Genomic DNA, 117,500 nt, shown 5'->3' with positions numbered 1-117,500 from the left:
AGTTTCTGTGAAACGTGATAGAGATACTGATACAGACATAATGAATTCTTAATACCTTGGTAATGTGTCACTTTGTATGTTTTCACTTTTCAGTGTAGTGTTTCAATATGCGACCAGAAAGACATACAATTTAGTTCACTTATTGTCCACGTCAGAATAGATTAGAACAATTTTAGAGATGAGCACAACTTAACATGATTTCTGACAGGCTGATATTCCACGTGACCTCTGCTCTGAGGTCATAATCTCACAGTGTCCTTGTTTCCAGTGACATTACAGCAGATCATTTGATCCTGAGACTATTGTCACCATCATGACAGTGAATTTTTAATAAACACAACACTGACCAGTTTAAACCTGCAGTGAGAACTAACCTGTCTTTCCATCTGAGTTACCAGTGAGAAAACCACACAATCCATGTGGACACTGTTTTGTGTTTGCAGCTAAAGACGGATTACAGTTTTCCATTATATACTATGACTCACGTTGAAGTCAAAGCATGTTCATTTGTAAAGATGAAGCCACGTAGTCACTTAGTTGTGAGGGTAGAAAATGTCCACATTTACCACAAATGCGCCATTAAAGAATTGGTTTGTCTCTCCGTGTCTTCATGCAATATTTCTGTCTATCCTGAATACTCTTTCTTTCTTTCTTTCTTTCTTTCTTGGCTTGTTACTCTTGTTTGTCCACATACACATGCTTGCAAAACCACTCTCCGCCCCTCTGTCCTCTTTCTCCTGAAACTGCAGTCTGCTGGACTCTGTGTCCATCTGTGGCATTCACATTTTGTCCTTGGAGACTTCCACCGCAGAGGAATGTTTTCCTGACCTAAATTGATTTCATTAGCACTTGGCCGGACAATATATCGACCATAAGTTTAGATTTAGACAATTAACTCTTCATCTTCAACAGTGTGCCTTCAACTAACAGCTGACCTAACATGCTGAAATGGTGTCAATGAGCAACTTACAAAATCCTTTTATGTCACCTGTTATCTAACTGTTATATAACAGGATTTAGGAATAGCAACAACTCTGGTCACATTGCCAACATGTTCACAAGTGAGTCACTGGAGCATTTATCTCACTTAACCTCAATCAGCTTGAAATGTCTGTTGCCTGCTTGATTCCTCGTGTCTCACTGTAGTTTCAGCTGCATTATTAAAATCTCTTTAATCTCACTGTGCAGGACAGTGAATACAAGCATATGCTGAACATTCTTCAGACTCAGATCTTAATCTTAAACTGATGTGAGGATGTACATTTCTTAAGATTCTACTACATCACAACTTTTGTAAAACTGTGTGTTAAACAATTCTATAAGCTATATACAGTACTCCCCTGAGTGATGCAACCACGTATTATAATCACTGTATTCAATCATGCATAGATGTTTGTAATCATGAGCAAGTTAAGTCAAACTTCACTTCTAAAGCATTTGAAAGCAATCTCACTTGACCACAGAGCTGTACAAATCATGAAAGTAAGGAATAAAGTGATTTTTAAAATGATTTACAACAATGGTGCCAGGGACCAAGAAGTTAGATTAGCTTGTTTATTCTGTGAATTATTCAACACATGCTCCATGACGTATGATCAGTAATCTGAACCAATGCTCTTTTAAAAAAAATACAGAATACAGGATCACATACCCAAACCTTTTGGTTTATTCACACACTGTAGCTTCACACTGTACAGAAAACATCTGAACAATTCAAGACACATATTTATCTTGTGCAAAATCAACTCGACATATTTAGAGGCCATGGAGAGTCAACCGGTGAACAATACTAGTAACTTAGGTCAGAGAGAATATTTGAGTATGTTAGAAGTGCTCGGTTTTTATTTCTGAAGGATTTACAAGCCAAATATTTGACAAAGCAAGCGTGTTATGTAAGAGAAGCAGTAGCCAGGGTTTTTTTAACCTCACTTCAATGAAAGCCTAAAAAAGTGACTTTGTTTCCAAAAGGCTGTTCAAGTTATCACTGATGATAAATCAGACACTCAAATAATTGAAGTATTTTGGATAAGAATCAAACTTATCACAAATAAAGTGACATAAACTTTCATATACTGTATGTTACATACATATGATACATGAGGTGTTAACAATGGTGCATTTTAGCACAGGCTTTATCGCTGTACAACATTTCACTTTTAAAACACGATGCTCTAATCTGCTTGTGCTCAAGGATGGTACCAGAGGTAGAACGTCTTTAAAAAAATAGCAATGAAAATGACAACGTAGATACCTTCAATTGAGGATAATATCTTGAACTTGAATTACTGACTAGAAAAGTAGTTGAAAACTAATTACGGATGTCTGTGAGGTCAATGGGATGAGTAAGACTAGTAAGAATTACTAGTGAATATCCCGTCTGCCAATTCTATGTTAAAACCGCTTGCCATATGTCTCTTTAAGAAGAAGATGACACCAAGACTCATGCCAATGTATTTATATTCCAACTTCCACTTATAACCTGTGCTGTTTGCCAACACATATGTTTCCTCTAAGACAGTCCTTAATTAAGGCTATGGATATAGTAGAAAAAATTGTCACATTCAAAGTTGCTGCATTGCTGCTAATGTGGGTCGAATGAATGAATGACTACAAACATATATTACATTAAGCATATTTTATGTGTGAGCCCATACATGCAGTCTAGAAGAATTGTTTAAACATAGTCTTCTACACTTATTCATTTTATTTGTGAAGCGCTATCTGGATATCATGAGGTCTGTATGCTAACAAGGAAGCTGTAGTATGCAGTACATTTAGGTTAAACTGGTATAACTTTCATGTGTTTCACCTCTAAAACTCTAAATAATTGAACATAGTGTTGTTTGTTCAATCAAATGTTTGGACAAAATTGGTTTTGTGGGGGTTATTTATCAAGCTAATTAGCTTATTAGCTTACAAAATTCTAGCCTAACAAGAATGTGGCTACCACCATTTTCAATGAAACTTTAACAAAAGAAAATATCAAAAAATAAAGTAAAAAGTAATTTAGTTAATCATTACATACCTATAAACTAATTTCCAATTTGATAGTGCAGCTCTTAGAGTTGTTATCATTATTATTTTAACAAATAACTATTTTTGGGGACAATTCAGATTTTTTTTGTGAAAAAAAATATTATTTGTGATATGTTTTTTATGCTTAACGTGTGATCACATTTGGCTTTTCCCTTTCCTGTACAGTCCGATTAGTTGACTAAGACTAATGCAACATTAGTCATCATTATTAGCAACAGGAAATGAAATGTGTATCATTAACATTCACATAGTGGTTTTACTAAAAATGCCTCTTCAAAAAACATTTTGTGGCTCATTAAATCATACAATAGTACTTTATTCAGTATTGCTGTTTGTAATTGTAAAAAACAAACCAAAAGAAAAAAACTACTGAAATAATGCCATATTCTATGTCAACAAATAACACTGGGAAAAATATATAAAAAAATATGTTATTAAACTTGTATCAGTGTTACATCTTTATGCATAACATGGCTTTGGCCCTTTCAAAAGACAATTATAAATGTAGATAATTTGACATAACACCCCATATACTTGAAAGTTTTATACATTATAATAGTTATGAAGTACAAAGAACCTGATTGACATGGAAACATTAAATCAAACACATGTATATAACATAAAGACAAAGCTCAACATTCTCCAGAGAGGAGCAATGTAAAAACAGTTGTGCACAGCAGCAAGGCCTCAGTATTTAAAACATATTTTCTCCCCTCAAAACTATGTTTTAAAGGAATATCTTTCAAAAAAGAGCTCTTTTTGTTCCATTTTTGATTTCTTTTTCCCCTTCCCGTTGAAACAATATTTTCAATGCAAAATGTTCCATTCACACGGGTACAATTTACCACGTTTGTATATACATAATAATAGTTCCACAGCATTTCTCTGTATAGAAGGCACTACTATCGTTTACTAAATGAACAGCATCAGTCACAGTCAAATGAACATAGATCTTAAGCAGTCATGTTCAAAATGCAAAATGGCATAGACTTAGAGATTAATTTAACTGGCAGGTGATTTAACTTTATCCTGTGGTAATCCAAATAATGTAGTACGATCCTGTCATGGTGGAAATACATACAAATCTCTTATTTGTGCCATTTATTTCCCTTACTTTGAATGGAAGTGCAAAATAAGTCACAATAAATACTCAGGGGGACTTCTTGTGGCATTAGGAGTTTAAATATACAGGCAACAGAGAGGCTGCTGACAATGAGGGAATCCAAATGTGTAAAATCAAAGTACTACTGTATCGCTTGGATTATGACAGACCCATAAATATGCTACAGAGATCTAGGTCATCAGTGATCTTAACGGTGGTGGGTCTGGGAGGGACTATGCCCTCAGGTTCCCTGCAATGTTCAATGGCAGCCATGTTAGCTCCATGTTAGCAGGTAAAGTGTTGCTAATGTTTGGAGTCAAATGATATTTTGCAAAGTACAGCATCCCTCTCTGTAAAATGTAAACAATATCACTGCATGCATAAATAATGATAAATATAAATAATGGTAAAAAATTAATGATTGAATAAAACAATAACAAAAGCCTTGAAACACACTAATGTAAAAGTGCAGTCCATTGATAGTCAGCTTGATGAGACAGAAATTGAGCGTGAGAAACATATTTATGGTATATATAGTCAAGATTATCTGTGAATCTGTGTCTATATCCAATTTCACTCCCAAATATAAGTTTAAATTACTGCATTAAATCATAACTTAACAGTATTTATGTTAATCACGAACATGTGAGTGCATTTAAAGACAAATCATAAGTTTGGTCTCTTGCAAAAATTTGATGTATATATTACGATATACAGGATGGGGGACATTAATTTGCGAAAATAATGTCAGTTGTCCATTACAATAGATTTGATTCTGAACTTTCCTCATCTAGGCTTTAAAGCTGTGATGAGACAGGCAGCTGCACTGCAAGGAAGTAGATGGTTTTTGCTGTGTCATTGCACACACGCACATGTATGCAAGAGGAAGAGCAGAGAACTACAAAAATGGTGAAAGGCCAGAAAGGCAACACTGGAGCAGAGACAGATGAAGACATTTCAGCACAACAGCTTGTTGCTGTTTACATTGAGGTGTTAAAACAAAAAAGTACACCCAGCTCGTGTACATTAGCACTGACATCGACAAATGATCGATGATCAAATGACATCAAATGTTACAATGGAAGGTGACGATTCTGCAACCCCGTTTTCCCTCCTGTCTGACTGTAGCTTAACGTGGTTACTTTTCAGTGAGATGCGTTGACAACATTATGAAAGGAAGAAGTCTGTTTACTAAGATGCATTTCATCTCGCTGCCGAGGTGCAGCTGAAATCCAGCGATTTATGAAATGAATGGTTTCAAAATGGGGAAGATGCAACAAAATGAACTGTCAGTTTTTTGTGCATCAAAAAGGAGGAGCAGCAGGTCCACCGCTGCTTTGGGGCAGGGTTTATGCAGGGAAGGTGGTTACTGCATTTGACAGGTGGGTGAATACTTTGACAGAGCTCGTCACCGATGTCTGCTCTGGGTGATGAAGAGCAGCACCTTGCGCATACCGCTGAGACGATCTTTCAGAGAGGTGAGGGCCAGGAATGGCAGCTGAGCTCGGCCCTCTAATGGAAGAACAGCTAGTAACCACCAACACCATGATGGACCGTTCGGAGATGCCTGAGAGGAGACCAAGAAAGGAGGACACTGTGTAATAAGGTTTTTAAGACAAAACTTAACTGTCACACCCCCCCTCATGCATGTCAGGGGCTGAGTGACTGCAAAGGCCCTAGAGAGAGGTCAACATTAATTTGTTATGTCAGGGTATAGCAAATCTAGGCCACACCCTGAAAGCTTCATGTAAATGAAACAATGCTTGTTGCCAGTAGGTGGCGCAATGACTGGCTTTGTTATCTGGACAGATTGGCCGGAAAAAAAGCTGGAAAAATAGAGCCTGTTGCTGCAAACATACTTTTAGCTACTCCATGATTGCCGCAGTAACCTGCATACAGATCAAAGGAAGTTAATAAGCTAATAAGTGGAAATAGCTTTACAGGTATTAGGTGTTTGTTTGTAGGATATTCTGAATCACTTTAAGTGTAAAATTAGTATAAATCCTTGTATCTGATATCGGCTTAAGAAAATACAAATCTGATACAATCCAAGAACCCAACATATCACATGAATGGTTCATCAAGCACAGGCTTTAATGACAGATTTACGCTACCAAAGGTCATGTGACCAAAATGTGAGTGAGGGACATAGTGATTGTGAACCTTTTTTAAGACACAGGAAGAAAATGAAAAACAAACTGGTGTCATTTTGGATGGATAGATACTTGTGCTGTGATATTGTCAGACAGGTAGTATCTAGGTGTTTCCTATTTTTATTTGTTTGCATGTGTGTGCGTGTTGTACCTGCAGTTCGGAGTCTTTCTCAGGCATGGGTCCAAAGTGTCCTTCGATGCGTGCCTTCTGCTCATCCCTCAGGGAGTTGACCCAGACCAGGGCCTGGTCATATACTGAATCATGCAGAGACTGCAGCTCACGCTCTTCTTCACCTTCCACCTACAGACACATACAAAGACACTTTTGAGTTAAGTGACAGAAAATGGGTGATTCTTTTAACCCACACAACCGTTCTTCTCCAATTTCTTAATATTTATCTGCGTCAGCCACACTCCACCCACACTCTCCACCCCTTCATACCTTGGTGTCCTCCAGGTACTCTATATCAGCTGTATTGTATCCATCCTTCTCTCTGTGCTTGATGATTTTGAATCTCCGTCTGCCAATGGTGTCCACCACTGAACGACCATCAGAGAAGAACTTGACATCACAGATCTCCAACAGGCAGCCGTAGTCTGCAAACCTAGAGACAGGAGGCCCAACATTACACTTCCTGGATATAAACGCTTAACACATTATTAAACGTGTGCAGTGTCTATCCTAACACTGACCCCTTCAGGTTGTCTGCTAGACACATGCCGAAGCAGTTGGTTCCCGTCTCCATGCATCGGCGAATCATCAGTCTGTAGCATGGCTCGAAGATATGGAGGGGACAGGGCACAGTGGGGAAGGCCATGGTGCACACGAATATAGGCACATTCTTGTTCAGACTTGAAAGGGAAAGAGGGACAACAAAAGATTAAGTTTGTTGCAGTTAACAGCAGAATTACAGTAAAAAAGAAAATGAAAATTTTAACACCCGGCAGCTGAGTAAATTCCACATTGATCGCTAGTGACCAATGTCAAAAAAAGACACTGCTAATTGTAAAAGTGACTCAGATGTGCTCCAGTTTTGAAGCAGGTATTTATTAGAGGCAATAGTGTGCACTGGCTTCCAGGAAAGTGGTACTTGATGCCTGTTGTTATCTGGGTTAAGTGGGTCAGACATGCGTGTTATCTGCTCTAAGTGGGTCAAACTACAGAAAAAGACATTGACGGGGTGTTACGTCAGAGACATGTTATCACCTAGGAGTGAAAAAGATTTGATGAGAGACATAAACTCACTTGGAGAACTCAGCCATTTCCTCCTGGTGGACCTTCTGTCTCTCCATGAGCTCAGAGGGAAGATACTTGGATATCAGATTCTCCACTAATAGGGTCTTAGAGTACTGTCTCTGGACCAGGTACTGGAGAGAAGAGAGAGATTTACGTTAATAATAGCAGAAACATAGAGATACAAAGTTCAGCTATAACAGTTTCCACATAAAACCCTTTTAGGGCTTCATTAAGCAACCAAGAAAGCAGTTTGACAAAAATGTAAGACAGTATCACTACTTTGCATAATTTGACCTTAAATAAAAATGTTCCACACATTAAGGAATGGACAGATTTAATTTGGGTGGAAAGGGAGCCCTGTTATTTTTCCTGAGTTTAGGCAACTTTAAATTATGTCTGTTACAACACTGACGCGAGGTTTTGCACCATGTACCTCAGACAGCTGTTCTTTACAGAGAGGACACTTTGGGTTATGGTCCAGACACCGCTCCAAACACCGAAGACAGAAGGTGTGACCGCATGGCGTCGTCACTGGCTCATAGAACAGTCTGAGGGCGAAACACACAAACACACACTTTTATATGGTGAAAGAGTGAAAGATGCATACAACACTGCCACTTATAAACCTAACCAAATGCCGTGCATTGTGACATTTCACTTTATCTAAACATTTTCTCCACAAACTTGCAGTCATATTGGAAGATGTATATCATAAATCTATAATCAGGGCAGACAAAAGCAAGCAAAATAAATCTAATTTCAAGGTCTTTGCTTTTTCCAGAGCCAAATTCCATCTTTGGACAGAAACACTGGTTACAATCCCACCTGCAAAAGATGGTCACATGAAAACTGTTGAGGACATTTCCATATATAGTTGAAAGCAGTGAGACCTTCGTTACCTTAGGTCCCACATTAGTTACTAACCAAAACAAAGTCTTTTTTTATTTACCTATAATATATTTATGTCCTAAAAACTACAGTCTATGACTTAATGTCATACAGGCAATGTAGCCATGACTTGTGACTAAGCACATGTTAAATAAATGCTTATTGATTTATTCGTAGTGTGACTGCAGATACAGTTTTGGTTCTGAAAGTACACACCTCATACAAAGGGAACATTCCAGATCTGTCGGGTCCAAGACAGAAGCGATCTCAGAACCCAGTGAATCAGTCTCAGCCGTGGACTCTGGATGAAAAGATGATCACACAATAAATAAAACTCAAATGCTGCCCATGGAGGGTGTGTGCATGCATGTTTGTGCACTGACTCCGAAACTCACCAGATCTGAATCTCTTGTGTTCATCGCCCCTCCCCCGTCGCTGCCCGTCCACCTTCTCGTCCTCCTCCGAGTTCCTTCGTTTGCGCTTGAGCATAAAACTGTGAATGGACCTCCAGGTGTCAGGTTTTCCCAGACCTTTATCCTTGCTGCAATCTGACATCTCTTGTGCAGAAGGACTGGAGGTTCGCCTGGACTCGGACGGCAATATGTTAGGATTAAGAGTCTGAAAGAAAAAAGATAAAAGAGGTTGAATGATGAAACCTCATGTCATCACCCTGATTTCTTGCTTCACGCTTTGACTGAGCTGACGACAATAGGTGAGGAGCATCTCTCACCTGGAAGGGAGCACTGGAAGGGATGCTGTTTTTGATGTGTGCTCTGGAAGACAGTATGTTGGAGAAGTCTAAGATGTGCTCAGGGACCTGATCCATGACTGGAGCCAGGAGATGACTGAGGAGCTGAGAGGAGACAACAAAAAAAAAATGTGTTACAAGAGATGGCTGATAAATATTTGAATAAATCATGTAGCAACTAACAAAGAAACCTGACATGTTTTCTTAGAAAACAAGGAAGTCTCTAACTCCCAGTATTGGCTTTATAGCAGGGCAGTTGATGGAAACACACATGCACATCTGCTTTCACCCAATTCAATATAATATAATTCAATTTAATGCACACACAGGGAGTGACACTCATTTTAAAAGGTTGAGGTGTAGTAAAGTAGAAATCCCACCTTTTACCATGCAGTATGGTAAGGGGTGTGGCATAAATAAAAGACATGCACTTTTATTGCATGTCTTTTATTGCTTCTCACTAATGTTGTATTTACCTTGTAAGACTCGGCCTTAGCCAGTCTACAGTCAGGCTCCATGGACAAACAGACCAGGTACTCTCTCAAGGCTTCCTCTGCTCTGCCCAGCGACACCAGCGCCTGGGCCTTACGTATGTGACCCTGAAAACAGGAGAAAGACATAATACTTCTCAAACAAGGGTTCTGGCATTTTAGTGACATACGCTGCTTTGCACATATCTGTATCAGATTGTTCTGCCATACCTTAGACCAGAGAGGCTTTAGTCTGCAGGCCATCTCTGCGTCTCTCAGAGCCTTCTCATAGTGTTTTAGACTTAAGTGGATCTGGGAGCGATTACTGAAGAGGATGTGGTCCATTGGTGCTGAAGAGGAAACATTAATGTGGCAGTTAGTATCAGTGGGTATGGGGAAGGTTTAATGAATCAATACTTTAAAGCTCCAGCGTGTAATTCTGTCACCAACACACTAATAGTGTAGTGTAATTAGTAGTTTGTAAAACCTTGTGCAAAGACACACATATGTGAACTCTCTCAGCAAAACTGAAAAATATCTCAAGTAGCTTTCCATTGGAAGCCATAATAACAGTGAATTGAGCAATTGCCTAATAAAATGAGGTAAATGGAGACCTCATTCAATGAACAACACTTCAAACAAGCTTGACCAATGAAAAGAGAACAGGCGTGGGATTCAAATTTAATGCACAACAAAATGAATATTAGAGCTGAGAATTAGCTGAACACTGACAACACTGATTATGTCCTTATTAAAAGGTCCACTGAGAACATATTCATCTCTGTAAAGCCTCAAAAATTACAATCACAAAATCAGGTTCTTACAGCTTAGACATAACAGATAGAAAACAAGACTGAAACCATCAGTCATTACGCAAAATAAATATATAACTGGGGATATAAGCTTTCAAGTTATATGACATATGGCATTTAAAGTGGACCACATTCCACAATATAAGATGTGTTATAAGAAAAGAGCTGCCTTACAAAAGCATGCAGCATTATCAAGGTCACCCACATTCCAGGTTTCATAACTCTTATGCAAACATCGCAGTTAGCCATAAGGGAATGGGAGGGACACATTTTTTTCTGGCTTTTGTAAAGACACACTGATCATTCAGTGAACAAAAAAAAAAAACACAAATACCACAGATGAGAAAATAAAAGAGGAGATGAAATAAATTACAGGACTGTGAAAAGAGTTTATATTTATGCAGTGTCACAGGAGATAAGGACTGAAGGACTATTGTTTAGCATGATATGAACTTTAAACATCGCAACATCCATGATAATTATTACTCTGAGCACAGCGACATGTATCGATTTCCTGCAAACTAAACTAGACTTAACCCTAAGAGGACATTCCTGTGATTTTTGAAAAGGGCGAGGAAAGATTTTTATGAATACATTTTCTGAATGAATAGCACACACACACACACTGAAACCTACACACTTACACATATATATATATATATATATATATATATATATATATATATATATATATATATATATATATATGTGTATGTATGTATGTATATATATATATATATATATATACACACACATATATACACATATATATATATACACATATATATATATATTTTTTTCTTTACTATTATAATTTTGGATTTAAAAACTTGATGCAAAGACTTTCCCATGTGCATTAATGTATTCATAAAAAGAAAATACATGTACATGTGCACTGACACACTTGCATGTGTTATTTTTAATTGTTGTATGTGCACAACAGATTCTCATTTGTACATATTCTTTCAAACTTAATAACCAACAAAAATAAATGTGAGGGTGTTAATGTGTCCTCCACTGTCTCCTCCAAAGACCAGAGATAAATATTAACAACAGACACATTTAAAAGTCAGCGCAAAAGACAGTTATGTCAGTGTTTGCTCAGTACAACACACCTTTGCTAAAAATTGCAGAATCACTTTGCATAACATCATAGCACAGACTCAGACGTGCGCGGTCATTATCTATCACTGTGGGAGCGACCATCACAGAGCAACAGCAAGTTGCTGACTTCTGCAGCAGCTGGGTGAAAAATTAGTCCAGTACAGAGACAATGATTTGATTGATACTACACACTTCAAACTGTGGCTTCGAATCCATTGTCTGTTTCAACCAGTGTAACTTTGCTGCACTTGGCTGAGGATTTTGCAGCTGGTGAAGTAATTAGCTGTAAACTTGCATAACCAGCACATAAAGGGACTGAGCTCCACCAAAGAAAACGCTCCATTTCAAAAGTCCATGAACTGAACCACAATCCACAAACCACATCTTTGTTAAACTGAACCCAACTGATAGAAAAAATAGTAAGAGGATGACCCATATTGAGTTTATTTGATGGTCAATGCCAATCTTTAGAGATCAAGGCAAGTGATGGGCAATATATGATACCTTTATACGATAAAATACAACAATAATAACACGTAATATTAAGCCTCTGAATCACTTAGTTTATCATTTTAATGCGCAGTGCGCTAATATTTTAGCACACAAAACAGAACATTGTACAAACTAAAATAGCTAACATATAGGTAAAAAAATTCAACTTTCTGAGAAGAAAATCAGCCAGTGCTGAGACAAGTATCTATTAAATGATTTGGTCAATCTTTATAAAAGAAAAATTCAATTATTTTATACTTTTTTGGTCAGAAATTAAAAGCAATCGGTTGACAGCAGTGTCTTTGGATTTTGATTCTGCATTTGTTGCGACTTTGATTTTTTTTTTTTTTGCATTACATGTGCAGGGAAATCTCAGCGTGGAGGCCACAGCTCACCTGCCTCAAGACCAAACCCCACTGTGACCTAATATAACCTTGACCTACATTTGCCTGCATCATGGTTTTAACGTTACACAATGGAGGAGGAGGAGGAGGAGGAGGAGGGCCAGGTTACGTGCTTACGCAATGTTTGGCCCAGCAGCATACATAACTAACGTTATCCAACACACGGCCACATGGTTGTGAGAGGAGGAGGAGGAGCGGAGTCTGTGCACACTTTTACTAACTACTATAACCCACAACACGCCCACGAAGTGAAACTAAATACAAAATCTGTGTCATCATTATTTATTTATTTATAATGTTTCAGGAGTTCTGTTTTTATACATATAAAGCAAAGACTGTAAAGGGAAGTGGCAAAAACATGACTCAGTCACACATTTTATCGCAGCAGCGTCATTCAGTAAATAAAGTTAGTCATATATATATATAATGTCTAACTCACCCATCATTATGGCTTGGTTGTATTTCTCCAGCGCGGCTTCCATCTTCCTCTCAGCGTACAGCCCATTGCCCTCGCGCCTCAGCCGGCCTGCCTGCTGCAGGCTCGGGAAGCACTTGGTCAACAGACCGCTGAGGATCACGTTGACCCGGTACTCACTGTGGAGCCCGGCGGACACGCTGCTGTCCCCGCACTGCTTACAAATCTTCCCCTTCTTCTCTCGCTCCAGACACTTCTTACAGAAGCAGTGTCCGCACGGCAAAGTCACGGGTTCGAACAGAAAGCTCAGACATATCGGGCAGGAGAAGTCGGGACGCCCGCAACCTGTGGCACCGACAGCGGGGCGAACGACAGCAGTAGCTGCAGTAGCTGCTGCCGCCGCCGCCGTCGCCACCGCCGCCGCCTCCTCCTCTCCTCTCCCCGGGCTACAGCTCCGGCTTTCACCCGCGTCCTGCCTCCTGATACTCCCCGATAAAAAATCTATGAGGTTTTCCAGCTGACCAGGTGTCAGACTCTCTATCTCTGAGGCTTGCCGGTAGACCGCGAAAGCTTCGGGGAATTTACCCCCAAGAGCGAGGGCGTCAGCCCACTTCACCATCAGCTCCTGTCGGTTCCCCGGGTCTCCGACTCCCACCAGCTGACACTCGTAAATATCCGCCGCCAAGTCGAAGTTCTTGGACCGGAAAGCCTCCGCGGCGAGTTGCAGCATGCTTCCTCTCTCTGTCCTCATGGCAGTCAGCGAGTACTATCACCTCTTCATCAGTGGTGAGGAGCATATATGTCCGTCAATATCCATCCACGACACGACAAGTCCTGACCACCACTCTGCTCGCTCACGCTCCGGTCCAGGAAGTGGACCACTCATACTCTCAATGGAGCAACGTAGCGGGAGCAAAAAAAAAAACTGTTATGTAAAGTTGTGTCATGTGACTCAGGGCCGGTGTTCTCATTGGACGAGTTAGGGAAACTGTTACAAAACAATCTACCATGTAACAGTTTCAGTGTCAGGGGGCCAGCAGCCTGTCTGACCCCGTCCTGCGTCCACATCTACAATAAACAACCCAGCCAGTGTGGAGTGACCGAGAGGGCAAGTGTTTTCATAAACTGTTTTCATAAACTTACTTTTTTAACGTTTCGTTTTAACTTTATTGTCCAGTGTGGAGAATTTACTTTGGCAATGACAGTAAACAAAAAAAAAAAATATATATATATATATACAGTATATATATACAAATACAAACAACTGTTTACAAAGAAAAACGTTAGGTTTTAGTTTGTTCCCACACAGTGGATTAATCGTTACCATTGTTGCCACACAGCAAAAGGGTCAGCAGTTTGAATTCCAATTAGACAAAAAACTAAAAGTGATACCTATATATTTGGGAGCACATGAATATGTTTTGAGTGTTCTTGCTTCCTACCACAGTCTAAAGACTGACTCTAAAGCAGTGGTCCCAAACTTGTGGCTCGTGGGCCCTTTGATCGATTTTATGTGGCCTGCCACTTAAATGTTTGTTTTTGATATTTACAGATTCATTTTGCATTATAAATCTTTTTATTTTTTTTAAATTGTAAATCATATGTCATTGTGTAGCGTTTTTGCTACACCTTTATTTAAAATGTTGTTTTTGCTTTATCATGATGGAATATTGGGATATAATTTTAAGCTACTATTGTCCTCCCTGACTGAACATGTGGTTTTACACACACAGTTGGACTTTTCTTCACTTGAGTGCCCCCTACTGACCAGACTTGAAGCTCATGTGGCCCCCACATCATTTGACTTTGAGACCCCTGCTCTAAAGTGAAAAATAGGTTTGCATTTGAGTGTGAACAGCTGGTCATGGTTTGTTTATTGGCCCTGTGTTGGACTGGCGACCTTCTACCCTATGTCAGCTGGGATTGTTTCCAGAGGGGGATAAAACTGTAGAAAATGAAAAGATTCAGTTTAAAAATTCACAACACAACTATTACATTTCCTACTTTAATGGAGTGAATTAATTGTAATTTTCCACTATTTAACATGGCTGTGAAGGCTCAGTCATTCATTGACTGAGCCTTCTTCAGTTGTGACTCACCGCTGAATGACTTGCATTTGACAATGATTCTCTTGTCTGAGTCTGAGTTTTCCCAGCAGTCAGTCAGAACTAACTGTACTAGAGGAAGGAGCTTAGTTGTAAAACTGAGGTAGTGCGGCTGTTCCAAAATAATTGTGTCTTTAGGTATGCAAGAAAATGAGTATGACATGTATGAATGAGGTGCTTTGATAACCCAATAACACAAGGGTTTTTAGTTTTGTTTAATTAAGTTAGATTGTAATCCTCTTGCTTTTAGAAAACCTGTCAGACAGCTGCATTAGGACACCGTGAGCGTTGAGGACACGTGAAATAGGTTACATGGCATCGGTACCTTGGTCAGTATCTTCAAGTGCAGAGTGTTCTAACTGCTGGCACAGAGCTGGAACACAGGTCTGACATTACAGAGATGCAGGACGTGTTACGACTCACGTCACTCTGTCCCCCCCATCAATCTGGTGCCTCCACAGGCAGCTCAGACTGGTAAAGCTGTGCAGCATCGTCAGTAGTACCAACACGGAGGAGGCTGTCACCCCCTCAGGGTTCATTTTGAGAGACAGATGATTAGAACCGACCAGATGTCTGCTGATCAAACTGTGGCACTGCAAACGTCACTCACCAGAACTTTGATGTTACTTATTCATAAATGTGTTTGCATGAAGACAAAAATCAAGCTGACAAATGAACTAACACACAGGGAAGATTGTTTAAGTGAGGCTGAAGTACTTGTAATGAATGGTACTAATAATAATAATGCTGGATTCCCACCAATGACAGATTAGTCAAGGGAAAATTGATTAAAAACTATTTTGGTTAATCGGTTTGACTGTTTTTTCAATCATTAAAACAAGCTTTCTGATTTTTCAGCTTCTTAAATGGGAATCTTTTCTGTTGTTTTTGCTCCATGAAACAAAGAAATCATTAAAACTGAATCATTTTGGTTTGTGGACAAAACAAGCCATTCAAGAACATCATCATTTCCACGTTTGATAAATGCCAATCATCATTTTCTGATATTTTACAGAGCAAAAAATAGTTTAAATTAATCGAGAAAATCTTAATCTTCTACTGCTTCATCTTCCACATAAGGGTCATGGTCCCAGCTGACATAGGGCTAAAGGTACACCCTGGACAGGTTGCCAGTCCATCACAGGGCCACACAAACAACCATCCACTGTCACAGATGAATCAATTATGAAAAGAATTAGTTGCAGAATGAGTTCATTAGTTGCAGCCCTTCTATGTTGTAGTGTAACAGATTCTCTAAAAAACTTGAATTAGAAGTAGGTTATTGAAGAAGGAAATAAAGGTGGGAGGCAGCACTGTAGTATCATGGATGCTAACTGCTAAGCTCCAGAGAATACAAAGAAGTAGAAAGGTTGTGGTGAAGGTCAGAGTTTGAGAAATGTCATGAAATGGGACCACAAGGTAATATTAAGACCATGTGAAGCCTTTCAGTAACATTACCTGCAGTATGAAAATAAGCCCGGTTTGTAAATGGGGTTTACTGTGTGGTGAGTGAGTGAGTGAATGAGTGAGGATTACACTCCGTTGATCAGAGTCCATATCAGTCGTAGCAGTGCTGGTAATATAGGTCGACCAGTCTCGCCTATGAACTCAATCCCACCCACAGACGGCAAAGGCTGACTGACATGTACGCTGCCAAAGACACAGACAGACTCACAGACTGACACACTTGTAATAACAGACAGACTGGCTTATATGCAAATGAGGACACTCAGCTGGGTATTACGCAAGCACGCACATACACACACAAACACACACACACACACACACACACAAATAACTTGACGTTTACTTGAGCGCGTCTCTATATAGGCTAATCATAGAGTCCTCGCCTGCTCTTCTACATTAAATACTGGGTTGCAACCAGTAGTTGTCCTTTCTGATGTCACTTCACAGGCAATTATGAAACATGGTTCTTCTTGGAAGGAATGACAAAGGTTATTTATGGGATGGAATTCAACGCTGCCTGTGGTTTTCTTTTTTGTTTTTTTTTTAAACTCCAGAGGTATCACATTTCACAGGGGAAAATCTCGCCTAGAGGAGAGAGCATAAACATAAAGGAATGATAAAAGGCATGAAAGACTCAATGACACATAATGAAGGTCTTTACTATTACACAGCAGAATCTTTTTAGTGTCATGTGGGGAAATTCGATTCATGTGGTGTTGTTTGTTTCATTACTCACAATTAAAAGGTATGTGAATTAGTGAAACGCTGTCCTCTCTCACTCCCTTGTTTGAAATGTAAATAGATGGTAATTTATGATGAGATGGAGGCGAATGCATGAAAGAAAATATTTAATCTTGACAGCCTTGGCTACAATTTATAGAATTGTTCTTTATAGAGCAAGACAAAAGTAGGCTGTATCATGAGTTAACATGTTTTTTTATTTGTTTCACATACAATAAATGCCCGTATGCCCTGTACTGTGGTATTAAGAGCTAGTCTTCTCCAGGTACGGCTATTAATCAGCCTGGTTACTTAGTGCTAAACTGACAGGTCATACATTTTTTATTGCACTTACAATGTATAAAATACACTGCTTGTGTAACTGAACTTTCCACTACAATGTACTCACCAAAGGATTCACAATAGCAACATTCTTCAAGGTTTTATTGACAGTGAAGCAGTTTTTAAGGTCAAAAAGTGAAAAATCACATGAGCTTTATAGAAAACAAGTCTTTTTCCGGAATAAAGTAACGCATAGATACGCAAGCAAATAAAGGATGGAACATTAACGTCCCACAGATGAGGGACAGTAAAGCTCTGAATTGAACCGTCCCAACTTTTGTTCATGACTCACAAGCCTTCTATTGATACAAAGACAGTGTTGGAACAAACTGTTACTACACCCTCTAATGCATTAGTCGTATTGGGTGTGGAAAAACAAAACAAAAAGGCCACAGGAGGAGATTCATTCTCTGACCAAACAATCTATTCTTTGCAAAAACAATAACAGGTTTTATTTGACATGTGTGGTTCACATGACAAAATAACAAAAAATTAGAAAGAAAGTCATCATTTCACTTTTTTTATCTGACGTTATTATAAAGAACAGGTATAAAAGACACGAGTTGAAAAACAATCTCTTTGCTCATTCATGCAAATTCTCATAATTCAGCAGCATGTGAACAAAATGTCCAGTCTCACACACAGATCACACTGACACCAATCTAAGTGGCCACTTAGTGACAGAGTATCTAGGACTTCACTTGGCTCCACTTGTGTTTTTCTCACAGTGGAGCTTTTTTTTTACTTTATTACTGTTTAAAAAAAATTGGACAGAGTAAGTGAAATGGAGGCTGAGACACAGTCAGGACAGAGTCTTATCTTTTGTCCTATAGACTGTCCCTCCTGTTCTCTTCATATCATTTGACACTGAAAACAGATGCACATTGTTGGATGCCAACACTCTTTAAAGAATAACATAGTGACGGACAAATTATTATCATCATTTCAAACACACTTTTACTTAGTGAATGAATGTTGTCCTGTGTGCAGTAAACGTCCACTTAATCATCCAAAGTTCTTACATGTCAGTCTTGGATTTTGAGAATGCTCCTCTTCTCCAGATCGTTCATCTCTTTGAGAATCAAAGCCACGTTGTAGCGGAGCTCCTGGAACTTTGACACGGGCACCTGAACAGGAAAACAACACATCACTGACATAAACACAAACTGATGATATAACATATTTCTCTGACAACATAGAGTACTTTATCTACAAAGTGGTGGCCATTATTTAGATGTTTGCTTGTTGGAAGTCTGTGAATTACAAACTGAAAGATTCATGAGGGAAGCTTTTTTACAAAAGCAAGATCTAAAGTAAATTAGTTTGCTTGCAGCTACAATTCACATTTCCATCATCCATGTGCTTCAAGCTGAGCGTGAGTCAGTGTGTGTGTAGCTGTGTTAATGAAGAAACATCTACTAATTAAAAGAGAGACTTAAATGGTTTCGGTTTTTCTTCTGGGATGAGAGCAGAATATATCTGTTGGTCAAAATCCGGAACAGATCTCAGGAAGCACATTATCAGGTAAAGTCCATCAATAGAAATCTGCACATCGGATGTTGTTGTTACTAATCTTCTAATACCGCTATGATCTCATTATGCAACTGCCTCACTAGGTGCAACAACAGCAGTGAGAGAAGTCCACTCACCTCCATCTGTTCACACTAGTAGCCTAGTTAGAAACATACAATGTCTGAATCAAACTTATCAAACTGCTAGTTTATCATTATGAGACAGGAATTGTATACTGGAGCTGGAGTATGGCGCCCCCTGTTGAGAAAATAACGCCACTGATGTTGGTGATTCCATGCTGAATCTAACTGCATTTATTTGTAAAATACAAATATAAATGTTATAGTAATACTAAATACTGTTTTAATTACTATTACCTTATGTGAAACAGATACAAAGATGCTGATGCTGCACAGAAAGAACATGCAATGCTTATTAACTAGATGATGATGATAATAAGATGAGTTATTACAGTTCTCACGCCATGAAATCTCAATATTTTAGTGTATCAATATTTTCATAGATGACATAGATGGATCATTGCTGTACCTCAAAGCGGTGAAAAGTCCCATCTGACAGTTTCATCTGCATGAGAACAGAAGGCTGCAGGGCTCTGGCTAAAGAGCTGGAGAGACACAGAAGAAAATTTCATCTCACTTTTATAACGTACAACAAGAAAACAGGTCTATACTTACAAAAGATTTCTTTGTTATTTTTACATGTTGGTCTCTTCCCATTCATTGACCAACCTGACAACTGCATTTATTTGTGTACTGTAAATGTCATGGAGACACAACACTGGGTATGATCTAATTTTCTGAGAACGACCTTGAATGAACTGATCTAGGAAAAAACAGACTTACGTAAGTCAGCTACAGTTATTCATAATGTGTAAAATTTTTCTGGCTATGAAAATATTTAGAGCTATCCTCCATATGCAATGTCATAATTTTATATTTCCAATGTGGGTTTTACCATTTTATCATTAACCTTTTATTTGCTGTTTTCTTATTTTTCTTATTCTTTTTGACATTTGGCATTCTGATTTAGTGATTTTTGCCCCTGCGCTTTCTTCTTTCATCCTGCTTTTTGCTTAGTCTCTCAAGGCACTTAATAACATTATATTTTAAAAGTGGTACATAACTATATTGCTGTTATTATTATGTTTCTTAGGGTACAGTGTTGCTCCTCTACCTCAATGTATTACCTTGTAGAAATGGCAACATCCACTCTCCATTTGAAGTCCTCTACTGTTGGTAGGTGAGGATCTTTCTGGGAGGAGGCTGCCTCCAGTGCTGCACGACTAAAAATACAAGCAGAGATGGAATCAGAATGTGTCCTTGAATAATATTTGAATACCACAGCAGCAGCAGCAGCACTAATCAGATATTCATGGACAAATCCCTGGTGTCACAGTCCTGTGACAACGGTCATGGTCATGGTAATGCTCTCCTGCAGTGATTGTATGCAACCACACAACAGTGACCAAGCAATTTAGCTTATAATGACAGTGGCTGTATAACCAGTAAATGGAACTCTGTGCCTTCATGAAGGAAATGACAAAAGGTGTAATTTCAACGTACCGATTTCCAAAAACCACACTTGAGAAATCCGTGATAAAGTCCTCAGGTATTCTAAATAACAGAAATACAAACAACAAATGGACCATTTTTGTGGTTCACACTTTGTTATGTACAAGCAATAATTAATCAAAACAGAGTGTGTGATAAAAAGAAAGATGATGAGCCTTACCTTAATTCTCTGAGATCTTCTTTGAAGGCCTAAACAATTACACAGCAATACATTTATTTTGTGATAAAAATGTATAACAATACTTTGTACTATGTAAAATGTGCAATTCAGTGAATGAAGAATTTTGATCGCTGCATACATTCACAGGTGTGGAACCGTTTATGCAGATAAAGTCAAATAAAACCAGATAAATCAAACCATCAATGAGATCACTCGGTCAAGTAAGTCATTGTCCTTGTTCACTCATTTACTTCTCCTTATGTAACAGTTTTAGACGCATGTTTTTACATAATTTTGTACCATCACCAACAGGGGTAGTATCACACAGGTGTAATGTCAAAACTGTGGTTTTGCAATAATAAAATGTTGCAATTAATTGTGGAATTGTTAATTGGAAATGTTGAAATCCGTTTTCTATACATTTTTTTAACTGCACTAAATGGATTATAATTTACACACCCAAACTTAAGACACTGACAAAGGGCAAATGCAGTATAGAAAACTATTTAATATACTGTATATAAAGACAAGATAACAAGATTATTTTAATATGTACTTTTGTAATTTCCTTTTCAACAACGTCCGTCCATTAAAAGCACTTTTAAAGATGGATTTTTTTTCAGTATTCCTAATTTTATCAGTGTTACCATTTGCATACATTACATACTCAAACCCTTTATGCATTGATGGATTCAGCTGCCTAACTATGGATGTGTGTATTGTGTGAATACCTCCTGCTTGAGTGATGATGTGGGGATACGGATGGCCTCAGACAGGACTCTGTACATCCCAGATATGATGTAGCTGAGTCTCTCCTGTGGGATGGCGCTGCTCTCTGCGATGGCCTTCATTACTTCTCTGGAGTCCTTCCCCTCCAGAGCACTGACCACAGCTGGAGGAAGCATCATTCACAGGCATACTCAGATCATTTACTAAGACACCTGTAGTACTGCTAGCTGCAGTTGTTTGTCTTATTTACTATTTGTAGTTATCATTAACTGCGGCAAGTAGGTTGTTTTTGGTCATATTTGTTTGTTTGTCTCTCTGTTGTGAGTAGCACAGCTCAAAAACTAAATAAGTATTTATATTTTATTACTTTTACGGAACATTCTGTACATTTTACAGCCCTGGAGACAAGCATAAATGACAATGAAAGAATGATAGAAAGAAACAAATGCATATTAAAATTAAAATACACACCATAGGTCTGGTATTTATCACTTTTATCTCTATTAATTCAAGGAACGTCTGTCTTTCTGTTAATCGGAGGGGCACCAGTGAGTGCAGTCCCAACTTTGGCAGTTTTTGGACAATAAATGCAACGGATATATTCATTAACAAGCTATTGTGCGTTGTCTCACATGCTGAAATGAATGGAGACAGATACCCCCTCACCTTCCTGCGATCCCTTGAGCCTGTGGGTATCAATTATAGATTATCTTTCTCCAAAAACTTGAATTATAGGATTCTGACAGAGACAATGGCGAATTAACTTTAAAAAAAGAGAATATAATGAAGTTTGACTACATTATGGGGATGTAGGTTGTGGCCCAAGGATAGTGTGGGAAACTGAGCAGCATTGGTGGAATGTGTGTTGTCAATGTGGTTGTTATAAGTTATGTAGTTTTATGTAAGTGGCTTATACAATGTATTGATTTACATGGCCATGTGTAAGAGAGCTATAGCACAAGTTAGTGGTAAATAATAGTCAAAGCATGAAAAAGGGTTTGTTTTTAATGACATTAAACCTGTATCCACTCGTAAAGAAAAATATTAGTATTTTACCTTTCAGGATTCTTCTGAACATCTCGTGATCCACATCCTTCAGGTTTTTCGACATTGACTCAATCTCTGGTGGTATCCTGCTTCCCAGAAAGCTGGAGTCCTTTGCCGCCATGACTAACCTCGGACTAAGATAAACACGGATAACCAAAATATATTGTAAATGTGTGCATAAGCGTTCCTGTTGTGTTTTGTGCTTCTTTTCAGCTTATTGTGACAGCTTCCGTGTTCAGGTCACGCGCCGTTCGCGTCACCGCCGAGAGTCTCGCGTTGACAGCGGGTTCGTCGTCGATAGAAAAGAAAGGATTTGCAAATGGAGGTGACAGAAATGACAACACTTTGAACGACAAAAGGTTGGTTTTTTCAACGCACCTAATTTCATAATTACAGCGTCGTTGTGTTGTTAGACCTTTAAAGTTTGTTATTGTGTGGTAAAGGTGAATTCGGCATCGTTGTATGGGTGGGTAAACGCTGCGTGGACATTGTGAGCTTTAGCGTCAGCTAACGATGTTAGCTTGTGTTGAGTTTTTCGCAGGCTAGGCAGCTTTATTTGTACAGCGCATTTCACACACAACATGTTACATGCAAACAAAATAACAGTTTAAAGTGGAAACTGAAACATTAAACACACAGTTTTAACAAAACTATCCACATATTATTGAAATAAAACAAACTACAGAAACATTGAAAGAGAAAAAGAAGGCAAAGCCAGACCAAAACAGAGCATACAATGTCCAGCATTAATTTACTCCTAAATGACTAAAACAACGTACAGTGTAAGCAAATGATTACAATTAATTCATTATAATTGTGTTAAAGCCTGTGATTGATTTCAGTGTTTTAAATGTGATAGATCATGGTTACTTGCACCCTTAAGATAGCTAATGGAATGTCTTGATTAAAAACGACACATTTGAGGACATTGTCACTATGGGAAACGTCAATCAATGGTTTTTTTTTTTTGGACCATAAATTATTCGTTATAACAGATTACGTGATAATGAAAATAATCGTGAATTGCGGGCCTAAAAGTTACATCTTTACGAAGACACCTTTTATTAACACTCTTTGTGTACTTATGTTTACCATAAAAAGCCTTTCCCCCAAAAGATACCTAGAGCAAGAGATATCAAAAAAAAGAGAAAATAAAAGTTTTGTTGATATTTGTATCCTATTGCAAATGGCTAGCTAGTTATTTGTTGACATCTTCCTACTAGTCACATATTCAAAACATTACTGGTGTCATTTTGCCAGTGTCATAATATGTGTACCTATCTACAAACTGAACCCAATTAAGTGAAAAACAACAATATGTTAATGACCACAAATTATTTATGATTACGAAGCTTTTGTTATGATTGTGTAAGTGGTGTTTTAATTATTGAGGCTCTGGTCACACTAAGAGGTGCCATAATAGTTGGGTGTTATACTGTTTGTCTCTGTTTTTGTGTTAGGTACATCTCACCATGTCTGAATCACTGTATGAGAAGTTTTTGGCCCCAGAGGAGCCGTTTCCTCTCCTCTCCCAAAGAGCCAACCTCAGTGATGTTGGAACCTTGGATGTCAGTGACTTTGGCTTTCAGCTCTCATCGTGTCACAGAACTGATCCTCTACACCGTTTCCACAGTAACAGGCAAGTACAGCTTGTGATCACATGTGACATGTGACTTGTGACACACATATGTCTCAGAGGTAAACTGAGTTTCTAATGATACTTTCAATGTGCATTTATATTAGTTAGTGCAGCTGTTAACCTTGAGAAAATGTACATTTGTTAAGTTGTACATTTTCTGGTAGACAAGTCTCGTGTTTACAGCAGGGGCAGCATGGTGTGTAGTAACATCCAAAGTCTGCTGCACAATGTCATGACTAACACACATATTTCCGTAAATAGCATATGCTACACAACTGATTTCTTATAAAAAGTGAAAAAAGCAGCACATTATGGAAAAACTTAAAGTTGATAAACCATTTTAATATGTGTATTGATTCATTGCATACTGTGACCCTCTTGTCTGTGGATATACTTGTACACCTCTCGTGAAGCTGATACTCCATAAAATTTGCATCTTCATGCACTGCTGCATCTAGTCAGAATTAAGTCACCATTTAATTATAAAGTCCACTCATTGTTCTCTCCAGATGGAACCTTACTTCCTGTGGGACAAGTGTCGCCAGCTCAGAGTGCAGTGAGGAACTCTTTTCCTCAGTCTCGGTGGGGGATCAGGACGACTGTTACTCCCTTCTGGATGACCAAGAACTGACATCGCTGGACTTGTTTCCAGAGGGCAGTGTTTGCAGCGACGTCTCCTCCTCTATCAGCACCTACTGGGACTGGTCTGACAGCGAGTTTGAGTGGCAGGTTGGTTTTGTTAAATGTTTTTTTTGGTGCAAAAAAATTTGATGTGAGACATAAGATCATAGTTGCACAAATTGTTTGTGTGTGGTTATTATAGTGATTATAGAATTAAAATCAAACTTGAACTGTGAGTTAAAACTCACCATCTTCTTCATCTCTTCTTCTCTTGTATCCTCTCAGTTGCCAGGAAGTGACATAGCCAGTGGCAGTGATGTCCTCTCTGACATCATCCCAAGCGTACCAAGTTCACCATGTTTATTTTCCAAGAGAAAGCCAAAGCCCCACCCTCATCGTAACTTGGATGAACTGCCCTGGAGTGCCATGACCAACGATGAACAAGTAAACACGGGGGACACATTTTTCCTTGTTCAGAATTAGCTAAACCTCACTCAAGCTTGCTAGCTTACTTCTTCACAGGAGTGTAATCAGCCTAGACAAGAGACACAACGACATTCAAAGTTATATGTGTATCTTACCACTTCCAGGTGGAGTACATTGAGTACCTGAGTCGGAAGGTCAGCACAGAAATGGGTCTGAGAGAACAGCTGGACATCATCAAAATCATCGACCCGTGTGCTCAAATCTCTCCCACAGACAGTGAGTTCATCATCGAGCTCAACTGTCTCACTGATGAGAAACTCAAACAGGTGGGTAATAGTTCTGAAACACACATGTAAATGCACTTGAAATATAGATCATCTGAACAAATAAACAGTGCTGGTTCTCTTCATGTTTACAAAAAAAGTCTGAGTAGGTTTTGCAAACAACAGATAAATTCCTTTATTATCCTTTATTATTCCTTTACTATTGCTTCCTATGAAGGTTCGTAAGAGATGGCTGTTAACATAAACATTCTTGTGTTTTTTATTTGTGATTATAATGTCCGCTTGTCACATAAAGTGTCCAGTATGACTATACAGACCAAATTGAGGTAATCATAATAATATTGGATAAATATAATATAGATATTGGTATCTACTCGACAAAATCAAAATGTGTGTTCTGGATACCTGAGGTGTTTCCATAAGTTGCCATTTCATCCAGGACACCTTATTTCCGTTGCGACTCGGCAACCTGCACATCCACAGTCTCGTTGTCCGTCCGTGAGCTCTCATGGTCCACGTGCATTTTTGGTTGATCAAAAAACATATCACTGTATCCTGAAGGGTAAAGGGAAAAGAATCCTGCTGTGCATGTTTTAATGTGAATATGTTCCCACCTGAAATTAATATGATGGTGGTGTGAAAATAATAATATTCAAAAAGTTTGAGATTTAAGATGTATTACAAAACTGTAATTTACTATAAAGTTATTGTAATTTAGTAAGGTTTTTACTTACTTTTAAATATTTTTTTGTGTAAATCTATATTTAGTTATGGGATATTTTCCAAACTTCACATTTTTACATTTCACATAAAATGTGATAATAATGGCAAATTGCACAGGCAAACCCTATGTAAAACATGGTAGCAGCTCCACAGCAGAAACATTTTTACAACAGAATTATGCAAGACATAGAAGATCAGTGATGCATCCAGTCTGGCCCAAGCCTTACTCTGAATGTGAACAGACTAATGAAGAGTGTGTGTGTTGTCATTAGGTGCGTAGCTACATCAGAGAGCACGGCCCCCGACAGCGAGCCAGTAGCACCAGAGAAGGCTGGAAGAGGAGCAGCCACAGCAGTGCCAGCACCGGCGGCATCAGTGGAGCTAGCAGCAGTAACGCCAGCATGGTGAGCTCTGCAAGCTCCTCCACTTGTTCCACAGCCTCCAACTCTTTAGCAGGTAAGATAATGTCTGGTCAGCTAACCGTTCTACCACCAGAGGAGTCCACTCTGTACATTTTCTGTGATTGTAATGCTGTTTTTTATTTATTTTTGTTTCAGGTGGGACAGCCTCGGCTTGTAGTGGAAGCAGTGTTGCCAACATCAGCAGAGCTCACAGCGATGGCAACCTCTCTAGTGCTGCAGAACGTATACGAGACTCTAAAGTAAGGAACCTCCATATTTGCACCCATACCTTACTACTTCATACCATAAACTCGTCTTTATTTCAACAGGACTAGTTCATTGTATTCTGCATTACACAGTAAAACTACTGTGAAGTCTGAGGGTTTTGATTTTCATGTGGGACGGTCAAATCTTCAGCTAGGAATTGTCACTAACCTCCTTCCCTCAAATTGTCTTTCTAGAAGCGTTCAAAGCAGCGTAAGCTTCAGCAGAAAGCTCTCCGGAAGCGACAGCTGAAAGAGCAGCGTCAGGCTCGCAAGGAACGTCTGAGTGGACTGTTTCTGAACGAGGAGGTACTGTCGCTACGGGTAACGGAGGAGGACGGCCGCGTTGACGACCTGGACATACTGATGTGACACCAGTGAATCAATCAGTGCTCCCTCTACGCCTGCTCTCTCAACACCCAGCCACTACCATAGAGCTTAGCAACCGTGCTGAGTCCAGTCACTGCTCTCATTAGCTTTGAATAGGCTAACATGCTCATAATGCAATTTGTAAAAAGTAACGTGACAGGTAGTACCTTTAAGCAGCCATTAGCGTAGCTTGACACATTGCTTGCTTTTACTAGTTTTAGATGCAAGTGCCATAAAATACTGCTAATGCTTTGATTAGATATTTCATCAGTCTAACCTGCTTATAACTCATGCTAATACTGCTACAGGTGAGACGCTCACAGGTAACGCATACATATAATGCAGTGACAGTTATTACAGCTTAATACAGTTAACTGCAGCAGATGCTACTAATACAGCCACCACTAGCAGAAGGGCAGGTCAGACAAGAGAAGCAGAGTTTGGTCATGTTGTGCAAATGAGAGGTCATGGCAACATGTTTACCGTACTTTACTCATATTGGTATTAAGTTATTAAGTTTGCTTTATTTTAAATATTAATGGTGGTACTTGCCACCCGTCTGCCTACAGATACTCGCATGGCTTCATCTGCAACGACCAAACTCTGCTCATCTGTAGCTGTAGTTGAACCTGCTGCATATTAGGTTACATCAGCAAAAGTATGAGAAACTACTTCCAGGTAGACAGTCAACATGACATAAGTGTGAAGCGTCTGACAGGAACATGACGGGAGATTTACTGTAAATAGAAGTGTACTCGTCAGGACCTACTGGGGAAAACAACACAAAATCATGAGATTAAAACAATGTTTATAAACTGATGAAGCCTGAATGTAATCAGTGCTCCTGTTAAACATCCTCCAAAGAGATGAAGAGGTTTGTGATGTGGAAATGTGGACGTGTGCTGGCCTGTCTTTCTATCTAGTGTTGGTTCCATTTCACTCTTTAAGGCTTAGAGGGAGCACTGAAACACTGCATGTTTAATCGTCCCCATGTGGTCCAGTAACTAAACGACTTGCATCATTATTTACATACACCTGTAAAAATAGCTTACCTGTATTGTATATACAGTAAATGATAAAAAGCTTATTTACTGCCTGTTTTCAGGTTTTCCTTGGTGAGAAAGGTTTTGAGTTCATTTCCCTGTTTGCGTGTGTGTATATATAGATATATGTACACACACTGGAGAAGTATTGAACTGTTGACTTTTTGTTTGTTGTTGCTTAAGAGCTGTAAATTGCCACAGGATCGTAGCAAAACGTTTAGTCTTATTTTGATCCATTTAAAAGTACTTGAGTTTTGTCTTTGTCTCTCTTTCCTCTTTTTCTACAAGCACTCCTGCTGTGTTTAGTAAATGACCCTCACAAGTTTAAATCCTTTAAGCTTTGGTGAAGTCTTAACATGTTTTTTTGTATGTCTGTGTGCTGTACGGCTGGTTTAATTATGAGCTGGTTTCTCGGTCATGTGAATCCAACATTTACCCAGTAACTTGGCTAAAGAGAAGTGTCAACATTGCTTTGTTAAAATCTGGAAATGCAGTGAATGAAGCGCTAACATCTCAAAATTAACTTGAGATGGGGTTTGTGTGCAGTCGTAGAGATCTTGGTATTTAGTTTTTTGCTGAAATTACGCATCTATTTGTGTGTTGCTGGGGTTTTTTTCTGTTTACCCTCTGAGTTGTAACACAATGAACCACTGGGATTACTGACCTAACAGCCTGTTGTCCTTTCTAATATTTTTTTAATGTGTACTGACCTTTGGTTCTTGTCTCTGTCCTGTGTGTAAATCTATTAATTACAGCAATTATGTTGATGCAGCTTTATGTATTCTGTAGTAATGAATTAGCAAAAATCTATTTTGAAAGAATAAGATAATTTTGAAAAAAAAAAAAAAGTTCAACTCAAGCCACAGTGTGATGCAATAAAGTTATTTGTGTATATAAGGTACTGTGTCATTTCTGAAAATGACAGATGTTGAATGGATTAAACCTCATTGTAAATCAAGCTTTTTTTGGTTTAGGAAAATACCCTCAGTGCCATCGTTTGGATTATTTTATCACATCACACTGACACTTTTACCATCTCAGTGTTTTTACGGGTTTACATTAGTTCTAATATAAACCACTATGAAACTGTTGACTGCAAGAGATACAACCCCGCAATAGAAAACCACAACATGACAAATAAACTTATTGTTGCATCTCAGTTGTTTTTGTCTCTGATATCGTTGTCGTTATTATTTTTGGCACAGTCACACAGAGAAGTTCATGAATGATTACTGTACCTAATAAAGTATGTGGGGAGTGAGAGAAGGAACTCTATACACAACCAAGATAATCGCACCGGGGTAAGAGTGTTCTGTAGACCTCCATGAAAACTAACCATGTGAGAGCTGCATTCAATATCTTTGTCACACAATCTGGTGCAAAATGTACTTCCATGTGAATTTTATTATCATTTACATTGTGAATATGATTTACCATTACATAACTTTATTCATTGGTGCTCTCTTTGCTGGTTAGAAACAGAGATTAAGTTTAACTTCTGCATAGTAAGGAATCAAAAAGGCATCACCGTGTTCGTTCCCATGGGAAACCGCTTCAGTCCTTATGAGTGAGTCTAATTTCAGTCATCGAGCTGGCAGAGCATGGCCACACCACGCTTGATCCAGTGCTGAGGGGCCCTGCTGGTGGGCAGCATCATGGAGATGACAAAATTGGTGGAGTGTCCTGTGGTTGACAGGGTTCCCCTCCTCTCACTGGTCTTGTAAAGAGGGCTAATGTACATTTTCTGAAGCCAATCACTGCTCTTCTTTTTCGCTGAGTGAAGAAGAATGAAGCAAATGAACAGAGAGACAGACAAATAAAACATGACAGAAATGTAACAAGATTAGAAACAGATAAAAACATAAATGACATTTATTCAAATATGTTAATACATACTTGGTTTGATCCACATGATAGGCATCGTATCAAACAGGACTTTGGGATGCTGGTCAGCCAGAACTCCACTGTTAGTATACAGACAACAGTTAAGGATTGTCAGATCTAATTGTATTTCACAATTATAATGATATTCAGCAACTATATCATATGAATATTTACCTCTCTTTGTCCCACCGAGCTCCATCCAGAAACAATCCATTGATGTAAACACCGTCCTCAGGTGACGTGTCGGACTGCTCAATAGGAAGAACCTGTGGCATCATGGAAACAAAAGCACAGGTCAGTAAATTCTGAGGACAGAGAAAATATAGAGAAAGAGAAAGCAACACTATGTAACTTCTGCTGCATGTGGGACTGATCATAGACCATATACTGTATAAAAATGGACATAGTCTTTCGGGTTCTTCCTGAAGCTAAATAATAAGTGAAAATATATTGAATAAATACTAGGGGGCAACTCCTAGAACTCCATTTGAAATGGAAAGTAATATGAAAAAAACGAGCCTACTTCTCACTTGTTTTATAACATTTTCCTGAGGAGTTAATAGTCACAATTGCTAATTTCAGGGCTTCTTGATTTTGAAATGAATGTTTCATGGTTTCAAATAGTTGCTTTAATAAATGTGTCATTTGACCTCGAAATCAAAACTGAGCAGGTCAATGGGGACGTGGTATTTCCTGGCATAGTTCTGCATGGCCCCAGTGAGAAAGGCTTGGGTGAAGAAGAAGCCAGACAGCCAGAACACGTTGGGCGTACACGTGTCATACCAATCCTACAGAAAACACAAAGCAAACATTTCTATTTAAGACTGACAGAAAAAAGGAATCATACCGTATTTAAGCATACAGTGTCATTTCATATGTCCCTGATCTTTGTTGTGCAGTCTCACCTGCAAAAACTTCAGTCTAGAGAGGAAGTCAGTGATGTAGCTGCCCAGCGGTTTGAGGCTGGGGTAAGAACGCTTCGCCCACTTCTCTGGGACTTTGCCCACCATCAGACTGTTTGCGACGGCCTCCAGCTCTGCATCCATCACCACCAAACCCTTAATGGCCTTCAACAGGTTCTGCAGACTCACACGGATCAAACTGCACAGCCTGAAGAAGAGAGAGAGAGAGAGGAACATACATGAGGCGTATGCATTCAGAGCGGCTTCTTCTTAAAGCGCTGTACTGTTGTTCATACGTGTTGTAGCGCTCCATCTCTTGGACGAGCACCGTGTTCATACTCTCCTCGTAGAGCACTGGATACTTCAGGAGAGCAGCTTCTGTGTCAAAATTCTCTGGAAGCTATGAGGGGAAAAAAAGGGGAATGATAATCAAGGTATAAGAAAACACCTGAAGAAATTCCTTTCTACAAATACAGTTTTTGGTATACGTCTGCGATTTGTATTTTACTTCTGTGCTGCCAAACACATAATCTATAAAATATCCATCACATTTTTCTTAGTCTGAATATGCTGTTGTTATCTCAGCCAAGAAGCTCATGGTTTTGGTCGTGTTTGTCCATCTGTCTGTCTGTGAGCAGCATAACTGAAAAAGTCAAGGACAGATTTGGATGAAGTCTTCTGGATGTGGGTTATGACCAAATGAGGAAATGGTTAGACTTTGTTGGTGATCGGGACCAGAAGTTTGAATAAAAACAGTTGTTAACCTTGGGAGATAGGGGAGTGTACTGTAGCTCTTTGGCAAAGCTTTCGGTTTTCTTTGTGCTCTCTCTAGTTTCTTGATTGAATCCAAAAGATTCACTTGTTTAAAAATGCAGGAAAGGAAGGAAAGGAAAGGAAAGCATCTTTATTGTCATTATACTGGTATTGTACAACGAGATGTCGAGGTCAGATGGAGGGTTGATCAGAGCCGCTGCGACTGAGCGCGCCGCCACAAGGGACCAACCTGACCGAATGTAACTAACATTCTAACATGTTTTGATGGTGGGAGGAAACTGGAGAGCCCAGGGGAAACCCACGCAGACATGGGGAGAATATGCAAACTCCACACAGAAAGGTCCCAGACCAGGAATTGAACCCAGCACCTTCTTGCTGTGAGGCAACAGTGCTAACCACCACTACTAACCACTGCGTCACCATGCCGCCCCTCAGGCTCATGTGACGATGTATAAATGATGATCATACCTTAGTAAGGATGCCATTTGCTATGTCATAGAGTGTGTTGTCGCTCCCAGAGCTGACCCCTCCCTTAGCGCCACCGCCCTGTGTGAGTAGCAATGAATCAAACAGCAGCTTCGTCTGCTGCAGATCTTTGGAAATGTCCACATTTTCATGCATCCCAAAGACCTCTGGATGCTGGATGAATGGAAGTTTCTAGAACACAACAAAGGCGTTAAAACTAAAATCTATATAGAATATAAACATTATACATACGGTATATTTATTATTTAACATGTTGGTTGTTTTTTTTACCTTGATAAATTCAATATAGTCCTCATAGGAAGATTTAGGTGGAGCATAGTATTCACCACTAGGTGAGAAGAGGTAGCAGTGTTTTTCAATCAGATCCTTTGTGTAGAAGTCTGCCAACATGGTCATCAAGAGCCGTCTGTCCCAGTCGTCGGTCACACGGCCGCCATAGTTACACTCCCCTGTCAGGTACGTAATGGCCTCGAAGGGAACCTCATCATATTCATTCACAAACAGCTGAAGAGGAAAATAAAAACATTAGAGCCACTGTGGTGAAACCCTTATGGCTTATAAGAATCCTTGTAGTGTTGTTAACTCAGCCATTGGATCTCTGTATGAATACCTGGAGCTGCCTGATGCTTATGTGCAGGTCAGACTCATTGAAGCCGTAGGGAACGTTCCAGCCCAGCGGACCAAACTTCTTTCTCTCCTGAACAAGAGCATGGAAGACGCACAGGCCGTACAGGAGCTTCTCCCAAATCTAATAGAGAAATTGAAGTCAGTTCAAATTCCTTTCCTCTACAAAAGGAAAAGTAGCTCCTCTACTTTGACTCACCAGCTCCTTTTTGGGGCAATTGTTGAAGAACTTTGAGTCAGAGACTGGATCTGACAAGTAAGACTGAAGAAGGTTGAGTCTGAGTCCTGTAGGAGGCTCATTTGTCATTTTCACCCCATTCTGCAGGATTGTCACTGGAAACTGAGATCAGAGAGGTCATTTAATTGTTCACTCACAGTACATTTAACAAGTTCTGGATGAAACACACTGCTCTTTACCTTGGGTGAAGGGTAGCTTGTGAGCCAAAGGCGGAAGTCGGGGTGGCATGTTCCTGGCCTGAAGTCCTCACAGATTTTTTCTAGAGTGGACATCCAGGAAACGGCCAGGTGGCAGTTCTGCAAACACACCCACGTACCATCCTGCATGGCTGTGGATATCATTTTGGCTGCGATGGGCCCCTGACCCTGACCCAGAGAGATGGACTGGAACTTGGCACCACCCATGCCCTTGTCATTGGCAAACTTCAATAAACCTGTGGGGGGTAGCACAGGTGAGTATTATTAAAGCGTGGGTAGGCAATTGGATATAATGTAAACACTTACTGTAAGCACATCTTGTTAGAAATCCATAAACATGACCAATAAATGATCTGAATTAAATTGTCTGTCAGTGACTGACCTACCAACCTACATGCACCCTGTCTATGTGAGTCTTCACAACAAGCCAGAGAGGCAGAGACAATATCCACAGGTTATCGAACAAGGTTAACAAGGTGAAACATTTTTCACCTTGTGGTTCCCATAATAAAAATCTTTTTTTCACCATTGTTGTTTGCAGAGGAGAAAATCAGCTTCCTCTTTTCTGCTGTACGTGCATGCCCAGTGTGATATACAGATTACTTCTGACACTGAACTAAAACACTCATCTGGATTGTAGATGGTTCTTATCTGCAAACACTACGTTATAGATGGAGCCTAAGACTTACTGGCCATGGGATCGGCTCCTGGAGACAGCACAAACACAAGAGGGATGGTGGAGTTGGAATCCTGGTAACTCTTACTCAGGTCAAAGGGAGGAGGTTGTACAAACTTCTTCCCCAGTTTGCCAGTCACATATTTGGTCACCGCTGGCATGATCTTGTCAGGCCTGAGACAGCGAACAATGATCATTTTGAGCAGGTCATTGAGTTGGTCACACCACGGTGCGGGCAGAGGAGTGTTGTATGGCTCTTTGCTGTCATAAATAGGCCTGAAGTCTCCTGGACTCTTGATGAAAGACTCTCTGTGAAGTAAATAATAATAATAATAAGTACAAGACGGACATAAGTGTTGAGGAAGAAAATCTTTAGTCGAATAATTAATGTTTTTACTTTAGTCCTTGCAAGCCATGCAGTTCACTGGCACGACATATCTCATCCCAGCTCTTGTCCTGTAGCCAGCTGGAGTCAGGGTTAGAAACTGTCTTCTGCAGACCCACTCCTCCAGTCAGCAAGAACATGAAGTCGGCATATTCAATCTCCCCCTTTGCTCTATAACCAAAAATACACAGATATATATAGACACAGTATATCACAATGCATAATTTGATTATTTTGTCAAGTGTGAAACAGTGTCTGTGACACTTACAGGAGTAGATTGCAGCAGAGGAGGAAGGAGAAGAGGAGTTTGTCTTTCTCAAACAGAGAGCGACAGATGTTGCAGTACAAGTTATAGGTGAAGTGACCGATCAGGTTTTGAAGCCTCCTCTCCAGGATCTTGGACTTGATGCTGATTAAAAAAAATGACACAACACAGAAAGATGGACATCAACAGAGATTATCCATCCACCCATACATCATCAAATGCTTGTCCTCTGAGGGTCGTGGAAAGAGCTGGAGCCAAAACCAGCTGACATTGAACAGCTGGACAGGTCACCAGCCTATCAGAGACAAACAACCCCTACATTCACACCTATGACACGGTTAAGTCACGGTTGGAGTAGAAAACCCACATACACACAGAAAAAACATGCAAACTCCACACAGAAAAAGCTTATTGCTGTGAGGCACTGGCATTAACCACTGCACATCAGTAAAAGTTGTATAAATTTAATACATTATTAAAGTTTACATCGGATGTTAGCACCTGCTACATTTACATTTTTTCCCAGTTTTTCCCCCAGGCAACTTTCTATTGGTTATACAGGAGTTTAACAAATATAACATCATTCAATATTTTAAAAACTATTTACTGGCTAACGTGTGTTGTTTTAAGATATCTGCTGTTTGTGATGATACTGTGAGTGCACAGTTCACATCTCCAACTCCACAAGAAGTTCAGATGGATCATTTCCATTCGCAGCTTTGCAGTTGCACAATAATCACAGTGTTGTGTTGCACGTTTCTCTCTGTGGTTAACTGTAACTAAATATATGGGCATTTACCATAAGCAGTGACACAAATATCTAAACCTGAGACCGGAACTAAGTCTGACAATCCAAATAGAAGATGTTTCAATGAACTTTTTTTTGTCAAACATGTGTTTCCCTGTCATTCAGGGATGAGTTTAGAATACAGTCCTGATGTGCATCACTCACCTGTCTTGTATAGAGTTAATGTAGAGGTTAACAAACCAGCTCAGAGAGTACTGGTACATAGGGTCTATATTGGTGAGATCAGCGATGGTGAAGAACAGGACAGAGGAATGTTTGGCTATGGCTCTGTAACCCTCTCTGGACTCTGCTATCTCCTTCTCCGTCTTCTCTGCAATCTGGGAAAATGTGTGCAACGGTAAGAAGTTAGATCTCTGAACATCAGACACATTCACAGTCCAGATGTCCTGCTTTGCATGTGGTCCACACCTGTTGTTTTTTAGTGATCTCATTGGACATGATCTTAGCCGAGTCCAGAATCTGAATGGCACTCTCGTCCTCCAGGATATTTCCCTCAGAAGACTGCAGTGTCTCCAGGATCTTATCCTCAATTTCCTTCAGCTGCCTCTTGTTGGCGGCCGACTGCAGGATAAGTGCATTTCTCTCTTCCTCCAGCTCTGGCCTGTAGAGGAGGAAAAGCAGATGAAAAGCTCAAAATGAGGAGGCCAAGTTGTATTTCAGTGAAAATCCCAAAGAGACTATTTTATGAGCATTACCTCTCTTTGGCAACCACAATCCCCAGCAGCTGGTCCTCCAGGCCTTCTGGGGTGATCATGAAGTTCAGCAGGGAAACCTTGGTGGCCAGTTCTGGTAAGTAGTGGGGATTCCTCAGCTTAGTGGTGATATAGAAACGGAACTCGTTGGAATACTCAATCACACTCTCCCCCAGCCTGATGCAGTCCACACCACCTAAGTGAAACAAAAATGACAACAATTTCCCATTAAAAAACAAACAAACACAACTGATGGCCTTTAGCATCCATGTCATACTCCCAGCACCTTGCTTGAAGGTTTGTTTAAGCAGCAGTGGTTCCAGTGAAGGGTCAAGCTCCTCCCCTACATTTTCCAGCAGCAAGGGTGTTCCAAACTGGACACAGTTTTCCAGCGTCCTCATGTAATCAGCGTCTGTCAGCTTGATAATGCTCAGGTTGTTGTCTTTCTCGGAGTTCTTCACCCACTTGTTGGCTTGGCCTTGAGGGTCAATCATCAAGGGCCTTCAATAACACAGACACTGATGATTAAATCCAGTCGTAAGCAAATGTAAAACTTTGGTAACACTTTACAATGAGGTACAGTAAACACATGTAAAGTAACCATTAAGTAATCATTGCCCAATGATCAGTGGATGAAATGTGAAGTGTTACCAGTACCTCAGCAAAACAGACTCACCATCTACGTGAATTACTGACGATGACGCCATTGTCTATGGAGAAAGAGTCACTGGGAAGGCCTGCGATGTTCCACGCTCGGATTTTAATGAGGTCTCCCAGGGTTTTGCTGAGTGAGAAGTCATCTGATGATGGGATGTTCTTGGACTGGATAATGTGAGATGGAAAAACAGATGACAAACAATTAAATGTGTATGAATTCACAAAGAATGAATGAAAATCTAGATTGGTGCATGGTCGCTCAAATCACTCAATATGTGAGTCTAACTGAATATTTACATGATATTTGAGAGAAATTTCCCATATATACATACACATAGTAAAAAAAAGGGTGTTATAAAGGTCACAGTGACCTTGGCCTACAAACATAGAATTCTAATCAGGTCATTCTTAAGTCTAAGTGAATGTTTATGCTTTGTAAGTTTTTCATAAATCACATTCGTAAAAACACTATGTCATTGTGACCTCTGACATTCACTACACTACGAGTCTAAAATCTACAGTATTGAACATTTCTACCAAAGTTGAAAGAATTTGCTGAGATGCTGCATTCACAAAACCCACAAGTCCAACTGGACATTTTCTCGAGGCAAACTTGAGTCTACCTGTAAACACATAGCAGCTGTCAGACATCAGAGAAAAGACATAAATGAGCAGCTGGAGGAGTGTTACTTGGCACAGTTTGGTCCATGACTTGGTGCATTCTTGTCTGAAGCCAGCGGTAAAAGCCCCAAGGTAGGCGATGACACCAGCGGAGATGAGAACGTCTCCAGTCAGGTTGTCATACGTGTTCTGCAGGTCGTCTGCTGCCTTAGACCATCTGAAGACACATATTACTAATTAGAATCACGGATTATTTCAGATGCAGAAAATAATTACCCACATAACATCTATGTGCTTCATCACCTGGTCTTCTCTCCACCCAGACCACCAATGAGTTTCTCAGCTCTCTCCAACTTCCTGGCACACGAGTCCACTTGGAGCTCCAACTGAGCCTTCTCCTCTTTCTTCTCCTCAGAGGTTTGTTTAAGAGCAGCTAAACGGTCCTCAACCTCCTTCAGCTCAGCTCTCTTTTGGTCCAGCAGAGCCATCGTCGTAGCCAGGGACTCCTGGGCCTCTGCCAGACTGGCTTTCTTAGGAGCCACAACCTAAATCCTCAGAGAGAGGTCAAGAGTAGTTTTGTAAGAATGCACGTGTTATCAGAAAAGGACTATTTAAAAGCAATCCAGAAACACTGCACCTTTGCCACCCTGTCATACTCCTCCATTGCTTTAATCCACTTGCACAGGCCCTCTGCTGCAGAGGAAGCCTTTGCTACGACGCTGGGGTCAAAGTCAGGATTGGTCATGTACTCACTACGGATTTTATGCATCACGGGGACCTGCAATAAAGATTTAGCAGAACCAGTTAGAACAAAATAAACGCTTCGTAAGAGACTAGTTTTTCCAAACACTCACAGGAATGTTGTCTTTGTCATATTCTTTTAGATCTCGTAAGAAGTTCATGTCTCCCAGCAGCTTCTTGCTTGGACCCCAGAAGTCAAACACCTAGACAACATGTTACTAACATTAACACAAGTTGGAAAAGTATGATGAGCTTTTAAAAGATGTTTCCGTCCTCAGACCTTTTTTCCAGTCCCAGCTGGGTCAGCGATCTTATCTGGCTTTATGTCCTTCATCACACACACAGCTGCCATTACCAGCTTCACTCCAGAGGGCGGATTCTTCATTGACTTCACGATGGTGATATCAGAGGGCTGAAATAAAAGCACATCTCAAATGAAACCTCAGCAGTCTGAGTGACGGAAACTGGCAGGAAGAAGCCATGTCAACATTAAAGTTTATTCAACAATCCATGCTGTGAAAAATGTAGCACATGCTTAAAATAAAATACAATAAAGTAAAAACAACAAAGAACAGAAAAGGACTATAACTGTTTGATATTGAGTGTAATCCTAATGAACACAATGGTGCATAAATAAAACTTTTTGCCATGTATTAGCCAAACTTCTAAAGGCTTTTTAACTTTTTCACAACAAGAGTTCTTTGGTTTTCAAAACGTTTATTATAAATAGCTCAATTTAGCTCAACTGAGATCAAAAGCCAATGGTGCAAATAAGTGAATCTTATGCAAAGACAAAACTGTCGAGGGTGTGAGAAGCTCTGAACAGGCAGATTGTTCCACAGTTTAAGAGCAGTGACCTCTCTGTCACCTCTGGTTTCACATTCTGGACGCCCCAGAGCAGCCGGGTTGTTGATCTCAGTGCTTTGAATCTGACATGGTAAAAATGGACTCCATAAAAAAATGTAAATCAACTTTGACACTATATTTAACTCCTATTCAAATGTTTGTAATAAATAAGAGTCAACAATCCCAATATGTGGGATAGCACCAAAAGAAGCTTCACTGTCTTGTGAACAGGCTAATGTACTTGCTTCCTCCTCATTATTAGCACTGACTGTAGCATTGGAAGTCTAATGAACCACCAACAAAAGGGAAATTTGAAATTAGAAAAAAAATACACCACAAGCAATAACTGAGGAATACAAATGGGTCTGGCAGCCATTTCTCCTTTACTTTGAACCCAAACAGCAGGACTAGGTCTGTCTGAGTCCTCTCATGCATTTGTTTTTCACCTTCAAAGTGTCCAAAGCAGAGAGAGCAGCTTCCAGAGCAGGAATGGCCTCAGCCAAGTTGCTCTCACAGTCATCCTTCAAAGCCTTCGCCTCATTAGCTTTTATTGTTGCAGCCTCCTCATCGACACGCACAACTTTGCTTTTGGCTTCCACCTCCAAAGACTCCACTTCAATCACCTGAAAGTAAACACATTATACAACAAACTGGATGCAAATACATAAATAAGTATATTTACTGTATACGTTGTGCACAAATATACTCTTTCATGTGTCCATATTTTTGGTGAACACTGAACTAGGAGGCTCAGTTTATAACTGCTGAACCTGAGGGTCGTTCAATCTTCTGTGTTCATTTCATATACATCCCAATCCCAGCTGACATAAAGTGAAAGGTGGGGGACACCCTGGACAGGTCACCAGTTCATCACAGGGCAAACACACAGAGACAAACAACAACTTACTCTCACATTCACACCTATGGTGCAATTTAGAGTGTTCAATTAACCTCTGCATGTTTTTGTACATGTGGGAGGAAACTGGAGAACGCACACACAAGGAGAACATGCAAACTCCACACAGAAAGATCCGCACCGAGACACAAACCTGCTACACGGAAACAATTCCTAGATAATAGTAGTCTTTTTGAAAAAATAAAATATAACGTTGTTTCTGAATATCCTCAGCTGTGGCAAAGAAGTGTAGTTTATTGCAATTTTCCCAAATTTTCTATATGGGAACCATTGTGACCCAAATCATAATATAAATCAAATTTAGTGACTGATATAGACACACGGTTAGTATAGTGGTTAGCACTCTTGCCTTTGCAGCATGGAGTTTGCATGTTCTCCCCGTGTGTGCGTGGGTTTCCCCCGGGTTCTCCGGTTTCCTCCCACAGTCCGAAAACATGCAATATGTGGATTAGGTGAATTGGACACTCTAAATTGACCGTAGGAGTGAGAGTGAATGGTCAAAAGGTTGTTTGTCTCTATATGTGGCCCTGTGATGGACTGGCGATCTGTCCAGGGTGTTCCCAGCCTATCGCCCTATGTCAGCTGAGATTGGCACAGCATCCCCCGCGACCCTCCTATTAAGCGGTAGAAAATGGATGGAAATGTACAGCCATTACTGTAACACCTGTCATCAATTTGAACTGGTTGTCAAATCATTTCCAAGAGATGTTATATGGTAAATGAATTACAACTTCATTTTATGCACATTACATACACAATTTGGGAAAAGTATGCAAATTTGTTTGGGGACACAAATTACCTCTCCAGTGGCCCATCTGTGGAATCACAGATTTATTGTGTACTCTGGCATAAAATTTTGACTGTGCCAATATTACTGTTCCCACAATGGAATCTGTTTCTGGCAGATGATCATTTTTGGCACAAACCAACAACATGTTGAATACATTGTAGGAGATCTCGAGCCTTGTACGGTCATATAAAGGGATTTATTTAGTTTGGGAAGAGGGCAGAGGCATTGACCTTAGTCTTCAATGTGAACTTACACAACACTGTCTGTGAAGTATTTACACTCTGTATATCCTCTAAGTTTGGGCTGAATAAAGATGTGATTTATTCACCTTCATCATTTCTGTGTTGTCTATCTTCGCCTGCTCCAGTTTGGGCTGCAGCTCTTCCAGTTCCTTCTTCATCTCCCCCACCTACACAGAGAGATGTTATTCAAATAAATTATAATGGAGATGTGCTCACTTTGTTTTAAATAAGAATCAACTAACAACAGTGCTACAATGACCTGAGATTCAGCGAAGGCCAGCTTGTCTAGACCGTTAATGTACCGCAGCTTTGCCTTCATGACCGTGTCTCTTTTCTGAGTGAGCAGCTGACGGAAAGCTGCGATCAGCTCCAGGTACGACGTGGGCGTCACATAATTATGTCGACCGAGCTCAGAGAGAAATCTGCAGTGAAAACCAAAGTGTAATATAATATGTACTTCACCTCTACACACACAAGCTATTAAATAACCAGATTTCATACCTTTGTGAGAGCTGTTTGGCAGAGGTATGGAATGTTTTGCAGATGGGTATGACCTCCTGCCTCTCGTTTTTACTCATGTCCAGCGACTCCAGGAATGAATTGGCCACTCGCTCAAGAGCCTCCTCTGGCCAAGGCTGTCGGGGCAGAAAGAGGAAAATGATGATGATGATGATAATGATGATAGGGAAAAAATGTGTGTCACTGCCAGCCAGCGTTCAGCTGAACACACAGTTTACAAATTGATGCTTTGTTCGCTGGCAACATTTCCAAAGCTGTTTTTTAACGTTACTGACTATTTTGACATCAATCTTTTTCAAATCTGTCCCTTCGTCTACTGAGTGAGATATGAGAGGTTAGATTTACCACATGGGTTTGAACAACCAGACAGGAAATCAAAAAATGCATTTAATGGATTCTTTGGTGTCATTATGTACAAAAAGGAAACTAGGAAATGTTCTGGTGGCTAAATATTTCAGTTCTGTATAATATTGATCACTACATCAGGAAATATGTGGTTGTAATTTGTGAACTTTTGAAGTTGGCATATTGTTTCGGGGCTATTTTGAGTTAGGTGGTCCATGAGTGTTTTTTTTATGGGTCAAGTGGTCCTTGGTCTGAAAAAGTTTTTAGGTTTCTTCTTCTGCACCCTCACTCTTACTGTTTTTTTGTTTTCTTTTTTTTAATAGTGATTTTCCATTTTCCATTTATGTGTGAAATAAGGTCAGGTGGTGCAAACGCTGATACTTTGTGTGACTTGTGAGGAAGGTGTATGTAGCAGACATTATAATAATTTACAATTCAGTGACCATGGTGACGGCAGTGTGGTGGGGCACTGAGAGCAGATGTAGTGAGGACTCCTTGTTGCCTGTAGTGAGTTGAGCTTGCATGTGAATAAACGTCCACAGATGTGTGCAGTCAAAATGAAAGAGCTTCAAGTGCATGTAAAAAACAAATGATTTGTTCCCTATGTCTACAGTATAGTACCTGAAACCAGTCAATGGTACAGCAATTGATGAGGGATGGAAACTGGCGCAGGCGATTTCGAAAGGCATCTCCAATGGGACTGAAGGCCACGACAATGTGCAGGTTCTCTTTACAGCGCGCCACGAAGAAGGCAAAGAGTGTCAGAGGACTAAACTCTAAATTTTTATTACCAGCCTGGGCAACTGGACGCACAGCCTGGAGAGAGGTGGATAAGGAAAGAGTTATATTAAATATAAATGAACAGGTATAAACTGCTCTATAAGGGCCTTCAGCAGCTCACCTCCATAATCTCTTGCTTCTCATCTAAGGCAAACAGATTAGGCACCTCTCCTGTGTTCAGGACACTGTCCACATCCTCAAGAAAAGCCTCATCTTTGATTTGAGCGTCGGTTAGCAGGAACACCATTTTCTGACCTTTCACCCCGGCATTTTTCAGCAGCATCTGCAGCACATGGACACCGCATGTTCAAATTTCCTCTGCTGTTAAAATATACAAAGCATGACAACTACATATATCTGTAAAGGATCTCAGTCACCCTGGTCATCGTATCTGCAGGACTTAAAATTTGCCAACCTGACATGTTTCAATTTGGTTTTAGAAGTTTCACTTCTCATCTGTAGAGGCTTCTTCAGTCTCCTAAGGATAATAAAGGACAACACTCACCTTGAGATCATCTCTCCAATCAGTCATGCCATAGCTCTTAGAGATCTCGGGCTGGAAGATGGTCATGTGGGCCATGGATGCAGCCAAACGGGTGATGGACTGGCGTCCACTACCACCGACTCCCACAAGCAAGGCATGGCCTCCTGGCTGCTTCAACACACGGCTGATACGGGATAGGTGCTCCAGGACATAGCTACATGAATAATCCCAATTAATATTTTGAATCCAAAGACCGACAAGAACAAAAAAAAACAAATTTAAGTCTTTTCTTTTGGATATTCAGTCAAAAACATCTAGACGTTCTAAAAAGGCGAAGTTAAAAGTGAATGCGATGGAGCTGTAAAGCTGTTTACCGGAAGACGACGAGGTTCATGTGATTCTTGTGCATCTGGTTGTATTCCTCAAGACACGACTCCACCACCTGTGCAAAGCTTTCCATTAAAGGCACCTCAGCATATAGGCGATCTTCACCGTCCAGGTCAGGCTTCATGTAGTCGCCAAACAGAAGGTTCCTCATGTCTTCCTCAACCAGCTGAGCAACAGAAGCATAAAGTACAAAATACAAGATCACATTTTGCACTTTAATACAGTTAGTGATGTTTCATATGATAGTAGGAAAGTATAATTCAGTACCAACTTACTTTACTCCCTTCTTTCAGGTGATCAAACACCTGATCGAAGGATTCCTTGAAGTGATCTTTGAGGATGTTGTTTATCAGCTCGTACAGCCAGGCTCGATCTTTGTCATCCACCAGACGGTCATAGTAGACACGGAAAACCTCGTGGACAAACAAGCGTATCATAGTGCGTTTGCTCTCCAGAGATTCTCTCTTCAGCAGCAGGCAGCCTTGGATAACGCGCGAGAAGTCCCGCAGGTTGAATGTGTAGTGAGACTTGGCAGGAGTGGGAAGGAGGCTCTTCATTGCTTTCTTATACACCTATAAAGATTAAAAATTATGATCAGAAAACGAAAGCTAAAGAGAATAAAGAAACCCGAACACATTAACATGTGTCTGTGCACTCACTTCCATGGTAGCAGTGACTATTTGGTTGCCAACAGCAAAATATTCAGGTGGGAATTCATTGATCCTGAGATAGAAGGCCACCACGTTAGAGAAGATGCGAACCATGGTGTCATCACTGAAGGCATTGATGGAAAAAATATTGAAGTGCCGCAGGAATCGAGCCGTCACTGCATTCCTCCCGCCACCAGGGGGACCCATCGCTGCGATGAGCTGCAGATCAACCAGAGTGATCTTTGAGGTATCCTTCAGATTATACCTAATGTAGCATAGAAAACAATCTGTTAATGTGACCTTTATATGGGGAAGCACATTTATTTATTCACCATTATTATCTTGCATTCGTTTCATACCAGTGTCCATGATCGATGTACTGACGAAGAAGCTCCACCGGAGGCTGCGCTCCAAACTGTTCCAGTGCAGGCATGTTCATGTCATCCACAAAGATGACGCACTTCTTCCCCATGGGAGGACCAAACATCCCCTTCTTTCTCTTATCTAACTTGGCCATGATGATATTCTGAAGGATGACGAACATGTTTTGATGCATAAAAAATATATTAACATAATAAATGAGGCTGAAAAGGCCCAGAATGACACATTAATGAAGCAAATCAGATTAGAACGTTAGTGTCGGCATAAGAATGAACAAAGGAACACTATAAATTATATATATATACAGTATATATATATATATATATATATATATATATATATATATATACATATACATATATATATATACTATATATAATTATAAATATATACAAGTAGAACATCTAAAAATGTAATTATACATTATCTACATTATAACTGAACATGATATATATGATTAAAATGCACTTTTTATTACTATGTGTACTGTATTTTTGCAAAGTGGCTCTCACCTGAGTTTGGTTCGCACTAGTGCGAGCTGAGAAATTGACAAAGAAGGGTAAATATCTCTCTTTGTCCAGATTGTTCAACAGTTTCTCTTTCACATACACTGACTTCCCAGTGCCAGTGGGACCAACAAACAGGGGAGGTCTAAACACACAAAGAAAACAATGCATTTTGTTAGATAATAATTTGTTAGATGAAAATAGTGTCAGGTTAAAATAAAATATGTAACAGGGCAGTTTGGACATGTGTGTTGCTCCATGCCACTGCACTTCTTGAATATACTAACACTCCATAGCTGATGCAGAGGTCCATCAGGTAAGTGTAGCGGACAGTGTCTATCGTGGGAACAATAATGTCTTGAACTTTGGTGTTCTTGTCTCCCAGGCTGACATTCCCTATGGCGTCGTTCCAATGAACCCAGCGGCCTTTTCCTTTAAACTGAACGACAGAACACAGTCTTTACAAATGCAAACACAAGCCAAACACATCTGGGTGACATCATTACACACTACCTCATAAAAATAGTCATACACCAGGCCTTTATCGTCCATGGGACAGTCCCATTTCCCCACAACACCAGGGACCGGGTGGTCTTCGGTTCTTCCTGAAACAGTCACTTTTAAAAACTCACTAAACTTCTCTCTGCTGTCTGCGTCACAGCTGCCTCCCACAGACCAAACCAGGGAGAAGGCAAACGCTGCCTGTGACATAAACACAAGAAAAGGAAGGTGTTGCACACACACGCTCAAAGATATTAGAACAGATTATTTATAATGATCCGATGACTTGGGGTCTTTTACCATGATCCAGGTGCGAATGCTTTTATGCTCAGGCTCCATCTTCAACGGTTCAGTTAACATCATCTCAAACAGTCGACACAAGGACACCACAGTGTTACTGTTGCTTGTGGAAACAACTTCCTGTGAACAAAATCCACTGTCAGGCTGTAATTTATGTATAAATGCGTGTAAATGTGAGCATGTGAAGCCTTTTTTGTAACTTAATGTCACTTTTTATTTATTTATTTTATTTGTTGATGTTGATGTTATTAATCTGCCACTGTTTGGTCTTTGTGAACAGTAACTTTGTTTGTACGCTGCATCGTTCGTCTGAAAATTGGCTCTGTCAAGCAATACTACCAGACATGACTGAGGGAGCCCTTGTGTGTTGTACAGCTGCAGCGCAGGGGCAGGTTTATCATGTCATACTGCAGAACGACTGGTTCACTCCTGAATCTAGTCATGGGTGTTCCTTACAAGCACAATATTGTGGAGCTGATGGGCTTTGACCCAAATGAGTGAACTCATTTGAAAATGGTTAAAATTGTATGGATCTATGTTTCTATATAAAAGTTATGCACTCTTTACTGACTGGGCCTATGGTCACTCACTCTGCAGTGCTTTCGCAGCATCCTGAGAGAAGGAGGCAGGAGCCAGTGGAAGAGCTCGAGCAGCAGTGAGCGGTTGTCCGGGTTCTGAAGAACATCAGGAAGAGAGTTCATCCAGGAAATGACCAGGGGCTCCCAGCCCAGCTGAGACGGCTCCATGTAGATCATCCCACATCGACTGACTGTGGCGGGCTGCAGCGAGAACGAACCAAGTTAGTTCATGTTTATCAATCCAGATACTGAACAATGTCAGCCAGTACTGGGTTTTTGAAAATAATATGTTGGCCAAGGACTTTTCTCAACTTTAAAACTGAACATGTATACATGTGTGGGGGTGGAGTGGCAATTCCATTGTAAGTCGCTTTGGATAAAAGTGTCAGCTAAATGACATGTAATGTAATGTGTGTCCGTGTATCACCATTACTATGGATATACTGTACATCCATATTACTAATTATTTCCAATAACAGGTGGAATTGACTAAATTACCATCAAAGGGACAAGCAGTGTAGATAATGGATGGATTGTAAATGATTAATATCTCATCTAAACAGTCTTTGTTGATTATTTTGAAGGGAACGCCTGCGTCTTTCCAGTAATTCCAGCCATTCAAGTATGTCCGGTCAAAGCTCTGCCCCAAAACAACTGAAAGCCATGCTTTTTCTAATGTTACTAACATGTTTTTTCAACATTACAAAAGGCTCCAACATTTTTTGCAAGTACAGTGTTTTCGCAACATTAGTTAGCTAAAAAAAACATGACTTATAGGCCAAATTGAGGCTAGATAGAAGGCTCCAACCACTGGAGTTAACAAATTAAAAATGTATTTGTCTCTGAGGAGAATGTCATGTAAGAGGTGTGCTCAGTGTAGCTATTTTAAGAGTTGAAAGCTAAAGTTTTAACAACTATTGCAATAACATTGTGAATTATTTTGGTCAGATAGTAGTCCTTTACCTAATTGTGACCCACAAGCAACGTTTGAACATTAAAGTGGTTTCATTTAGAACAAAATGCATCAGTCAGAAAAATTTAATAAAAAATCTAACTGACAGAAGCCTGTGATAAATCCATTGCTTCAAAGATGAGACTCATCTGGTTGGACATCTGGATGATTTCCCCACTCATCAGGCACAACTGTGGAGGTAGAGTCAAGCAATTAAGATTGAAAACCAACACATACTACACAAAGGTAAATGCTGCAAAAGGTTTTCTTGTGTATCTATTCACCTTTTTATTGTCATCCAGCACGGTGTTCATGCTCTCAATCCACAGCGTATCTATAGGACCATCAAACACCACCCATTTGCGTTCTGGTGTTTCAGATGATGCGAATTCACGAAAAGTGTTGGCCACAATCCCATCTGTCCACTTAATTTAAAAAAAATAAATAAATAAAATTGAAACAAGGAGGAAATAGTTAGCTACAGTATGAAGATACTAGGATCCAAGGCACAGGCATATTGTTACTGTTCTGTACCTCGTGGGAAACCTGGTCAAACTGTCCAAAGAGCTGTCCCATGGTGATGGACTTTGGGTTCAGTGTCCTGAAGATGACTTTCTCCTCTTTACCATACCCTCTCTCATTCATGAGAGTCAGAGTGTCTGCTAGCACATGTAGCACTTTGGTCTTTCCTGCAAAGGGTTCTCCCACCAGCATAAACCTGACATTAAAAACATGACCACAAGAATTACTGTCCAGCAGTCGCAAGCCTCCATTGACCAGCGCAGGCTCATCTTACACTATTTTCTGGACTTACATAACGTGAGCTTGTTGATGTAAAATCAATTTGATTTCAAAGAGGCCAAAAACGTGACCCCTGTGACAAATAAGAACCCAAATCTAAAGAGTTCATCTATGAGTCCAAGTGAATGTGTGTTCCAAACAAAGGTGTTGTGTGTGGTCACAGCGACCTTGACTTTGGACCAACCAAATCAAATTTATCAATGAGTGAATTTTCTCATCATTTGAAATTCTGTACAACTGGAAATATGAAAAAGTACACAATCAACATAAGAAACTGAAAGTAACATACCCATGTCTGACTATCATCATCTCATATGTCTGAACCATCTTCTGTAAGAAGACGTCTGTTGGCTGCACCGTGTGTTTTTGACAACATTCTGCAGCAGCCTTGAGAAACAGCTGTCACAGATATGGGGAGAAAAAAACCAACAGATTATTTTATGCAAACTTTGCATACAAACAAGTAATGATGACATTAGTCTCACCTGATAGTCAGCCTCAGGAAGTGAGATGCCAGGAAACAAATCACTGGTGATGCCGTTGAATAACGGAATATCATGGGAGAGAAACTTGGGCTCGTTCACATCCTTGATGGACCTCAGGATCTGAGCATTAGAAAGTGTGGAAAAAAAGAGGAAGTGTCAATCTTAATATTTTCTAATTTGGCATTATGTAAAACATCCCATGTCCATTGGAGGTGGAAAAGCAAACATTCTAATTCTGCAAGACAACATGTCGACCACAGATAGTATTAAGAGCAGTCTGGGTTTTTAGAGGTGTTAATTTGCTATTTTCTGGAATTACATCAGTGACAGAGTGAACATCAGTATAAAAATGTGTGAGAAACATTGGAATATTTGTCTCCAGACACAAACATGCTTCTCTTAATGACACCTCTGAGCCGTTTAAGAAAAAAAAGAAAAGGTCCCAGTTGGTATTAAACAATCAGTGATGGTAAATTTTACTTCTGCATTTTACCATCCTTATTACACACAGCTATGAACACACAAATCAGGCATAGGAACAGTGGAGAGCACATTTATATGTCTGTGACCGAGGAGCAATGGGGGTTACTTTGTACAGGGGCACATCTGCCCCTGACCTGTCCCAGGATTCTAACCTGCAACCCTCCAGTTACAAGCTCAGTTCCCCTCCACTTGGCCACATGCTGACCCATACTTCCAAGAAACCACCACTATCATGCCATATTATATCATTGTGTATCTGTTTTCTTTTTGTTTTGGTTTCTATTGAGTTTGGCTTGTTTCACAGTATATGAATTGTGCTTATTTTCGATGCACTCTTTATACTGTGTGTACATTATGTTTTCTCCCCACGACCTGAACATTAATATGAATAGCAAATGAAAAAGAGTCAGAAACAGCCAAAATGAATTGACAAACAAACAAACCCCCCCTAAAACAAAACAAATACCAGTATATCTTCATTCTCATCTGGAAACTTCAGCTTGAGGTTTCCTGCAGCCACGAGAACAGCTTTGACGGCTCTCATGCCATAGTCATAATGAAACTGAGAGGAGAGCTGCTCAGAACAGAGCCTGTAGGTCATGACGATCTTCACGGACAAGGGCTTGGCGTTGAGGAAACCATATGAATACAGTGAGATCTCTGCTATTAGCGCGTAGTTGGGGACCATCATGGCCACTGGTCGGAACAACACCTACACAGAGCAGAGACAGATAAATACATGCGTTAATGCTTTTGAACAGAAGCATTTTTTCTAATGCAGTGCTTCTCAAAGTATGGGCCAGGGCTCACAGGTGGGAAGACAGGGTTAGTAAGATTATGCAGTTGATCATATCCACTGAAACATAAAATGTTCAGTCCATTTCTCCCCTTTAATAATACCAATTGGTGATTTTTTATATATTAAAGCCTGATTAGTCACGTTTACAATGAGGTATAACTTGTGGGTAACACCCCCCAAATATGTGCCAAAATACCCTGCAATATTCTCCTGTTAGTATTCACTCTTGTTTTGAGCTTCAAGGGCTGCCAGTCACAGGTGTTGGAACCTGATTGACAGCACATGAGATTCTGGAGCCAGTGGCAATCCTGTATCTCCATAATCTGGAACTTAACTCCATACTACAGGATGACAACGCTCTCCTCCACAGAGCCAAGATTACCACATACTGTACTATATCCAGAATTTGGGAGTGGAGAGGATGGAATGGGCTCAACCTAACTGAACACTTGTGGGATCAGCTTGGGTGTGCCATACATGCTAGAGTGAACAACACAACCACGGTGGTTAACGTTGACGGTTTGAGAATTTGTTGAACGTAAATAATGCAGAGGAGGGCTATTAAACTATTATATTAATACATTCTGATAATTTATTAATTGGTTTAAGTTTCTTTTTTTAAGTCTTCAGATTGTTTTTGCTCCTTTATGACATTTAACAGAATATCTTTGGTTTGTGGAAAAAACAACATATTTGAAGATATTGTCCTTTTGAGAACGACTGACATTTTATGCACCAAACAACAAAATTATACATTTTTAAGAAATAACCACCAGATTAATGCATAAATGACAATGCAAAACTAAAGTGTTACACTTTATCAATGGTAAAAACAAAACTAAAAACCTTGAGATTGTCTGGGAGTTCCGAGCGTCCGGCATAACCTGGGTTCATGGTTATGGACACGAAGCAGTTGGGGTTGAGTTTGAGCATCGTCCCTTCAAAGTCAAAGTACTCTAACCTCTGCTCAGTGGCCCGTTGTATGCACAGCACCTGCTGAGCGACGACAGACAGCACCTCCAGCTCAATACGGTTGAACTCATCAAAGCATGCCCATGCACCAGAGGAAGCCAGACCTTTGAAAAACTGAGAGATTGAACCAAAGTCCATGTTAGTCCATTATGTTTAGTATTGATAACAATGTGCTAATTATATAAATCCAGAATTTTCCGCAGGTGTTACTTTGCCCATAGCGATGTAGTCCAGTCCATCTGAACAGTTGAAGACCACACACTGCACAGCTAGAGCTTTGGCCAGATCTTTGGTGGTTTCAGTCTTTCCTGTTCCAGCTGGACCCTCAGGTGCACCACCCAAATTCAGGAAGAAAGCTCCAATCTAAAACAAAGGACAGGCCTGGGAATTTACCGTACTACTCAAAAGAACACAGCGAGTACAGAATTCATGTTCAGTTGAACTATCCGTCAGATCTTTTACCAGAGTTCTGTAGCATCTGTCGGTGAGCGGTGTGATGACCAGACGTGGTGAGTTTCCCAGATACTCATAAGCATATTTAACATCGCAGTTGATGATGCGAACACGAACATTGTCATTGATCCAGTAATAACGCAGCTGAGCTAGCCACTGGAAGTCGGTGTCATGTGATACACCTGTTCAAAATTGACATTTTGTTTTAAATGTTGTACTGAAGCAAAGCTGTGTTAAGAGTTATCAAAAGTACTTTGTGCACATGAGGTACCTTTCTCTATGAGCTCCATGACCACGTCCCTGGCATGGAAATCGATCGTGACCAGAGCTCCCAAAGTGATCCGTGTTTGTTTGGGCAGTTTTCCTCTCACCAGCCCCACAATGTCATTCAGCTGATTCCGCTGCTGCTGGTGGTAATTCTTTAAACTCTACATTGTAACAATAGTGTAAGAAAGAGACAGCACTTCTTTCAGTGGAATTTAAATGTGTTTATATAGCAAACAACCACAACATTAACTAGGTCAAGGCACATTACTGCTACACAGACGGATTTTCTAGAACAAAATCTCATATGCAGAAATGAATTAGGCGTTGTTTTCATGTTCAGGGTCAAGATCAAGGTCATTTTTTAGTTTCCCTTGGGAAATAACAAGAACAGAAAACAAGAATAACAGAGCAAAGAATAAATTATAACAAATTATACAGTTCTCCATAATGACCTGTGCAAATAAAAACTCCACCTTTTCCATGTGCAAGTAGACACAACCCACACACACACACATCGTACATTCACCTCTGCCTATTTAAGAGTTTACATGAAAGAGTGTTTGTACCTGTTATGTCCTGTGTCTCCTCCCTGAGTTCATCAGAGCACTTTTATGATACAACACGTGTGTACAATCAGATAAGATGCTGCTTGCTTGTTCATCACCTCTCATCGAAGAGGCTTCTTCAGTTCTGATGTTGGAACTGAATAAGCCTCAATGATGAGAGGTGAAATGTTTACAACTCCTGTCTAAAACTAACTCCTAAAGACCACAATGACATAGATGACTGAGAACCTTCATGGATATTATTTCCATGAAGTAACATAATAATAAAAGTATTTCACAGGCAGCATGTCAATCATTAAGTCAAGGGATTATTAGGTTTAGAGACAATAGCTATAGACAGTGGAGAGAAAATGAAAATTCAAGCAAAATCAGGAAAGGTTAAACAACACACAATTAGACCGTAAATAAATCAGGAATTTAAAAAAAAAACTAGACGATTTAAAAGTGATGTGGCACTTACATCAGCCCCTGCTCTGATGGCCTCATGCACTTCCATGGTCCAAAAAATCTGGGAGGTGCAAAGAACCACCTGCCCAGGCCAATCCTTCACCCACTGACTGCGAGCAGTTTCAGCATAAGCCTGTTAACACACACACACACACGTTTACATGATGATCTGACTATTGACATTAGATGGTGACATTTACACAAGTTGCTGATAAAATATTCAATTCACAGTCCATAGTTAGATTATTATAAAAATTGTGTGTTTGTGTCCTTTCTGGTATGTCGATAAAGGGAAGAATCGTCTGTTTGTTGCAATCTGCAGTCCTACAGTTAGATGGCACTTTGTGTAAGTGATGATGAACAGTGAACTCACCACCCTGGACCGAGCCACCACATCTCTAACACTGCGAAGCATCACATCCTCCACCTGCACCAACCATTTCTCCACAGCTCCTTTGGCTTCAGATGTGGAAATATGCTGGATTAACGGAACACGCTCCCCTTCGCTGCTGTACATGGCCTAAGGATGAACAGTATGCCTTTAAATACAATCTAAACAACAGTGGTGCCATGTACAGACAAAATGTCTGACTCTCTTGCCTGGATATCCAGATTAGGTAAGAAGTCTAGTTTGGAAATGCCCTCAAAGCATTTCTTCAGATGGGGTTGCACTCGCAATGGGTCCTTGGTCTCTGACAGAATCTCCAGCATCTCATCGTTGGACAGGAAGAAAAATCTGGATGTGACATTAATAAATGAGATTCAAAATGTGTGACATAAAAAAATTGATTAAGGAAAAACAGTTTTGTTTACCGTGGAAAGAAGAGACGTTTCTCCTCCAGGTAGGCGTTCAGTCCTTTCATGATGTTATCCAGAAGATGGTTGGAATCTTGCAGTTTTTCTAGCAAACCAGGCAGCGAAGTCACTGGCAGAACCTGTGTTTAAAAAACAGGTTAATTCAAGATGGCTGGTTTCAGGTTTGTTCTTTTCTTGAAAGCCATTTACCTTAGGATCCTTGACGCAGTGCCTCATGATTTCTTTCCAGTTTTTGTCCACAGTTTGAAAAAGTCGTCCTTCCGTCGGGATCTGCTGCATGATGTCCTGAGAAGAGAAGATGGGCCACAGGTAAAGCCACTGGGCCTGCACCTTCAGCCACTCATCTATGGCTTCCTGAATACGAAGCAGACGCTCCTCCCACAGCTGAAGTAAAAAAAAAAAAAGTAAAACATACAATGATAGGCAAGTTTAAAACAAAACCATCGGGTAGAACTCTAAAGCAAACACTGAATTTATCAGCTATGCTTATTAACTATACGGACATTCGGCAAAGCGTGAGGCTCACCTTGATCTCATGCTCAAAGGGTTTGATGAATGGCGAGCCCCTCATCGTCTGAGTCTTCACAATCTGGTCATCTAGAATCGTCTGAATCTCATCCACAGCAGTCAGGATGGAAACACCGGTCTCCCTGTAGGGTTGGTGGTGGAAGGAAATACCATCCAAAACATGCACCATGGTTTGCATTGCTTTCTCCAAGGAAAACTCCTGTAGAAACACAAGCCAGTGCAAATATCTTATTTAACAGACAATGTTCAACGTTGTATTTCCAAATCAAATATAATATAAAGACCAAGACCAAATTTCAGGAGCTCTCACTTTACTTGCAGCAGCACTGATCGACTCAAACTCCTCCAGGTACGGGGCCAGGTTTTGTTTGAGAACCTTTCGTAGTGTGGTACCAGAGTCAGGAGTGAGGTCATACCCCACTATCTCTGACATCTGGTCCCAGTGGCGAGCTTGGATGCCTGGATTACACAAGATGGACACCAGAGGGACATGGTCCTGGTGACACAAGCACATTGCACATAGCATCAGTAAACAAGACTCCACTTCCTACTTAATTAATGAGCATTTTATTCGCATACAATACCTTGAACTCCTTGATCTGCTCCATTACAGTGGAGCACAAAACAATTGTAGGGTTCTCTTGTTTCCTTGGATCATCTTTGTTAGTCTTTGTGGCATTTTTCTCCATCTCCTGTTCTACCTTGTTCTGTTTTTGTTGGAAGAACTTCAGCATCTTGAAGATCTCCCTAAAGACCTCATCCAGGTTTGCCTCCAGGCTCTCCCCGTCTAGGTCCTGAAAGGGTCCGTTCATCCATCTGTGCACCACGAGTATATATTACATGACAAACATTTAATTAAAACACGACATGTGCCAAACTGACAAATCACACCTGTTATCTGTGCGCTGCCACTTCAGTATGAGTCCAAACAGCTTCTGGTAAAGTCCAACACTGTCTTTGATGACTTCAACTTCTGGGTAAGATGTTAGGTCCAATTTGTAGAAGGTCTCTTCTTTGTTAATGAAGCCAATTTCCTCCTCAACCTCCAGGAGAAGTTTCTGAACTGTTCTGATGTCTGAAACATACTGTCCAGAAATTACATAGAAAATTATATCTGCGGTGCAACATATTAAATAACAACAATAATAATAATTACAAGAAGTGCTGATATCTAAATCTGCATTATGACTTTGTGATGAGACAAATTTACCATGTAATTAAGACACTAAAGCTTTGAGGGTGCTGGTAGTGGCTGTTTCTAAATCCTTGCAAGAAAGCGACTACATTTCCTTTCCGGAATATTTAACTCTTCCTTTCAGCCTACCTGCTGCATCATATCCAGCTCAGAACAATGCTGGAACTCCTCCGTTCTGCGTCCCAACTTCTCGAGTTGTACCATCAACCTTTGCCTTTTAGCAAGCAGCTCCTGCTCCCCTTTCTGCTTGGCCTTCTGCATTAGCTAGACAATGACAGAGCGTTAGGTCACCCTTTAAAAAAACAACAACAGCCATAATATATTGTTACAAGCAGACAGAGGAATCTTACCTCATCACTGAGTTGAAAGACATGGAGAATGTTTTTTGGCCAGAGAAAGACCGTTGCATTCAACTTCAGATCCTCTGGTTCAAAGATGTGGACGTCCATGAGGTACAACGTTCTGCAGCAGGATTTCTGTCAGAACACAGTGGAGGAGAACATCACTTACACACTTATATTCTGGGAGCAACATGAGGAAGAACCAGGTTATTTACCTGTATTTTTTCTTTCAGTCCTGCAATACCCTCTGTCTTGGTGGAAAGTATGTAATCCATCATCTGAGTCAGGTCCTCCGTATCCTCTGGAACTTTCAAAGCTTTCTCTCTGATGGTTTCAAACTCAGAGCAGATCCTTTGGACAGATACAAAACACACATTTAAACGTACATACGAAATGTGACTTATAAAAGCAGCGACAGTTTTGTTTATGAACGTTACAAGATGTGACTCACTGTAGATTTTGCTCCCGATGGTTGACGAGCACTTTCTTCAGAAGCGTTTCCGCGTAGGCTCTGGCTTTGTTGACGAGCCCTTGTTTTAGCTCCTCACAGTCCAGATGGACCATTGTGAAGTGAACTTTCCCTGGGAGGCTGATAATCTCCTTTGACAAAGCATGGAAGTCTTCCACTTGCTTTAAAATCCGGTGAGATTAACAATCAACAGTCGTCAGGTTAGACCAAAATAAGCTTTTTCAGTCATTGATTTTGAGCAATGTATTTTTTTTTTTTCTTTAAGAACAAAACAAACCAAAATAAAATAAATTCATTCATTCATTCATTCATGCATCCATCCAGGTACTGGAACTGGTAGCAAGACATCTATAGGTATGAGTGACATATGGAGCAGGAGTTCAGCATTATTATTTGTTACCTTAGTGTACTCCTCAAAAGAGTGTTCTTCTTCCATGAACGTGTTTACTTGAGCCTGTGCAGCTCCATTGACAAGCCAGTCGTAGTTGGACACTGTGAAATGAAGGGGGGGAAGTCAGAAGTGAAGTGAACTAACATTACTGGTGTAATGACAGCTAATAACTGCACACAAAACATCACCATAACTCTGGAAATGTTTGTCAGGTTCCTCTAGATTCCTGCTCATAGCCGTCTTCAAGGTGGCCCGAGCCCGGGCAAGTGTGTGATCGGCCACTCCGGCTTCGACAAATGAAGATGTGGATTGTGTCAGCCATGACTGGACCGTCTGTACTCTCTGTGGATCACATTCATAGCCTATCGATACAAGCTCACAATACACTTTTACATGTAAAGTGTATGAGTGGTTATTATACCAGCTGTGTCCTCACCTGCAGTGTATGCGTGATGGTATCAAGAATCTCAGAAACAGCAGTTTCCAGATCTTGTAAGGTGGGGTAAATTTCCATCTTTTCATCATCAAAAGTCAAAGCCATGCGGAAGAGGGGCAAGCAGTGCTGACGGCTCGGCTCAAACACACAGATAAACTCCTCCACGCTCATCTGAAGCATGGATTTCAACTGGGAATTTACAAGAGAAATATGACTGTGAGTATAAATGTGTATTCAGTGACGTAAACCTCCGCCATGGCTGCTCAGTTTTGCACTAAATTTCTCGATGATTCTCTGGATGTGAAGATAATTTCAACAAATAATATAAGGAAGTGATTCAGAAACAAATTTACGCACTCAAGATTCTGAAACGACCTCAAGCATCTGCTTTCATAGTGACAAATGTTCAACAAAAGTTGTACTCAGTGATGAAATTACATCTCACAATCATAGTGGCAGGTAAAGGCACAAACCTTGATAATCATCTATTAAAGGTTGACTTGTGATGAATACAATGTACATGAGTACCACAAAAAAATGACCTGATTAGAGATGAGTGTGGATGCACAGTTATAGAAGGCGTCCAGTTTCTCCTCTTTAACTCCTTTCAGCGTTTCTTTACTCGTTAGTAAGTGGATGATTTTGGGGAACCAGGTATTCATGATGCGTTCTTCTGTTCTGTTACACTCCACAGCTATTTTGTTCTGTAGACTCTTACAGTCCACAGGTCCTGAAGCTCTGAACCAACGAGGATGAAATCAAAATGAAAGTTGAGCACAATCTTCACGTGAAGTGTCAGTGGTGTTTGTGCCGTTTTCAGAGCAGTGTCTCACGTTCATGTTATCATTTCTTACCTGCATCCTGAAAGGTTGACAAGGACCAGTGTGGAAAATGTCTTGTAGCCAGTGTCCAAAACTATTTGCATTACTGGGTGAAGAATGTGCAAATTTGTTTTTATCAGCCTGCGGCTTCTGAGAAAGTTGTCGTGCCGAGACTGGGAGAAATCCAGAATTCTGCAAAGGATTGAAGGACAGGTATTTTACAAAATTACCTCACAATAGAATAAATCCACAAGCATTTTTCATTAGACACCCACTTTGGTTGCGTTGTTGTCTGTGACATGGGACTCTCTACATCTGGATTCTTCAGAACTGTGTTCACTAAAGTGGCATACAAAGACATATCTGTATGTGTTCACTCCACATTCATAGATGTGCTAACAGTGTTGCACGTGCAACAATAATAATACACATCATTGTCAGTACCTGTGTGTTTGACTAAAACACTGTGGAAGTTGCTGCTGACCTCCCTGCAGAGCTCCTGCAGCAGTTTGTTTGACTCTGGACTGTCTTTCAATTTTGGTGGCACACGGGAGACAATGGAGTCCAACCACTGTTGCTGAATTGGGGGGATTGGGCGGCTCTCTACACACTGTTTCAGGAAGGCAAAGTTCATCTGCAACAGGAGAGGCATGACATACATCGATCAGCCACACCATCAACATCAGTTGTCCGTTTTAATGTGGCTGATTAATAAATCTATAAGAACAACAGGTGACAGTGAAATCCAGCTCACGATTAATGCAGTATATTCACGTTCACAGGGTTAAAAAGGTAATAAAGACACTCAATGTTATTAGAATCAGAATCATATTATATGGTATTACAAAACACAGCAGCAGCAAACCTCAAAGGACTGTGTCACCACAAGCTACCAGCACCAACTTCCATCTTCACCATTTTGTTGTGTTTACACTGCTCATACACAATAATTAAACTGCTCTTGTGGTTGACTGATGTAAATAAGACTCACCGTAGTCTGTTCATAGGTCAGTTTGAAACTAGGGACTAGACACTATACAACAAGTTGATTGCGGGGAATATCCATTATCTGGTATAATTGAAAATAGTGACTTAAAACGATGTCTAATTGCCAACATACAGTCCTAGTGATGTAGTGCCACAAAGGAATGGTGCAAACATGTTTTTGTAACATTTTCTAACATTTTAAGTCACTTGTTTGTAATGTTTTTCGTAACATTAGTCAATCTGATTCCTCTTTTGGAATCCTTTTTTGCACAAATACAGACGGACGAAAAAACATGAATTGTGACATGACATTTTTATACCGTCCTATGTCCATCTGAATCTAAAAAGAGAACTCACCCTCTGCTTCCGCTGCTCACTGAGCATCTATAAAACAAACATTGACACCACATTTCAAAAATGAACCATAAATAAATAATAATGTAAAGACACAAGCATGTATATATTTAGAATGTGTGCCTGTAGTTGTCTTACAGAGGGAGGAAACTGTGGCTCTGGTGACTGACTGATTCCCCTCCTCCCTTTTCTTCTTCTGTAAGTTTCCATTTCTCTTGTTGCTCTGCAATAACAAGTGTTACACTTCAGGATTATTTATTTTCATATACTTCATAACAATGCATTATAATAACCAGTGATAAAACTCCTAGTGCCAGTGCAACTTTGTGTAATAAATCAAACTAAAAACAAGGACATATAAAGAAACAATGATATAAGAGTTACAATAATGACTAATATCAAATAACAAATAACATACAGTGTCATGTGGAGCTGCTTTTGTATCTCTTGAATCCTTCTTTGCCTCTGCAGCTTTTTATGAGTTGTTATCCTCTTCGTCATCTCCTCCTTTAACTCGGTGATCTGCTCCAACTCTCCCCGCTGCTGTGGCTCTTTAATCGGGGGCAGGACTGGACACTGAAGCCTGTCCTCGTCCTCTGCTCCAGAAGATGAAGCCATCTCTGGATAAAACGAGCTGGAGTGAGGATGGAAAAGTAAATTCAACTTTTACCTGTTCGTTTACATGAATATCTGTTCGCTTTAACCACTGAAGGCCCGTACTCCTGATATTGACCGTTACCATAGGAACCGTAAACAGGGTAACCACCAAACTACCCGCATCAATATTTCGGGTGCGCTATAGATCTAATGTTTACGGTAAACACAATTAGTGACTTTGGTAGACAGATGTCATAAGATTATACATCACCAATAATTTACTGTGAATTAACTAGCTAAATACATTTATTTATTACAAAATTTAACACAATTTTTTTTATAACACATTAAAGCTATTGCCACAAATTGCGTCAACTTAATATAACCTATATTTAAAGAGCACATTTGTTGGTGCATTTTCCGGCAGAGCTGGTTTTACAGCTGCCGAGATTTAAATCCCAAATTCTATTTAGCCAAGAACCTGTTACACGTGAGTAAATAAATCCCCCAAAGTATCGCCTTCAAACAGTAAATCATTCTTGACAGGGACACAGAACTCGGCGTGACACCGGCAACACAGGGAGTCCATCCTCGTCCTCAGCGGAGTTAAAATACACCGGACAACTGGTCAAATATCCATGGGTTATATTCACAAACTCAAACTCTCTGTGTTCAGGTTTTAGACTGTAGAGGCAGTAAACGCGCCATGGACTCTGTGTGCGCGTCCCCGGGAAGCGGAAAGGGACGAAAGGACAGAAGGGAAAAGAAACGCATCAATAAGAGAAATTCAATTTAAAAAAAAATATGGAAATGTCTCAATTTCAGCGATTTAACGGAAATATTATTTATTTAAATGGACTTTCACTGGGGGCCACACGGTGGTGTAGTGGTTAGCACTCTCGCCTTGCAGCGAGAAGACCCGGGTTCGAGCCCCGGTTGGAACAAGGGCCTTTCTGCATGGAGTTTGCATGTTCTCCCCGTGTGTGCGTGGGTTCTCTCCGGGTTCTCCGGCTTCCTCCCACAGTCCAAAAACATGCAATGTGGGGATAGGTAAATTGGACACTCCAAATTGACCATAGGAGTGAGTGTGAGAGTGAATGGTTGTTTGTCTCTATCTGTGTGTGGCCCTGCGATGGACTGGCGAACTGTCCAGGGTGTACCCAGCCTATCGCCCGATGTAGCTGAGATTGGCACAGCACCCCCCGCGACCCTCTGGTGGAGGATAAAGCGGTAGATGATGACTGACTGACTTTCACTGGGTTGACAAATAATTATCTTGATTTTATTATTTGCAAATTCACATTTCGTCCATTAAAACTAATCTAAAAAATAATGTACTCAATTTGGCCTATTTGTGCGTTTTTCTATTGTTTTTTCTCAAAGAAAAGAAAAAACAATAAAAAGAGTATTGTTGAATTTCAATTCTCAATAAAGTTATTTTTAAAAAAAATTGCGGTTAAGTGTTCTGTTCACGCATGCGTAGAGGCCGGCGCCTGCGCAGACACGTTCGTGCTTCCGGATACCGATCGGGACACTGCTGCAAACAGTTCTGTTTTTGTTGTCTACAGCAATGGTTGGCTAACTAATTAGCAAGTCAAGAACGAATTAAATCGATTTGTTTCAATACATTTGGTCGCAGAGTTTGCTCACGGTCTTTCTGCTTCAATGGGCGCTCACGGGGGTGTAGGGAACGAACCCGAGTCTCCAGACTACTCAGTACACGAAGCCTGGAATGAGGCTACCAATGTTTACCTGCTGGTGATCCTGGTTAGCTTCGGTCTGCTCATGTACGCCAGAAAGTAAGCACGGCTCGCTCCTCCACTCTTCTACCGTCGAGCCTTCCTTCCCAAACTGAGTCGATTGTTTTCTCGAGTTCATGTTGGTGCGCGTATTTTATACAACGTAACCCTCCGTGTTTCATCTGCAATGTATCTTGTCAGTTACAGCATAAATGAAGTCCAACAAACCGGACGTTCTGTTTTTAAAAATAAAAATAATAATGGTTGAAGTAATTCCAAAAATCAGGACTGAATTTGAGAAAGTGCATGTGTCTTTGCTTCTCCTGAGGTTTAGAATCATAAACTAAAGAAACCAGCAACATTTTCAAGGCCTGGTCTCAGTGAATGCATGTAAATCAACCCTGAGTAGCTTGAGATAGGACAATCTGGCTGTTTTATATTTCTCTCCTGATTCACTCTTAACAAATGAGGTTTTCCTGGGACATAATAAAAATAATATTACAGTTGGATTTTAACTTTAAATATTTGGTGACTTGGCATGAACAACACTAACATTCTCTCAGTGTGAGATTCCAGATGAACTATTTAGTCCTGGCCTTAATATTTGTCTGTACTCACATGTAATTCAGGAACAAGAGGAAGATCATGCGTATCTTCACTCTGCCTCCCACCGTTGGCAACAGCCCAGAACCCAACTTCTATGACAGCCTGCAGAAGGTCCGCCTGCGGCAGCAGCTGGAGATGTACTCTATGGGTGAGTGTCAGTGCAGATCTGCAATACAACATAAAACATGTTGGATTTCTCTTCTGTGGTTCAGACCTTCCGACCTTTGCATTTGTCTTCACTCCCTCATCTTTTATCTTTTAGCTAGAAAATTTGAGCAACAGCAGCAGCAGCAGCAACAAGGTCAAGCAGACAGTGTGCAGCTCTCCATGGAATGAGAGCAGCGCTGCAGCCGGGGTTTCAGGTCTCCTCCCCTCTCTGTCAGAGAAACATGCCTGCATCCTTGAGCCACATACATGGACAGCCAAAGGACTCGAATGGCCGTCAGTCATATAGAGTCTGCTTTCGGAACCCTGGGCATTCTCCAGAGGGATTGTATATGTGAATGCAAATGTCTGCAGACACTCCTGAGATTTCCTTGTCAGCTCCTTACTACAATCTTCATTTAATGTCCAAGTTAGCTCCACTGTGGAAATATAGTAGAAGAAACTCTTGAGGTTACATAACCAGTTAATGGGCAATCTCACCACCTTCTGCATGCTCAAGCCAGAGGCCACCTTCTTAACCCACCCCTCTGGAGATTGTTGTAAATACGTCTCATCCAGACAGTATCCTGCTTTTGTCCTGGTTGTCTGCGTTTGGTCCCAAATGAGACGGGTTTCTGTTCACCATCAGTTGTTTCTCCTTTGTCTTAAAAAAAATACAAGCAGGAACAGATGCAGTCATATGGACTGATATGATCCAGGAACGATCATTAGAGAGCGACATCTTTCATGTCTGCTCTACAATACTGAGCTGAGCAGTGACTTTAACATTGTGTGAGGAATGAGACAAGTGCTGCAGAAGTCACTAAAGTGTTTATTTTATGTAGGACTTAAGACAAAGTCCATGAATGTTTTCTTGTATGTTGAATTAAATCCTTGTAAGTTTTATGTGGAGTGGTTATTACAATTGAGATAATTAAATGTAATGATAATTGATTAAAAGTGCTTCATCAGTTTTTTAGAGTTTAGTCTGTTCACTGTCACATTTAGCTTTCATTTTTAGAAAAAAAAAATCTAACTGATAGTTGAAAAGTTGTGGCTTTGCTGCTGTTGCACTAATATGCAACTCCCAATACACTAGAATGCCACATGCACAAAATGTACTGTAATATTTTGTTAGGACCAACAGAGAAATTATTTTGGTGTTTTTTTTTTCTTACTGCAAATGCAAACCATCTCACACTCAGTGTTGCATCCATGAAACCACTACACCAAGTACACTCGCAAAAACAAACTATCATTACATCAAATAAAATAATGCTCAAATTAGACACACGCAGTAAATATAGGCAAGGCATTTTTTTTAATGACTTGTTCTTTTCATAACAAGGACTCATATTACAACTCACATAGCTTCTTGAGGCTGTAGGTTGCTTGTAAGGTTGTGAAAAGCAATAATAAAATCCTCACCACTTACATTTTGGTCATTTGAGGATTGTGATCAAGTCCTTTAAGCCCCATCCCATCATGATCACCTCAGCATTTACCACGCATGTCAGCTCTCAAAAATAACCAGCTGAGGGACGGTGAACTGAAATGTTCCCTGTTCCATCCAGAGTCAGAAGGTCCCTCTGTAAACGGTTTACTCTGTTAATGACCTGATCAAAGAAACAGCATAGTAATGGCAATACAGTAAAACAGATTCCACACAAGGAAATTTCTTTCACAAAACAAAACATGCTCACTCTTGTTTGAGTCTCTGTCTATAGAGATAAATGTTCAAATTAGGAGAATTCCTCGTTTTTGTATAATCTTGTACTATTGGATAGTTTCATGACATGACATACACATAGGAGACCAGCTGATAGCTTCAGCAACATATACATTGCCATAGTGTATGCTCCTGATTTGGAGATGTTACATTTCCTGCATAAGATTGTTAAAGCTTGGAAGAAACATTTTTAAAAGTATACAAAATGCACCAGGCATAAAATTATACAAAGCCAGTTCCCTTGTGCCTCAGCTCATTTAAGAAAATTGTCAAAACATTAAAGATAAAAAAATAACACACTCTGAAACCAAATCTAAAATTGCAATTATATACAGAAAAGGACAGGCATTCAAGAAACAGTAATACAAATCAAAACAGTACAGCAAGCTGATTTCAGCACAGGTAAAATAAAGTTCAAGTGGCAGGAGCAAGCGAGATGCCCATCTACAATGTGCTTCATTGAACAGCAAACCCTCAGTGTAGGTGATGAGGGCAGACGTTCATGCTATCAACAGAGAGGGTGCTGGCGTACTGGGACCCCCAGTCTCTGAGGAAAAGTGCCTCCACTTGGCTCTGCAGAGTCTGCTGCCCTTCCCCAAGCACTGAGCCAGTCTGGTTCACAACCATGCCCACACCTGCAGTGTGAGTAAAGTAGCCCTCTGACCAGTTGGACGTCCCTAAGGGCACAAACACACAGAATCACAGTAAATCAGTAGTTTATTATAGCAAATGCCTCCTGTCAATGTAAAAGAGGTCGTCATTTTCAGGCTCCCAACAAAATGTAAATACTGTGCTAACAGCAATTACAGTTAATACATTAATATAGTAAAAATACAGAGCGGGAAACTACATCATTTGCCTTTACAAAATATGTTTATAATTGAAAAATAAGAGACCATACAATGTGAAATGTAAATAAAAATGGCTCTGAATAAGCTCTACACAGTAAAAGATTCCTGCTACATTTGTAAACTATTACAATAATACTACATTTAAAGGGGCCTAGTTTCAGATTTAACTGACTTGACACCCAACATTTTATTGTAGGTTTTGTGGCAAAAATCAATAATAATAATAAGGTAAATGTAGTGGACCAAAAATATAAGCTAGCATTAACTGTAAGTAGTCGGTGTCTTTTCCTCTGAATGTGTCACAGTGGATAATGTTTGAAGGCTCAGAGCAAGTACATACCTATATACGCCACCCTGTCTGTGACCATGTACTTGGCATGATTGACTCGTGCAAAGGGGATTTTCCTCTGCTCCGCTGTTGAAGACACTACAAAAGATTTCTGCAGAGTCACAGAGAAAAGAGGAAATCAGATCCACCATTATTCTGCAGAGTGCACTGTTTTACCTAATTAATGAAATTCAAATCTCCAAACGTACTGCTTCAATGTCACATTTCAGTGGAGGCCTGTTGAGCACCAGCAGAGACTGAAGGAAGATGAACATGGAGGCTGGAGAGTGCTCCCAGCAGCTGACCAGGAGTCTGACCTGCACACCTCTGGTGCAGGCCGCAGCACGCAGGGCCGAGTCGATGGGGGGCCAGAACCTGACAGCAAGAAACCACAGCACACTTTCATCTCTACAGCAGGGAAAACTTTCCAGAGAACAGATCAATACTGTCAACGTACAATTTTAAAATCTAGTCTAGGATTCATTACATTATTATTAAAGTAGCACAGTAGCATGTATCAAGTCAAGTGACAAGAATAACGCAAGTCGTCACTTGTGTTATTAAAGCACTGGTGGCTCTTAGTGAGCTGATTGTACCTGAGTGGCTCTGTGTACTGAGACATAGGAAGGTAGTCCATGACAGAGATGTAAACAAACATCTGGGCATCATTGATAACAGACAGTATGGTGGAGAGATCGTCAGAGCGGCCGCGAGCTGATATTTGTGGAGGGGAACTCTGTGGGAAATAGACAGCAGTGAGGACGATGGAAGCAAAGACCAGAAGAGGAAGCTTTTATAGCCCTGCTCATGTCTAAAATGCTGTAAATATACTCATGACTTTTGTATAGAGTGTAATGAAAACGCCAAAGTACTCAGATGTAAACTTGTATCCACTTTTCCGAGAGCTACAACAAAAAGGTAAAAAACACAACAACTACTAATATTTATCATCACACATTATTATGAAATATTATACCTGAAGACAACCTGATTTAAAAACAAAAGTCAAAAAATAACAAAGAACAAACTCATCATTACAAACAATATGGTACTGAAGATGCACCTTTGACATGTTTGAGCTCACATCACCATCATCTATTGATGAGCGTTGATATGAATCATTATGTTTACATGTGAAAATATGTTCAACAATTATGGATTAAACTAGTCTGAAACAGGGTTTAAACAAACTCCAACTAATTTAACCCCAAGTTATTATTTAGGCTTGACTAATCATTGAGCTGAACACTCTTTCATATCATCTTCCACTCTAAAAATCTTATTTCAGTATAAATACAAAAGGAACAGACACTAATTAGTCTATAAACATTAGTATTATTAGTATCTGGTCCACGTAAAAACATCTGTTAATTGAAAGGGGAAAGTATTAGAGTGAGTCTCATGCTAACTTACAGACAGGTAGACTTGAGCAGGTACTCCATTGAACTTCAGATGAAGGGGATTCTGGGAGCTGGACAGGGCAGAGAGGCGAGCGGGCCAGTATGGCGGCAGGGATCCGTTTTTTGCGCCACTGATGCTCCAGTAAACCCCAAAGATCCGGAAGGCATCCTGAGCCAGGCAGCTGCAGTCCTCCACTGACAGACCCACCTCCTTCACCTTGGTTTCAACAAACACAAACATATTTATTCATCATGGCACACCCACATCTCGGGTCTGAGCCAGAAAAATCATCTGATTCTACTGAGAAACCTGAAACTGTGCTGATCTGGGAGAAGCACAATTATGTTTGCTATATTAAGATACAAACTATTATAATGGTGATAATCCAGATTATTTTAATCAATACAGAGTCCAGGAAAAGTCATTAAATTCACTTTTACGTAAGCATAAAAAAGATCCTTTAAAAGTCATCAATCTGCATTAAACAGTAAATACAACTTTCTTCAGATGTGCAGTGAAAGCAGACAACAAAGTCTGAGATTAATTAAATGATCAGCTCTGCAGTAGTCTGAGGCTACTTTAAAAACTGCTGTCTCAACGTGTCCTACTTAGATTAAGTTGCTCTCTTTCAGTCCTATGAATCTACTGGACAGTAATGTGATCTGTAAGAGGAAACCCTAATGTGACGTGTGACAACCTCTGAACACAATGAGCACAGACTCGGCTCATTTCCACACTTATCATGGTTTTTTCTCTGCTGTACCTGACTGAGAGAACGCCAGTCCATGTTGGCACTACCCAGGTACAAGTGCTTTTGATCCACGACCCACAGCTTAGTGTGGACAATACCCCCAGTAACAGCTGTGAGGTTGACTTCTCTGACATCTGCACCTGCAAGAGATCAGTTATAAGAGTTTTCACCTTGCCACAAAAAGAATTATGTCTAATTATGAACAGCATCGGTAAATTATATTCTACAAGCAACTGCATAAAAATAACACTTTTTATAATGAACACTTCTCTAAGGTTGGCGTTCGGTAGCGCAATTACATGTGTGCATGTTCTTATTTTGCATTAAAAGGTCCAGTATGTAACATTTAGGAGGGTTTAAGGCAGACATACGTATATTTGTATCAGTGTATAATTGTTTTTGCATTATTTTGTAGCCTTAGAATAAATAAACATGTACTTTAGGCAAAGGTTGTGCTTTAACAAAGCCCACCATCTTGAACTGCCATGTTTCTACAGCAGCCTGAACGAACAAACCTGCTACAGCATGCATTCGGTGTTTAAAAAAGCAGCAGGAGGACACGGCAGAGAATACAGGAGCCAACAGGGAATTTTTTAGCACATGCTTGTTTTGTGCAAAAGAGAAACCGAAGAACACGATAACCATGAAAACTAGCTTCAGGTTGTCTGTGGTATCAACACAACACATACAACTTTGCTCTCAAAAAATTCAAGGACATACAAAAGAGGCAATGGAACATGAGGTTGAGTATGCACGTGTGGAACCATAAATACAATGACAGACAGGCCCGTTATGAACATGTATTTGTGAGTGAGCTGCCCACTTGCAATCTGATTACACAAGACAGATGTTAATGCCAGGTATGATTAAGGTCCCAGTCAAATAATGTTGTACCTGTAGCAGCCAGTTCTAATGTGTCTTGGGTTGATGTCTGTGGGCCGTTGACAGCAATCTGGAGTGTCACACCTTTAGGTTCAAGTTGTTTCAAGTGCTCAAAAACCTCTTGTCCCTGCAAAACAAATACAATATATATACTTTGAGTCATATATACAGTTTAACATCAATGGAGAGAGTGAGGCACGCCACAGTACTAACCTTAGTGTCTGTGGAGTCAGCAAACTGTAAATCACTGCCTCTTAGAGTAAAGTAGAATGCAGCAATGTGGACTGAGCTGTTGGCCTTGTTCAGCAGATGCAGCCAGCTGTCAGCAATACTCTGTGTGGATGGGGGTGAAGACGGGTACAGACCCACAGGGATGCTCTCCACCAGATGCACTCTGAGCAAGGGACAGGGCAGTTGATACATTATTTGTACAGCAAATTCACTCCAGGCAGCATCTCAAATTAGAGGAGCCATTCAACTTCCAAGTATTTGAGTGGTTTTGTGAAGAGTCCTGATGTAATGAGTAAATTTGACCACCTTCTCTCAACGTTGGCCAGAAAAGTTGACACTGTGGATATTTCTTACCGACAATCAGTACTACAAGGCTCTGGGACTAAACCAAAGCCCTCTAGCCAGTGTAGCTCCAGGTGAGCTGTGAGCTGGGCCACAGACATGGGAAGCCCGTAGTGCCAAACATGCTGACCAAACCCTCCAAGAAGCAGCAGGGTGGTGGGCAAGAGGAAGCAGAAGGTGAAACTTGGGCAACTGGAGTCCTGCAAAATGTCAGACATGAAATATTTACTAAATAAACAAACAATTATAGCTTAAACTAGAGACTGGGAAATGGCTTAGGGAAGTGTTGCATACCACATGTATAACTGCAGGGTGTGGTGAAATTCCTTTATGTGTGAGTGCATCTGCTTTCACGCATACACATCAACTCTGAGCTTCTCTTGTCATCATGAGCTTGAGGAACTAGCTCAGGATGACAAGAGCAACAACAACAGCATCACTGAGCTCAATCCATTAACCAAGTACAACAACATCACTCACCTTTGTTGTCTTGGTTGATCTAATTTTAGTGGGCATCTGTGCAGCTACTGGAGATGCAGATTCATCCATATCAGCTTGTTTCCCTGGTCGTTTTGAAAACTCTGACTGGGCTTTTTGTGGTTCAGGTTGGTCATCCTTTGCTTCTTCTAAATTGTGGCACTCAGACTCTTCAACTATCAACTCCTCCTCACATTCAGCATCTGATGAAGACCTACTGTCCTTTAATTCAGGAACATTTGTTGACTCTGTTGCCCATGGTGCTTCTTCATCCATAATAGCATCCACTTGGCTGAATTCAGCTATGTGATCACTCCCTCCAGACTCAGACGTTTCGGTATCTCCAGACTCAGTGAGGGTAGTCCTGCCTTTGACTTCAACCTCATATGTTTCTGTTGTTTCCTCCTGTGGCATTTGGCAGAGAGAGCCCTCGTGTGACGAAATGTGACCTTCATGGGCATCTGGTGTGACATCAGCTTCTATTTCTGAGGTTTTCCTCTCATCTTGCTCTGGTAATTGCTGCTCTGACACTTGTTCTGGTCTTATGGCAGGCCTGGGGCTTACAGTGAGAAGAGAAGGCTGAACAGAAGAAGAAAAACCAAGGCTCTTGGGTGCAGTAATTAAGGAACTATGAGCCGTCACAGGACATTGTTCAGCATTGCTGAATGGAGAGGGAACTACAGAGGCTGTTTTAGGGGCTCTGATTGTTGGTAGGGGAAGTGCTGTTTCTCGGCCATCAGTTGGTTTGGACTTTGAAGCTTCCACACTTACGGGGACAGGGGTATCTTTCTTTGGAACAGGAAGCTCTGTGGTCTGGCTTGCACCACTTGGTCTTTTATGGAAGGTAGGAATCCGAGAAGCAGGTTTACCACCTTTGCGGTTCATGTCTTCTTTCTCCTCAAGCTCTTTTTTCGTGTCTTCTGCCTGTACACGGTTCAGAAGAACACTGCAATATTTCAGGTCCTGAGGAAGACAGAAGCTCATTAGGGACAAAAATACAACCTTCAAATCACTAGAAGAAATGATCTATCTCACCCATCTCAACATACAGTAAATAAAAAGCTACATGGCAATACTTTTAGTTGCACAAAACATGTCATACATTGAAACGAGTACTTAACTTCAACAGAGTGCAAAAACACTTGACATACTTACTTCCTTTAACTCTCGTCTCTCCTGGTACTGATAAAAACAATATAGTTGGTGTATATTACCTTGTAATGTTTCCGTGGCACTGAAAGAGTTTGAAGAGCCACACCTATTCAAATGAGTTCTTCTGACTGCTGCTGCACCTCACAGCCACAGACCAACTTATACAGGCAATATTTCCTTTTAATAATGTCCCCTCACATTTGACTTGTGTCTGTGATATTTACAGAGTGAGACATTGTGTAGTTGAGGGATAAACTATGTAATATAACAAGCTATGTACTGTAATTTAGCACTTACTGGAGACACATTATTACCTCATTAAATGAAATGTTTTGTCCAAAGACATTCAGTATACTGTCATAGGAACAAAGAACATACTGTATCCACATTTGTGATGCTGAAATTGGAGAACGTTTTGTGTTATAAAAAGATGCACTACTAAAAATAGTTGGCAGTTAACTTATTAATTGATTAATAATCTATGAATGGTTGCAGCCCTAATCTACACTGAATGATGACAAACCAAAATAGAAATTGGCTTTTTTCTTTTTAAAAGTAGAGAAAATTGCGATAATAACATATCACAATGACACAAGTATTAAAACACTCAGCTATGGTACTTGGAAAAGAAAGCTCAGGTGCTTCCCATTTCTCTGAAATCTTCTTGAATATATCTCACACAGAAAAAAATTATTGATTTGGAAAGACTGACACGTGTGTAACCATAGACAGTTTTAAAGCATTATGGTTTTACCACTGACAATGCACATCAGTGCAAAAAACAAGCCAGTACAGACGAAGGAAATACTGTTTCAGAATTCAGAAACAGTATTGAACTGAGGCACATACCTGGGGATTGAAGCATTTGCAATATGCAACAAAATGTTTTTGGGATTGGCCTAAAAACACTAGTTTACTGGTTGAGGTTGAGGTCTGCTGTTTAAATGTGCATGTGTAACCTTTACCTTTACTTCTATAAAGGTAAGGTAAACAGGCATTTCTGCAATGGCCTGCCAATATTTCCTGGGGATGATTACAGGCTGCTGCTGCCACAAACACACACACAGCAGGGCCTTATAAATAAGCTTGCCACACCCATGCAGTCAAGACAGGCTCTGCGTTTCCTGCCAGAACAAAACAACAAGCAACAGTGAAAAGAGACAAGAGGTGTGCTTGTTGCAAGGTGAGTAAGTAGAGCCTCATCTTACCGTTAGATCTGCCTCCTCTTCCTCCTCCTCTAGCTCAGCCACAGGACTGGGACTTTTCTCCATCACTTGGTTCTGGACAGACGCAGAGTCTGACTCATCTGTCTCCTGTCAGGACCACAGAGGTTATACTCACAGTCAAGATGGTGCAGGCAGCATTGTAATACGGCAACACTCTGTTAATTCATTGAAGTTCTTGCATATATATGTTACAGATCCAGGGAGGCAGGACCGGCAGTCAGACATACAGTAACTGTCCCGTAGAACAGGAGGAATTATGTGACAGAAGCGCTTGTTAATAAATATGTAGATTTCTGCAGGATTTATTGAAAAAAACATTTGACCTTTATTATCTCAAATGGTCAACCAGATCACTGTACTTTGAATAGATCGTTACAATTATTAAAACGCTGCACTGTACATTCATTAAAAGACAACACACATAAACGTGACTGTGCACACATATGATGTGGATATGTAAACTAAACTATCCCTACTACAGAAGAAAAACAAAAAACGAACATACTATTAAGTGTTTTATATGTTTTCTAAATACATAAACGCCGTCGACATAAAACGAAAACTTACCATGGTGCAGTAACTCGCTATGTGTTAAGTTTTTTTGGCGAGGCGCAGTTAGGTCTTACTGGCTAATTATCTTTGCTTTACAGAGATGCTAACCAGCTAAACAAATGCTACTCGAGCTAAAGTTGCTAAAGTGGTGTTTGAAGGAAGAACACAAGGCTATAAAATGATTCCTTTGTCGTTTTCTGTCCTCGAGTTAGCCAGCTAACGTAGCTGCCGTTGTCTTTAGCGACACAGCTACGTGGCCGAGTGTGAAGTTGTCTGCAGTGGAGGAAGAGGAGGCGGAAAGACTGAGTCATGAAGTACCCACCTCGTACGTAGTTCTCCCGTACAGGCGGACCGACCTTCTCGGCGTTGCCGCTGCTAGGTCCGCCGCCTCCTCCTCACTCCCCTGACTGGAGTGGATGGACTTTTTAGACCGCAGTATCATGGGCATCTTGGAGCACTTTAATAATGAATGCGGCAGCAGGTCAGTGACGCGAGGAAAGGTAAGGAGCGAGCGGTCCGTTTGTTTGCTGACAGCACAATGACTAACGGCTAACAATGCCGAGCTGTGGTTAAGGTAAAACGACACTACCTGGACAGCTGCTGGCCACGAAAACGCGCTTTTAATGTTGTCTGTAAGCACCGTCTGCCTCTAAACATGTAAACAACAACTTGAAGAAACCGCGAGTGCATTTTCGTCGCTGATTGGCGGCGAGAATCAAAACGGTGGCCCCGCCCATCATACGTTACATGCGGAAGCGAGCGACGTCTGTGTTCTGTTGTTTATCTGAACTCCTCCATGGTCACTCACCACCGCGAAAAAGAAGGTTTGTTGTTGTCGTCTTCTAATGTTTACTGACAGCTTCAATAATTCATGTTGGGTTTGACCGGACAGACAGTTACATAGTGACAGCGCGGGGAAGTTTAATGTTTACAGTAGCTAACAAAGCTAGCACCTGTTAGCTTAGTCTTTGTACAGTATGAACTGAACACGAAAATAAACACATTTCGTTAAGGACTTTTAGTTTCAAAGGTCAGCCTCATAAAACCGGTTAACACAGAAAAGTACAAGACAGTCAAGTAGAACTGTTACAAATGTTACACCAGTGGGGTTTAAAACTTTAATTAGTCTAAATGTGTGACAATGTATTATCGCTATTTCAGTCTACGTGACGTGTTGTGTACCTGTATTTGTCAGGGCCAGTAGTCTTCATGGAGACCAAAACCTGGTCCTACTGAGGCAGAACCTTATTACCGAAGAACTGGGTAAGTTTAGGGGAAAATGTTTGAATTATGGTTTAGGATAACGCTGTGTTTGGCTGTTCAAATGAATGGACGTCAATGTAGTGTCCTAAGAAGAATAGTTGCACTAACCTGTGTGTGTGTGTGTGTGTGAGAGAGAGGGACAGTGCAACTCATGACATGACGTTGTCATTACAGTGTCAGCAGATTTCAGTTGGGCCTTTGTTTTCAGATGCACCTGGTTGTAAAGCAGGTTTCTGTTTAGTCTCTGAAGGCATTGTTCATGTTTTTGTCGTAGGGATGTCTAAGGTAACCATGCAGAGTTGGGAGACAGCGTGTTAGGAAGGGTAGACAGGAGAACTAGAACATGCATTATTATGATGTGAATGGGGACACCAGAGAAAACAAGGTCCAAGAAATCAATAGCATTCTCTTCACCATGTTAGGATGTGGCAAATTAGCTCTGTGGGTTATTGTTTCAAAGGCTTGTCTGACAGCATGGTACAGTATTTAAAATATAGTCTATAGTTATCATGTTATTGATTCAAAAATATATATTATTATTATAGGGCTTCAACACATTTTCTTTGTTGTCCCCATTTACATCAAAACAATGTTGTGTTCTCCCATCTCTCCCTCTACGCATACAGCATGGTGAACACTGTCCACTGTATGTTACACATTAACTCCTTATTAACACCGTATACACTCCCACATCAGGAAACTTAACTATCCCGTTAAAGCTGAGAGGCTGGTATCAGGGAGTTGGACATGGGGAAAAAAAATCCACAAATGTCCACAAAGCAGCCCTGCTTCTTTATTTACAGTTTTCTTTACAGTTGTTTTGCTGATCTTTGTTGTTCATTTTCAGGTCTCTCATGAAAAGCCTTCAGGCTGAGGGGAGAAGATCGAACACTTTCTCTTGGATGATGGACAGTTAGTTTCTCAGAACCTCAATGGAAGCTCCAGTTACAGCCACCCCTTCTCCCAACTCCACTCTGCCTCCCCCGGTTCCTCTTCATCCAGCTGTTGCCCCTTCGGTCCAGCTCGGCTTCACCATCCTCTACACCACACTGTATGCTGCCCTCTTCCTGGTGGTGTACATCCAGCTCTGGCTTCTCTACCTTTACAGACACAAAAGATGGAGCTACCAGAGTGTTTTCCTGTCCCTCTGCCTCCTCTGGTCTGCCCTCCGCACCACATTGTTCTCCTTCTACTTCTATAATGCACTGGAGGCCAACCACCTGCCTGTTGCAGTCTACTGGCTGCTCTACTGCTTCCCTGTTTGTCTGCAGTTCTTCACTCTCAGCCTCATTAACCTGTATTTTACTCAGGTAAGACTGTGGACAGTGGAGCTGTGGCTAATCTGTTTAATTTACTGATAGAAAGTAAAACAAAGATTGTAAGACATAATGGTCTGACGTAACCAAAGTGAAACCTTCTTTGAGCAGGGGAATTGTGCTTGCTTTTACTTTCATATTTGTTTTCCTGCAGGTGTTGCTCAAAGTGAGAGAGATTTCCAGTTCAGTGGGAGGCAGAAAACTGTAAGTTACTGACTTTACTGAAATAATAGGACATTTTACTTTTTATTGAGAATACTGTATCAGTGTTTTGTTTTGATCCCTACTTAACTCTATTGTGTCTGAAATGTCTAATGTAAATTCATCCATCTCCTCGGCTTCCATGTTTTCTTTAGGTGGCTGGCACGTTGCATGTATGGTGCAGTGAATGCCGTCTTTCTCTGTGTCAACGTGGTTTGTGCGACTCTCGGGGACCGAAACCGTAGCGAGTCAGTGGAGTGGACCTGGAATCTGGTGTTGGTTCGAGTCATAATCAATGACTTACTCTTTATCCTGGATGCAGTGTTACTGGCCGTTTTGCTGATGCTCCTGACAAGACACTCACACACCACCAGCCCATACCTGATCAACAAGGTGTGATCTGTAGTCTCAGTTTCAATGATGTTATGTTCTGTTGTGAAAAAAATAGTTTTTTATATACATTTTACACAGTGTGCCAACCTTTTTGAAATTGGTGGTTGTACTTGAACCAGTTCCTTACCTTAGATTTTGGTATTGGTAGTTCAGGCTAACAGTGTATATTCTATATGACTAGGGGACCACCGTGTGCCAAACAGCAGCTCTGGGAGCAGCAGTGATCTTGTTGTTTGCCAGTCGAGCCTGCTACAACCTGACAGTCCTCTTCCTGTCCCAGAGCCATGAGGTGGAGTCGTTCGACTTTGACTGGTACAATATCTCTGACCAGGTAATCGTCATTTCCACTGGCACTTTTAGCCAGCCTGAGTTATTTTAGAACCAATGGTTGTCAAGTTTGATTGTGAAAGTCGCTTTTATCTTTGATCGTGTTTTTCCCTGTAGGCTGACTTGCGTAATGAATTGGGCGACAAAGGCTACCTAGCCTTCGGTGCCATTCTACTCATATGGGAACTGCTCCCGACCAGTCTGCTGATCCTTATCTTCAGGGTTCGCCAGCCTGCTCAGGAGGTAGTTTTTAGTTTATTGTGTCAGATTTGACTGAGAATGTGTGTCATTGAAGCTGCAAAAGCTTTTTCCTTCAATTCTTTCAGACCAGCAGCATAGTCATCAATAACAGAGCCCTACCTCGTCCATACTTCTTTGACGACCCTCAAGCAAGTGATGACGATGCACCTGTTCCATGGGCACGCAGTTCACATCTACAGACAAGGTAATGATCATTGCTGCCAAGTTAAATTCACAGTAGATTTTAGTATTAACATTACAAAAGTTTTTTCTTTGGATGCAGGACATTTAGGTGATAATAAGTTCCAGTGAAAAATTCTGATTTGCTGCAGTGCACTGAGAGGCTGGGGGATGAAATCCCTCCATACCCAATGCCTCACACACTGCACAGTAGACACAGCTGTCGTCTTTGACACTTTTTTTATTATCTTGCTCTGTTTCAGTTGGTATGGGGCAGAGAGTGCTCCTCTCCTGTTTGCCACCAACCCTACAGACCGGAACTACCAGCACCACTCGTTCTACTCCACCCCCCAAAACTGAACCCGACTCCTTACCCTGATGTGGATTGTTGTATTAATCTCAAGGACATAATACACACAGAGGTAGCAGTGAGTAGTACGCCCCCTCTATGAGCACTCTTTGCACAAAAACCTCAGGGAATCAGCAGCAGTGAAGGTGCGCCTTGTGCTTGTGGAACTAAGAACAAGGGAACAAGAAATGGACCAGGCATGAATAAATGACCAAAGGTGAAGCTGGGATTTAGCCCCACATTTGTCTTTAAAATGTCTCTTTGTTGCTAAACAATGGTTAACTAATTCTTAAATCTATAAATGGCACATTAAGCTTCATGAGCATTCCCCAATAAATGTATACAAGTAGTTGATAAGCTGGCAGCAGGTGATAACCACTGAAGGCAGGCGGTGTTCCACAACTCGGTTAAAGTAATTTTTCCCTGACGTTGTTTTAAGTGTATTGAAAACATACTTTCATACTAACTTTCAAGTAGTTTAACATTCTTGCTTATCGATTTGCAGCCAAATAGTAGCTCTACAGTGTCAGAAGATTCTTTATGTCAAAGATTTTAAATTAATAATTCCAACAAAGCTCAACAGGATCCTGATGTTTAATCTTTGACACATGTAATGCTACAGGTATTTTCTTTCTTCCTTTTTTAAAAAAAAAAAATGTATTAATAGTGATCGTCTGATGTTTTTTCAGGTTGTATGGCACATTTGAAGTGTAATCACTTAATTTTTTATTTTGATTCTTTGTACAATTGTATAGTGATTAAAGTTTAACTTATTTTATAACAATTATGCTTTTAATTGTAGCAAAAAAAGCAAAACAAGTTTTCCTTCATCTTTACTTCAGTGAGTCTCTCACCTGTGACTTTGACAACACACAAAGGAAAAATATTAAAAAAAAATGTTAAAATTGAATGTTTAACCTGTTGCTATTTGCTAAGCAGAAACTGTTGGTGAATTCTCTCATTTTGTTTTACTTTGGTCAATTTAAGCATTTTGGTCAAACATCAGTGATGATAAATTCTCAACCTTTCAGGTTTCCATTAATACCTTCCTTGATGAACAGCGTTGTTATTGTTGCATTATGTCAAAAGAAATGTCGGCTCTGTTCAACAAGCAAAAAAGTTCAGTAAAGACTGAATATTCGAGTTTTATGACAAGTGGAAACAAAGAGTCTAGATCTGAAACCCCAAATCAGAACCTCACAAAGCAAATACTAACCCACAAGTTGGAGGGTAATATGTTAAAAATGATTCACACGTGGATCATTTTATCATAACTTGGCAGATAAAGATTCTCAGTTGACTATATTCCATGACAACTGAACAACTAACAAGTCAATCACATGGTAACTGTGATTGACTTGTATACATGTACACATGACAATGCATTTTTGTCATGTATACATGGTCAAGATGACCTTCTGAAGTTCAAACCAAGTTTCAGAATGGGGGGAAGAAAGATTAAATTAAAGGACTTAGAATGTGGCTTGGTTGTTGGTGCCAGGTGGACTAGTCTGCATATTACTGGAATTTTTCAAAAATAACTACCTAGACCATCTCTGAAACCACAACATGGGGGCTACAGGACATTCAGGTTCTGCTACAGCAGCAGAAGACCACACCTGACCTTTTATTAGATACACATACTACTTACAGAAGTAGCTGGTGAGTGTATATGCTTGTGTCGTTACTGAACACTGGAAATTAGAGATTCTAAAATGTCAGTTTGGTTAGTTGGATGTCTAGCTTTGGATCCGAGTGTTTCCAAAAAGGTATGGGATGATGTATTGAACAGCCTGAGTTTTAATTGTCTGCAGGAAAGTCCTCACAGACCATCAATTTGCATGTGAACATTAAAACTAGCATGATGTGCCACTACATTTTCAAACAGTTTATTCTGCTTTATGTACAGATCATCCTATTAAAACTCTATACAGTATGTACACATTCAAATAAATCAGTATCTTACAACATCTGTGGTGGCAATGTTGAAAAACCAGGAAACTGAACAATGTTAAAGGGAAAAAAAAGCAAATGTGGTGATCTCAGTTCACTGACTCAGATCCAGGTTGAGTGGAACATGTTGATGTGGTGACTGCAACCACCTTTACATTGAAAAAAGCAGAAATTAAACACAAATCAAAAGACGTCACTGACTGTAAAACTAGCACACGTCCAAATACCATCTCTGTCACATTGACTGAAGACTCCCTCTTCCACCTGATTAAACCTACAAACACCTGCAGTGCTGTTATTGCAGTAGTCATTTGGGGGGGGAGGATAAAGAAGGAGTAGAGCAAGTGCTTTCAGACAGGTCCATATGAGCACTAAAGAAGAGGTTTACTAAAGATCACTGTGTCTCCCAGCAGCCTGAGTCCAACACAGTTCAACACAGTTAGAAACCTGAGCCTGTGGAAGGCCAGAGCCGCCAGAAACAGAGGCAATGAAGAACCAAAGAAAAGATCAATCAGCTCATAGTTCCTGTTGGTCCAGAGCGATATGTCCAAGTCTACACACGGATCAGTTTTCTGGAGGGGGTGGAGATGACGATGATTCCAGTTTACGGAGGCGACGGCGTCTCAGCTCGGCAGTGTTTGGTTCTCCATCCTCGCCCACCGCCACTTCTTCATCCATTATTTCTTGTGTTTCTGTCTCTGAGGCAGTGGAGGTGGAATCAGCAGGCTGAGAAGACACTGCAGCACCATTCACTTCAACAACTGAAAAGGGAAAAAAAAAAAAAAAGTAAATCAATCTCTGAAGTGTTGCTTGTCATGGTCTCTGCTGTCTCCACTGAACTGTTGGTTTACTTACAGCTGGTAGATTCCTCCTCCTCCACCTGGGCCGCACTCTCAGAGCGGCTGCCAGCTGCAGAGGATGAAGCTGTGTGGTTTGTCCCGCTTGCTTCTCCAGTGCTGCCTTCAGGCTGAGGAGGACTGTGGGACAAAGAGTGAAAGCTGATGTGTAATAGATGATACAAAGTAATCTATTACTTTGTTAATTTTATCAGGGAGGTTTGGTTACGTTAGTGTGGCAACGGTGCTGAGGTAGTGGTGGATGTTCAGCATGGCGGCATCAAGCAGGGTGTGGATGTTTTGGAGACACTGGAGTCTTGCCTCAAGGCCACGACGACCTTCAGCCTCCAGCTCCCTCAGCTCCTCCTCAGACATTCGGGACAGAGACGGAGGAGGGGGAGGCATTGATGACACTGCGGGAGAGAAGATGACCTTAACTTGACTGGAGTTAAATATTGTGTTATAAGTAAATAAGTGTTCAAAACAAAAACTTAAATCTGAAACAATCCTTCAGGCTCTGAGAACACTGTAATAAGTCCTTTTTAGACATGAACTTGACTTCACCATTTACACATAAAAAAATGTAGCGGGAGACTATTTGGGTCAGATGAATTCATAGAGGTGGAGCCTAACTTGAGCATGCAGCAGGCAGGACACTCTCCCACTTGCCTGCTGTGAGTAACCTGGAGCTTTTCCTACTGCACTTTCACATGGTTTCACTCTGGAATCATTCAGAAATTTGACAAGAAGAAAATGTCTAAAAAGTGCAATTTACATCTAGCGTCTTTTACACACAAAAATACTACATGTCCTTGGTGCCGATTTACATTCGACATGCCTGTTTTTCTGGGCGTGTCGGTGTCACATCATGATGCAACTATTTCACCTTTTTGAGCACTTTCACACACACGTCTTTTAGTAGTCGGCCAAAGAACGAACCATCATCATCCAGACGAAGCTCGCAAATCAATTGGTGAGACAGAAGGTTTTTTTTCACTCCTGTATTGAAGCAGCTGTGATGGAAATAAATTCTGATAATCTACTGTCTTTGTTTTGATTATTTATCTTAGTTTAATGTATTGATTTAGTTCAGTAAGGCTGATGTTGGTTGCTTAGAAATGATGGACGTGACAGAAGCAAGACCTTCTGGCTTCTTCCATGCATTTTTCATACCACCTCAAAACCTAAGCTTTTGTAGACCCTTGCGTCCTTACATACCTCCTTTTCAAATGTGCTGTCTAAAGGCAGCTACAGAGGCCAGGTCTCTGTGACTCTCCAGGATAAGGAGAGCCAACTGCAGCAGCCAGTCAGACTGAGACAGAGCATCAACAGTATCTACAAGTGACGTCAGAGTTATGACTTACTCGTGATTGTTTAAATATTTCTGTATTTCTTCAGAGGACTGATAAGATGATGTTTATGGCACGATCGCTCTGCTTCCTTACATACCATCCTTTCACTTATTTTCCTGTAATAAATCATCTTGGGACAACGGAGTGTCCCGTCACTAAATGTATTTTGGTTTTTTTAGTTTTGTGAGGCAGCACTGACTCTTTGCTCTTACCAAAGGGAGGAGGTGGCATGGGCAGCCATGGTGCAGTGGGGAAGGGAGGAGGGAAAGAGAAGGGGAAGCCTGGGATTGCGGATCCTGGAGCAGCTGCTGCAGTGGAGGTGTCTGCAGTAGACGATGTGGGTTGGCTGGTACCTGATACAAACACACACACACAACACTTTGATGACCTGCAAAAGCCCCAGTGGAGTAGAAACCACCTCAAATATGATTACAATTATTATCTTCTCCAGTGAGGTTATTTTGAATGTATGAAATTAAATTAAGTACATATGCTATGATGTTAGCTTTGACCCAAAGAGGAAATAATCACATTTTGGTGGTGATACTGAGCAGCTGGAGTTTTGTGTACTTCGAGAGTTTAGAATGAATTATCTTACGTACATTTGTGAGCGCACCAGGACAAAGTTTCTGGTGTTACAGTGTTTACTCACTGCATCAATATATTATCATGTGGGTCACATGGTTGGTTGTGGTTCTTGGCAAACTATTGTTAAATCCTTCAGTCAGACCTCATAAGAGGATGATCAATAAATAGTAAATCTCAAGATTGATAATAAACACAAACTACCACTGCTGCAGTATTATTTTCAATTCAATTAAATCTTAATGATTTAGATTATCTTTGATGAACAGCAAAGTAAATTAGGCAGTAAGCTGTATCCTCACCAGCTGCCTGTGTGGCGTCTCTGCTGCTTTGTGGAGCATCAGTGGCACCAGGAGCGTCAGCTGCAGCAGCAGCAGGAGGAGGAGGAGGCGGCACTGCAGGGAAGGGACCCCAGAAAGGGAACATGCCAGGAGGAAAAGCTGGCATCATGCCTGGAGCCACTGGAGAGCAAACAGAGCAATATATCCATTATTAGAGTTCAAATGTATTTTAGATTTTTCAGATAATTAATTTTATGGTTTCACATTGGATGCATGTGCAGCGTGTGTCTCCTGCTCACATGCAGTGGACATATAACATGTGTGCTTAAATGAAAAGAGATTTGCGGCACAGATGAATTATGTAAAAGAAGCTGGAAGACTAATGACTACCATCTTTCACATTTTCTACAAACAAACTTGACCGGTGGCTTTAGGCCCAACAGTTCTGATAGTCGTTGGTACACATCTTAATGCATGCAGGCCACTCTGAGGTGTGGTAAGTTGAAGTTTAAGATGTTTCAAAGGAATGTTTCTTCTCTGGTTTGCTCTACAACAGAGCGCACGCACATGACAGATGGAACATGGGGGGCTGTGTTTATGTGAACTGCTCTGGACCCTCACCATTAACAGGAGGGACTGCTGCTGCATTGGCAGGTGCCGCTGGAGCAGGGGGTGGAGCCTGAGCTGGGGCAGGAGTCTGATTATTATTTGAAGCCCGCAGGACGTCCATGCGACAGGTAGGACAGGTCTGCTGTCTCTGGAACCAGGAGCGCAAACAGCTGTGGAGAAGACAGGAGGGTGTCACAACTACATTATTTTAAATAATACAAAAAAACAATGGCAACATCGAACACTCTGCCGCAACAAAGGGCGCTCAAATCATGCTTAATTTTGCCAAACCTGACTCATTTACAGTGTTAAATAAAGGAATTCAAATAACGAGATACAGACCACTTCTGACGCTCAAATTATTTTATTTTATTGAAACCCTGGAGTATGACCTGTTGAATGTATCACACGACTTACCTGGAGTGGAAAATGTGATTACAGGGTAGTTTCTTGGCTCCAGTGACCATTTCCTCCCGGCAGATGATACAGACATTGTCAGAAGCCTGCAGATCTTCAGGAGTTGCATCAGGGTATCTGAATCCCAGGCAAACAGGACAAAAGACAAAAAGTAATGACTGACTGGCAGTTCTAAGAGGTTTAAGTATAACTGACTACATATAAAAGTACAACAAAACACCAATAAACTAATCATACATGATGTGTACACCTGAAATATACTATGAAGCAGACTAGTTATATGGGTTTGCTGCAACGCGAGTCATAGCACGCCAAAGTTACAGCTTAACCCTTTTACATTTTCCAAAAACCTCTCAAAAAAAAAACACCTTTTAGAATTTGACAATATTTTGCATCCAAGTCATAGAGTTAGTCATAGTCATGTAGTGACAGGAACACATTTGTCCAGCTGAGACAAAATTGTATGGAAATTACTATACTACTAGAAAAGCACCAGGAAATCATTTTTACAAATTCAAAATGATGCAAAATAATTACTCACAATGTATTCATGTTGCGGATAGCCCTCCGAGACATTATAGCATCTGTTACAGCTTTCTTGAATTGCCTGGCAAGGACACAAAAAAGAGACTTAAAACATACCTCAAATATGAAATATGAGTTGACACACATCAATTAAGTTGCTCACCTCATAGCCAGATACATGGGGCGAATGGCAAACAGGGGGAAGGTGTGGACCTTTATCATGATGGTCATGAAGGCAATATACAGCAGCACTTTGATAAAACCTGCAATAAAAACAGTTGTTTGAATGATAACAACTTAACTTCATCTTGTTTGCCTCTAGGGGAAACAGCATCATGATGTGTGTAGCACAGCGGATGACGCTACCTGTGAAGAGCTCAGTGTAGAGCATGTAGACAGCCTTGTTGTCCCAGGGATTCTCACTCTGCAGGTCGACTGTGTGCAGAATGTACTTGATGAAGATGGTCAGCACCATGGTCATCAGGATGGCATACTGATGAGCAAAACAGTGGGGAGACACTATTTAAATGATCTTACATCACTGACGTGGCAAGTTTAAAGTCATGACATAAAGTCATGATTTGACAGTTTTAAGTAAAACATTAGGCCTAAAAACACACATGGTAAATACTAAATACATTTTTGCGGACCCACATGTAAGAAACACTAGGTTACACAATCCTTCATCTTAAAACAAACCTCGAATCCGAATACAAGCTGGACTGAGGCTCCTCTAGTTATGATGCTGTGACATGCATGGTTGACGAACAGGAAGTCAAGGACAGCAAGCAGTCCCATGAGAGCTGCAGGAAATAAAGAGCAATACTTAATAACACTTCAGTAACACTTACAAACACATGGAAGCTCCACATAAATGAGAAAACGTAACTAAAAGTAACTGCTCAAAATAAACCTCTGTTTTGGATTCAAATAAAGCTACTTATCAATCTACTAATCTACTAATCAATTTACATGTTTCCTGAGAACTTGTCCTCATGTGCTGACATAATGATTTGCATGCAGTTTCATTTAGCTTGTTTTATGGTAATCTAAGGAAATGAGAGAAGTGAAAGTGATAGTTAATAAGGGAGAAGTTATTCTTTATTAACAACAGAGAATTGCAGAAACGATATCAGAGGTGGTAACATGTACTCACACAACACTCTAAAGTGAAAGATCCAGGAGATGTTAGGACTCCGTTCCATCTGAAAAAGAAAAAGAAATTTAGATGGTACTAGCACACAGTCTCATGTAATGAATGATTAAAGTCTGTCATTTTTTATCAATGATTCCCTGATACAGAAGGATACCGTATAAACCTGAAATGAGCTGTGGTTTACTGGTCTTTCAACTGATTACTGTTATTTTAATATATTCGCAAATCCTTCCTCACAAGCCAAGCAACTATTTTCATTTAATCTTTAACTTTCCAATTCCCAGCACAACAAAGGCCCTGCACGCTCAATCTATAACTGAGTTATCAGCTGCAAAATGCCTCAGAACAATGTCTGTTTAACTGAGGTATGTAGTTTTAGTCACGCACCATCTGTCCCATCCTGCTGTATCCCATGTTTCCTTTTTGCATTTGAATGATATTCTGCACTCACATTCTACAGTGGAGGAAGTTTACAGTGTACTGTGTCTGATGAGGAAGTTGTTTCTCTATCATCACTTACAAAGTCCACACGGTCCTCAGCCAGCCAGTGGAAGCACTTAAGGAAGAGCAGAAGAGTGAAGAGTGCGACGAAGCGAGGGGAGAAGTCATCCCTGAACACAGTGAAGGCCAGGCAGGTCTCAGTGACCGCATACCAGGAGCGCTCGATGAGATGCTGAGGGTAGAGGTGGATGACAAGGAAGAGAAAATAAAGTCAGATTAGATGCAAAGTTGTTTACAACACATGTTGTGTAATATAACTGTAGAGCATACTGTAGAACATTTGTCTGTTACATTCATACCATTGTCAAATAAGTTTGGTATTTCTCTCTGTATTTCTCAGAAGAGTGGTGTTTAGATTTTGAGTCACCCAGAGACATTCCCAAGCTGTCCACTGGAGGTGGTTTATTTTATGTAAAGACAGATGAAGGCAACAGAAACACTGGGGTAGTAAAGCAAGATGACTGCAAACAGGTTGGAGTACGACTGAAACACAAAGCTGTGCCCAACAAAAACTTTCAGAAGTGAATTTTGCTGTTTAAAAAACCATCACTGATGATTGATTAACATTTCTTGCCCCTGCACTGCTGCTGTATACACACAAATGCTTCCTCAGTCAGGTCTGATAGTATTGACAGAGTTTTCAGATGAAGGACACAGCATACAAATAATGTTACATTGTTTCTGTCCATGAAGACCAAACAGAGGCAGAATAATAAAATCCAAAACAAAAATCATAAACTATAAGTAGAAACTGTACCTCCATTTCTGCAGCCCTTAGCTGTCCAAAAAAGACCTTTCTCATGAACTTTCCCAGCAGAAACACCAACACAAAGGCCTGGATGTACAACACCTGATACCAGAAACAGGCACAAAATGATGATTTGTTACAATGTAACTGAAGTGGACTGGATGATGTGGAAAATCGACAAGTTAATAGATATTATCATAGAAGAAATATCTGAAAAAAATGATTCAACTGTAGCAGTGCTCCTACCGCCATGCTGGGGCTGCTCTTTGTGAGGTAGACCACAGTTGGGTAGAATTGGTGTTTGAGGAGGTAAGCATGTGCCACCACTGCCCCAGTCAGTGCCAGACTGGTGGCGGTCACCAAAGCAGATCGTACCATTTTGGACAACGCTTTAGACACTGTGGAGGGGAAACAGATGAAGAGACAAGTAGAAGAAAAAAGGATGTTGCATATGAAAGCTGACTTGGATGGATGAGCGAATGCAAATACACAGAGGAACTTTGTGAGATACTATATGTGTGCGAAAAAAGCTTAAATCAATAGACCTATGGTTGCAAAGCTTTAAAATCCTCTTACTCCCTCAGTGAGTTACTCATTCTGCCACACTTGTTGAAAAGATTTGTTTATACCTGATAAGCAGGAAAATTATCAAACAATCCAACTACTTTTTCTGGAGTCAAAAATGCCTTTTGTTTTTGCCTCATTGCTCATGTAATGAAATTAAGGTTACAACAAATCAGAGACTTCCCAACTTCTCTTCCAACTTTCCACAAAGTTTGATTACCTAAACAAATACCAGTGCACTCGGAATTGTTTTAAAATATGATAATCAGATGACATATATCAGACACATCAGTTTTAATTTAGATTAAAGCACACGTGTCACATTCCTAATCCTTTATGTCTTTTCTGTGTGTCTGTCTGTCTGTCTGTAAAGAGGACTGTTTTTTTTTGCTGCACAGGAGCTGACAATTACATTCTCTCTACAGACTCTAATCAGAAAGTGCAGGATCACGTTTGAACTGAAAATTATGTTTGAGGCCTGGACACGTATTGGGAAACTAACCACAGCTTATGCATTAAAAGCATTCAGACAACAAACCCCAACATTGACAACGTCAGAGGTGAAACAGTTTTGGGAACATTTCCAGAAAATGTGTCAGAGAAGAAAAAGACACACACATGTGAAGTATGAGTGTTTCATCAAGAAGATTGATTCGGTTTCATCATTTGTTAATATCGTTGTTAATAAAATGATGTCACAAACACTGCTTTTTGAATGTACATGACCCTGGAGAAATGATGCTGTTCAGTCCATGACCAGACCTGCATGGTTAAATAATGTATCATCTTAATCTATACTTGAGCAGTGAGTCCAACAGTGAGCAACACTCACTGTTGGACTGACAGTGGTGTAACGTCAACATGCCACGTGTTCCTGTTTATCTCCATGCTAAGCAATAACAACAACAAAATAGCAGTTTGAATTTTACACAAATTTGAGTGTTCAATAAATCACTATGATAAACTCTTAGCACCGTGTACACTCCCACTGCTGCAAGTGTGGTCGCATCAGTCTACTGTAGAAACATACATCTGTTGGCAGCGTCATTCAAACAAAAAAAAAAACTACCCACTACATAATCCTTATTGCAAACGTATGTTTAAAACAATATCCACAACATTTACATTCATCCCTTTAAGGAAGCTAACTGAACCCAACGGCAAAGCTAATAATAAGGTGAAATTGAGTCGCACTAAATCAACTAAACCTGCGACAGTTTTCAATACAAGAAACTTGACCTAACTAACAAAAGGGTTGTCACGTATGTATTTTAAGCGTTGCCACGTAGCTGTTAATGACGCTGATTTAATAAAGTACCTCCTAGAAAATGACAGGTAAATGGGTAAGTTATGTTAGCTTACGTTGGCTAGCTGTGCAGCTAGCTAGTAACCTCCTCGCTTCCTGCACTCTGCCGAACTTACCGACTCTGTATCTGGAGACGACTTGCTCCTCGGTCGATCTAACGAGAGTTTCCTTGACTGCTAATATCTACGTATTCTCATCAGCTACTCCATTTCAATAGTTTCACAGCAGACACTCTCCTACAATTACTCCCCTCGCCCCTGCTCGTCTGGCTACGTGTTTATCTTTGGCTTGCTCCTCTGAAGCCACCTCACATCCGGCTGCTGAGGTAATATGGCGCAAGACAAATTCAAAGCTTCATGTGTACAAAATCGTATAAAATGCAAATAGAAGGACAATATTTTTCGTAAAAAAACTAATTTAGCGGATACTTATTATTTGTGTTTCATTTCCAATTTTTTAATGATTATTTTAACGTATTATTAGTTACTTTGGACAAAATGAAGTGATCCACGTTTCATGATATTTACGGTAAATAGTAACGTGGACCAATAGAAAGTTGACTGGTTCAAGAACATTAACGCTTAGCCTCGCATAAACAGTATATGCAGTATGTCTGCGTAGTACAATGAATAGCAGATAAAAATATTGTCTAAAATTAAATTAATTTTCTTAGGGAGGAGACATACTCTTCTTCACCTTCTGTTTCTGTTGAAATTAATTTGTAATTTAACATCAACACAGATTCAAATGTGACTTTCTCAAACATTTGCATTAATAATGCACGGAAGCTTTTAAAATATAGATAAGTAAATAAAAACATATGTTTTTTCCTTATGTTTAAGTTATTATATTAATTTATTGTTTTGAAAATATACAGTGTACCACATATTTATAAGACCACCTGTCATAAAAACAAGAAAACATGAATACTTTTAGAAATCTTTGAAAAACCTGTTAAAATATAAAAATGTTATTGTTATTTATTTGGTAAATAACAAACTGAATTCACCTTTTTTTACACACATTTGAGCCGGCTCACTGGGCCTCTTTGAGAAGTCAGATATTAATTACTTTAATCTAATTTAATTTAATTTAAATTGTCTTTTCTATTCAGGAATGCAGGCAAATAACTATAATTTGACATCCTAATCAAGAAATAATAATGTTCTTTATTATTCTATCTGGTTTTTGTAACCTAGTAAATTTGAAAATTCATGAATAACAATAATATTTTAGCATTAAAAATATAATTTCAGTAAAAGAGCATCTGTTTCCGGTGTAATAACCATTAAAGACCCATAAAAAATGAGTTTAATAATTACCAATGCTGTTAATTTAGGGCAGCTGTGACATAAACATCACATTGGGTGGTGGTCTAATACATTTGTTAAGCACTGTACTGTATGTATACTGCAATGCAGACACAAAATGCTGAAGGATGGGTGTTGTTCATTAAGTGTTTATTTAGATCACACAATTTGTGCATCATTTATTATTGAAAGGGTGTATTTATTTTCAGATGGGAAGGGGAAAAAAATTACAGAATCAAAATTTATTGGCCTATAGAAATTCCACATCGTATATCAACCGAGAAAACCCATATCGGTCAAGTAGACAGTTACGGTATATAACAGGCTGTGTGTTTAGTGTGTACCAAGCAAAATAAATAAAAATGTGGCATCATGCAGTTAGGCTTATTCTGATGTTGATGTTACATGAATGATTTTCCAGTTGACCTTTCATCCAACAATCATGTTGCTTACACCAGGTTTCCAGTCTTTCACACAACAGGATTATCTCAAACATAAGTAAAAAGCCACCATCTAATTTCACTCTTGTCTTTCGTGGTTAAGATTTTCTATTGTAAGCAGTAAAGGGATTTTTAATTATTCATTGCAATCTCAGCACCAAGCAAAAATAAGACATCAGTTACATGTACTCTTTATAAAGTCCAGTACTGTTGTGGCACTGATATACAATGGGTTAGAGGTTTGACTGTTCAATCATATCTTCACTGGCTATTTAAACAAGTATAATCATAAGACCAACTGTTAGTGGAGAAAATGGGTGGTGATGTGTTCTAAATCTTTCAGCCCTCGACATAATTGCCCTTATGTCTGAACACATGCCTGCTATAAATGTTACCGTTTATCGATGTTGATTCAACACATATTTCATACTGATCATTGTTATTAATATTTAAAGTTTCATTTGCCTCATTTCAAGTATGACAATTTAAAAGAACAGACACAAGCACAGAAAATTAAGAAATCATTGATACCAAATAACCTGTTTATTTCATTGAGCTAATGAAGTCAATTATTTATCAACATAATGCCTTGGTACCCATGCCAAAATTTAATATGCCTCCACAAAATCCACGAGTGCACAATATTGTTAATACAGTGAGTATGGAAAATACAGTCACTCTTACTTGAACTTGAGAGTACAAACAAGAATCAGTAATGATGATGTCCATTGTCTGATTAGATCATAAATGACTACTTATATGGCAAAAGATGTAACATTCACACTGTTGTTAGCTTATGGCATATTAAACTTGTTCAGTGATTGATCTCCCAATATCAAAATCTATCAGGTTGGCATACATAACTTTCTTTAAAGGCAGTAGCTCAGTGCTCATTTCTAGCAGTAGAGACTATAAAAAAGAAAGCATTTGTTATATCTGAGCCTAATGGTAAACATAATTGTGTCTACATCAATTGTAAATATCTGACAATGAGACAACAATGTAAGAAAGAAGTTCAGTAAAATTCCAATTTGTCTGTTGAACATAATGCAGAGTAGTGAAACGGCTCGGTTTCAACAACTACACATACAGAGAGATAAAATCATTTGAGAAAAAAAAAAAAAGACAATAAAACTTGATGCAAAAATTAACATTTGACAGATTCAACCTTGACAATGAAGCCCTCAATTCTTGCTCATGTAGTAACATCGTCAAGCAGTCGTGTGTCCATGTCATTACCACTACTTGGCTATTCCTTATTCCGCTCTTTCTCCAGGTACTTGCTTGTAATGTTGTTCAGTTTTAACAAATGGGTTCTGGCTGTCGAATTTCCGGCCAGATGTCAGCATCCCTTCCCAAAGTAAGTGTAAACAGTTCAGCCTTAAATTATTAATCACTGAGGGGGAAAAAGTGAAAACAGGCTCCCAAGCCCCACACGTCCATCATTAGGACACAGAGGAGATTGGGTTGAGAGGAGAACCCATTTGTGTTAACACCTTATCCAGCCACTGCAGTGGACCATGCAGGTGCACTTCAATCCAGCAGGGGGTGCTGGTGACATCCTGCCGATGATATTCAGCTCCCCAGCCCTGTGATGAGGCACAACAGATTACTCAACAGTGACTAATGATGACGATTTTTACTCCTATTGAAAGAAATGATGTTTAAATGTGTTCCACTTGTGTCATGGGGCCCTTACCTTGACAAAGCTCATCCTAATGGTGCACATCTTGGTGAGCTCATAAACAGCCTCAAAGCCATGGTTGACTGATTGAGCCAGAAGCTGAGCAAACTCCTGGTTGTTGAAAATCTTGAGGCTACATCCACTAGGAATCTTGCAGACAGTGGTGGGGTGGAAGCTGTGGTGATAATTACAGTTACGGCTCTGGACAAAAATGCTGGTGTCACTGAGGCACTCGGCATACACCTCCCCTCCCACATAGTACAGGTGCACTCCTGGGTAACACAAACAAAGGATGGTAAGGACACTGAAATCACACAAATGCATACATCTTTCTGTGTGTGCAAGTTATACCTTTGCCAATGTGTCGGCGGGTGTTTTCGATTGTGGAGTTGCGGTTGACATTGGACAGCAGTCCAAGGCAGAAGCGATTCTTGTTGTTTGAAGGGTCAGTGAAACCATCCACGAGAACACTGGTCGAGGAGGCATGGTATGCCTCACCTACACGGTTGTTCAGCTCATAGTACACAATAGAGCACCAGTGGCTTGGCTCTTCATATTCCACTGGTTGCACATCTGGGAAATTGCACAAATAAGAGTAATATTTGTCAACTTCACACACTCATTACACCACAAATACATTTTTTAAATACATTAGAACAAACACTGAGATCGTTAGTTATAGAGACAGACAAAAGGGAAGTACTGAAAATGTTTCTGTCTTGGTCTACAGTCATAGCTTCTGCTGTTCACATGCATATTAGGTGTTCAATTTCTGTCGATGTGCACAAGTACTTCAGGGCGTGTGAAGAGATCATCATAAACATGCCAACACATAGTTGAAAGCACGATCAGTCTTTGACAGTATGGAAGTATAAGTAGCCCTGCTGCTGTATATAAAAACAAGTAGTACTGTTATTAAGTTCACCATGACATATTTAAGTGTCCCCATTAGAACTAAACCTGACATACATTTATTTAGTATGCTGGTACATTATGTCAGCTTTGGCAAGAGCACTGAGACTTACTTTTTCTAGCAATGTGAAACAGAACGAGTGTGGTTAACAAGAGCTACAAGAGCAAAGCTGCTCATCAACTGCATTCAGTTATGGAATGCAGTAAATATTCCGTGCAGAGCAAAATTAAAGCAGGTGGTTGTATTTACAACAATTCCCAGTATTTGTCTTATCAACTGTCTTGTAAGGAGAAAAAATGCCATACAAAAATACTCTACATCAAAATTACAACCATGCTAGCTAGATGATCAGTTTTCTGTGCTTTTGAACTTCCAAATTAGTTTTTAGTCATAAGGCTGTCACTTTTTATTTGAAATCATTTCAAATGTTGCAGCAGTACCCATTAGGATCCAGCAGAGGGCGCTTTCCTACATATCATATGACAGTAATTGCGCAAGAGGGACCTGAACAACAAACAATTGGCGCTTTTCCATTAAACAGTTCTAGCACTACTCGGCTCTACTCTTCTCGGTTTGGTACCCGGCACATCATTTTTCCATTACTACAGTATATCGCCTCAACATGCAGCACAAAACTGCTGTGATGTTCTTGATATGCATCACAAACACACAAACTAGTGACGAGCAAAGCTGTTGTTTTCGGTGTACTGAATCATTAAGAATCAGTGAATTAAAAAGATTAGTTCAGTACTTCCTGCATGACCAGAGCACAGACTGTCTGACACAACCACTGAACTGAAATATGGCTCACGATCACAGGCTTCCAGCAGCGCTATCAATAAATACACCAGACTCCTCTGTTAAATATTGAGATTTTAGACATTTCCTTGCTAAATGTTGCCAAGTCGTGCTAGAACTGAATGGTGGAAACACCATAAGTGACTTTGGCAAAGGAAGCCGCAGCAGCATCTTAGAGATGTCCTATTTAGTTCTATTAGAATTCTATTAGGATTTTTAAGCAAAACAACACCAATATCGGTCTGAAAATTAATAATAGGTCAATTATTAATCAATCAAGTACTGTAGAACAAAAATTGATAACTGAAAAAGAATGGCATACTATTAATAAAATTTAACTTGGCAAATTTAAGATGATGATTTGAGGGAAAAAAACATGAGCACAAGTGGTGCTAATCACAGAAAGAAAAATCTTAACCATTTGTCATAATTACTATGCAATTACTTGAGGGGAGTATTGGTATGCAAGTTTGGGATCCATCCAAACTGCAATCTGCATTAAGATCCACTTGGGCTATAATTAATACATTAAAAAAAAATCCATGCTATGCTGTCTGTCCATTTTGTGCTATGATCAAAATGGACAGACAGCAAATGAAATTCCTTCAAGGCATAAACTGTGACGACATGTTCATAAGAAAAAGTCTGACAGAAAATCCAAAAACATTGAAAGCAGGACAGTCCAGCAAAAATAGCTGGAACTGGCTCTAATTTTGCAGCAAAGCAACGACGTAACCTGATTACACAGAGCACAGATGTTTAGGCACAAATATTTCAAGAAGAAAAAGAAAATCATTTTTATTTAATCTTTTCAATATTGAGCACTGTGTTTTCTGGCAAGGTGTTACTGTCAAGTCTATATGTGGCATTTTCTCACCTCCTCTGGGCATGTTCTGTGGCACCAGGCTGCTGCTGGTTTCCATGGACTGGCTCTCCTGGCCCAGCTGCTCATCAGGGGGCATGTAGGCTGGGGGTGGGGTGTCAGCTGAAACATTAAATGAGCAGTTAGTGAGGATGAGACCAGTTGTTGTTGTTGGCAAATGGTCTTCCATGCACGCACAAACACACGCACATCTCCCTAGACTCCCTAGAATCATCACAGGATCTGTACCCCGGAAATGGTGTCAGATTACATATATTCCTCAGTTGCTAAGCCTCATGCTAGCACATTCCCAGCAGAGGTGAAATAAGAGCTTTTCTAGTCCACACTGAGGCACAAAACAATGCAGAAAAGCCATACAGAGGAAATTTCAACAATTATGTGGCATTAGTGTAGACAATGATAGTCAGGGATTTCAATACAAATAAACACAAATCCCAAATTGCCACCAAGAATTTTGTACTGCTTAACTGCCTGCAGCCACCAGATGTGTCAGCAGATCTTGACTGAAGCAGAACAAAGCACTTGTCATCAGACACACACAACATAAACAGGAACAGTCAATGGTATTTATAGCAGCATAAATTCAGTCAGTATATAAAACAGAACAGAAAGCAATGAAACTGATATATGTGAACTTTAGTAAGGATAAAGAATGAAATATTTGGTTTTGGTTAACTTTTTACTACACTAATGATTCAGTTTAAAAATTTCAGCAAGCATCATGAAAGATGCAAATTAAAATTTGGACAAGATGGCACATGGTCGCTAACTTATGAGCAACAATTTCTGTACTTAAAATTACTTTAAAACACACAAATCACCAGAGATCAGTGTTGTCAACAATTGGCCCTTGTTGGCTACATGACAGTAAAACACAATAGCCTGGCATCTTTCCCAAGGACTGTCACTTAAAGAATATATAAAAATGATTCTCAAATTAATTTATAATGACCCGTAAATTCTTTCAAATAACTCCCACCCTTCCTGCACTGCCAACGCCACTTCCCTAATACTCCACAAACTCATAGTTCATTACCTTTGTTAACAATTTTATTAATTGTTACATTATTAGCATGACATACATCAGTCAGCAGAGAAAGACAGAATAAACATTCCCTGAATGAGAAATTAATGTTAACAGCAGGAAGCTCCAACAGCTTTCAACTAAAATGTAATGTATTTAAAACATGATACCAAGAGTACCATGAATTCATGAATACAATTCAAACATGAACTCTACATTCAACATTCAGAATTTTGAATAAAAGGTGAGAGCACTAAAGCAATCTGAGATTATTTAGCATACCTGGGAGCTGGAATGGACTGGACGGCCCCGAGCTGGCAGGAGAGTTTGGATAAGTACCACTGCTGGCTGGAGAGGGAGGATACGGCGAGTTGGGAGAGATGGGAAAAGAGCCACCGCCACCTCCTCCTCCAGTGCTGCTGCCACCACCACTGTGGGGCTGTTGGAAGGACTCTGGAAAGGTGGCATTCAGGGGCATGTGTGGCTCATTGTGGGTGAGGTTACGGAACTGTACCAACAAGCTGTGCTGTGGGTTGAACTCGCTGTGCCGTGGTACCAGGACAGGAGGGAGTACTGGATGACACAAAAAATTTAAGACAGGGGTGAAAAGGTTGGCTTGTTAAAAATGTACTGAAACAATAGGGGGAAAGCATTTGTGGTATCAATTAAAAAAAACATTTTAGTGTAAGGTGGCAATGCTTATCACACACATCACGGCCAGAGAACCAGCATGACATGTGGCATTTATTCATTAACACAATGGAGCTAGAAAGAGAATCTCTAAAGAAATCTCAAGTATTACCTCTACAGAGATTTGAGTCAAATGTATGTCCGAAAGAAGCTTATGTATTCAAATACATTGGTTTTCGATCAACAGCCATAAAACCAGAAATGTTTGATTAAAGAGTGTGAGCGTTTCTCACACTCTTTAAATTTTTACAATTGAAACACTTAAAAACAACTGTCAAACTAATTGTGTGAATCACTGTGGTGCTACCATGTGTTTCGCATTTCTTAAGATAATGAGTTACATAGCCGTTTTAGGACGCACTTCCCACAATAAAAAATTAAATTTTAATACAAAGATACCATGTGTAAGCATTCAATTGAAGCAATTTTACAGTGAGCTAATGTCATTTACAAAGAACGGCATTGTTAAAAAGAATACACATACAACCCCAACATTGAAGAGTTTAACATAAAAGGATAGCATGCGTTTCCACAGCCATGAATTTCATCCACCAACAAACACGCCATGCACCATGTTTCGTACTTTCTCTCTTAAGGCCAATATGTGATACATAACCATGAACAAGTCAATACAGTGCTGGCAATCCCAAACCAGTGCAATGTCAGGGTCGTCCATAAACGTATGTGATACAGTGTGTGAGTGTGACAGAAGGAGGGAGGGAGGGAGGGAGGGAGGGAGGGAGGGTGGGAGTAGTAATGAGAAAGCATTGGGAGTTTAGTCTGAGTGGTTTATGCATTTAGTAAGCCACTCTCTGATGCCACACCCTATCTGGAAAGCCTGAGGCATATAATCTAATAAGACTCCAAAAGAGCTAGTGATATTGATTTTCTGTGAAATGGAGGGGGTGGGGTGAAACAAGCCTGTGTGATGACAGCCTTCTGACCTTTGTGGATTTGTTTACTAGCTCCCTGCTTTACTTTGAGCTCTAGCTAAAGGATGTGCAGATATCCATGCTAGTTATATTTTTCTTGTATTTTACTCAGCAAAAGGTGTGTGAATATGAACATTATGCACTAAAATTTGAACATGCAAATTAAAGGCTGGAAGAATAACATTCTTGAAAGTATTTATCAAACAACATCCTGGTATAACAAAGAACATGTACCCTGACAGCAAAAGTACCTACCAGGGCTTTCCACTCGCTTGTAGTGATATGGGTTGATGCAGACCTCCTTCTGTTTTGAGCCAAACGGGTACTCACACACCTCCAAGGGTTTGAGCTCGTGGTGGGACTGGAGATCGGGCCAACGCCACACACGGCAGTAGATGACATGAGGCAAACCTTTCCTGTGGGAAACTTGTAGCCGACCGTCCAGTGATCTTGGAATGGTAACACACTTGCTGGGCTGTCCCGGGCAGCTCAGCGCTTTCTCCAGGTCCTCCATGGCACCTTTCTTTTTCTTTAGCTTTTTGACAAGTGCATCCACTGCCTTTTCTGCCCATTTCTCCTCCTCATCCCCCTGCTTCCAGCCAAGCAGGCGTTTGACTGCTGGGCTTGTGAAGGAGAAGAGACTAGACATGGAGGTCATGCTGTAGGCTGTATATGGAGGTAAATGGCAGGAGCTACGTAATGGAGGGTCACTTCAAGGGGTCTATCAATGAGTCCCCTACTGCTGATCTCAAAATAGTGTTAGTGGTCAGCAAAATAACCCACTTGAGTCTGTATCTGTGTGAGTGTATGAGAGGCTGACAGAGATGATGGGTGGGGTAGGGGAGAGGAGGCTTTAGCCTTGTCTGACCAAGGACAGGAAGCAGGGGAGGGAGGGGAGTCGTCAAGCAGGACGCAGCTGCTGCTGCTCAGGAAGGGCCCTGCAGCAAGCTGTCCGGTGCTGGGTCACCACCACTGATGGAGGGAGGGGTGGCAGGCTGCAGGAGCCGAGATCAGGACCTCTGTCCAAGGGACACGTTGCAGCAGGTCTCCCGGGTGTGCGTTGACAGGCTTAGAAATAAGGTACTGACCAGTTCTCATGGACAACTCCCAACTCCTCTCCGGGCTGAATTCTCAAACCTAGATGCCGCGTTTTACCCCACCAGCCACCTGTATAACAGAAAGGAGGACACATGCCTTGTCATTACATACAGAGATCAAGAAATAAGCGATGTTGACAGAAAGTATGACACAACTTATGACTCAGATCTGGCTGATCAAAATGCCCCTCATCAAATATAATTTCTGTAAAGAGACCCAGTCTTACTCAAACAAAAATGACTCAGTTACCTGGTTAAGTGTTGTATGTAGACCTGGGATAAAATAGTGTATATGAAAAGAAAAAAAAACCAAGAAAGACTCAGTAAGTGCCAAGCAAGTAGCCCGACCAACATGTGAAGCTGGCAAGCTACACAGATTTTAAAACAAAAGAAATATATTGCCCAATATGGTAAAAAAACAAAAATCACAATATTAAATTGCTTGTTTCATATTTATATTTATATGCATTGGCCATTACCACCAACAAGTGGGTTATAGTTTTGCTAGTGTTTGTCTGATTTTGAAAACTTTTGAGAAAAGTAATGAACAAATTTAGATGGAATTCCTGTGAATGTAGGTTAGGACAGAAGAGCAACCTTGACAGGTTAGCGCTATGAATAAAAAAAAAACCCACAAACATGTTCAGCATATGGATTTAAAACAACATATTCACCAAGACCACATCAGAGTAGAAAAAGAATAACAACAAAACCGCACTTACATAAAAAACAAAAGGTGCAGTTCTACCAATTGGACAGTAGCAGTCATTTATAAATGGTCATATTAAAGTGACAAAGGAAGCATCCTATTGTCTAATTTATCTACCAACAGGAAAATAACTGAGCTGAAATACACTCAGATTTACAGGGGGAAATGAAGACTAATGAAAACTAATTTCAAATAATGTTTTGAAAGGAATTTTGCAGACCAAAATACTTACCCTAATGTACACCTACATGTATGAAAAATTAGACTGTGAGAGACGACACTTCAATCTATATCATGCAGCCATAGCATGCAGAAAGTCGAACACATGTAGCCTGCAGCAGCAGCTGTTAAGGGGGCTTGTGAAACCGGCTCTTGTTGAAAAGGATGTGACCACAAAAAGCTGCTTCCTCCTTCATCCCATCCCTCCCTTCCAGTACACAGCTGTCCAACAGCACTGCACCCACTTCCACTGCTCATTGTTCTACTCACACATGAAAGTGGAGGGAAACCTAAAGTGGGACATGTGCAAATACACAAAAGTTATCTGCTTGTAAATGCTGCAAGAATTATTCATTGTCTTTCTTTCATCAGTTTGTTTCAATGTTTACACATGACCTCCCATAGTCAAAGATCCAGCTGCAGCTAGCACACTTAAACTACATCAGCAGTGATTCATTAGTTCACTGGAGGGTGAGCAATGATGAATACCATATTTCACTGCAAGGACAGCTCAGATCCACCCAAATAATAAGGGAAAGGTATTGTTTAATCAACACGTAGTAGATAAATCTCACCTAAACTGACATCTCAAGCAAAACCTGATTTGAATCTCAATGACTAATCCTTCAGATAAAGCTGATCCCTTCTCTACAAACAAGAATTTACACTGATAGGTCTTTGTGTTTTCACCATCAAAGGCTGAAAATCAAATCAACCTTGACCACACTTCTACAACAGTCACATTGTGAGTAAGGAATGGCAGGGAGGACTGAAGATTGTGACTGACTGACTGACTGACTGTTGCTCAAAGCCTAAATTAACTGCAACCATGACTAATGATGAGTTGTAATCGGTCCAAACTATCAATGACTTAAAAATACAAAGCATAAGCATTTACAAAGAGTAAATGTTTTAAACACTGAAAAGCACATAGCTAAGCATTCCTAAATTTAACACATTGTACAATTCTACCAACATTTTTGTGAGATGGCATTTTCAGGGATAAGCTTCAGGTATATTTTACTGTTCAAGGCAAATCACAAAGTATTAAACATACAAAATATTCTTTCTATTAGAGATGAGCTGATATGATACTCTATCGCTATGACAGCGGTCAAAATCACTGGACTGAATATCGCTTACAGAATAACATTAAACCTGATCCTATCCAAAATCCATTTGTCACATAAATGGTTCACTAAGATCAGTCTATGAAATAAATATGATAAAATATGAAAATATTTTAACTGAGTCATGTATTTATGTTCTTGTTTGTTACATACTTAGGAGCAATATGTTGTGCTGTGTAGAAATGTGTTGTCGTTAGCTCTGTACTTCAAAGATACTCCGGATTGTGATACCATTATTAGACATAAAAAGTGGTATCAAGACATCCCTAAATTCTAAAAGGCCAGACTGGAAAAAGAAAACTCACTGAGGTGGTAAACAATGAAAGTCATCCCGGAATCGCTATGATATGGGCCTGCGTAAAGCAGCTGCTGCTGCTCGCAGTATTACAGTAATGAAGAATGCCATCGTCCTCGCGTTATTAGGCTTTATAAAATACAATGCTCAACTCAACAACAACACTTTGTTTTATTCTCCAAGTTTAGCCAGAAAATACCGGACATGCATTAACTACCGCGAACAGACAATGTGGATGAACGGCTTGTTGAGTACTGAACAGCAGCTGAATCCCCCCCACCACCACCCCCATCCACCAGAGAAAGAGAAAATAGATTCACAGACACATCAAAGCTTTCAAAAAAAACCACAACAGTAGTACAAGAATGAGTTCGGCGAATCTTTACTGGAACAATACCAAAGACTACACACAATTTAACGCTATTAGCCAACAACAGCAGGCTAGTGTACATAACCTCGAGGGTTTGCTAACTACAGTAGCTAATGTTAACAGCACTCAACTTAAATTTAAAGTTACACTGAGCTTGTAACCGATGCTTAAAAGCTTGGTAATCAAACATTATACGAGACGCTTAACTCTCACAAGTATAATGTAGTACGCGTTTTTCCTTCAACCTCTCCGTGGTTAGCCTGTGTTACTAACCCTTCCTCCTCTTCCTCCATTCCAGAAACTTTTTGAACTTCTGAAGCTAAGCTATGCTAGTAGTTAGCCCAGCCCTCCGTGGGAGAGCGGCGAGCCTCTGCCCAGCGCTGCCCGACTGATGTAGCTCAATAAACTACACACCTTCTCCTCTCATCCAACAGTCGTTTAGTTACATACCTTTCAGCAAAGCACGCAGATCACAGTAACCCGCGTTGTTGTGAGTATTTTTGGTCAGTCGTTCCTACTTTCTTAGTGATTTTCCTCTAGATTTCCACCTCTTCCCTCCGTCTCCCCGTGCCATGTCCTCCAGCTCCTGGAGACAAGTAGACTGGAGGAGAGGCGGAGTGCATATTACTCCGCCGCACTGACAAACTAGTTCCCGCTTTAGTGTTGTTGTGACTTAGGATGGCTTTGCTATTTATTTATCAAAACAAACACCACCGTAAAATTAGCAACATCACTTGCATTTAAATGTAGACCAAAAGCAGCGTGTTCAGCGACCTTTATTCAAAAATGTGTATTCATTTTCTTGCGCGTAGGTCGAACAATGTTCAGAAAGAACAAACTGTATCCAACATTGACACATGTTACATCGAGTTAATACAGAACAGAACATGCAGCAAACAAACACAACGTCTGGTGTCATGGAGTGGTAATTGTTTTATGTTTTAGTGTGTAAATCTGAAACTCTTACGGTGGTCGTGCTGCGGCTCTGGAACGTCTCACAAGTTGCTGGCTCCACTCAGTCTGGAGCGCTGCGGTTTGTGTATTGTTGTCCTTTGTAGTCCTTTCTTGAACACTTTCTCTGTCCCCACGCCGCTAAACCGCTCAACTTTAATAAGTCAAACTAATGTTAATGTACTCCCCGGCCATTTCCGCGGACGAACCGTAACTCCGGCAGGATAAATCTTTGGAGTGAGTGAATCCTTCGTTCTGTCTCCACACACCGTCCAAATGAAACACAGGGAGAGAGTTCAGGTCCAACCACTAGTGGGCAATGTAGGCTCAGTTTTTGCCTGTCATGGTACAGAAAATCAATCATCCAAACAGTAATTTAAGTGTACAATCACCTGATTTGGGGTTTTGATGTGAGGGATATTCAGCAGCAACATGCACCTACTATGTATTAAAGCAGTGACATTCTTGTTTTGTCTATATCTGGCTGTCAAACACTTAATGAGGAGATCATGTATTGACAGAAAACAGTTGTAAGGTAGATACAACATTAGTAACTGGTTTGAATGTTATGGTTGAATGGTGTATTTTCACAACATCCCAATTTACTGCCACAATCAAAACACTCATTTATATAATTGCTCCCATGCCTTCTAAGTTTTAACTTGTGTAAAATATTAATGTTTGATTTTCAATGTAGAAAAGTGTCAATAAAACAGTGTGCGTGTCCTCCTGTTATTTGCAGTTGTAAACATCACCTTTAGCATTGTTTGTTGCCTAAATGAAGCCTTCATTATAATCTGTTTACATGCCTTGCTTCTTGCCCATAAAAGCCCTGCTGCACATTCTTTTGAATCATTCAGTTATTTTTTTTATTTCTGTGCCCATTAAAGAAACCTTTCACTGTTGAGTGTGACAACCCGTTCAAATATAACCAGCAGAGGAACTGATAAGATGCTATTTTCATCATAACAAAACACAAAAGGATTTGTCAGCTCAAGTGCACAATGTTGCTGCAATGCAGCTTTGAGTCAACATTGGTCAAATTTAATATTCACAATGGACAGTGACAGTAGGCCATTACTGCAATTATTAGCAATTTTTAACCTTGTGCAAAATTTGTGCAGGAAATTATGGTAAGTGGTTAAATGATAAAATTAGCTATGTACAAGAATCAACTACTTTTCCAACCACTTATCTCAAATGAAGGAAACATACTGTGTAAATGGAAAAGTGCAAATATAACATTTATTTATAATGAATAAGTCAACATTTTGGGTAGTTAAGCCTCCACTTTGTCATATTTCTAATTAATCATTAGTTATACAATTATTTCATAAACCTGTATAATTAAAACTATCACTTATCAGTTCGATTTTCTTTTAAAGAACATCTTTATTTTTGATATAGGCTATAAACTCAAACCTCTGAACACACACACACACACACACACACACACACACACATAATTGTGCAGCAGTCGTAGTGAGGACACTTATCGACATAATGCATTTCCGAGACCCTTACCCCAACCATAACCATTACAACTAAATGTCTAACCCTAACCTAAACCAAATTCTAAATTGAAAATTCAGTCTTTTATGTAATGTAGAAAAAGTATTAAATGGGTAATATACTGTAGTGTCAAGTGTCCTTAAAACAGTGCATATGTCCTCCTGTTATTTGCAATAGTGAACATCCCCACACCTTTAGTGCCTTCATCATAATCTGTTTACGTGCCTTGCTTCTTCTCCATAAAAGCCCTGCTCCATTTTCTTCTCAATCATCTAGTTATTTTTCCATTTCTGTGCCCATTAAAGAAACCTTTCACTGTTGACTGTGACAACAGTGGTAAATAAAACCAGCAGAGGAATTGATTAGATGTTATTTTCATAACAAAACACATGCCTTACCCTAAAACCAGGTCTTAATCCCCAAAAGGCCCTTTAAAGATGTGAGGACCAGCAAAAATGTCCTCACTTTCTGAAAATGTCCTCACCCTGTATGGTTTATACAATTTTTGATCCTCACAAAGCAACTAACACACACACAGGATTAATCTGCATATTGTACCCCTAGTTATAGGTTCATAGAGCATTTTGATTGTTAAAAAGATTCATCCATCCATTATCTACTGCTTTATCTTCCACCGGATAGTCCCAGGGGGGTGCTGTGCCAATCTCAGCTGACATAGGGCGATAGGCGGGGTACACCCTGGACATTTCGCCAGTCCATCACAGAGCCCCACACACATAGACAAACAACCATTCACTCTCACATTCACACCTATGGTCAATTTAGAGTGACCAATTTACCTAATCCCCATATTGCATGTTTTGGGACCGTGGGAGGAAGCCGGAGAACCCGGAGAAAACCCACATACACACGAGGAGAACATGCAAACGCCATGCAGAAAGTTTCACGTCAACATAAAATGACAAAGTCCACACAGCTACTGTATCTTAGCCAGTTAAACTAATCCTGTTTCAGTTACAGTAAATAATGTCTGTAAAAATTCATGAACTCCCACACATTCCTCAGGTCACTACAGTGACGTCCAAGACTTTTTTGTTTCACCACTTTATTATCTTCTTAGCCTCAGTGTGAAAAGGAATGTTACATTTTTAATTTTCTTACAGTGATAAATCACATCACATGATCGCAGCAAAGCAATAATAAAATGTGTTTAAAAACAAATGTTTCTTTTTATTTACACAAATATTATGAAGCAAAATCTCTGCAAATGAACGCACTATGACTCGTCTACACGTTCAACAGTGGTGCAACAGTGTCTTCACACAAGTGAATCAATTCAGTGTCTTCTCAAACCACATCAAACCTCTACGGTACATGAGAGTGCAACTGTCAACTAATTCTGATTCAAACATAGGAAACAGTGAGTGTGGAAACTCTTGTGCTCAACCAGTTTATGTGATGGGTGAAAATGTCAGGTATAAAAATGTAATGCATAATAATGTACAGTATACAGCAGACGTCTTCAGAGAACAGCATTTGGATGAGTTATAGTTTAGACACAACAACATTTCAGGTCACAGAGTCACGTTCATATGTTTGGTAAACTTGATCCTTACATTCAAGAGTTAGATTTCACTCCTCACAAAATATTGCTTTCATTTTTAGCAGTTAACGACAACCAGACCAGGATTTGGAAAGGTTATTTTAGCATTTAGGTCACAAACTGGTTTAGATTTCATATTGTATCATAACATAATAAAAAATGATTTGTGTCTTGAATAAATGCCAAACAGACTGTGAGCAAGCAATAAGAAATCAGTAGTGTCTTTTTTTCAGAATGAGATGCATCTCTTGTTGTGCATCTTGTCATTATTCTGTATTTCAAAGCACTTATTTATATTTAAAGCTTAATAATTTATGGCAAACGAAACATACATCCATTTGGAATATCAACAGGAATTTGTGCTATCAAAGTATTGATAATAATTAGGACTGGATTTTCCAGTTCATATCAATCTTCATTTAATCTATCAATCCATACAATCATTGGATTGATTTTAAATTATATGCCACTTCCTGTAACTTCTACACAAATCCTGCGAGACTTTCGCAGCCACAGGAGACTTGACCATGGCGTTCTTGTGTGACCATGAGTGCTTAACTCTGAATCCACAGGTTTGTTACTTTGTCATCTATGGTGCAGAATCAGAAATAATTCCAAACATCGCTTTTCAGATGACCATGTGAATAACAATCAGTGGATTCTTGATTCATTCAGTCGTGATATGCAGCACTAATGATAAAGATAGCTTTTTCAGGATGTTTTTTTTATGTAAGGACCCATTACACTTACCCACAAAACCAGTTAAAGAAATTAACTGGGGAAAAAAAAACCTGCATGTTCAGCACTTGACCAATGGACCCAGAGACTCGCTGCATGTGCTTCTGCTGTTTTAAAAAGGTCTCTTTTTGCAATTTTTGGAAGTGTTAACATAATTCAGAGCATATTACAGCAAAATGACAGTGAAGGTGTTTTCCTGCCTGGATTTGATTTTTTTTAAATTTTATTTTCTAGGACACAAGTCTGGCTGACATTTTAATTCAAAACAGAAATTGTACATGAGCCTCATTACAGCAATTTCTTCTTTGTAAAATATGTGACATATAAATTACAGTGGCATAGCTACACTCCTTTTATTTGACGGTTCCCATATTGGTAAAATTATTATGTAGTAAATCAGGACTAACAGTATAAAGACTCACTCAGGACTGCAGCTGATGTCAGTGTAATGAGCACAGCTTTCTTGTCAGACTTCAACATAAAAATGCCTTGTGTGAGGACACTGAGCAATCAACTCATGATTTAAAAAAAAAAAAATCAGCTTGAAATGGAAAAAAAACCAGGTTAATGTTGAAACTGTGGCTGAATTATGAATTGAGCTGTAGTGCATAACTTGAGCAAATGTCAAGTTACATTCAAACCATTGTCAAAGGAGTTCACACAATGCCCAGGCCCATCAGCTCCACACTGTTTTTCTCAGTATAGTGGTTTTCAGATCTCGTGCCACCCAGTGACATTACCGCGCTGCACACGGGAAATGATTGCACTAGTAAAGTGAGATGACTGCAAACAGGTTGGAGTATGACTGAAAACACAAATAAGCGTCGTCGAAAAGTTTCAGAATTAAATTCTACTGCTCAAAAACATCTCACCATTCAGCACTGTGCTATCACTCTATACACACAAATGCTCCCCAAGTCAGGTCTGATAGTTTTGCTTGACAGAGCCTGTTTTCAGATGATACAAGACAGAGGCTGAAAAATATCATAAACAACTAAAGCACTGCAGCTTTAAAATGGTTACATCTAGTTTTTAACTAAATAGAAAATTCTGTCTTTTTTTTGGTCATCATGCAATAATTTAATAAATCTGAGTGACCAAACTGAAACAAACATGAGAGAAGACGGGCAGAAAGAGAATTTTTATTTTCTGTACTTTATGGATGTTTCCTTTGTGCAACTGTAGATTTCCTCCCACACAACAGTACATGCAGGGAGAGTCTTTCCAGTAGCACTGAGCAAGGTGCTGACCTCAGAATTGAATTCAGCCCCCAGGTGCCACTCTGTGGCTGTCCACTGCTGCTAGATAGTCAGGAAGAGTCAACTGCAGAGAACAAATTACTCCACTGGGAGTTAAAAAGCGTACCTTAATAAATATTCTGCAGGACCACACAACCCATGAAATATGCCTACTTTTTTCAGCAGGTGAAACACGGCTCCTACAGCAGCCACCCGCTTTTAAAATGAAATGCTACATCCATATTACTATGTTTTCATTTAAAAATTTGGTTTTCAGATAAAAATCACGTGGACAAGCTCTGTATCAGAAGTAATCTGTATCCATTGTTGTGTTGTGTCCAACACTGGAAAATGTATATCACGTGACCACACAGGTAAACTGGCCATGCACTTATGTTGTTTGTTTAGTTCCAGAAAATACTATCAACAAGAAAACAACCAAAAACAAGGTGAAACTGAAACTAAAAGAGTTACCAGAATTATGCTTGATAAAAAAGAATGAGGAAGGGAATGTGGAGCTTTTAGGTTGTTTGTGGACGGCAGGTATAGTCATAGCACAATTGATGCATTTTTAAATTAAAACAGAGCAGTGTGGCTGTTAGCTTAAGTTTAATTTCAGAGAAAATGGCTGTAATTTATGACCACCTGGCCACCGAGTGTTGGACATCACCACTTACTGGAAGATGAGTCAGGTGGTAATGGATGTAACTGATCAGTTACAATGCATAACATGGTTGGCTACTTTAGCAAATGAAGGCACTGAAAATTTTGTATTTGAATGTCACTGCAGTGTGCTGTCGTGTCAAGATCCACAACACGTTACTGCAGCATCAGTCTCATGTTACAGAATATGAAGAGCCAGTGAAAACATTTCCATTTCATGAGGCAAAAAGCTGGTGGGCTTTGACATGAAGAGGGCAAAATGTCTCCTTTGGTGCTGGACACTATCTCTCCTGGTTGTCCAACCTGAGGCCCCGGTCCGAGGTGTCCTCAGAGGGAGTGTCCAGGACAGGATTGACAAAACCTTCAAATTCAGTGTTTTCACTGTCCTCTGGGTGCGTACTCACAAAATCACTCTCCCACTCCAGAGCGTTGGAGTCTTCTGAGGCCGAGGCCTGGCCGCTGCTCATCTGTTTACCACCGGGCCTCAGGGCAGCACGTAGGATGTCCTCCTCTGTTCGAGACCTCTCCCAAGCTGGAAGTGCTCGATTGATTCCTACAATGCAAGATAAATATAATGCAGACAAATATAATATACACACATTAATGGCGCAACCACATGTAACATAATCTCATTTGTATTAGTTGAGTTAGATGGCGTAAACTGCTGGTTGGACTCTTGTTAAAAATGAATACAAATTATCATTAAAATGAAAATGTAGACAGAAATGACAAGTTTCTAATGTCTTGGGCAACATGTACATGGATGATTGACTAACTGAGCAGAATTGATTCTAAAGCAGAAAATTAGTTCTGAGAATAAATATTAATATAGTGTTTTTTGTGACTGCACAGTGAAGTTGGGGCAGGAACTAAAAGAGAAGGGTTGATCATAGAGTGTATATAAAGGCGTTTAATGTTCGCATGGTTACCAAATGATCTGTTCTGCTCCATCTTCCTCCACTTTGCTGCAGTGTTATTGACAAACAGAATCAATCTTGGCAGGAAAATAGACCCATGAGTCACAGGACAACTAAACAATTGGCCATTTCTGACCAGACTTATTTTTTTCTTCTTTTTACTTTGCAGCTGAGGAGTCAAAGGCAACACTTAAAAAAAGCAAATTCATATTTGGTACATAAAGGTTTCTCCACCATAAGTGAACATAGAAGCCTCACCTTCCTCATCCTCCCACTCGAGGTCCAGTGACGTTCCATCATCATTGGTGGAGCGGGTCTTGGTGGTAAAATCCCAGCTGTATTCAGTGTTGGGAGTCACTGCATTTGTGTCAGAGGGAAGTCCTGGTGAAAAACAAAGCAAAATATTTTCTTATGAGGGCACAAATACATCATTTGATGATTCTGATCAGCTGGTCAGCTGATCTTTTCCTGGAAATGTCTGTATCACACAGATGAAAACCTCTCAACTTTTTGGAATGCAGCGAGTTCTTTGTTTAATTCGTAATTTCCCAGCAGCTACCAGGTTTTGGTTGCTTAGTAACAACAAATGTGACAGAAGCCCACACACAAAAATAGGGCCTATTAATAAGAACAAATGTAAACTACATATTAGAATATAATAAAAATACTAACAAGATGAACAAAAAAAAAAAGGTTTACTCACTGTTGCTCCTGAAAGCCTCAGACTGGGCTTTTACATTCTGGAGGTAGACATCGAAATCTTCCCCAGAGGTTTGTCTGAAATGACAATTACTCAAAATGAGACTAACATGACTGCAGGTCCATTCACTCAATAAAATACAATTGAATAAAATAATGCACAGCATTGGTTGGATGGACAAGGATGCATACACAAAAACCATATGCCCCAAAACTCAGTCAGCCTTAATATCTGCCGCTCTTAAAATTTGGAGGGGCATTTGTTAATGTAGGTTCCTATTACTACCACTGCAATTATGAGGATTTGTCAGCTCCACTCTGCCAGAGTGAAACTGAGTTAAGCACTGAATTCTAACACTGGATACTTTGTAGTGCTGTAATATCTACTTTCCAGCCTACACAGTCTGCGTCTGAAGAAACACAAAGAGTTCTCACATTATTAAATAATGTTTTTGTTGAAAGTACAAAGAAAAGAGACATTCTTGTTTGCCAAATGATAATATCGCACGGCTGAGATAAAGAGGAGGCGAGTTGCCAGATGCTTGAAGTTGACATCTTGACATCTGCCCTCAACCGAGGTGAATTTATGGTGAATAATGTCAACTACAACCAAAGCTGGACCTCATGACTAATTTGTCCTTGGCTTAACAAACATACTGTTGTCTACTGAACTTAAGTGACTCACTTTCTTTGCCGAGTTTCACTGGCAGGGCCATCTGCTTTCCCCCGTGTCCTCTGGGAAGACAGCTGCTATCAAAAGCACAACAGATCAAGTTGAAGAAAAATAAAATCACATCCTCCCATTATTTAAACAGAGACAGACTCTGGTCAATAAAAAAAATATATATTAAACCATTTTCATGCTACCAGAAAAACACACGTGCATTGACTGAGAAAATAACTTAAAAATGCAAAGCAACAGCAATAAATGTGATCACCATTTTCATTTTATCCAAAAACAATAATAAACATTTCCAGGCTTTTCACTGATACGTGCATGAAGAGAAAATAAGAAGCAAAACAAGTCATTTTTTCATCTCATGCTGCCTGATGTGGTGGTGTGGATGTCAGTGACTGTAAAAAAATGGCTAAAATAAAGTAAATAAAATGATTTTGCTACATTTTTCCCTAATTTCACTGCTTGTTGTGACAAAGTGTCCAATTATATAAACATGACACAATCGTTTGCCTGGCCTCTGTGAACTTACTAAAATCTGGATTAGTACATTGTTCCACTGCAGCTATGATGTTTGCTAACAGTCCAACAAAAACTGAGAAACACAACACTTTTACTGACTGGATGACAGAGACGGGTAAATGAGTAGGTTAGAGGAGAAGTTGTTAAGCCAAGCGATAAGTCAAACTGGCAGAAGGGAGCGCACAGTGCCGCCTCACCTCCTTCATTTTTCGCTCACGTGCCAACCTGGCGGCCTCACGCTGGGCGGCATTTCTAGCCTCCTCTTCTAGCCTTAACTTCTCCTCTTGTGCCTCTAACTGAGCAGAAATAACAAAACGAAACAAACACAAAACAGAAAATTATAAAACAGAAAAAACAAGGCAGCAAATCAGGCAAAAACAGCTCAAAAACATAAAATGAAACAATGGGGGAGGCTGTTAACCTAAATCTAAAGATATTTTTTCCTTTTTTTTATGAAAGTGTCTTACCTCTGTTTGGATCTTCTGGTCTATCAGAACCTGATTGTCTGAGATCGCAGCATAGCGTTGTTCTCGCAGATGTTTGATCTCATCTTCACTGATAGGCCTTATAGAAAGAACAAAAACATTATTCCTGAAGGTAAATGTCTTACATGCATACTACATATTATCACTTTTTTTGTCAAAAAGGAACCTCTTACCGCAGACAAGGCTGTGGACTCTCTCCCTCCCCCTGCAATACAACGAACAAACATGAGACAAGAGAGCACTGAATTCCAGTGTGAGATGCATTTTCACTGCTACACCGTTGGACTCAAGTGCTACTAGTCTGGGACTCAGAATTCAGTAATCAAGTTAGTCCTTTAAGGGAATAATGGAAGACTGCCAGTGAGTGCTCTCAACATTTTCTATCCATCACTCGAGAAAAGCTTTGCCAAGGAAAGTCTGATTGGTGTCCTTAGAGTGCCAGCTTTAAATTAGACTATATGACTTGTAAAACACTTACTACATCTTTTACTATGTAATTGGGTCCCAAAACGTAGAGCAATAATAGAGTTGGGAGAAACGTCTCTAACGATATTATCCTTGAACTTATTTAGGCACCAAATGACCTGCAATATGAACATCGTTAATAAGATTTAAATCAGACTCACCTCATCACTCTCCACCAAATTTTCAAACTGCAAAACACAAAGTCACCATTAGAATTCACCAGCAGTTCTCAATAAAATAAGCACTAATTAATGTATGAGTCATACCTCTATTGTATAATGTTCCCCTGTGGTACTGCTTCGGAAATATTTGGATCTGTAAGAATAAAATGTTGACAGTTAAACCAACAGCTGCTAGTTAAAGTACGTTTCAGCTACAAAAGGTAGAAGACAGCCTTAACAATTAAACTGTTATTCGACACACAGACGTATAATATTTATATTTCTCCCAGTGGCATTAAGATAAACCTGTGAGATAACTGGAGGAGGTCTAGGGTTAGGACTTAACTGAGAAGCTTCAGTTGAAGAAATAATATCCAGAAGGAATGAGACGATACACAGTTTTACTGTGCATTATAATAAAAAGCACTCACACTAAATTACTGTGATGTAGTAGATTATATTGTTAATGCAAGTATTGTTTTTTTTTAATAACATTTGTTCTTCTGTTTCTTCTGCATGTGTAAGGATACAGAAAATGCAACTTCCAGTGTTTTGGAGGCAAAGCTCTGACCAGAAAGCCAACAGAAATTACCGGGAAGATGCCGGCACTTCAAAATAAATCACTACAACTGTATATTGTTCAGCCTTTTTTTAAGTCCCTCACATGAAATATTAACAGTTTTCCCGTTCCATTATTGTCCCCCATTATGGAAATTCACTGATCAATGATCAACTTATTGCAAGTGCTTTTAGTCACAGTACAGTGAGTGTACAACATCAAATATTGTCCCTACATATTGCCTTGCTTCCACTGGGTCCAGTATCTTTAAAAAACACTTTGAATATTGCAGTTATTTACATTATCAACACATGACATCAGTGGTGGCAGGTATATTTGGATTTTATGACACAATGCTCTGCTGTATTAAACCTTACAAATATGATGAGGTGCACCATTTCTCTAGGTTGGTCAAGAATCAGAAAGTGTCTCTCTCTAACAAATGTAAATAGTCTCTACTATTACTCTTGTTGCAGTGACCGATCATTGGACCTTTGAATTCATAGTTTATGTACTAATCAAAAAGGATGACTAATTGTGAGTGATTATTTTTTTGCAGTGTGTGATAAAATCCAACAAATATCATTCTGTCCCGAATGGAAACACAGTGAAGGTGATTGCAGTGAAAGAGAGAGGAAGCCTTCCCTAATTCTAACAAAGCTCAGGGTAACTTCATCAATTATTCATATTAAATTTAATGACACAAACAATGGGACAGGGTTTTTTCAGGGAGCCTATAGACATTAGATCATATTAACACAAACATACAACTACTGAAGTTTACAAACATTACAAATTGCAGATTGCAGAACACTTAATGATCCTGTCCAAAACACTTGTCCATTGACTGATTAATCCATCTACTTGCAGTTGCAGATACCGGTTATGTATATAATCAAAATCTGCATTGAAGTCTTAAAAAAGATATAATACACACTTATGTCCCCTTCTTTTAGGTTTGCAGCTTTAGCTCAGTGTGTCTTCTAGGGCTGCAATGAACTATTATTTTCATAATCAATTCATCGGTCGATTATGTTCTCGATTAATCGAGTACTTGTTTGGTCCATAAAATGTAAGAACATTTTGAAAAATGTTGATTGGGGTTTCTCAAACCTGGAAATTATGTTTTCAAATGTTTTGTTTTAATTAGGGATGCACGATATAATGGGCACAATATCGGCAGATATTGGCTTCTAAATGTATTATTGGATATTGCCAAACACACCATGATGAGCCGATATGACTATTGACTACATGATTAGGCTAAAAAGGCTGTTACCTCCTTGACTTCTGTGCTCGCTCTCTACAACTATGATTTCGAAAGTTTATTTATTTTGCTCAATGAAGACAATTTATATCTACAGCTGCTGCGACCTGAGTAGGCAAAATATTATGTCAATTTCACTACAGAAAAGACTAAATTACCTCAGCAGATGGGCACAGGGAAAAAAACGTGTACATATCTGTATCGGCATTAGGGATGGGAATCACAGGGTACCTCACGATACGATGCATGATACATGGTCCCCCACAGTACCACTTATATCACAATACAATGATTCTATGATAATCAATATATTGGCCAGTTAACTTCCACCCAGGTTTCCCTCATTGATTAAAGCAGCGCCACCAAAAGGAGACATGAAGTAGTATGTTGCGGGCTATCTTGAAATGACACAAATGTGTTGTTAACAGACTTTACCGCTAAATTTCCTAGTTTAAAATGGTCTAAAATTACTCTATTGGGCTGTTATCGGCATTGGCAGATACTCTTGTACCATCTATCCGTAATTGAAACTAGAAAATATTCACATTTAAAAAGCAGAAAAATCAGAAAGCTTGTTTATTTTATTAAACAGATTCATCAATTATGAAAATAGTTGACGATTAGATATGGAAATCGATTAATCGGTGTTTTCCTCTCCTTTAATTAAAGCTGACTGACCAGAGTGTTGAAAGTAGGGGTGGGGTCTTCTTGTGACCTACTGTCGGTCTCAGTGCAGGTCAGGGACAGAAGAAACACTAGAAACAGTAGCTGAACATCATTGTTCTTATTATGATCCAGTGTTTTTACAGAACAGTCTCTAACACAGAGAGCTGCCAGTGAGTCTTGAGCCTACAAACACATTCACACAGGTACCGGCTAAGCAGCTGTTAGCTAACGTTATCACTTAGCAGGAACCGGATTCGCTGCTTCAGATGATGCTAGTTAGTTAGCTTTCACTCAGCTCCATGTTTCACATACCCGCCTCCTCTCTGGATCCTGCTGACCTCTCTCCTGAAGAGCCCCACACAGGCTGCCCAGCAGTTACCCATCGCATTGTCAAATGTGGCTGATATTTAGCTGCCGGACAGCTGCTGGAGCTTTACTGCCAGTGGATACATGTCCAGTTCCAGGATCTACACCTCCACTCCAGCAGCAGCAGCAGCAGCCACTTCCTCATCCTCCTTCCTCTCCTCTGATGACGTCGCACTCTGAAAGGCTCAACACCGCCGCCTACCGTCGTTCTACTGTTATTTCACTGATATTTGGAAACAAAATATACAGTACATATACAGTCTGAAAAATGAAATAAAAAATATTAATATAGGTATTAAAATGCAAAAATGAAAGTAATAATATGGATAAAATAATTATTTTAACATATCAATGTATATTTAGTTGGCTCTACTGTTTTGAGCCATACATTGAATTAGAGTTAGTCACTTTTGCACACACAGCAATTGGTGATAGTGAATTTGACCTTTGCATTTGACCCATACTTATTACCCACCAGTAGCGAGCACACACAAACCAGTCACATGAGCAGTGGGCAGCACTTATCTGGGCCTTAGGTGGCAATTGGAAAATGAGGTGCCTTGCTCAGGGGCACATCTTGGTCCCTTCCCAGGATTGAAGCAGAACCTTGCGGTTACTAACCCAATTCCTTTCCTGTTGGAAATGGGCTGTCCATTGTATTACTACATTATATTCATTTAATATATGAATTTACATAAGTTTATATATGTGTTCATTTACAACAATTATACAGTCAACCAGCTGTGGAGAAAGTACTTACATCTTTAGGTGGTATGTGTGAATTAAATAATCACAAAGCAAAAAAAGAAAAGTATAAGCCGTCATTTATTTAGAGGAGTTGAATGATCACTGAGCACTTTAAAATCTTTCCCCTGAGTTTGCGCTGAAACAAATATAATTGGTGATCATGTGACCACTGATAGCATTAAAATGACAAAAAGTCAAATTAAAAAGCACAAGACAGAAAAGTCTGGTGATGACAAACATTAATAATGAGAACATATGTAAAATGTGAATCAGCAAAAGATAAGGGTTAACTAAAAAAACAGGAAGTGATGGGTGTTTTGCTGTTGTTGTTGGTTAAGTTTTATCTACAAGGGGCTCGAGTAATATGTATTATAAGTGTCTCAAACAAAAACACTGGAATATTTAAAAAAAATCAAGCAAAATAAACACATGGGCACATTTGTTGTATCAAGAGATAATGAGTGGACCTTCTTCTAGTTTTTGTTTCCTCTTTGTGTGACTTTTTTTGTCTTTAAATTGAGACATACATTGTTTGAATGTTTTGGTCGTTTTTTCTGCTTACAGTTTTATAAAACCATTCTACTAGTTATCAATTTTACAAAAATCAATGAAATTACATTGTTCAACATCAGAAGCTTTCACTCCACCACCTGAGAAAGAGATTATTTAACAAATATCTATGACACCAAAAACGAATGACATGCTACTGAGGCTGGCCAAATTTCGTTTTATAAAAGATAAACATATGCTATGATCATTTGCTTTGTAGTGGGTAATATTGTGTCTCCTCAACTGCTGAGTCAGAGACATTTTACTCCGTGTCCTCAGAAGTAAAGAGGTAAGCATGCAGCTCGTCCTCAGCAGGGATTTTTTCCACATTCCTGACTCTGACTTTCTGGACAACAGGCATACATCTGGGCATGAGCTTCCTCCCACTCTGAAAGAAAGTGGACCAGAGTTTATGCATCACTCATTTTCTTTCCTTCAGTCTCTAATGAGATCGAGCAAATTTAAATAAAATGTTACATTGTGATAGTTGCTAAAGCAACATTTAATTGACTTACTATTTTCTTGGAGTCAGCCAGGGATCGCTCCAAATACCTTCTCATCCTCTCTTTCTGTTTCTCTCTCTGCTCTCTCAGCTTTTCTTCACGCTCCCTGCACCATGGTGTTCAAACAGAAGAGATGGTTAAACATTTGTACTCTTCTATGTTTTTTCCATTAAACTTGGAAAAACAGAAAGGTTTGAATTTGTTCCATAATCCTTCTTCTGGTCAACAGAATGTACCTGCTCCTCCTCTCACTGTCCTTTATCTTCTTCATCATCACCAAGCTTTCCTCTGGGATGCTCTCAAGGCTCTGCAGCAGCAGAGACAGGTGGTTCTCAATACTGGCCAGCTTCTCCAAGGTGCTGAGGTTGGTCATTCTGTCGTTCACACAGCTGCGATGCACCTCTGCCACCTTTTCTCCAAGATTATCGAGCAGCATGTCCTGTCGATGTGTAGAGTTCACTGGTGACACCAGCATCAACACATTGTTGTTGCATGTAGCTTTAAGATCTGAGGAGTGCATACAAAGCTTGCTTACCTGGTCCTCAGTGTTTAATGAGACGTGGAGCTGAACCTTCTGTTTGAGCCTGTTACCTCTTGCCTTCTCTTTAACGATTCTCTGGTTAATGTCAGTTATCTGTCGTGTCAACTGCTCTTCATCCTTTTCACTGGAGAGAGAAAGATTTGTGGTGAAGCTGAGCTAATGAATGGATAATTATTGTGTGACACAACTCAGAGTATTGAAATAGATCTGAAAGGATGTGAATCTGATGGACAAGCATGTGAAGAATTTGAAAGGATGTGGCTTTTTAGTATTTTCCATTTTGTGAAAAAGCAGATAATTCAAGGGAATGAAGTTCTCCTAAGGAGGGTTTTCATGACAACATGGTACAGCTGGCAACTGAGTCTTTCATTCGCAGAGGCTTGATCAGTAACACTCACATCGTCTTCCTGGCCATCACCATGGACTGTTGCAGCTCCTCCACCATCTCCTCCAACCGTGTGGAGTTCTGAATCAGGGACAAGTTCTGCTCTGTCAGCTCATTCACCAAATCTAGAAGTTGTTGGGGATCAGAGAAGTACAGTTCTGGCTCATCCTGCAGAGAGAGGAGACAGACAGAACGATGTATTGTGAGCACATAAACTTGCAAGAATAATAGACAGGTGCCCCTCAGGTGGAAAACTGACCTCATACTCTGAGCAGTTGCCGCCTGGTTCAGAGTTTGTGTTCCTGAAATCCAAGAGAAAGTGTTTGAGTTCAGGAGGAAGTATCCAGCAGCATGTAAACAGGATTTCAAATGAATTTGCTGCATTGTGTGTACAATGATTTTAGCATGCTGTGTGTAACAACAGAGAATCACATAGATAGTTTTTGCACCAACAGACAGTAACATGATACACAATGTATTGAACCATTGTTTGTAGGTAAATCATTAGCTAATCAACTGTGTATGAATCTACAAGACAAACACTGGATTTGCATCTGAGACGAATGTGTGTTAGTGTGTCCTCACAGTGTGTTGCTGTGGACTGAAGACAGCCTGGTCTCTCTGATGGAGGACTGCTCCTTACCTGGACTGGACACCTTGCTCTCCAAATCTGTGTATCACTCAAATCACAACACTTACTATTAAAAAGCAGTAATAATTCTTATAAAAAAAAAAAAACACTTTTGAAACAATAACGTAGGAAGGATGTTCCTTGCATGATTCTGCACCCCTGGACTCTGTTTACCGACTCACTTCTGTGAGTAATCAGATCACAGGGACATTTAGAGAGAAGTGAATGCTCCTATTTTCTGTTCCACTACTCTGCAAACATTATAGTTCCTATGCTGTAAAAACCTAAAACACAGGAAATAATGTACTCAGACAATGAACACAATGAAACGGGTCAGTATTGGAGTTCCCTTTGAGAAACAATGCATCTGTCAGTGCTCATCTGCTGAGAGGAGTTCAGGACAGAGCGATGATCCCAAAACAAGAATATTTAATAATCTGGGATAAACTCAGCAAGCCACAGTTTTCCCAGGGATTTTGCCTACTGCTGCTTTAACCTGTGTCACTTTGGTCCTTTTAATCTATTTTATGATGACTTACTTGCACCAAAGTACTTGCCATTTGCAATAGCAGACTCCCTCGACTCCTTCTTCTGCTTGTCCTGTGTGTCTTTGTCACAGGACTTTAACTTTCACAGTCTTAGCCCTCTGGGCCTCCTGCCACTCAGGAGGGGACAGCTTGAACAGAAGCTCTTGTATCTCCTGTAGTCCACCAAGGATTTCTTCAAACTTGACAATTTCGCTGTGAAAAAAAAAGACATTCTTTAAAACCACATGGAACAACAATATATGTCATTAATCTTCATTTAAAGTTCACCTCCGAGTACTTCTGTGCACATTATATAAGAGTCACTGTCATAAATTACCTTTTGAGGGTCCCTATTTCAGCAGTCAGCTTCTTGATCTCTGCGTTCTTCTCCTGTTTGGACTTAGCTTCTCGTTCAAAAACTGACAAGAGAGACAACGCAACCACGTGAACGTCGGCCCTTATTTACGATCACATACTAATCACTATTTTATATGTTACTACTTACAATGTTCTGGCCTCCAC

At 40.0% G+C, this 117,500-nt stretch overlaps 11 protein-coding genes across 21 annotated transcripts; 3 read left to right on the top strand and 8 right to left on the bottom strand.

The window, feature by feature from the left end:
* Nucleotides 1–1,643: 1,643 nt before the first annotated feature.
* On the bottom strand, nucleotides 1,644–13,760 carry LOC131472855 (LON peptidase N-terminal domain and RING finger protein 3-like). Its single transcript, XM_058650330.1, has 12 exons — nucleotides 12,886–13,760; nucleotides 9,866–9,984; nucleotides 9,641–9,763; nucleotides 9,147–9,269; nucleotides 8,812–9,034; nucleotides 8,633–8,717; nucleotides 7,962–8,076; nucleotides 7,538–7,659; nucleotides 6,985–7,143; nucleotides 6,734–6,896; nucleotides 6,443–6,592; nucleotides 1,644–5,705 (listed from the first exon to the last, which is right to left on the bottom strand). Exons 1-12 carry the CDS (start codon nucleotides 13,610–13,612, stop codon nucleotides 5,547–5,549), a joined length of 2,268 nt encoding a protein of 755 aa, XP_058506313.1. The 5' UTR covers nucleotides 13,613–13,760; the 3' UTR covers nucleotides 1,644–5,546.
* A 3,820-nt stretch (nucleotides 13,761–17,580) lies between these two features.
* On the bottom strand, nucleotides 17,581–22,669 carry commd5 (COMM domain containing 5). Its single transcript, XM_058649339.1, has 7 exons — nucleotides 22,545–22,669; nucleotides 21,491–21,651; nucleotides 20,760–20,788; nucleotides 20,591–20,641; nucleotides 20,215–20,310; nucleotides 19,557–19,632; nucleotides 17,581–18,622 (listed from the first exon to the last, which is right to left on the bottom strand). The coding sequence occupies exons 1-7, from the start codon at nucleotides 22,654–22,656 to the stop codon at nucleotides 18,521–18,523; spliced, it is 627 nt and encodes a 208-aa protein (XP_058505322.1). The 5' UTR covers nucleotides 22,657–22,669; the 3' UTR covers nucleotides 17,581–18,520.
* A 56-nt stretch (nucleotides 22,670–22,725) lies between these two features.
* fam199x (family with sequence similarity 199, X-linked) lies at nucleotides 22,726–29,463 on the top strand. The gene is made up of 8 exons (XM_058649338.1): nucleotides 22,726–22,894; nucleotides 23,996–24,174; nucleotides 24,684–24,903; nucleotides 25,081–25,239; nucleotides 25,386–25,547; nucleotides 26,501–26,684; nucleotides 26,786–26,889; nucleotides 27,091–29,463. Exons 2-8 carry the CDS (start codon nucleotides 24,008–24,010, stop codon nucleotides 27,262–27,264), a joined length of 1,170 nt encoding a protein of 389 aa, XP_058505321.1. The 5' UTR covers nucleotides 22,726–22,894; nucleotides 23,996–24,007; the 3' UTR covers nucleotides 27,265–29,463.
* A 215-nt stretch (nucleotides 29,464–29,678) lies between these two features.
* Nucleotides 29,679–60,284, bottom strand: dnah12 (dynein, axonemal, heavy chain 12). Its single transcript, XM_058649340.1, has 73 exons — nucleotides 59,461–60,284; nucleotides 59,181–59,265; nucleotides 59,046–59,072; nucleotides 58,146–58,335; nucleotides 57,977–58,040; nucleotides 57,735–57,893; nucleotides 57,423–57,618; nucleotides 56,881–57,069; nucleotides 56,633–56,786; nucleotides 56,454–56,545; nucleotides 56,036–56,214; nucleotides 55,800–55,935; nucleotides 55,594–55,719; nucleotides 55,373–55,507; nucleotides 54,940–55,133; nucleotides 54,633–54,864; nucleotides 54,359–54,544; nucleotides 54,047–54,247; nucleotides 53,710–53,904; nucleotides 53,518–53,639; nucleotides 53,305–53,440; nucleotides 53,078–53,224; nucleotides 52,718–52,837; nucleotides 51,696–51,852; nucleotides 51,434–51,606; nucleotides 51,182–51,334; nucleotides 50,846–51,085; nucleotides 49,667–49,912; nucleotides 48,718–48,837; nucleotides 48,522–48,631; nucleotides 47,966–48,149; nucleotides 47,716–47,856; nucleotides 47,539–47,622; nucleotides 46,492–46,680; nucleotides 45,902–46,021; nucleotides 45,614–45,802; nucleotides 45,388–45,539; nucleotides 45,107–45,245; nucleotides 44,573–44,739; nucleotides 44,223–44,478; nucleotides 43,839–44,135; nucleotides 43,551–43,729; nucleotides 43,198–43,390; nucleotides 42,814–42,975; nucleotides 42,534–42,728; nucleotides 41,550–41,683; nucleotides 41,308–41,470; nucleotides 41,135–41,215; nucleotides 39,547–39,723; nucleotides 38,535–38,666; nucleotides 38,368–38,457; nucleotides 38,151–38,291; nucleotides 37,817–38,058; nucleotides 37,583–37,730; nucleotides 36,912–37,057; nucleotides 36,522–36,736; nucleotides 36,239–36,431; nucleotides 35,952–36,144; nucleotides 35,688–35,860; nucleotides 34,739–34,879; nucleotides 34,483–34,641; nucleotides 34,099–34,394; nucleotides 33,392–33,645; nucleotides 33,174–33,314; nucleotides 32,961–33,098; nucleotides 32,621–32,854; nucleotides 32,333–32,521; nucleotides 31,387–31,490; nucleotides 31,094–31,298; nucleotides 30,839–30,976; nucleotides 30,363–30,454; nucleotides 30,201–30,268; nucleotides 29,679–30,077 (listed from the first exon to the last, which is right to left on the bottom strand). The coding sequence occupies exons 1-73, from the start codon at nucleotides 59,658–59,660 to the stop codon at nucleotides 29,884–29,886; spliced, it is 11,892 nt and encodes a 3,963-aa protein (XP_058505323.1). The 5' UTR covers nucleotides 59,661–60,284; the 3' UTR covers nucleotides 29,679–29,883.
* An 848-nt stretch (nucleotides 60,285–61,132) lies between these two features.
* Nucleotides 61,133–63,032, top strand: smim19 (small integral membrane protein 19). The gene is made up of 3 exons (XM_058648967.1): nucleotides 61,133–61,438; nucleotides 62,008–62,132; nucleotides 62,247–63,032. The coding sequence occupies exons 1-3, from the start codon at nucleotides 61,305–61,307 to the stop codon at nucleotides 62,318–62,320; spliced, it is 333 nt and encodes a 110-aa protein (XP_058504950.1). The 5' UTR covers nucleotides 61,133–61,304; the 3' UTR covers nucleotides 62,321–63,032.
* Nucleotides 63,033–63,430: 398 nt separating this feature from the next.
* Nucleotides 63,431–72,505, bottom strand: pld7 (phospholipase D family, member 7). 2 transcript variants are annotated; one of them, XM_058648959.1, is made up of 12 exons: nucleotides 72,373–72,505; nucleotides 71,481–71,585; nucleotides 69,124–70,083; nucleotides 68,656–68,843; nucleotides 68,284–68,464; nucleotides 68,083–68,197; nucleotides 67,201–67,328; nucleotides 66,450–66,653; nucleotides 65,633–65,772; nucleotides 65,246–65,411; nucleotides 65,049–65,148; nucleotides 63,431–64,534 (listed from the first exon to the last, which is right to left on the bottom strand). In XM_058648959.1, exons 1-12 carry the CDS (start codon nucleotides 72,496–72,498, stop codon nucleotides 64,332–64,334), a joined length of 2,616 nt encoding a protein of 871 aa, XP_058504942.1. In that variant the 5' UTR covers nucleotides 72,499–72,505; the 3' UTR covers nucleotides 63,431–64,331. The 2 variants fall into 2 exon arrangements, with proteins under 2 accessions (XP_058504942.1, XP_058504943.1); XM_058648960.1 differs by lacking the exon at nucleotides 72,373–72,505 and adding an exon at nucleotides 72,066–72,264.
* Nucleotides 72,461–78,107, top strand: gpr137 (G protein-coupled receptor 137). 4 transcript variants are annotated; one of them, XM_058648964.1, is made up of 9 exons: nucleotides 72,461–72,550; nucleotides 73,246–73,313; nucleotides 74,161–74,623; nucleotides 74,784–74,833; nucleotides 74,986–75,223; nucleotides 75,405–75,554; nucleotides 75,668–75,793; nucleotides 75,877–75,995; nucleotides 76,234–78,107. In XM_058648964.1, exons 3-9 carry the CDS (start codon nucleotides 74,246–74,248, stop codon nucleotides 76,328–76,330), a joined length of 1,158 nt encoding a protein of 385 aa, XP_058504947.1. In that variant the 5' UTR covers nucleotides 72,461–72,550; nucleotides 73,246–73,313; nucleotides 74,161–74,245; the 3' UTR covers nucleotides 76,331–78,107. The 4 variants fall into 4 exon arrangements, with proteins under 4 accessions (XP_058504947.1, XP_058504949.1, XP_058504946.1 ...); XM_058648963.1 differs by lacking the exon at nucleotides 72,461–72,550 and adding an exon at nucleotides 72,757–72,874; XM_058648966.1 differs by lacking the exon at nucleotides 73,246–73,313 and having other exon boundaries at nucleotides 72,485–72,550.
* An 85-nt stretch (nucleotides 78,108–78,192) lies between these two features.
* Nucleotides 78,193–87,443, bottom strand: syvn1 (synovial apoptosis inhibitor 1, synoviolin). Its single transcript, XM_058648961.1, has 16 exons — nucleotides 87,269–87,443; nucleotides 85,529–85,680; nucleotides 85,292–85,384; nucleotides 84,554–84,706; nucleotides 84,034–84,082; nucleotides 83,577–83,680; nucleotides 83,244–83,370; nucleotides 83,041–83,140; nucleotides 82,894–82,959; nucleotides 82,353–82,469; nucleotides 81,948–82,105; nucleotides 81,348–81,506; nucleotides 80,673–80,813; nucleotides 79,338–79,521; nucleotides 79,128–79,249; nucleotides 78,193–79,033 (listed from the first exon to the last, which is right to left on the bottom strand). Exons 2-16 carry the CDS (start codon nucleotides 85,658–85,660, stop codon nucleotides 78,837–78,839), a joined length of 1,902 nt encoding a protein of 633 aa, XP_058504944.1. The 5' UTR covers nucleotides 85,661–85,680; nucleotides 87,269–87,443; the 3' UTR covers nucleotides 78,193–78,836.
* Nucleotides 87,444–89,415: 1,972 nt separating this feature from the next.
* Nucleotides 89,416–100,877, bottom strand: smad5 (SMAD family member 5). 2 transcript variants are annotated; one of them, XM_058649990.1, is made up of 8 exons: nucleotides 100,614–100,877; nucleotides 100,097–100,247; nucleotides 96,082–96,993; nucleotides 94,487–94,777; nucleotides 93,175–93,282; nucleotides 90,938–91,159; nucleotides 90,602–90,858; nucleotides 89,416–90,491 (listed from the first exon to the last, which is right to left on the bottom strand). In XM_058649990.1, exons 3-8 carry the CDS (start codon nucleotides 96,482–96,484, stop codon nucleotides 90,348–90,350), a joined length of 1,425 nt encoding a protein of 474 aa, XP_058505973.1. In that variant the 5' UTR covers nucleotides 96,485–96,993; nucleotides 100,097–100,247; nucleotides 100,614–100,877; the 3' UTR covers nucleotides 89,416–90,347. The 2 variants fall into 2 exon arrangements, with proteins under 2 accessions (XP_058505973.1, XP_058505974.1); XM_058649991.1 differs by lacking the exon at nucleotides 100,097–100,247.
* Nucleotides 100,878–105,530: 4,653 nt separating this feature from the next.
* ap1ar (adaptor related protein complex 1 associated regulatory protein) lies at nucleotides 105,531–113,248 on the bottom strand. Of its 6 annotated transcripts, none has more exons than XM_058650308.1 (11): nucleotides 113,042–113,248; nucleotides 110,343–110,391; nucleotides 110,238–110,264; nucleotides 109,785–109,816; nucleotides 109,594–109,690; nucleotides 109,324–109,422; nucleotides 108,614–108,678; nucleotides 107,933–108,006; nucleotides 107,488–107,610; nucleotides 107,242–107,277; nucleotides 105,531–106,865 (listed from the first exon to the last, which is right to left on the bottom strand). In XM_058650308.1, the coding sequence occupies exons 1-11, from the start codon at nucleotides 113,110–113,112 to the stop codon at nucleotides 106,594–106,596; spliced, it is 945 nt and encodes a 314-aa protein (XP_058506291.1). In that variant the 5' UTR covers nucleotides 113,113–113,248; the 3' UTR covers nucleotides 105,531–106,593. The 6 variants fall into 6 exon arrangements, with proteins under 6 accessions (XP_058506291.1, XP_058506292.1, XP_058506293.1 ...); XM_058650309.1 differs by having other exon boundaries at nucleotides 108,614–108,675; XM_058650310.1 differs by lacking the exon at nucleotides 107,242–107,277.
* A 673-nt stretch (nucleotides 113,249–113,921) lies between these two features.
* cfap100 (cilia and flagella associated protein 100) lies at nucleotides 113,922–117,395 on the bottom strand (the record flags this gene model as incomplete). Its single annotated transcript, XM_058650563.1, has 10 exons — nucleotides 113,922–114,779; nucleotides 114,907–115,000; nucleotides 115,131–115,333; nucleotides 115,430–115,559; nucleotides 115,834–115,988; nucleotides 116,080–116,122; nucleotides 116,406–116,490; nucleotides 117,009–117,042; nucleotides 117,074–117,191; nucleotides 117,316–117,395. Coding segments are annotated over 10 exons (1,068 nt in total), but the record flags the coding sequence as incomplete, so codon positions are not given.
* Between the last annotated feature and the right edge of the window lie 105 nt (nucleotides 117,396–117,500).

This window comes from Solea solea, chromosome 14, assembly GCF_958295425.1.
Source record: "Solea solea chromosome 14, fSolSol10.1, whole genome shotgun sequence".
Taxonomy (NCBI): domain Eukaryota; kingdom Metazoa; phylum Chordata; class Actinopteri; order Pleuronectiformes; family Soleidae; genus Solea; species Solea solea.
This window is presented reverse-complemented; position numbering and strand designations above follow the sequence as displayed.

Bases quoted from the DNA above. Each gene is read 5' to 3' on its own strand.
- LOC131472855 (XM_058650330.1), bottom strand. From the start codon at position 13,612: ATGAGGACAGAGAGAGGAAGCATGCTGCAACTCGCCGCGGAGGCTTTC. The intron at 7,660-7,961 runs GTACATGGTGCA...TCTTCTCTCCAG, and splicing joins GTAAAGAACAGCTGTCTGAG to TACCTGGTCCAGAGACAGTA. The intron at 6,897-6,984 runs GTCAGTGTTAGG...TCCTGTCTCTAG, and splicing joins CTAGCAGACAACCTGAAGGG to GTTTGCAGACTACGGCTGCC.
- dnah12 (XM_058649340.1), bottom strand. From the start codon at position 59,660: ATGGCTTCATCTTCTGGAGCAGAGGACGAGGACAGGCTTCAGTGTCCA. The intron at 43,730-43,838 runs GTAAGTTGGTAC...TCTGTTGCTCAG, and splicing joins ACCTGAAAGAAGGGAGTAAA to CTGGTTGAGGAAGACATGAG. The intron at 37,731-37,816 runs GTGATGAAGCAC...ATGTGTCTTCAG, and splicing joins CTGGGTGGAGAGAAGACCAG to ATGGTCTAAGGCAGCAGACG.
- commd5 (XM_058649339.1), bottom strand. From the start codon at position 22,656: ATGGCGGCAAAGGACTCCAGCTTTCTGGGAAGCAGGATACCACCAGAG. The intron at 20,789-21,490 runs GTATTCACACAA...GTAATTGTTTAG, and splicing joins CATCATCACTCAAGCAGGAG to GCCTTCAAAGAAGATCTCAG. The intron at 19,633-20,214 runs GTAATACATTGA...GTGTCTCTCCAG, and splicing joins GATGTTGCCATTTCTACAAG to CTCTTTAGCCAGAGCCCTGC.
- fam199x (XM_058649338.1), top strand. From the start codon at position 24,008: ATGTCTGAATCACTGTATGAGAAGTTTTTGGCCCCAGAGGAGCCGTTT. The intron at 24,175-24,683 runs GCAAGTACAGCT...TGTTCTCTCCAG, and splicing joins CACCGTTTCCACAGTAACAG to ATGGAACCTTACTTCCTGTG. The intron at 26,685-26,785 runs GTAAGATAATGT...TTTTTGTTTCAG, and splicing joins AGCCTCCAACTCTTTAGCAG to GTGGGACAGCCTCGGCTTGT.
- syvn1 (XM_058648961.1), bottom strand. From the start codon at position 85,660: ATGGTACGATCTGCTTTGGTGACCGCCACCAGTCTGGCACTGACTGGG. The intron at 84,083-84,553 runs GTAAGTGATGAT...TTTCTTTTTCAG, and splicing joins CTGAGGACCGTGTGGACTTT to ATGGAACGGAGTCCTAACAT. The intron at 83,141-83,243 runs GTAGCGTCATCC...TTTTTATTGCAG, and splicing joins CTACACTGAGCTCTTCACAG to GTTTTATCAAAGTGCTGCTG.
- smad5 (XM_058649990.1), bottom strand. From the start codon at position 96,484: ATGACCTCCATGTCTAGTCTCTTCTCCTTCACAAGCCCAGCAGTCAAA. The intron at 94,778-96,081 runs GTAGGTACTTTT...TGTGTCATCCAG, and splicing joins CAAGCGAGTGGAAAGCCCTG to TACTCCCTCCTGTCCTGGTA. The intron at 90,492-90,601 runs GTAAGGGCCCCA...GCCTCATCACAG, and splicing joins TTAGGATGAGCTTTGTCAAG to GGCTGGGGAGCTGAATATCA.
- gpr137 (XM_058648964.1), top strand. From the start codon at position 74,246: ATGGAAGCTCCAGTTACAGCCACCCCTTCTCCCAACTCCACTCTGCCT. The intron at 75,224-75,404 runs GTGTGATCTGTA...CTATATGACTAG, and splicing joins GCCCATACCTGATCAACAAG to GGGACCACCGTGTGCCAAAC. The intron at 75,996-76,233 runs GTAATGATCATT...GCTCTGTTTCAG, and splicing joins AGTTCACATCTACAGACAAG to TTGGTATGGGGCAGAGAGTG.
- smim19 (XM_058648967.1), top strand. From the start codon at position 61,305: ATGGGCGCTCACGGGGGTGTAGGGAACGAACCCGAGTCTCCAGACTAC. The intron at 61,439-62,007 runs GTAAGCACGGCT...CATGTAATTCAG, and splicing joins CTGCTCATGTACGCCAGAAA to GAACAAGAGGAAGATCATGC. The intron at 62,133-62,246 runs GTGAGTGTCAGT...TTTATCTTTTAG, and splicing joins GCTGGAGATGTACTCTATGG to CTAGAAAATTTGAGCAACAG.
- ap1ar (XM_058650308.1), bottom strand. From the start codon at position 113,112: ATGGGTAACTGCTGGGCAGCCTGTGTGGGGCTCTTCAGGAGAGAGGTC. The intron at 108,007-108,613 runs GTGAGTCACTTA...TTGTCATTTCAG, and splicing joins AGTGAAACTCGGCAAAGAAA to ACAAACCTCTGGGGAAGATT. The intron at 107,611-107,932 runs GTGAGTAAACCT...GTTTTTCACCAG, and splicing joins TGAGGCTTTCAGGAGCAACA to GACTTCCCTCTGACACAAAT.
- pld7 (XM_058648959.1), bottom strand. From the start codon at position 72,498: ATGCCCATGATACTGCGGTCTAAAAAGTCCATCCACTCCAGTCAGGGG. The intron at 68,465-68,655 runs GTAAGAAATATC...TCCCTTGCTCAG, and splicing joins CCTTGTAGTACTGATTGTCG to AGTGCATCTGGTGGAGAGCA. The intron at 67,329-68,082 runs GTACAACATTAT...GATCTCTTGCAG, and splicing joins ATTAGAACTGGCTGCTACAG to GTGCAGATGTCAGAGAAGTC.